Source organism: Jatropha curcas, chromosome 5 (genome assembly GCF_041381405.1).
Source record: "Jatropha curcas cultivar XTBG-Jc1 chromosome 5, XTBG_Jcur_1.0, whole genome shotgun sequence".
In the NCBI taxonomy this organism is placed as follows: domain Eukaryota; kingdom Viridiplantae; phylum Streptophyta; class Magnoliopsida; order Malpighiales; family Euphorbiaceae; genus Jatropha; species Jatropha curcas.
The window spans coordinates 24909215-25029039 of NC_143155.1; the positions used below are offsets into that span (position 1 = coordinate 24909215).

Here is a 119825-nt window from a genome sequence, read left to right on the forward strand (position 1 = left end):
ATTTTTATTTGTTACAGATAGCAAAAAAGTAATTAAAAAAAAAAGAGTCACACAAATCACGAGAAGGAATCATCTTTCTTCTGCTTATGTTTCTGTTTTCTGTTCTCTGCTTCTGCTTCTGATTTTTTTCCTCTTTTACTTATTTACTTATTCTCAGAAAGCACAATTAACATTAATTTTGCTTCCAGAACAGGTCCCTGTCTCGCAATGTCAGGAATTGGTCCACTTTATTTTTTACTCTCCCAAAAGTTGTGTTAAGTTTGAAATCAAAAATTATATTTTTAATGAACATAACTATAGTATTGAAGGCAGCTTCTTTTCTTTCTTAAATTTCAGTAATTAATGTAAAATAATTTGAATTTGAAAGTTCAAAATATAACCATAATAATAGTTCACGGACAATAAGATAAAAGTTAAGGTGAAAACTCAATTTTGTATTCTCACAAGGTAAATCAACCTTTAACTTATCGGTAATTTTTCAAGGTAAAGATTAGTTTAACCGTAGTAAGTAAATAGTGGTTAGTGGAATGAGACAACATTATTGACTTTATGAAAATGGGGCAGTAGCTTTTATTATAAATGTGTAAAAATGGAAAGCATATACTAACTTTATAAAAGTATATGAATTGAATTGCATTTTCTCGTGTTTTTTAATTGCCCTTTTAAGTTAGGAGAATTATTTATTGTTTGTTTTAGGTTTTCTCGAACTCTATTTTATATATATTAGAACATGTGACATATCACACATTTTAAGACAAACATCATGAGAAAAACAGCCACGTTAAAGCTTTTGCCCAATTTGTTTGTAAGGTTTTGAAAAATTTCCTCTGTTTGATTTAATGTTTATGGACTATTGGAACACTTTCAAACTCGTGGATAGCAGATAGCCAGAGGATACCTGTGAACATTTAAAAAAGAGAGAGAGCAAAGCTTTAACATGATTTGTTTGAACTGAAGAATTCTAGACATTAATTTTGAATCCGCTCTATTAATTGATATGAAGAGTGTATTCAGTAAAATTAATTATTTTGGTAGCTGTTAGCCGTTTTTAGTAATATTTAACTGTTAGTTCTTTGAGTAGTTTTATATGAAATGTTAAAAACACAATAAAAAATAACATTTACTTAAAAAATTATTGCCAAATATAGTTTAAAGATTAATATTAAATAATTAAAAAATAATATACAGAGTTAATTTATAATTATTTAAGTTATATAGATTATTGAATTAGCTCTATAAAGAAGGTTTTTTAATTTAGAAAAAAAAAAATTTGACTTGTAAATTTAAATAAGCTAACTTATTCAACAAACCATTTTGAAGTTTTGAATCTTTACAAGTTAAATTAGCCGAAAAAAGCAATTCGTTCCTTCGAATCCAATTAAAAGATCTATATTCTTGAGATAATTTCACTATTATTTAGGTAAGACTCATTGCTTTCAACGGAATAAGAAGTAAATTTAACATGGTACACCACATTAATCTAATCCGTGATGCACTAAAAACAGAGATAGAGAGAATAAATTATCTGAAGCGCAAATTAGGGGTAACTGAAGAAATGGACCAGAAAGTAGGTATGATAAGTAATAATTAGTTCTTAGAAGGGAAATTTGGGTAAAAGAATTCAAAATTACCATAAATTAAGAAACAAGTTACCTTACAAACTCAACAAAATTAATTTCCTGAATAAATGATTAAAAAATGAAGGATGAAATTGAAATGTTTATCCTATGTTACCCCAACAAACAAGAACAAGAAGATAAGGATGGATTAATTAACGGATAGAGATTAGAGAGGGAGGGTCTAAGAGAGTTGGTAAGATGTTCCTATCTAGGAAAGTGATACATTCATGTCAAGCTAAGAACTTTGGTAGGTTTTCTGTATATATATTTATTAAGAGAAAACTGGGGGAGAAGGTGACCTCACTTAACCTTATAAAACAGATTCTGGCGCATCAGATTCAATCAGGGGTTTTAATTGATATCCATGCACAAATGTTTACAAAATGTAATGATTCATCTCTGGTTTACAAAACAAAACATAGAAAACAAATTAAATATCAGTTCAATAACTGCTTACTACTACTGCTATTTTAAAAATATACTATAGCTTCCTTTTGCAATTTCCCAGATCCTATGTGGTCCCGGTCTATTTTGCCCAACACAAATACCAGTATAAATTAAGAACATGTTAATAAAAAACATATATGAAAGGAAGATGATGCGCGGGATGTAGATTAGCATAAAAAATAAGACTGAAGTATTTTTGAATAAAAAAAAAGAAATAAGGATATATAGATTTATTTTGATGGACAGATTTATGTAATTTTTTTTATCTTTTTCTTTCTCCAAACAACTGAAAATATTAATTTCACTTTCTTTTATACACAAATGTTGTACAACCAATAAAACTAGATTAAGATAAATTTTAATTTAATAAAACTAGAATCCACTTGCCTGAAATAGTCTACGTCAAGAAATGATCCATTTGGATTTTAATAATTATAGATTATTGTCAGGGAAATCTTTTTATATTATTATTATTTTTTGCAAACTTCATTTTCAATTTCATATTCTGTAATATTAGAAATTATCGAAAAATTATGAGCAAATGATACCAATGGGTATTGCTATCGAAAATTTGACCGCTAGATCCAGCAAGTCTAAAGAAATTGTGGACACACCACTGGCGTCGTGTTTAAAATAGCATTTAACTAGCATTCGTGCAATTCTGAAATCGTTAAATCATTCCGCAAGTCACGTTATCCTTTTTGTCAATCCAACCACAAATATTTAAATGGATAAGGACAGGATATATTTACATCCAAATTTGTCGCTTGAAAATTTGAAGTGCATAAAAATTATTCAACACGCTTCGAATCGCTTCAGTTCTGCCCCAACCAACTCTCGCCCGCGTCACAAGTAAAGAGATTTCAATTGCACTTCTTAACCACCAACATCTAGTACACATACTAATTATCGCATATTCATTTCTTCTCTAATGAAGATCTCATTGCAGCCTTTACTTTGAACAAACGGCAAATTCCAACTAATTTATGGATTATATAATGCTCTCTATCCCAATTATTATGCTAGTTATACAAACCTAAACTCGGAATTATGCCACGGAGTATTTATTAAGATAATTATTTGAAACAGAATATAAACAAACTAATCTTCATTCTCTCCTGTACCAGCATTAAAAAAGTAGTCTTCACATGTATTGTGATTGAGGATATAATTTGCAATTTATACAGAACAACATAAATCAAAGGTTGCTTCAAATGGAGGAGAGATTCAAAAAAATGACGATAGGGATAGATGAGTCATCAGTCATGTGGATGAGTGTATTAAAAATGGTTTTATGCTCACAGTATCGGTCCTCACCTCACGGCGCTCGAGATTGCACCAGTCTCTTCTGTCCTTTCTTCATCATCAAATTCTGTTCTTCTCCACACCTAAGATACGTAATAAAAATTATCATCAACCGATCTGAGCGAGTATATGACACAAGACTGATTGAATATGAAATAAAGAAATAAATATAAGAAACGGAGATTAAAGAAATAAATATGAGTAATGGAGATTGGAAAATTACCAATTTATTGTTGATTTTCTTGAATCCGCTTATCCAAATATCCTTCTCTGTAAACTGTAACAGATTCAATTATGAAAGGGGAGGGAAAATAAAAAGGAAAAGAAACAATTGAAAACAGATGGAATAAATGACTAAAATCTATTATTTGATTCAGAAAATTATAGATGGAGATGGAGACATGAAATTAATCCAAAAAGAAAAGGGAAAAAAAATGTTATCCGTATAGTATTCTTACAGTAAGAGTTTATTTGATATTAGTAAAATCAGACCCTTACACAAAAAGCAGAAGGGGATTTTTGATTAGTTAATATCTCACATGATATCTGATCTCCAAAATTTAAAAAGAGGAAAAAAAAAAAAATTAAGACCAAAATTTTATGGCTCATCCTCAATAACTGAAGCCAAGCCAGTCACGATCTTAACCCCAATCGGAAAACTCTTGGGCTTAATTTCAGGCGGTTTCCATTCTTTCACCATCACGTCGTTCTTTTCATCCACAGAACTTTCAGATGACAAAGCAAATACAGGGTCGCCCAATTCAGTATCCTCCACTGAATTATTCTCTTCATCAACGGTTCCAAACTCGCTGACGGCTCTTGGAACCGAAGGTTGCTTCTTTTCAGGTTTGGCTCGCGTATAAGGAGAAAGCCATTTGGCTTTGACGTACTCGGCTTTTCTCCATGGTGGAATGTGCATGTCCTTCTTTTTCAGGCTTTGTTTCGCTGCATCCGATACGACGGAGATGATCTTCTGGAGACGATCGGGTTTGCCCACAAAGATATGGGGCAGAGTTTGAAGAAGAGATTTATAAGCCTTGGTTGATCGAGCGATTTCAAATTCCGATCTGAAATCAATGTCGATTAGCAGTCTCTCATCTGAGATTATCACGTCTATGAACTCATATTCGCCTGCATTTGCAACGCAATCAAACATTTCTCATGATCTGTTATATGTATAGCTTGAATTATAACTTCAGATTGTCATGTAATAATTACATCTCATACAAGTACGCTGGGAAAATAACTATATATTATCCAAGGAAGGGTTTCAAAAAAGTTTGCGTCTTAAGCGGCAGAAGGAAGGAAGAGCGGTTTGCTTCTGTTTTCTACTATATTAAAAGAGTTCTATCTTTTGCAGTTATTTGCCTATTCCCAGCTAACGAACAGAAAATTTAGATATTTTTGCAACTTAAAAGAGAGAAGCTGCTTAAGCTAGAGAAAATACCGGCGGGATGGGTGGGGGCTTTTTCCCAGCGAGACTTGCAGATGGAAGCGTCGTATCCAAGAGCTACCAATCCATCAGTAACGATTTTCTTGCAAAAATCGTCTTTACGCTTGCAGATCTTGTTCTTATCAACAATTCTCGCAGTGTCCGCTAGTAAATTTCTCTCAGAAACACTTGCACAAGGGACCAAACTCTGTTCATAAATGAAAATTAAGCTATTACAGAACAGGCCCCAAGTTTGAGAAAATAAAAAAGTAGAATAAAGTAATTCACAAGGACACAAAACTTTGGCAAATCAGATCATCTACCTTTAGAATTTCAATTGCTTCGCCAGAGGAAACATGATTAGAGTCTCCCAAACCACCAAATGTATCTAATTCGTCCTCCGAGCCGTCATTGCAATTACCGTTGAAGCAGTTGCAGCGGTTGCGGCTGCACCTCACTGCGGCGGATGATTGCTTCTCGTTGTTCTCCTCTATGAAATTCTGTACCATATTTGCCAAGCACACAGAACTCGGCTCAAACTCAGCCGCGACATTACAGCCTTCCTTGTTAAAATGCGGTTCATCAACCACGCCTACCTTTTCAGCCGTGGAATTTCTCAGGAACTGTAGTTCAAAGAGCCGCTTGAAACGCGATTTCACCACCGGCTTTACTGCCTCCAACCGAGTCGGAGCATCGAGAGTATGTGAATCAATTGGCTGGATCTTCATTTGAAAAGGCATGATCAGCGTGATCAAAGACAAAAGAAACTCCTCGCCGTACCACCGGCGTCGACAGATTTCTACAAAAATTTCTCCTCCATTTTCAAAAAGCTTAATCGCGATACTAATTAGTTCCTAAAACTACCAAACTTCAGAGCTTTTATTTACTTTTCTTCATTCTCTGCCTTCAGTACAAATATTGAGATGGAAGAAATGTAATTTCGCAAAAGAAAATCCCAAAACACATGGATCGAAACAATCACAAAGGATGCACCAGACTCATTGATAAGTCCACAGGATGATATCAGCAGATCGAATCGACACGGAAATCCAGAATTTCGCCAAAGATGAATGCGTTAACAAAATTCGAGACTCCTTAACTCTACTCCGACGATATTATTATATAGTATCTTGCCTCTGATTTGACGGACAAAGCATGGAATAACTTCTAAACTCTGCTAAGTAAAGTCGCTTTTGCTTATTTCTACATACGGTTAAAGTTCCCGAACTACGCGACGGCACGATAACGTCACGCCTTCATTTTGGTTAATTAAAGCACAATCTATCGCCGAAGCCTCCATTTTCCGGTCAATTTCTTGAAATTTCCGGCTGTGAAATAGCCGGCGTCGATTAAGAAGTAAAAAATGAAACAGAGAAGAGGAGGAGGGATGAAGGTTACTCGTGTGTATATTTTGGCGTTTGTGAGAGGACGATAAAGAGGAGATGAAGAGGGCGTGGGCACTTTAAAGAGAACTGAGGATGAGACCGCGCTGACTGGGAATGAACTGCCACGTGTTAATCCAGCGTGGCATTGGATGTGTAATCTGCACCTTGAGGGTACGTGTACGAGAACAAACCCGTTTCGTGTTCTTGTGCTTGTAACTTAACGCCACGTTATGGCATAGTGACGATGATGGCCCCACTTTATTTCCCAATATACCCTTGTACTTTTGTTGAAAGGGCATGGTGAGCCTGGTGGTTATACAGTGACTTTGGGAATCGTCTTATTGTCTTGGCATGGGTAACTTTGAGAAACCAACTCTCTAACTAAATTTAGCATGCCAATTTCGGCTTTACGATGAAGCCCCTGCTGAAGGAGGAATTAAGTAACTAATAGTAGCCAAAATATAGACAAGGGGAGTAGATGACAAAAGAACTGAATAGTCATTTCTATCATACCATCTTGGTTAAATGCTTGTTCTTTTCTGTGGAAAATGGAAATTGCGCTGTCTTAAACTGAAAAATCTAGACATATGGTTTGACTAAACTACCCCCAAAAGCAGAATTGGATAAGGAGTCAGTGTCGACGTCACGCGAGTAATATAAAGAGGATACGATGGTCATTTGAGTCAATTGCGTTATGGTAATTTAGTGAAAAGTAAGGAGTGTTTAAGTAAGAGAGGGTGGGTGGTGGGGTCCCCATAGTAGATGACTGTTGCTTGATGCTTGGACCAGAGAGCTTGGGGTGGGAGCTAATCTGGAGTGAGCAATCGAAGCTTTTTTGTTTCCTTTGAGAGACGTCGTTTAGCTGGTGGACACGCGTCACCAATTTTCGGGAGATTTTATACATTTGGATTAAGTTGGTCAAGCCACGTACACTGTCAAATGTGGAAGCCGTTGGATCGCGTGTGATCCATCGAAATTTGAATTCATTGTCGTCTTTCATGCAATTGGTACCTGGGGTGTCGCGGTGTCAGTGTACACGCTGCCACAGTTCGGTTTGAATTGAAACCGGACCAAGATTTACTTGCTATAACTCCGAATTAAAATCGACCGGGATATTTCAGCTCTGAACCAAACTAGAACTAGAAGAGTACCGAGTAGGCCATAATTCTAATCTTTGGAAAACTGGCTGAAAACGACGAAATTAGCCGGAATTGAATGTTCCAATTGATACAAGTTTGATGAAATCAGAACAATGAACTCTTGGCTGGGTGAACTTAGAGTGAGGTGGAAATCCAATCGAAGTTATGAATGTTGGCCTTATTGTTACCTGGTTTTCCTCAACCAAAACAAGTCATTTCAGCGTTTGCCTTTTCTTTTTAACAGCCAATTGTTACATTTCAGGAAAGGATTGAGCTTGTAACAGAGAATACCTTTGTATTTCGTCTTGCGAAATTGAATTGCAAAACTTTTTTTTTAGAAAAACTTGTAAGTAGCGAACATCATAATATCTTGAAAGAAATAAAAGAATATATATATAATTTTTTTATTGGAGATAATTTTAGCTGAAGAAATTAATTTTTCGGATAAAAATCAGTCCAATTTTAAATGCAACCAAAAAATAAACTTTCCGCAGTATTATCTCATTTTGTTTTTTTAAACCAAAAAGTGAAAACACCATAGTTATTATTAACTATTAAATATTTAAGTGACTAAATGTGAATTTTGTTTCAAATGAAGAAAACAATGAAAATGGATAAAAATGAATCACCACCGACCAATTAAAAAACAAAATCGAAAAAACATCCAAGAGAGAGAGTCAGAAAGACTTCCAGATTTCTTCTTTTTGGATCTATTCGGTAAAATTAACTGTTTTCATAGTTGTTAACTGTTTTTATAGTGTTTAATTGTTAGTTGTTTGAGTAATTTTTCATAAAACGATAAATGTTATATAAGTTAACTTTTATATAAAACGCTATTTTGATAGCTAAATCTAGTTTAAACGTTATGTTAACGAATACTATAAAAAATAGCGGTTAATATTTTGACTAGTTAAAATCCTAAAAGTTACTTAAAAAAAACTATTCCTAAATCCCATGATATATCAAATTGTAAAGTTTATCTAAATTGAGAAAAGGCTTCTCCATTATAATCTGCATACTTGGGATCTCTCATTGAGACCATTAAGAAGAATAAAAGAGAGAAAAAAAAAAAAAAAAAATCGCTTCTTCGTTGTCAAGTTTTACAGCTCTCATATCGTGATACATGTTTGATGAATGAGAACAATGAATTCCCTTGACTTAGTGAACTTGAAGCTAGTTATAAATCCAGTCAGCCTACAATACCAATTAAAGAAAAAATGCTAAAAAAAGATCAAAATTAGTTAAAAACTTTGTTGAAATTGAAACTGATACGAAATTAATAGATCCAAATATATTTTAATTTGAAGTTATTAAGTTCCAAAATCTTTGATTCAAATGCATATATTACATTGCGACCTCTGCAAACTGTCCACTCAAAATATCTTTTCACGTTTGTTGATGATAAAGTTGTCCACGAGCCTGGGCATCTGCTCAACCCTCACCATAAAAATACCAGATTTAAACAATATGTTTTTAGTCTAAACCTAGTTCGATTTTGACTGAATTTGAACAAATTGATTTGAGCAATTTGAGTTATATCTGTAATAGCTCATTTTGACTTGGATGGCGTTGGAAGTGCAGTACTCGCTAATGCTACGTTTTTAGTGAAAACTTTAGTAATTATTTCGATTCTTTCTAGATTATTATTTACTAAATTCACTTTTTAAAAATTCATCATAGATAATGATGAATTAAAAAATAAAAATTTGAGAGTTGAATTTATAACAATAAAGATAAGAAGGCTCGATAAAAATGATAATTTTAAATATTATTTTCTCAATAAATCATATATATAGAGAAATTAATTTTTGTGTCGATCGAATGACCAAATTTAGTTCTTCTTTACGTATATGTTCTCCTTTTTTTTTTCTTTTTTTTTTTTTTTATGATCTTGTTTCTGGTGTTCTTCCTTTGATACTGCAAGATATTAGGAAATTGCTTTTTTGGATTATGCCCTAGTTAGTTTCTTCTTTTTTCCCTTTTATTTACCAAAAACATGATAATTAAGTTTAGGGGACTCGTGATGGCTTTCTAATCCACCAAATTAGCTTTTTCTTTTTTTTGTAAAAAAGAATATAAAATTAGCTATTATCCATAATAATTGAATAGCAATAATATTCATCTTTAAAAAATATAAAAAAATATAAACAAAAAACAAAAATCTATCTTGAAATTTATCTGATGTTAGGTGGCTATGGCTAATGATTATGATGCAACAACTGTAAGTCCATTGTCGAGCATTTAGCAAAGAAGCAAATTAGTTATTAAGGGACCACCAAAGTGGGACCCTAATACAAAAATAAAATATTTGGGAACCAACAATTTTCTTATTCTGTATTATTTATTATGGATTTTAGCAATGATTGATACTAGAAGTTTAAAAGTATTATCATCTAGTTAATTTGTAGGGTTCAACTTTACATCTAGATAATAATATAATATATTCTCAAATATATTAGTAAAATTAAAATTTTATTTTAGCTGCAAAAATGACTTAAATAGTAAAGCATGATTGAATTTATAATCCCAGAATAAAATTAATCTTTTCCTCAAAGAGCATGAGATATTTACGAGAAAACCTTATATATTAATACAACATGTTCACTTTGTTTTTTTCTTTTTTTTTTTTTCAAAATGATATATGTTATTAAAAACTTATGTGTACTGATAGTAAATTCTAAAGTTTGGAGATTGAAGACTGACCAAGTTCAACTGCCAATCTTAATTTATCATTTGATGTCAGGTTGCAAATACTTACTTTGGATCACACATTCGGTGAAAATACAATTTGTGAGGATTTGACCTCACACCAAACCAACGGTAATTTTCTTAAACATTCATTTTGACAATTTAAATACATTAATTTTACTCGTATTTACTATCATCCGTTACTGTAAAATGTAATTTTTTATTATTTATTTATTTTATGGAATAAACAGGGTAATAAATTTCAAAATGAGATTAGCTTTATATTGAAAAGATTGTGGAAAAAATTCGGAAATAAATATATAGAAAAAATCATATTTTTTTTTTCCGAATTTAAATTCCAAAGTCGTTCTTCTTTTCAATTTTAATACAAAGTATGTGCATATGATTAATAACTCAAAAACTACAAAAGTAGTTGGATATTTCATGTGAAGTTTGTCTATTATTGAATTGGTATTGTCTATCTACAACACCACAAAACAGTGTTTTTGCTGAGATCGTAAATTGAGTGAAGGAAAACAAGTAATACAAAAGAGTACAATACCAAAAATCAATTAGACAATAGCTTGGATATGATTGTGAAAATGGCTTCTTTGAACCCTAATTTATTAATGATAGCTAAGGTCTTGTATGAAACATACAAAACAGTACTATCTGCATTGCAGTTACTTGTCACAATTTAATACAAAATAGTACCTTCCTCTATTCATGTTGATGTTCATAGCAACTTCCTTAACTTCCATTTTTGGAGTTAAGTGGTAAGGAATAGTTTGTTTCTGTGCAAAGTATCCTATGCATGCATATTAACCTCTACTTTGTTTTTCGAAGGATTTGTAGTTACATTGTTTTGATGTAAAAAAAAAAATTGTAGATGAATAATTTTGTACTTATCTCACAATATACAAAATTGAAATTTTATATGAAAAGAAAAGGTGATTTTTATTAAATTGATATTCAAAAATTTTAGCAAGTCCTATTAAGTTTTCTTTCTAAAAACTTAAATAATTTGATAACTTTTGTTATCACTTCATAAATTCTTAAAAGGAAGAAAAATGGAGATATAATATCTCTCGGACCGTAAAATATAAATGTTTTTTGCCCTTATAATAAAATGTGTTGTTTTGAAGATCGAATTTATATTTTTACTCTTACTGAGATTAATGTCGCTTATCACCCTAACCAACACCTTATTGGTGCAGAGGTCAGGTTTAAATCTTTTGCAATCTACTGCTGCATCGCTAAATTAATACTATCAATTAAAGTTTTGCAATTTTAAGAGCTTATTTCGCTGTACTTTCTATTTTATTGATTAGAGTATAATTATTGAGATAAGGTTATAAATGAATATAAATATTTTTTTTTTCTGAATCAAATAATTAAAATATTCATTAATCACTCTATTTTCCTTACACTGGACACATTTATAAGCCAAACCATTCAAATAAAAACAATTGGAATAAATGAGAATATTATTATTATTATTTTTAAAATGAATAAAATAATAATAATAATGACGGATAACTATTGACATTTGGTTCATACAGTAGCTTTAGACAGGTGTCAATGTTGCCAACACTTAAAAAAGAAAAAAGAAAAATGAAATGCACCAAAACCACTAGTTTTAATTCCAAATTGGGCCTAATAATTGATTTGGGCTTTAATAATGAAGGACAGCCATGTGTGTGACATTGAAGATGGGCCGTACTGAAATATGCTGTCTGGCGTCTGTCCCAATTCCTATTCAATGATTTGTATTTACCAAGGCAATTGGGATTTTTTTTTATATGGCAGTTAAGCAGGAAATTACCATAGCACATTAACATTTTGTATCCCTTGAAAGAGACCATGCATCTATTTGTCCTTCTTAATACAAGAAACCCACCAATAATGTCTACACTATATATAAGACCAAATTTAGGGTCAAAATCATTGCAGCTGAGGAAGTTGATATATGAGACCTAATGTGGGTCTGTGTCCTTCCGATTTCATGATGCAAATTTGAGAGGAGAAGGTAGTTCCGGTGTCATTTGTCAGATCTATTTCATGTACAGGATCCACTCCTCTCTATTGCAACCAAAATTATGCAATTTTGTGCCTATTATTATTAATTTGGTGCCACTCTATTTCTACTCAGGCTATATTCATAAATAGCTTTTCAAATAGTTTTTAGCATTTTGACTTAAAAGCTATTTTTTATAGTTTTCGACAACATAACGTTTGAACTAGTTTTTAGATGTTAGTGTAACATTCAATAAAAAGTTAATTTATATAACGTTTAACTTTTAGCGTTTTATGAAAAGTTATATAAATAGTTAATAGTTAAACGCTACTAAAATATCTAACACATATTAATACAGCTAATTTTGCAGGCTCGTGATCACATTCTTACAAACTTTTAAAGGCAAAACAGTAAAACCTACGACGAAGGGTAAAAAAGTTAGGCTAGGGGGCACTTTTTTTTTCCCCTTATAATTTAGGCTACCGCTAAGTCAATGTGTGTGAGAGTGATATTTGTCTAGTGAAAAATAAAAAACCATAATTTATATAAGTTGAAATACACAGAAAAGTAATCATAATAATAAAAATATATTATATTAAAAATATGAGGAAAACTTATTAATGTCTTTTTTCCCTAAGAAAAGCAATTAATATATTTTCTTCTTTTTGTTCGTCTTCGACAATGGGATTGAGTTTTTATTTTTAATTTATGATTCTTTAAAAGTACAATGCATAATATTTTATTATTTTTTTACTAAAAAATGGTGTAAATTGATGATGGACTTAAAAGTTTTGTCTCAAAATGACATAAAAATTAATTTTAAAGCAAACAGGATATTTTATAAAAATCTAAGGGTCAAAATGAATATTTATGCAGTGTGTGTATCATATTTCGATCTCACGCGTAACTGACCAGTTCTTTAACAGTGAATATTCTGTTTTCCTGCCATGTTCGCATTTGGAATCGAATGGAACCCTTGTAAAAACCAAAATTTGACAACAAGATAGATAAAATCGTTTTCTGTTATTTAATATTATTTTAATTTACAATTTTATTACAATTGAAAAAAAAACGTAAATGATGCATAGCTCAAGTGATAAGACCGATACCTTGAAATCGTCTCGGTTCGATCCTGAACTATACTGTCTATACATATATCAAATGCAAATAAAATCCAATGAAAAATGAATAATTATTGACTTTTGTGGAAGGTAATGGCGTGCTTGAAGGGGCTACCCTAAGCCTAGTCTTCTATGGGATGCCTTTCTATTTAGACCATTGATTGCCCTTCAATTACTTGATAAATTTGTTTGCTTTTGCATCTTTAGTGAATTTCTGTTTCCGTGTGAGAACACAGTACAATCTCCTCATTTTCCCAATCTCCACTTACCATTTTTTAAGCCCTTCCTTATATTCTTGTCTACTTTTTCATCAACACATCTCAAGAGATTTTCCATTTTCTACTCCACCGTCAATCTTCTTTTTTCTTCAGTGCATCTCTTACAAGTGGCAAACCATGGAGGCATGACGCGTTGGTCATTGCTTGGTACCTTAGCTTTAAAAAATGTTTGCATATCATTACATAATGAAAATTTTCATATTAAAAATAAAAAATAAAAATAGTAATATGAAATAAACTTTTAACATTCATTGAAAAATAATTAATATGATTAAATTTTCAATTTAATAATTTTTATGAATAAATATTAAGTCGCGTTTGAGTTTGAGGCTTTTAAGCCAAAAATTTAACCCAGCCTTGGGATTTTTGGAGTGGGCTTGAACATTGTCATTACAATTGATCTCATATCTTGGCCTAATGGGCCGAAATGGAATAAACATGTTGGCCCAGGCGTAGCTATACACCATTTAAAACCCAACTACTAGAAACCCTGGTCTAGGCGCAGTTTGGTCAGGCTTCGTTCAATTTATTCAGAAACAAAAGGCCCGTTTGATTGCGTCACGTGTCGGTACACTGTGGCATTCTTGTAATTAACTAGAAGAGAAAGGACAAATGGATAAAGTTAAATTTTCGATTCTGAAAATTTGAGGCTTTCCCACCCAGATTCACCCGCTCTTTCTCGTTCACCAAAGATTTAAAATCCCGCCCCCATAAATTTCAAAAAAAAAAAGACTAAAACAAAGCTCAAATCCAAAAATCACATCTCTCATTTTCAATCTCCAGTCTCCTCTCTTCACACCTACTTTGACCTCGCATCTTCAACGCATACCTCAGGTCTCTCTCTCTGTCTCTGTCCCTTATAGTTTTCGTTCTGTAGAATTTTGATTCCTTTTCTTACAAGTTTCCTTTTTAGATCTGATATTTGTTCTGTACTGAATGCTTAGATCTGCAAAATAAAGTTCTGCCCTTCCTTTTTTTTTTTTTTTTTGGTTATTTAGAATTATGATGATGTCGTTTATGCTTGGTTTGATTTTGTATGTAATTTCGAACTTCATTCTGCTAACTGTGTTCTAAGGAATTATGCTCTTCATGCGTCGAAATTTTGATTTCATGAGATTTGTTTGGCTCTAACATTGTAAATTTGGAAAAAAAAGAGTAGGTGAAAAATGGCTGGTAAAGGAGGGAAAGGGCTTTTGGCAGCTAAAACCACTGCAGCAAACAAGGATAAGGAAAAAGATAAGGACAAGAAAAGGCCTATTTCCCGGTCTTCTCGTGCCGGTATCCAGGTAACCTTCACCAGCAATTTTCTGCTTAGAAAATTACATATTTCTATTTTTTTTTTCTTCAAATATAGTTTTGTTGCTTGATCTGCTTTATTTTATTTTATTTTATTTTATTTTTTTTCGAGTTTTGCTTGAAAATTTTTAATGGTTGCGTTTAAATTTCTAGTGTTTTGTTCGGAATTCTGGGTGATTCACGCTACATTTAACGTGCAATATTTCTTTGTGAGTGCTGAATCTGAGTTTTCTGCTAGCAAGAAACGTAATGGCTACTTTGATATTTAGTTTATTTGGGTATGACAAAACGTTGACCTCGTTTATGGCTCGTTATTTATAGGATTTGTGGCCATGTTCTTGCAAGTTGGATGTGAGGAAGTTCTAAGTAATTTAATTCTCATTCCCCGATGTTTCTAGCAAAAAAAGGCTGTCAGTGATGTTATGAAGTTGTATTAAGGATTTTGGACTTGAATTTTCTCCTTCAACAAAATTGAGTGTTAATTGTTGATCCAATAGGGAAACTGCACGAGGACCATGGTTATTAGAATCACAATTTAGGTCTGCGATAATTTTAACTATTAGATTGGATCTTATGTAGAATCTTTTCTCTACTAGTGAATCTTAGAAGGATTTATTCATAATCGTTAGAAGTGTACAGAATGGAATTATTTAAGAATTGAGATTCCAATTAAGAATTTATCAATTTTACCAAATACTAGAATAAAATATTATTGCACTAATTGTTTAAGAATTAATTATTTTAAATAACTAGAAAAAAATATTTTAGGCCGTCAAAGAAGTTCATAAAGTTTACTAAAAAATGAAAAAAAAAAAAGAGATTTGGTAAAATCAAATTTTGAAGGAAGAAAATATAGTGAATATAAAAGATAAAGACAAGACAATGAAATTCTAGTTATAGAAATTGAGGCAAAAATGATTTAGAATTTGGTTTATATTACTAAAGTTAGTATTTTTCGTTATTTACAATTTATAGAATCCTAGGATATTTTATCCTGTCATCTGAACCTGTATACCTCAAAATGGTCGAATGTGGATCCTGATTTTAGCAACCGTTGACAAGGACCTGTATTATTATTATTATAAGCTGATATTCTGACATATTTATGAGTGTAGTTTCCTGTTGGTCGGATTCATCGGCATCTGAAGCAAAGGACTTCTGCAAATGGGCGCGTTGGGGCCACAGCTGCTGTGTACTTGGCTTCAATTCTTGAATATCTGACTGCAGAAGTTCTTGAGCTGGCCGGAAACGCAAGCAAAGATCTGAAGGTGAAGAGAATCACCCCAAGGCATCTGCAGCTGGCCATTAGAGGAGATGAAGAACTCGACACACTCATCAAAGGAACCATTGCTGGTGGTGGAGTCATCCCTCACATTCACAAGTCTCTTATCAACAAGACAACTAAAGACTGATCTAATGTCGTTTTTAACTCAACTCAACTGAACATTTGTGTTTAATGTGACTCATGATTAGGGTAATGTAGGTTTGATTGGTATTATGTTTGTGTTTGTTTATGAACTGTTGGTTAGTATATATAATCTCTTGGCACGTAGGACGGTTTTCTAGAACCTTTATCTTTGTTGGATTGTTAATCTAAATTTCTTAGCTTTCATGATTCATACTACATTGTTCCTATTATTCATTAATTCTTGATTATGAATGAACTCAGGTGTAAAAATACGTTAACCCTTGTCATATTACTTTACATTAAATTATTAATCCAAACAAAATAAGTGCTGAACAATTTTTAAAAAAATAGAAAAGCTGGTTGTTTAATTCTTGTTACTAAATCAGTTTATCCACTTGGAGGATTCAAGTTATTTCTATGCAATTTGTTTTTCCCTCTAAATTCACGTTTAGTAACCAAAAAAAAAAAACCACTTTCTCTTTCTTGCTTCACGGTTATCAATGTTTTTTTTTTTTTTTTTTTTTAATTTTTTTTATTGTTCGCAATTGAATCTGCCTCTGTTATTAGCGAACTTGCAAGCAAAACATTTTTATAAGAGCGGCAAAATTTACATTAACCCTTTATTTTTTTTTCCCTCAAAAATCTCTCCCTAATTTTTACCTCAATTTGGAAAATAGTGTTGAATAATATTAAATTAGAAAATAGTTTTTGAAAATTACATTATCTTATTCGTAAACCCCTTGAAAATTCCATGTTTATGTTTGGGCTTAGGCCGAAATCCAATTCGTTGAAGGTCTAGAGCCGCTTCATCTTCTGCCGTCAATTCCATGGGTAGTTCTTTTAACGGGTCCACCAGCTTCACCCTAGGATGATTACGATAGCATTTGTAATGGTCCGTCAGGTTGAAAAAAAAAAAAAAAAACAAAGTGGGCAACGGTACGTTCCAGAACTGATTAAGCCCTAAAACAACAAATTATACAGGGACAATTTCAGACTGTGAGGGTGTTATACTGCAGGAATGAGAATAGAAGCATAAAAATTTACGGCAGCTAGCTTTACAATTATTTTGTTCACCTTTTGTTTTCTTTTTATACTATTTTGGTGTCCAATTTCATAATATATGCCATGCATAATAATGTAAATATCCTCTTCAGACAAACAGAAAAAAACATAGTATATTTTTGAAACTATTTTTGGAGAATTAACACATCGTTGTCTTATTTTTAGCTCATTCTTCTACACCTGGTTTGTTATATTTGAAAGTTCAGAGAGCATTTAGTCATTCTACTACTAACAAAAATTTTCTTCTCACATAATTTTTTTGAAAAATAATATACAAAAGAGAATGAACTTTACCTGTTTGTTAATGAATCTAAACTATATATACAATGGAAGGTGATATTTCGATAATTTTATATAACGGGTTTAGATCAACCTTTGATTTCCATTTAGGTTAACCTTTTTTTTCCCCTTCGCAACTCACCATCAGCATATTTATTAAACTGTTTATGAGAAGATGTAATCGCATCATCGGTTCCAATGTCAGGCTCTAAAATTAAAGGAGCGAAAAAAAAAAGTTTAAAAATTTAAAATTTTAAAAATCAAAAGAAAAAAAATTTTTTACACTATTTTAACAAAATAAAATTTAAAAAAATTTCTGAAGCCTCAGAAGTCAGAACGCCTTCCCTTTGCCCGAATCCTCCGTGAAATGAATTTTAACAATCTCTTAATTACATGCTGAGATCATACTGTCCGTTTAGATGATGGATAAGGAAAGCTTAGTTGACATTGAACCGGTGTACACTAGTTGGATAGCTAGCTTTTGTTGTTTCAAGTAGGACTATTTTTTGGTCACAAATTCCAGTTAAAGAAATAGAATAGACAAAAGACTAGCATATGCATTAGTTCATGATGAGTCGAATCTATTACATAACTTGTAAGGAGAGATGAAGGCCAATTTGCTTATTATAATAATAATAATAATAATAATAAAAACACTAAAATGTTCAAATAAAATTCTATTTTATTGAACTTAATTATATAGTTTATATAAAACTATTTTGCAGCATACTCCAATGAAATATTAATATGGACAAACTAGTGCTATAGACAAACAAGCATCTCTAGGCCGGATGAGGAATATGTTCTTTCGAGTATTACAAGATTATAAAATTAATACACACTTCGTTCTGTTTCTATATGTTTGTTGTTATAGATGCAATTATAAAACTGTCCGTCTCTCTCCATTTTATACTGTATCAATACAAACTTTGTTTCTTCCTTTCTCTCTATCAAACATGGAAGCTAGTTTTCTTTCACAAAACAAGAGTCCTACTCCACATCTGCCTTTGACGAGACATCATCTCAAGCAGAATCCTTTCCCTATTCTTGCAGTTTTGGATTCGCCACCGGCGAATTTTAGAGGACTAAAGGAAAAGAAAGGTTCACAGCCGGCCTGTAACTTAATGGAGCTACCGCAAAAGGCTGTCTATAATGATAACTGGTTTGATCAACTAGCAATAAACCATCTTTCCCGTAGTGTCCAAGCTGCAACAGGTTATTAGTTTTCTGTTCTTTTTTTTTTTTTTCCTTTTTTCATTTCAAGGATTATTTTTGCAGTTTTAAGGAAAAAAATCACAGAGCGGAAACTTACGTATGCAGGATTGAGAAACAAGAAGACTGGTTATGAAAGCTTGGTGCAGGCAGCTATGGATGCTTCACAAAAGTTCAACCTCCTTCAACAGCGTGACCTCGTGCTTCAAGCTCTTGAAAACACCATTCCTAGAATAGTCCTTGACCTGGTAAGTTCACAGCTACATATACAAATATGAGCATGCTAAATTAAAGACTAGATATTTCTAAGAATACTTCCATTTTCACTCACCTGCAGAGACAACTATATGCTGATAATTATCATGTTATCAATTAAACTATATTACCAGAAATAATTATTCCATTTATTACCAGTTTTCAAGTTTATTTTTCAGAATATTATATATATATATATATATATACACACACAAACACATACACGCACAAAACATATTAAACCAGTGATGTTAATATTGCAGATAAAGACAGTGTTGCCCCAGTGTAAATTTACAAGAGAATATTTTGCTGCTTTCACCACCTTGTTTTTTGTTTGGCTAATCGGACCATGTGAGGTATGCAAATATTCCAAATACAAGCTGTAATATAAATTCTTAAATGTATATGTAAGGCTAAATTATGTTATGTTTCTCCGAACTATATGATTTCTTGGTTCCAAATATTATCCTTGCCGTTAACCGTGTCTGCAGATATTTAACTCGCTACATAAATATTATAATTTGTGCAGGCACATCCATATAAACATATTTGACAAAACAATATATTATTCAACCCTACTCATTTTTGTCGTAAATTTACACAGAAGTAGATGTTAATAAGCATATTAATTAGGAACAAAGATCTTGTTATGATATGATTGAACCTTATTTATTTGTTTTTACAAACAAGGTGCGGGAGTCTGAGTTCAATGGGAGAAAAGAAAAGAATGTAGTCCGTATAAAAAAGTGCAGGTAATTTTAATTTCTTCCTTCATGTTCAAATTAGAAAAATGACTATCCTATTTCATGGGTCCCATATCACCAACCTAAGACACTTTTCATTTCACAAACCAATATGCTCCGATTAGTGTGTTGCTAAACTAGACTATTTTCTCCATAAACATCATGGACATCATAATGGCAATCACCACCGTCATTATCCAATTAATCATTCATATTTTTAATACAACTAGCTATAATCCATGGATTTGACAGCTTTCTTTATTTTATTTTTATTTTATTATTTTTCAGGTTTTTAGAAGAGTCTAATTGTGTTGGGATGTGTACTAATCTCTGTAAGATTCCGACTCAAACCTTTATTAAGCACTCCCTGGGAATGCCAGTCAACATGGTTCCCAGTAAGTATCATTATTTGGTAAACAGTTATATATGCTTACTTCCATATTAGAAGATTAAACCTCGATTTAGCCCTTTAGACTTCTCCAGCAGGCCATAATACCAACTGCCTTTTTTTTTTATATGATCCTAGGGCATAGCAGATTAATGGGGAATAAAATACTGAATACTGCTTTATTAATCTCTAAAACTCCCATTATTGCACAGAGAAAAGGTTTACAATGTGCCCTAACAGTAAAACAAAATCAATTTATTTTGAATTTCCTCTTATAGTAACTGACAAATAAAAGAATAGGAAAAGGCAAAGAGTAATAGTAGCTGCACTAGGGAATGTGGAGACCATGCTCATCATGTCAATATAGGGCCCCAAGCATATCCCACTTAGGGCACATAACTGAAGGTAGACCGAAAAATTCTCAGGTGAGAATTCCAGAATAGAGATTAATACTAAAAGTATAAATTGCATTTTCAGAAAAAGATTCCACTGTAAATTAACCTACATGATTCCACAGTCAATGCAAGCTAGTCCACCATGTTAAATGCAAGACCCTGATTCTCAACTGTTTCCCATTAAACCAATCATTACTCTGTAACCTATATAATTAACATGATTACAAGCGCCCAAGTTCGAATTTTAGTCCTATTTGCCAGTGTCAATCATAGTTGAGCACCGAAGCACAATATTATGCAATTAACATATGATGATATGAGTTGTTACTTGCCGTCTGAATGCAGATTTTGATGATATGAGTTGCGAGATGATATTTGGTCAGGATCCTCCTATGTTAACTGAAGATCCAGCATTCAACCAACCATGCTATAAACTATGTAATACTTCAACTCATCCCATCAGTCCTCTACACGCACACACACACACAGACTTATATCTAATTATGCAAAGAAATCATCCATATAACACTTAAGGAGTGCCTAAAGAAGACCTAAACAATTTTTTACATTAGTATCGAATTCTAAAATTTCAGTTGAAAACTGCTTCTGACTCACATTATTCTTGTGTTTGTAAATTCACAGGTAAATCAAAAAGAAAGCATGTAATGAAATGCTCCAGTTAACATGAACACAATTGAGGAAGCTGTTCATATGAGAATCTTCTATCTAGACAACTAATTGTCCGATATTTGTTCTCATTGTTTAGTTTTAGTCTTAACTTCTCATAAACATTTTCCTAGAAAGTCCAAAGAAATGCCACTCCAAGCTAAAGCAATTATATTCAGGGGTAACTGAATGGAGGATACTGAAATTTATAGCAAGTAGGAATACATCACAATGTTTCAGTAATATTATTCATTTGTTACAAAACTTCAGCACCAAGCAAGGATAATTGTTCATCACCGGCAATACAACAGGTTATCTGATATATGTCGTGTCATTTTCTTCTGTTCAATGTGTGAATATCTTTTTCTTCCATTTTCAATAACATCCCCAGAAGTCCTTCGCTTTAACTTCTTAATAATTATAATAGTTAAGCAATGATATATTTGGATAGTATGAAATGATATTTGCCATGATAAAAAAGTTCCGAAGAAAGGATGAACTTTAAATAAGCTTAAGATGTTTAGTGAAATTGATCAGTCATTTCATCAAAGTTCCAACAATTGGCTTTGGATTCTGAACGTAATTTGCAGATAACAAGACGGTAACACGGCCACCCATATTCCAGGAAGGATGAACAAAAGAGACCACCATTATATTCGGCCAAAGAAATAATCAAGTTATGGTAAAGATTCGACAGACCCTCAAACAACGATCAGTCATTAAAATATCTTTCTTTCCCTCAAAGCAAAACTATTTGGTGAAAATGTACTGCAGAAGAATTAATGCTTAGAGTTTTCTTCTGAGTCATTGATGAGGCTTAGACTAAGATGATATGTCTCTAATTTCTCATCATGCTAACTACGAAAGCCATTAGAATTTCATAATGAAAAGTGCTTTGATTGAATATCTAATGTAGGGTTTAAACACAGCAGGGTGGACCAACATTGTCTCCCACCTTTTTTGTGGTCTTAGTGGAGACACAGGGCATATCCAAGGGCTACAAACGTGACCAATTCTCATAAATACTAATTTCCTATTTCCTAAGGCCATGTTTGGATCTCAATAAGCATAAAACATTGAAACACAAATAGACAAGCACAAATTAACAAAATAGAAGCATATGCTTGAACAAATTACAAATTTCAGTCAATATGAATCATCATCCAACTTTCACTGGAAAACGGCGCCGTTGCACCGGTCGAATAACAAACTAAATAAATTTGACAAAAAAAAAATCTAAAACTTCCAATTTCATGAAATATACAAGGCTACGCGATATAACACAAAAGGCATAAGCATCGATCGTTCGCAATGTTCAATAGCTGAACATTAAAGCAACATATAGCGAGTGACTCGAAGATGAGCAATGGAAACAAAATTACCATTCATTGCAAGCGCTGAAAAAGAATCAATGGCGAGAATGCAAGACGCCCTTCGCGCACCAAACTTTCCTGTATGTAAAATGTAGCAGACTAGCAGCTGAACAAAGCCTGTAGACAATGATAGCACACTGATACAGTAAAGAAAATAACGAGTAATGGTCATTTGATGGAAATGACACTGCGATTTTCCGGCTATCCAAACATGCAGTTGAAGCCCATGAACCTGGATTAAATCCCGCTGTTGATTTGGTTTATTCAGATGGGCCTTTATATGGGTCTGGCTCTGGTCCAATAATTCTTAAAGGTGGGCTGTTGTTTCGTTTTGATTAGTGGACGTCTGGACTGCGGGCTAGCAGCTCAGAGGGAAAAGTTAAGTCTCGTATGACATGAGTACTTGACTATGAAAGTACTTGAATTTTGGGTCTATAGTTCGAAAGTACTTAACTATAAATGTAGTCAAGTTAATTAATTAAATCACTCACAGTAAATTATAAGATTCTCGAATAAAATTGATTTTTTTTATAGTTATTATCAGTAAAATAAATCTTAATCTTAATATGAAATTAATTAAGATAGACTATATAAATCCTTTATTTTCATTTTATACTGTAATTAACAGAAAGTCAAAAGAGTATTTAAGAGCATTTATTTTGTAACTGGATCAACTCTATGTTTATTTATTTGGCTGTAAGACAAAAAGAGCCTCAACTAGTACTGTAGCAAAATAATGAGTGCTGAAGAATGCATAAGTGAAGTTATCACCTGGCAATGGCAAAGGTCCCGAGAGGGGAGACAAAGGCCAGAATGACAACGACAACCAGCCATGATAAGGATTGGACAGCATTGCACAGTGTCTTTTAATTTTCCTGCAAACTGAGGTAACAAATTTTTATCAATACGTACCATTCAAATACAAAGTTATAAATTCTATTGACAGTGTCATGTGGCCATGCCAGTGCAGCATCTACATCTCTTATACAAAGATGAGCTTGTGTGCTTTTTGGGTGACAAGGTCCCCATCTTTTTCCCTATTTCAGAATTTCTTCAATTTACCTTCTTTTTCGCTTTTAAACACTTCTTCCTCAGAAAATTATTATTGGATCGGTCTTATGCTAAAAATTAATTACACGATCTTTTTTTTTTTATTATTGGACAGATCAACGATTGGGGAAATCGGCTGCGCCTAGTGGCTAAGAGAGCGCCCAGTCAAATTACGTATGGGCCATGAGCCGTATAATAGCAAAGTCAATTTGAAAATGTCATCGAGGCCCCCAATTTTTCCTCATTATCACTTTGAAACCCCGCCACATTTGAATCTTTCCTTTAATTATCCTCAGACCCGTTTGTATGTCAATAAGCGAATTTTCTCTATACACAAAACTCGAATTTAATGCAGAATTCTTATTTAAGATGACCAAGCTCTTTCTGTTCAGACCAACTCACGTGGGTAATAAACGTACCTTAATTGCATGATAAAAATGATAGGAAACCAAAAATTAAAATGACCGCAAATGGTACTGTCATGAGAAAATTAGTACACCTGAAAGTGATTTTCAGACTAAACAAAAGTATATTATGAAATAGTGATTTCTGTCGGGTATAAGGAACAGGACAAAAAGCAAAACTCTAGAATTTCCGAAGGGGCAAAAATGTGACAGGATAAAGACTATTGGTATAAAGATGGTAAAGGAAAAGGTTTTGAGGAGGTTTTTTGGGAAAACAATAAATAGGCACATGGCATGCTCGACAGTATTGTGTGACCCGAGCCCAAGTACATGAAAGGCAACTTCCACTACTAGTAAATTAGTAAATTCTTCATCAATAAAGATATTAACTATGGGGCCTAATGGGCCCCCAACTCTACTACTTGTTAATTGTGATGGTGTTCTTTTACATTTCCCAACAGGACAAAGAGCTTCTGGGCTACTGCCATGGTGGCCCCTGAGAAAGAGTATTATTTTCTACTTTCTAATTCTCCCACTTTTCCGGCAATGTTAAGAAGCTGTCCTGCTGCTTTCTGGTTTGCTTCTAAACAGAAAAAAAAAAAAGATATTTCCTTCCTTTTTTTTCAAACCATTATTTGAGAAGTAAATTACAGATACATAGGCTGAATGTGGAAAGTGAACTCTTTTGCCTGTCTATGAGAGAATTTAATTTCTGTAGATATGTAAAATGACTTGAAAATATTGATGAGCCAATAATAAATAAATGGAGAGGTCTTTTTTTACTATTTTTTGTCATTTTTGTATTTACATTGGCAATATTGGAAGGTTTATTATCTCTGTTTCTGCTCTAGCGGTTGGTTCTCCAGCTGCCGCCCAAGACAGGAAATGAATTTAAGGGGCAAATCCTGTGACAGGATTTGGTGAATTTTCGAAAACTGAACTTCCCAATCAAATTAAAGCTGAGGACAGTGTATAGTACAACCCGCATCAGGCGTTCATCTGCTTGCCAATGCCAGTTGATTACATAATCCACTCATGGTCTATAAGCCAAGTCCTTGCCCATACGATAATGCCCTATTTATAGCAAGGCAGCGCAACCTCTGCGTTGTGCCGTATTTGAAACCACATTGATAGAGTTGCCAACCACGTTAAGTTTTGAAAATTACTTTTTTTTTTTTTAATTAAATCGTCCTATTTGAAACCAAACATTAGTTGGATTAATTTGGATCTAGTTAGACAGGGTAATAATAAGGTAAAACATCTTTCTAAATATTAAAAAGAATTATATACCCAAAAGTCGAACTCGAGACATCTTCTTACCATCGTATTTCCCTCTCGAGGATGAAATTACTTTTTATTATTTAGTTAATTAGAAAAAAAATAAGATATCCCGTTTACATTATTCAAAAAAATATATATCATTTGGATTTTTTTTAAAAGAAAATTAAAATGACTATCAAAATTAGAAAATCAAAATTTCACCTGCCTTTGTATATCCCTCCATCTATAAAACTGAGAACTACCAAACTAGCTTATATTCTATTTGCCCTCTTTCAAAACCCCAATCACATGGTCAATAAATTATGTCAACTTTTGGAATTGGAGCTGAAAGCAAGTCCTGATATGATGACCTCAAAAACACTGCTTTGTGCTTAGCTATGCAAATACTATTGACCATAATTTTCAGAGCAAACCAAATGCCATGATTATTTATCACTTGGAGACAAATCCCTGCACCTAATCTCTGCTTTCATGCTAGAAATCTTGCTTTTCTCCGTAAGCTTTTTTATTTTATATTAGAAAACGTGAAATGGCACTCAAAAACTTTTGCTAATATATATATTTATATACACAAGTATGTCATGTTCACTAATTACAAATAAATTAAATAACGTATAGTGAAAAAAAAAATCTAATTAAAAAGTAAAATAATGTGGTACTAAAAGTAAATCCAAATTCATTATAAACTGCTACTAAGATCTAGATCTAACACTTTTTTTTTTTTATCATGGCTTGCCACTATTTTTACAGATTGCAAAACGAACGTTAGATTTTCCCTGGTTTTAAGGTAAACTAAAATTAAGAATTACACGGTACCCACATTTGTCAAAACCCATAAATATAGGAAAATAAAAGAAGATCAGAAAGCAAGAAAGCGCGCGAAAAGAACACTTCTGTAGAAATAATAATTATAGTCCTCATAATAATAACAAAACAAAGGCTTCTGCTTCTCGCTTTTAGAAAACCAACTTCCTCCTAGGCAATGAGGCAGCCTGCAGTTTACATTTCCCAGTAAAGGTAGCGAGATCTCGGATTGTTTCGCCGATCAAGTCCTTAAAAATTAGCCTTTCAATGTCTAAAACAGCTTCAGACATCTCAATTGGGCAGTCTCCCCATCCATTGATTGCATCCCCTGCTAGATCCTTCTTTAGCAGACCACAAATCACCTCCAACAAATTATCCGCCGCATCCCTTTCCCGAATTCTTTGAAATTCAGACCAAATTTGCTGCAATGAAGTGTTGACACTATTACTGGCCTTCTTCCAGGGGGGCAATTGCCTATTCCGCTTGAGAATTTCTTCTATTGTGTCAAAAATAAGCTTCCTTTGTAATGTTGAGACTTTGGATGTGTCCTTTCCTTGTAAATACTGTTGTTTTTCTAGTAAAAGGAAAACATCAGAGTCTTCTGGTAAATAATTGGAAGCCCTCAGGATATCAGAAATGTAGATAAAATCAGAGTCATCTGAATTCTCTTCTGATTTTAACTGTATTGGAGAAATTGCCGGGCTCCAAATATCTACTTCCAATTCAGCAAATCGATCTGATGTTTCAGCAAACAAATATAAATTGTTACTCGACTAAATTGAGAAAACGACAGCATTTCATATTCAGGAATGCATTTACAAAAAGTGTTGTCCCCCTTTGGTAAATAAGGAAACAGTGCCTATACCAGTATGGGCCACGACAGTAACAAAGGCTTAATGAGTTGACAGAGAAAGAAAAGAAAAGAAAATGGGTAATTATTTTAAAAAAAAAAAAAAACAAAAACAAAAACAAAAAGGAACCATATCCAGCTAGCTCTCTAAGAACTTTGTTAAGATGGAAAATGGTGGTGGCCCAATTCTGAAAAGCAGAAAATCGCAGGCAAAAGCGTTTTAATCTGTCATGGCCTTAAACGGACACCTCTCAGTCAAGTTCAGGAGGCATATTCCTTTCCAAGTAGCAGATAAAGGGGCGTACAATTGGTGTTAGATTTTCTCACACCTTGTAATTTATACAAAAGAACAAGAAGCTTTGTTTTTCCATTTGAAGTCCATAAATAAACATCGCTCCATAATGCGCCGTCGTTATCACAGATATCCGATGATCACCATTACTGATTAAGATCTAACCCACATGACTGCACCACCGGCCTGTACGCTTCGGATTATTAGAATTTTAAATAGAATTCCCATTTCCTAATCCTTTTGCTCACATAAACCCGCCCCAAATAGTTGCTTTTAACTCCAGTAATTCAGGGGCTAAGAAAACAAAACCGTTTATGAACTAAGCCATCTTCATCTAATCTAAACACTTAAATCTAATCCAAGATATTTTAGGCTTATTATACTGAGATGGCAAGTAATTAATGGATAATAATTACGGACTACTGTGCCACCTATAATTAGTAGGCCTAGATTTATTAACCCTGAAAACAGACCTAAAAGACTAGAGAAGACGTCACCGTAGCGAAAATGCAAAAAATCCAGTAATCAAAGTCGCTCTGACTCTGGATTTGACCAACTGAACATATTAAACAGAGTAGCAGGTTTTTTCCATACCTTTGAAATCAACGCTCCGTTTCATAATAGGCGAAGGAGAAGATTCCTCCTTGTAAAATGACGAGTCAAGAACTGATACTGGACTCGGTTGCAACTCGGTGGCAGTCATCTCTGCTATGCTGTTAAGTAGCTTATCGCACCTCTCTAGCAGACTCCTACCTTCTTTGTAATCCTCCATTTTCGATCTCTATGATCACAATGGCAGGAGGTTTTATAAGATAAACTATATTTAATCATTAAAGCAAAAACAAATCAATAATATATTAATCAGGAAATTTGATTTACCTCTGTATCAGTCTGAGAAGATGTGCTGATACTACCGTCAGAAATGGAGGATGATTCATCTTCTGCTAGAACAAATACTTTCTCCTCCTTCTGGTAAATGTCAACCATTTGTTTCCGGTTTCTCGGTGATCGATTTAGGGTCTGATCTGGTAAGGTTCTCCTAGAACTGACTTTAGGAGATTGAACCGGAGAGACTCGTCTCTGTTCAGTTGAATTATTGCATATTCTCCTCTGCGTTTCAACAGTTAAACGTGTTCTTCTATTGGGACTCTTCACGCTGGTCTCACTTCGAGTAGGTGAAATCGAACTCCTACCTCTGTTTTGGTTCCGTACATTTGGTTCAATCTCAGGTCGCTCACGTCTAGGGCTCATTGCAGGTAATGTTTCGCCGGCAATAATAGAATCCCGTCGAACTGCCGGCCTAGCTCTAAAACTAGAAGGAGAAGAATCATTACCTATTCTTCCAGGCCTGTTCATTGGAGAAGAAGAAGCCGTTGATCTTGCGGGCCTCATTACCACAATCGGAGATTCATCATGTGACAAACTTCTGTCGTACACAACATTTCTTTGATTGGTTTGATTTGATGGCGTTTTGGAATGTAAAAGGCCTTTGAGTTGCAGAGCCTCAAGAATTTGCTTGAGAGTCTCGAGATTCTTCGATGGCTCATCGATTCCTCTCATTTTCAGCCTCCTCCCAATCTCACCGTAAATAGAAACAGTTTCTTTTGGCTCAGGAAAGAAATCAGCTGAATCAAAGAAGCTCTTTCTCAGTCCTATGCCTCTACGAGGGGCCTTAGCTGGCTCAACTCTACAATTTCTCACAATATTGTACTCCTTTGGATCTGCTGCTCTGCCATTATTCATTTGATCTTTAACGGAACCGTCTCTGATCACATTATTTGAAACATTGCTCTGTGCATTCTGCTGCTGTGACTGCTTTAACTGGAAATTGACGCCGTCAATAAATCGATACTGCAGGAGATCTCTGGAGGCTCGGGATTCTGAAGCAGATCTTCTTAGTTCTGGTTTCTTCTCCTGTTCAGTTTCCCATTCTGGTAATTGCTCTAGTCCCATCAACCTCGCGATCACGCTAGGCGATCGGCGTTGCTTATCATTATCATCTGCTTCTTCCCCATTCTTCTCGCAACGGTTTGCTGATAAAATTGCAGCGTTTGTACGGATCTCTTTCGGTTTAAGGCTTCCTTTGGCGTCGAAGGTTGCTCTGCTATCAAGAGAAAGTCTAGGAGCTTCTTTACAGAATTTCCACGATGACTTGGTGCCTTCTTTTAGCTCGAACACCGGAAGAGGAAGAGGCAACTTGGCCTGAGACTCCGGCGCCGGAGTTCGGAGCTCCGTCACCGGAGAGTTCTGCTGCTTGGAGTGGCCTGGAGAAGGCATTGGTATTGTTTGCTGCTGCTTCTCCTCCAATTCTCTCGACATTGCTGGAGACGCCATGGTCTTCTCCGACTCTGGACTAGAATCATCCATCTGATTGATATGATATAAACAGAATTAGCATCTGCTGCATTTTCAGAACAATCTAAAATATAAAACAGATGAAAAAAACTAACCGTTGAAGGAGGGAGACGCTTGGTGGCGTAAAGGCGTTTTCCGGTGAGAACCTGGTGGCGATCAAAGATCTGAAGGAACCCTGCCATGCACCCCATTTGCTTCTCTATCTGCTTTTCCAAATTCTGTTCTTGCACAATGCCTGTCATTTTTATCACTATAGTTTTTCACTTTATTGCCGTGAACTCACTCTCTCACTCTCTCACTCCAAAAGAGGGAAAAGCTCTCTCTCGCGAACTATCACTCTCCAATCTCCATTCCTTACCCTTCTCTCTCTCGCTCTCTGTGACTGCGCCTATATTAACGTCTCCCGCTTTTCCGGTCTTTTAAAGGGTGGGCGGAGTTAAATGGAATAGAAAAAATGACGACTATTGCCCTTTAATATTTGGAAATGCCAAACAAGTCTTCTTGACAGTTTGGGCCCTTTAGGGAAATGGCGCTTGGGTCCTGGAAACAGGGCGGGCTTCGAATGGATTTGTGAATTTTTGAGGGCAAGCGCACAGACCTGCACCTGCAGATGAGCCTCCGTGGGTAATGCTATCTACGTGTCAGATACCCATTTTTCTTGAGTTTCGCGAGTTTGAACGATGACCAAGACTTTCTCTGTGTACTGTACTCAGAGCAACACGTATTATTTTGTTTACTTGCAATTTTTTTTGGGAAAAAAAAAATAATGCCAATAATTCTCAGCATTTTCTTGTTTTTGGCCCATGGCAATTACTTTCCTTTTTTCTATTTTTTCATCTTTTTTTTTTTTTGTCGTGTTTAAATCAAGTTGTAATTCTTACTATTATTTTGATCTGAGTTTGACATTTAAGCTTTCAATTTTGACATTACACGCTTGTGTTATTGTCAATCATTGCATAAGTTATGATGCTGAATGTAATAGAGTATAAAGAGAGTACTATTCAACTTAAATCAACTTTAAAAAGAAATTTTTATTTCAAAATTGATTCAGCTTTGTTTTGTATATTTGAATATTTAAATTCAACTCAGTAGAGTATTTAACCTAATCTAATTTCTAATGGCTAATTAATTCTTTAAAGAAATTAAAAATTCTCCAACCCAAACTCAATAAAATGTGAGATTGACTTGCATGGACTCTATCTATGATCTCATCCATAGATCAAATCTATTAAAAGGCGGTGTTTATAACCATATATCGAGAAAAAAAAAATATGAATAATCTTTAAAAAATTTATATTTTAATTAGTTTAGTCTATTGTTGAAGTCATGGATCCGATTTGATAATGTGTAATCTATAAACTGTAATAGGATGTCAAAGATAATACGCATTAAAATAAAGAGGAATATATGCTATGAGAAGCAACATAAGGATTATGTTTAGATTATTTTATTAACAAATTTATTAAACTATATAAGTCGATTGAGGTATGTACAAATTGGAATATAAAATCATCCATTTTATGTGATTAATGTTCCGTTTATTTTCGTAAAATATCTTATAGGAAAATAATTTGTTGATAAATATTTTCTATGAAAAACATTTTCTTTGAAAAATAATTTTCAAATAATTTATTTTTCACTGTTTGGTTGTAATATTGAGAATTAGTTAAAAATATTAAAGTTTTTATCTCATAAGACTGTAAAAAATATTAATAATAATAGAAATTTCATAATTTATAAATTTTATTGTTAAATATGAGAGGCATGCAAAAAAAATATATAAATTATGAAAGCCGCTGATGGCCGTTGGTGATAACTAGTGCTAATGATCGGTGGTAAATGGTAATTGTTGGTAGGGACTATGATGATTAATAAAGGTTTTTCAATATTCGAAAAATGTTTTACTTTATCGAAAATGATAAGTTATTTTCCTTTGACTAGGAAAATATTTTTTGATTTATTTTTCTAAACATCCTCAACAATTAAAAATCGTGAAAAATATTTTATTGCAAGTTATTTACGGAAACAATCGGAGCTTACGATAATGTTTTAGAGACTATATATCAATGATTAAATGTTGATTGTTGGGGATTGATTGTTGAAAATTAGACATATAGATTTTAAGAATTTTCAATTATTAATGATTAAAACTTGAAATATTATTCTTCTCAAAAAAAAAAATATTCGAGCAATATATATTTAGTCTTCTACTAATTACTTTAAACTAATCATCAGAAATCTAAATGCTAAGAAAATTGAGTCGCAATCATTCACGTAAATACATATTATGGATTTATATGTGCTACTGCCTCTATTTCTTTTTGCACATAAAAAAGAAATCAACCTTTTGTAGTTTTTTTTTTTTAATTTTGAAAGTATAAACCTTTATCGTTTATAGTTAATACTAATAAATTTTAAAATAAAACAGAAAAAGATGGCATTTGCTGAACCATGAAATGCAAGTCGACAACCAATCCGTCACACTGTGACACTGATTTATGTTTGATGTACGAGCAATTGCATTGGTTGAGTTAAACCCAATGGGTTAAGACCAGAGCTCTTTAGCATTAAGCAACCTAAACGCTCCACTTGGCAAAAGCATACTCTTTTTTGATCAATGATCAGGTGGAGCGCACGTGCACACTAGTCTTTTTCCTTTTTTTTTTTTTTTTTAAATTTGTTTTCTTTTTCCATCAAACTGACACATATGAGCCAAATTAAAGCCGTCGTCCTGGGACGAAGAGAGAGTGAGTAACGTTAACACGAATCGCGAGATAGCAATGTGTTTGCTATTCACGACGGGGTGATTGGTTGGTGAAGATGGTGTGAAGGATAGATTTGGGCAAGAGTCGGTTTCGGAATGAAATCGGATAGGAAACTTCGGGTGAAAACCAGTTTAATGATTCTGGTTTTGTATTGGACTAAAATGAAGGACATAGAAAATTTTAGTTTGGAATCCCCAAGCCTTTTGCCCTAAGAAAAGACCAGAGTTTATGCGTACAAAGAGCAGAGTTTCAGTTAGACAAGAAAAGAAAAACAAATGTTCACTCATTGTGCTATGATGCGATGCACTACAAGACGCAAGACTAACGAATCACTTTCTTTGTATTAACGAGTGCATGTGCAGGAATTAAGAAACACTGTTACTGTTGATCCTATAACCCAGCGGGTTATAAACTGAAAATCAATTAGTGAAAATTTTTTATGTATAGAAGAAACACTTAGGTTTATAGCATAGGACTGAAGTAAAGGCTTTGATCATGTGGACATGGCTTTTTGCAACTTATAGGGTGTTTGTTTGCAGAAAAATAAGCTATAATTTGATGGGTATCAAAAAGTTTCTTAGAATCCTTCCTTATTCAAACAATAATAATTGGTTATACCATTTTCTTGATTTATGGATACCATATCATGTGTTTCTAGACTCCGGTCTTCTGCATGTGATAACTGACGTGCCTTTCAGGAGGCCAAATTAAAAATATCATGTATATCATCGCCTAAAAATTAGAAAAACTTTCCCCCAAAACGAAAAAATAAGTCCTACGCAATAGGAAGTTGGTGATCCAACTAAATGCAATTATGTGTTTGGTTAATTCATATTAATTTTGTTATTTTCATTATTAATTTGCAAGTTCTCCGGGAGTATGAAAATATAAATTTGACATCCAGGAAGTGAACTTTACTTAGAGGACAAATAATCTATATACTGATTCGAGAGAATTACACCTCTTGGTTACACAATATATATCATGTTTAATTGCTGAACCGCTTAAAATTGAGAGAGCAAATGGAACCAGAAACAATTTAATATATGTATAGCTGGGGAAACCAAAATAGTATATCCAAATCTAAAATGATCCAACATAGTTCTAGCTCCGGCAAGATGTATCTTTTTGGGGCTTATATATTTGTTGCTAATTTCATAAATTTTGCACCTTCTGTAATCGGCATTTATTCTCCCAAGATATGTAAAGACTTGCTTTCTAGAGTAAAATCTGAAGTTCAGGCTTCTTTGCTTGCAGCTTCAACTAACAATAAACAATTATATTATGCATACATCAAAGTGTGCCTTAGGTCTGTGTATCTTGGTCTTCACAATCTGTAGAACAATTTCTTAAGTTAGAAACTTAGAAAGTTACTAACTTGCATGATTTTCTACATATAATTTGTTTAGAGTATCCTCATTGGGTTTGAAGCTGCAATTTGCTTTTGAGGCCTAATTTAAATTTAACCAATTGGAGACTATTGTAATTAATATTAACCCTCCTGAATTAACTTCTAAGCTTTTCGAGTGCTCAATTCCCAAGTCCTTGATATGTTGAAATTGCATTTTATTATTATTATTATAGAAATTAGGATGTTACGAAACTTATATGATTAGGACATGTAAATTTTATTTTAAAAATAAGTATTTATAGTATTTTCAACATAATATTTTTCTCGATCTTAATTCAAACAATGATCGGATTGCAAAGCATATCATTCAACAATAAAATTCTATGAAATTTCAACTAAAATAAAATTTGGATGAGTTTGGATTTCGAAATTTACTATTTGTGATTGAATTATAGAGAGTCGATTTTCATGAATTAAGAAATTGTTAATTATACTTATCCATATACTACCTCTATTCCTTAATATTTGTCACATTTGAGAAAATAGTTTATTTCAAAATACTTATCAAAATTGTGGTTTCAATGAGTAATAAATATTTTTTTTCATATTTACCCTTTGGATGTGACCAATAATTATTACTTTAATTTAATAATTTTTTTAGAGAATTAGTATTCAATTAAGGGTAATATAGTCAATTTGATCAATAATTTATTTTAGTTTAGACAAATTTAATGAATGTTTTAAAAGACGTGAAATTTCAAATGTAACAAATATTATGGAATAAAAATAGTAAATACAAATAATTTATTTTACCTGAAAATGAAAAGAAAAAAATGATTTTAGATAAACAAGAAAAACCCATTAATAGCATTAAATAATCTATAGATGAAAAGACTAAAGATGTTGGTATGATTATATATCATGCATATTGTTTATGTCCCTTCACAATAAGTAAACAAAAACTCTTATTGGCAACTACCATTGACTTCTATTTTCTTTCCACAATTTTTTAGTTGAAAAAGGGCAAACAGCCTCAAATATGGATTTGAAAGATGAAGAAGCAACAATATGTATATAACAAACAACTTGAATAACAATAATAGAAAGACAAGTTAGTACCCACTTCTATGTATTTCTCATGCCAAATTATAAATTTTTAACATTGCAATGAAAGGTTATACCGTAAAAGTTTAGGAGTGAGGCTGCCACCCCATGTGGATTGTCCTAAGGACAAAATTAATTAACCATAGAGCTTTCTGAGTTCCTCCATGTGAGGCTATCTTTCTTTGAATTGTACATGCCTAGCTGTAATGTAAGTTACTGCCTCTATTATTCATATATACTCTCTATATAGAAGACTGGTTTAACATCAATTTCATATGTCTTGTCTACGGTCCAATGATTATTGTCTATCATTTAAAAAGAGCATGCACTCTCTCTCCTTTTCACCTTTAATTTTTCTCTCTCTACTTTTCATTTAACCCACATGCATTTCAGATCTACTCAGCTCAACATCATCTTTAATCTTGAACCCCTAAACATAAAAAAAAAAACAGTAAAGTATGTCATCCTATATATGGCTTTGTTATGCACCTGAAAAACTTAGAAGGGGACCTTTGCTGCACCTACCTCCATGTACGTCTTGTTAAGGTGAATATGGTAAAATATATATATATATATATATATATATATATATATATATATATATATATATATATATATATATTGTTTCAAAATACTTCTTTCGCTCCATTTTATCAGCAATAAATAAACATTTTACTTTATTCCGTTTAGTGCTCATTTAGGATTTTAAAACTCTATTAATTTCTTTTTTCAAATTTTATCATATTTATTAGATGTGATTTATTTTTATATTTACATTTAAAAAAGATAATTTAGATACTATAACGTATATTTTTAGAAAATCAACGAATTCTAGTCATTTTTTAATCTTTATGAAAGGAACAAAAATTATATTAAAGTGGAACTGAATGAATAATATTTTATAATAAATGATGCCTAATCCAAATGGCAAGACATGCCTCGTTTGGTTTGAGTTCAACTATTTTTTGGAAAGTTCAATTTCTAAAAAGTAAAGTTTTTGGGAAGTTACTTCCTATGAAGTACTTTGTGCTAATGTTTGGTTGATACGAAAATTACATATGAAATGTGAGCAATACCCTACTATGAATTTAATGTGAGCAATACCCTACCATAAATTTGAGTATATTAATTGGATAATTCATTGAGAATACCTATGAAACAAGAACAAAGTAGAGTTTTTTAATTCTTAGAGCTGAGAAAATGCATTTTCTTAGATTGAGAAGTAACTTACTTTCCGTTCGGTTAAGGAAGAAAGAGTTTTAAATTTTTAGAATTTTTATATTTTTTAGAACCAGAAAACACGATATTTTTCACTTTTTTGATAATTTCAACTTTCCTAGCAAAATTACCCCAACCAAATGAGTCCTAAAACTCTGCTAGTTGAATTTTAAAACCGTTAGATTAAACTGCTTGCTATCATATAAATAATTTTGACCTAACGGGTTCAATAAGAATTAAATGAATGTAGCTAGCAAGATAACATAATTTCCCAAGCAGAACTCCCATGTTCTCTCACTGACACTCTTCTCCTATTCTGCTGAAATTCCTTAATATTCTATTGTATTAAATTACGTTTTACATTCCCTTTCTCTCCAAAATGTGTCAAAAATAATACGAACCACATTGTGGTCCGTACATCCTAGCCAAAATATATGGAGGACTGATATTATTATTCTGCTCTTTGGCCGCTCAGAACCTAAAAACAAATAAACAAAATTATTAGGTCTCTGTAAACATATACATATAGGGAGGTCCCAATTGATTGCAGGTCCATGAAATGAATATTAAAACTTAATTACCAATAGGAATTGGGAAATGTGTCTCTTTCTTATATTTATTTTGTGCAATATATGCTTAGGAAAGCTACCCCTTTTTTAACCTATAGACTATATTTTATGATACAAATTAGTTGATTGGAGAAAATGGATTTGGGAATTGGTGACTTTATCCCCCATTTCACATGGCTACAGGTGCTGTTTCTATAATTTCCATGTGGAATTGAATTCCCATTTCCCCTCCAAAATTTTCCCACCCTCCTTTCCATTTTTATATCCTAATAATCCAAATTTCATTGAAAACCCTTTTGAGAAAAGAGTGATTAGTGTCAAAATCAATTATCTTTTTTTATAAAAATGAATTGGGTAGGGTATTAAAGTTCAAATTCATACCCATTTTTTGTAACCTTAAATAGAATATTTCCAATTTCCCTTCCATGATTACTTTCATTTTCATTATAATCCAATAAACAGAAGAAGAAGAAGGTCTTAAAATTCTACACAAGAAAGGAAAAGTTGTTGAAGAGATGAGATTAGAGTCGGCATATTTGTCATGTAATAGCAAGAGCAAGCGGTGCTTTTTACCTTTGTACAATCAGAATCTAACGACAGTTTCTAAGTCTCGTGTCAGTTAGATTAGATGGAATATGTGTCAACCACAAAACACACAATAGTCAAATTCACCATTATCTAAAAGCACATTTCTCCTTGTCATGCACATGTATACTGCCTTCGTGTTATCTCTTTTTCCTTCTTTTTAAAGTAAAAATCAAACAAAAAGGAGAATGGATGATTTAGAACTGCACATGACTTGACATACATTTGCATGTTTTTGTGCTAGATCTTGCCCCTTAATAAATACTCTAATTGAACATCTAATTATATATTATCATAAACAAAACTAATTTTATTTATATCATTTGGATAAATATGCATGATTTATTTAATATCATTTGGATCAATTATGTATATTAAGGTTTACATTTTCCAATCACTTATGTAATGGAGAAGAATTTTTTATACTTTACATTTTGGTAAGGTTTCCCAAATAATCCTCTGCCTGTACATTTCCAACCTCCAAGTAATTTAGTAGGTGCTTGATAGCTAGATCTATACTCAAACAACTTCTTGTTCCCTTAGCATATATAGCATCTAATTTAATATTAAATTTAAATCCTAATATTTTTCTTTAAATGAAAAAACATATTTTATTTATATGGTGACACCTAAAACAATTGATAATGCACAAATCAATTAATTTTTTTTTATACCATCTTAGCTTAGGATTGTAGATTAGGGCATTATTTTTGAAGTTTGGATTGTTTATATGTATATATATTATTAAGAAGTTTCATTAATTCTTCACAGACCCTAGCTAGATTAAGGTTTTATTTTGGTTTATCTATAGACCTTAGCTTAGGGAATATATAATTTTAGGCATCTACATTATTATTATCATTGCTCATGATATATATATAGTTGATTTGCTTTTGTAGAGTCTATATTAGGAATTAGGGATTATATATACTTTTTGTTCATATCCTCCTTAATTAGAGCTTAAATAATTATTTTCTTTTTCATTTGAAAATCTTTAATAGGCCAAAGAAAACAGGACAAAAAAAAAAAAAAAAGTGATAACGGTCACTTAGTCCTTAGCTTTTGCAGGATTTATGAAAAATGTAGATTATTAGTTGGGAAGTGGGAAGTGAAGCTAAACTGCCAAAAGTAGTGGGCTTTATGATGGAGCATGCTCACTTCACATGGCTTCCTATTCCTTAACTCTCTTTGCTTTTACTGCTCTCTTGAACAAAGTAAATATTGGCTTCGTCCAAGGAAGCAAATAACATGGGAGCCACAGTAAGTAACAAATTGCTAAGATTAATTAATAATAAAAACTTTATTAGCTAGTAATTAAGAATTTTTTTAAGTCTTTCAATGAGATCAATCGATTCATGTAATCATATGACGCAATGCTTTTTAATTAATTTCCGGGTTATTGAACAGTGGTCCTTCGTTTTGGTACAATGAATTGAGTATTACCTAAGTTAATTAAAACTTGACAGTATTTTTTTCTTTTAGGACAAAGCTAAACAACCTTATTAAATTGCTTAGTTGTAGTCTATTTTTCATTATTTATTTTTTATTTTCATTTCATCTAGCAGAATAAATTGGCTCATTTTATAGTTGCAACGTGAAATAATACATACTACAATCTATTCGAAAACATTTATTACAACTGTTAACGGATACTAATTTTACCATATGGGCCATTATAGTCAACCAAATCAGCCTTTTACATTCATTTGCTGCATATATCCTGACTTCTTTTTAAATCACAATGTAAAGGTAAAAGCACCATTTCATTTAGGTATTGTTACCTTTTACAGTAAAGGTTTTTTTTCCCCCTTTTTTTTTTCCAGAAGTAGGCAGTAAAAGATCATTGTTTTGATATATTTTAGAATTGATTCAATTGGTGAAATCCTGTCTCTCTCTCTCTCTTTTTAGAATTTTATTCTAAGTTTTCACCTTCTAAGAATGACTTTTAAATACAGATGCCAAATTGGAAAGTATAATTTAAAAACACTAAAAAGCATGGGCTGCCAAATTTATCCCTCTAGGATGTGAATGGGTTAATAAAGATGATCCACTTGTCTGAGCTTGGATTGGGCTATTACATCCAGCCTAGTGAATATGAGCTTGGAGCCCAAAATATAACAAATCTGAATGGAAACTTTTTAACACATGGGCTGGACCATATAGGAGGAGTGAGATCATATGTACCCAGAAAGGTCAAAAGTTAATAAAGAGAAGGATAATGACAAATCGATAAGCAGCTATCGAAATCAAAATTGCAGAATTGAGAATCCCCCTCAGAAAGTTGTAAAGTGAAGATAAGGGTTGCATATATCCTTGTGATGTCACTTTGCATACCCAAAACATAAGTGCAAAGGTCGTTTTTGTTGGCGGAAACCCTCTTTATTTATATGGTGACATAAAAATTTGTTCAATCAAGATGAATTATTCAGAGAGTATTTTTAAACAAAATTAATTCCTGGCTTATTAATTTTTTTTCACTAAAATAAGTGATTGGATTGTTAATTTGGAATATATCCCCTGTTAGTAAAATGAAGTATTGTATTAAAACAAAAGAGTAACTATCATTGAAAACACACCTCCATTCCAATTTACCGATTCCATAATTAAAATTATTGATTCGTTTATTATTTATTTATTTGATTATATTTAAATATACTAATTAATACTTTCTATTTTATTATCATCGATTCTATATTCGTTATATAACTTAATCATTATATTAAATTCACCAATTAGTCATAAAGATTAAATAAAATCAAAGAACTGTATAATTAAAATTTTAAAATACGAGTTTTAACTAGTGTATTTTTGAAAATAATCGAAAATCAAATAATAATTCACTTTTTTATACTAGTTTATTATAATATGTAATTTTTCTGAAAAAAGATGGGTAATTATTTGGGACAACAAAGAAAATTAAATAATTTGCCAAGGAAATCTTTTCCACATGATGTATCCTTCTTCGTCCCATAAACTCCATTTGAATGAAATTTAAGTGTGTAAAATATTGTTGTACTGTATTGCCTAATTAAGAAACAAAGTTATGAAGAAAATAAATGGTCCGATGGAAATGCCAATGGGTGCCGATTATGTGATGATACCAAACCTCCAAAAAAAAAATGTAGTTACAGTTACATCACATTAGCTAATCAATAATTAAAAAAAAAAAAAAAAGATTTAAGTTACCATCAAAGGGAACAACATCCATGGAAAAAAATTTTGATATAACTTGAAGAGAGAGCACAAACAGCCAATATGTGTAAAGATGTGGTCATGACTCATCGCTCATGAACACAACAAAGCTCTGTCCTGTTCGGCTGTTCCTTTGCAATTCTCACTTCCAGGTCGGCCCTCTTAATATTGTATCTTTCTTTAAATATTAGCTTTTCATATTCAACTTATAATGCTTATCCGAAAAGTATTATGGTTTTTTGTTTTAATATAATTACCAGCAACTGTTAATCTTAAGATTTTAAATTGTGGGTTGGTGTCATTTTCGTATTTCATTTTCAAAAGTTTTAGTTTATTAACTGTGTTTTACGAGGAGAGCTAAGATATTGGTGAAAAGATTCGTGTTTGTGTAGCAATCTACCTGTGTGGTTTTTCTGATTTTGATTTCAATTACAAAGAAATGGGTTGATGTCGAAGGACTGGTTTTAGCCTTTAAAAATGGAAGGTTCATTTTAGGAGATTAAAATTTAAAATATTTATATGATAAGATCAAAAAAAAGAAAAAAAAAAAAAGAAAAAGAAAAATCCTAAATGGGTTAGTTTTCTTTCTGGGATTTTCACTTTTCAAGATCTGCAAATGCTACTAACCTCTTTCTGGATGTGATCCTGGGTTTCTTTGATCTGCTGCAAGAGAGTTAATCTTTCAGTATTATTAATGTTCAATCCTTTTAGTAGTTAATATGGCTTTTATCTTTATGTCTAACTGTTAATCTTCTTTTTAATTGTATGCTTGATCAGGTTTAATTAAGAGAGTCTTGAATAATGAAGTTTCAAGAAGGGGATTCAGTGGAAGTTTTGAGAAGGGAACAAGAGCTATGTGGGTCCTGGTTTTCTGGTATTATAATTGCAGTTAGTGGTGATTATTATGTGATTAGGTATGATTTACTTACAGATTGCGAGGGAGAGCCTGTGATAGAGAAGGTGCATAAGGAGGATCTTAGGCCTTGGCCTACTATTAAAAGAAGAAAAAGATGGGTTGTTGGTGATGTAGCTGAGGCGTTTGATATTAAGTCCTGGAGAGTTGGGAAAATTGTGAAGGTTTTGAAGAACAATATGTTTGTTGTAAGATTGTTTGGATCCATTCAACTCAAAGAATTTCATGACTCTAATCTACGGATATGGCAGGCTTGGCTTAAAAATAATCGGTCGGTGACAGGCAAGGTAATACAGTTTTTTGCTTATGCTTTTCTTTTTTCTTTTTTTTCCTGCAAAATAGGAGAGCAAAGTTCAAGAGACTACAAGCAAAGTCTAGAATAGCTTACTCCATTGGCATCATAGATTAACCATGAAGACATAACTTGAAGGTTTTTGCTTATGCTTTATTTTATTCTTCATTTAGGCGTATTTGGTCCAAGAAGATATTTTACTAATATTTTCTTTATATTTAAAAGGTGCTATTTGTATAGACTTCAGTTTGCTTATTGCATTTTTATTAGTCATTGTGTATTTTGTGAAAGTTTTCTTTAACAATCCTTTTGCTTGCCTTCTCTGGTTTTTTCTTTCTGATCAACTGAAACAAAATCTTACTGATTCCTTGGATATGAGCTTCTCTGATATCTGTGTAACTTTCTCTACAGGTTGATAAAGAATCTACTAAAAATTTTAAGCGAAATAAGTCAAAACCGTCTAAAAGATCGGTTTGCATTTCCCCATCAGATATTGTAGGCAAAGGTTCATGCTTGAGAAACAGAAATAGACAGAGATACAGTAAGGATGGGCAAAATAATGTCAAAAAAAGTCTCCCAGCAAGAAAGATCTTAAATAGAAGCAACGCAGATTGTCTTGAAAGATCTTCCAAGGACCTACGTTCTTGCACAAGAGGATTTCACAGTCCTTTCTTTACGTGGGTTAATGAGATTTCTCCTCAAGAAGTAAGAGCAGATAACAAATTTGATGAGGAAGATAGAGATATAAATGCTGATATAGCCAAAGCAACTAACGATGAGCTATATAATTCTTCCAGGCCTTTTACAACTAAAGATATTGACCAATGTTCGGTTGCTAGTTGCAGTTCAAATGATTTTGCTCTTTCTTCTAGTCATAATTGCAATAAAGCATTGGAAAATGTATCTGATACCTCGGATGCAGAATCATCGTTTCCTTCATCTTCTGTCAATGAACGTTTAACCCCATATTTTGAACAGAAGTTTGAGGCTGACATACATGAACTTGAGTTTCATGCTTACAGATCAACTGTGCAGGCATTGTATGCTTCTGGTCCTTTGAGTTGGGAACAAGAGTCACTTTTAACAAATCTTCGACTTTCTCTTAACATTTCAGACGAGGAACATCTACTTCAGCTGAGGCACCTATTATCTACTCGAGTTGTGCAATAATCTTATGACTTGGAGATTATGGGTTCGAGTTATGGAAACTGTCTACATAAAAAGGAAAAGGCTGCATACATCAACCCTCCGGAGACCGAAACGTAGGATGGTTCGCAGTAGGTGACTCATTTTAGGTTCAATGAAAGGCAACTTGATGAAAACAACTCCTAGCAGCTATTTTTCTGAGAGTAAATAACTACATCTGTAAATTCTGTTTAAAAGTAACTGTCACATGCATTTTCCTACTTGTATATACAAATAAAATTTTCATTACATCTCTGTTTTTTTTTTGTGGCTCAGCTTATTGTAGTGTCACTATCACATCTCCTAATGGCTCATCTACATGAATAGATCTTTTTCTCTACCACTTGTCGTTTTGGTGAATTTCAAGCAGGGGGAGCAAAATGAGCACCGCACTTTATATACGAAGTTAGATGAAGGCTTGCACATTGTATTGCTCTGTTTGTAGTACATTATACTTTATTTTTAAAAAATTTTCAAATGATAAATTTTTACTAAATGAACAACAAAAATTTAACTTTTCAAACCTTTTTAAGTTTATAAGTGTAGCTCAATTTTTATGTTCTAATAATACAAAAATACTCTTTGCAAAATACATAATTTCCGTAATTAAAGTAAAAGAATAAAGGCTTGTAAAAGTAAATTAAATAATAAAATGCTAATTTTTTGGATAAATTGGTATAATATTTTTTTTAGATTGAAAATATTATCTTCATTAGTATATATACATATATATATAGAAAACTATTACACAATTCTTGAAAACTAAAATATACAAAAAAAAAAAATAAAAAAATGTGTAAATATAGATAAGAGAAAAAAATTCAAAAGTATAATTAATAATTATCTTTGTAACTATTAATTAAAAATAATAGGGTTTGTTGATATATGTGTAAAAAATAAATTTATTTACCTAGATATTGAGTATTATTTTCCTATTTAACATAGGATACTGATTAAATTGCTTTTATATATTCTTTTTGTTTAAAAATCTATGGACACATACAATTTGAATTGATAAAGCACTGGCTAAATAAACAACCAAGCAACATATAAGCTAATATGCACCATTTTTTTTTTTTTTTTCTGTCATGCAAAAGCCAAGTAGACATTCATGGAGGAGACTATATGATATAGTGTGTTCCTAAAGAATATGTTCTTGCACATTTAGCCAAGTAGTCTGCACAATGGTTAGCTTCTTTGTATATACGTCTGATAACGCAGCTCTTAAGCTAATGTGCACTAATTTAGTAAAAAGAAACCTGTAAAATTTAAGAAGAAATAATTTGAAACGAAACTGCAAATTCAATTGACTAAATAATAATTATAATTATACTGATTTCTCAAGAAACTGCTCATAAGACAAATATATGCTAAAATTATAAAATAAAAATATAAACCAATCTCTATCGATCTAAACAAAATTTTTTCAAAGAAAAATAAATAACAAATTGACTGTATCAAACTACCTTTTTTATCCAAACTAAAGGAGTTGCAATTTGCAATGCCAATAATTTACGGTGCCAAAATTTACATATGCCTCCACCTCTCCAAATCTTAGAATTGCTATATCATATACATTAAAATAAAATATATGAATAAAAGTTATACAATATAAGTAAAAAAAGAAATGTTATAGTTAAAGAATTTCAATTTCACAGCTCAAGAAAGTAAGTTGGAGAGCGTCAGAAGATTAAGCCGAGAGATCAAATTTCATGGCTTGATTTTGTGATAAACACAAAATTAACACTCTCTAAATTTATATCTAATTCACTGAGCTACATGCAAAAATAAAAACAACATATATAGAAATAGAAATTGATTGAACAACAAGATAATAATATATTGAGAATAAAAAGAAAAAAAAAAAAAAAACAAAAAATAGAGCAAAATATGACCACAACTCTACATAATCTTCTCGTAAGGTGCAGCATAACCATCATTCCTATAACAAAGATTCTCACCAAAAGAAAAAAAAGATGAATAACATAGCAAAAAAGAAATAAATAATATAAATAAACAAACAAATGAGAAAAAAATCGAGAATTAATATGTAGGGAACCAATAAATTAAAATGGGTATAATCAAATTGGTTAGATCGTTTATAACTTCAGCTTATATAAATGAAAATGGAATTCAGAAATTTTAAATTCAAATAAATATTTTTATTTTAACGTTTGAATTTCAAAGATAATGATAATATATATTTTGTTATTTTAACCTATTATTATTTATATATATTGAGTTGAAATATATTTTCCTTGACTAATTATTTATATATAAAAAACTCAAAATAAGGTAGAAAACTCAAAAATTTTTAAATAAGATAAATACCAACACTAAATGGGAAGTGCGTCAAGTCAGCTTCATGAATAAATTTTTTTTTTCTTCAGAATTATATAAATATATAGAATAGATAAACCTCCAGTGCTTCAAATTAGATAAACGACATAGCTTGTTGATAACATACTATATTTGAGTAGAAATAAATGGGACCAGTCGTTTTAACAAGACGCCGCATCTTGAAAAATAAACTTTATAACTCCTGTCGTGAAAAATCAGATAAACCACAAGGGTTGTTTTCTTATATGTATATATATATATATAAAATCATCTGAAGAACCAGTCTGTTACTGTCTTCCACTTTATGAATCAGTTAAATGTCCTGCCAAATGCCAATACAAAGAATTGTTATAAATATGAGAATGCACACTCAAGACTCAAGAATGCTTTCTATGAAACCAAGTATCAGACAATTGTTTTTCTTTTCTGTAAGCTGTGAGAAGAAAAATTCGTGTAATGGTTCAGTAGAGGAGGTGACAAACTTGATTTACAAATTTCATCTGAACTGATAAAGACATTTTACATTAATTATAATGAGTAACCTAAACTTTTTTGCACACAATTGAAAAATTAATTGACCATTTGCTGAGATAACAATTGTACTGTAAAATGTTCGCTAGCCTGTTATGTAACATATGCTGAAGCCTCCGGCTGAAAATGATAACAAATGTTAGATTGCTTCAAATCAGAGTATCCAGCATCTGCATCCTTGAGATTCCTGAGGCCCTTCGAACCATCGATCCCATAATGGGTTTACAGGACCAATTGTTCTGTAATTGAAAAAGAAAAAGAAAATCATCACTAAGCAATGCAAATAAAGAACATATCATACTCGAAAAGAAAAAGGCAGTCAAATAAAGGTGTTACAGAAGTTACTCTGAGAGCAAAGGATCGGGTGAGATCTGAACATTCCGAAGCAATCTGAGGAGCAACAAGAAAACTGATTTAATTCTAATCAAATTCTTGCCAAAATAACCAGGTTAAGAGCAACTATCTGTTTATTTTGATTCATTTTCTGGAAATAAAATATCACTTCTTGTACTTACTCTTCACAAATTGTTGATACATTGTCTGTTTTCTCAAGTTCCTCCAACTCTTCCTGTATAAGATTTATAGAATAACTTAATGGAATAAATCCAGGATACTAAAATCCAATTGAGGGCATGCAAATACAGAAATTACTTTCTGCAGCATTTAAATGAACAAAGAGGAAAAACTTGATGGTTCTGCCCCATGATAGACCACATGCCTCCAGAACAAGAAAACTGATGCAGAAATGCAGACAAGCAGATCTTTCTCTACTTTGCATAGTGCAAGCAGTTTCTATACCACGTCCATACAAGGAAAAATTCATAGGGGGCGAGCGATGAGACCCTATCAATAAACCGATTATCTTCACACTAACAGGTCAGTCAGATTTTCTAATGCAAAGGACGCCAGGTGGGGAAAACCTGTCGAAATGTGTGAATCATTATCATGATACCACTTCTCCTAGCTAGTTATTGATGTTTTTGTTACTCCTAATTCCCTAGAAATATGCAGGGTCAGGACTCCTTAATCCACAAATAAGCAATTATATCAATAAGACAGAGCATAACGATACAAGAGCAGTTCTCTCAAAACTTCATTGGTGAAGTTCAAAGGTAATAGCAGAAATTGGGAAAAATTATTATGAGAAGCTATTAGTATGTGAGAGTAAGAATTACTAAATTCTCTACAGTGATCCAACTAAAGATCAAAGCAAGATCTAGGAATGTTTAAAAAGTGTGATTAACCAGATTTGTACTAAACTTTGTTGATAACCAATGCTAGGAATTCAACAAAAATCTCACTGGCACTGCTAATTTAGGAAGTCTAAATAAAATTGAAAAAAATGATAGTACTGAATATTGTCTATGAAAAAGACATACAGTTCTAGGTCTGAGAAAGCAGTGACTTGGTCCCAACCTCTCCAGAGGTCCTTTCCTATTCCATAACTGCATCCGGAGGCACTTAGTGGCTGTTAGTTATAATAAACTACCCAATTTAGTCCTAGTATTTTTCTTCACAAAAAAATTTACCTAAACTTTGCAAAGCTATAATTTATAACCCAAATTGTGCCACCCCCATCCTATATAATTTATACAAGCTCTGCCCCACATTTGGGCAAAAACATGATTGTTATAATGCATTGGCATAAGCAATGTTATGTCAAAGTTTGTTGAATGTGCGAATGCAGCCCTACGAACAAAATGTTTTTTATCAAAAGTATTCACATGGTTGTTTGCTGCAGCATCAAGGTGGATATAACATGTTAAACAACTAGCCCACTTCTATAAGCAGTTCCACATCATAGGGGCTAGGGGAATTACCATTTCAACACAAAAGAATTCATGTTAAGATGTAGGCCAAGAGGTTAAAAGGCAGTATAAATACTAAGATGAAAAACTAGATTAGCTATGATATTAACCTTCTTGATGTACAAGTATCACCAAGAGATGTTTAAGCATCAACTTGCCAATTTACAAAGACAAGAAAATACTGGAAATTTTCAAATTCTCTTTTTTCTACATGAAGAATTTCTCTTTTCCAAATTCTTGGTTTCTCATTCCTCTCTTTCATAATGGAGAAACCATATGTAAACCAACTTTAAGGCCTAGGTCCTAATGACACCGAAAATAACCCTAAATCCACACGAAATGGCAGCACTAAATCCCAAATGTCCCAGGTAAAATCTCATATACAGTTGAATCTAGTGCTACTCAAGCATTTAATTAAATTTACTATAAAAGGAATCCAAAAAGGTCTGAAAAGCTTAAAAAGAACATTAACAGTAAAAAATTAAAAAGCAGACTTTTATATTCCCTCATTTTTCTACAAATACATATAGAGAAAGCTACAACACTGTTGCAGACAAATAAAACCATATTTCGACGAACACAAAAGAAAGCAATAAAGAACAAGAATAAAAATTTTCAAAGAAGAAAACAAACCTCCAAACACTTGATTTCTTGCTCAACGCGCTTAACTTCAGCAAGAATACGATGCCTACCTCTGGTATCAGCTCCAGCTCCAACAGAAGCACCAGCAGCACCTACTTGTTCATCCACCGAAGACGCCGTTTCAGAATCCATTAGCAAGAATTTTGAACTAAAGCTCCATCTTTTGAATAAATTTTTGAAAACAGAAAGCTGTTTAACTTTGCTTTTCACCGCATTGAGAGTGGTGAAAGGAAAAATGTATAGAAAGAAAGAAAAAGGAAAAGAAATAGAAAATCTGTGAAGTGAAGGCCACAGATCTATTAAGAGGGCCGAAGATGAAATGTCCGTACAAGATTCGACTGAGTCTTCTTCCTCTCCAGTGGCTTCAGTTCTCTTTCTCTTCGACGCAGAAAATACAAAATGACTTTTCCTCTCTCGGGCTTTTTGAAAGCTGTTTTTCTTTTCGAAAGAAAGAAAGAAAGAAAGAAACCAGTAGTTTCCTTCTCTCTCTTCCTCTATCCTTGTGCTATTTTTATTATTTCGATGATCAAAATAATCTATTACTAATAATTCGTTGTAATAATCAATATTATAATCAATTTAATAATACTAATATAATATTATAACCGGTGATATTACACTAATCAGATCTAAATTAAAAATTAATTTAATTCTACAACTATGACTATGAGAGGGCATTCATATATATTATATGATTAAACATAAATTTGTAGATAAATCACGCCAATAATGTTTTTTCTTTGTTATTATTGTTTTACACTTTATAATCTTCAAAAGAAACTGTACTGTTGTTTTTAACACTTTAACAGTTAACAGAATGGTCTTGCTCTTAGGATTTGGTAACAGTAATTGGAAATCTTCAAAATTACAGGGACGTTCTTTTATGTTTTTCAAAGAAATAATAATAATAATAATAATAATACACCAACGTTGATGGGATGAATTGAAAACCGAAAATGAAAGAGCCTATATCATCAAAATCTGAAAACAAAATTTTCATAGTGCTTGACAAAGTTTTTGAGGAAAAAAAAATTATATATTTATATATATATATATATATATATATATATATATATATGTATATGAGTTGATGTAGCTGTCAATTCATCTTTAAGAATTGGTTGAAAACTTTGATAGGTCATGCCGAATTAAATAACGTGAGATGATGTTTGTAAAATTTCCAACTTTGCAATGTGAATAATATATATATATATATATATATATATATATATTTAGGACAAAATTTTTCTTTTTCCTCTGAGTGAAGGATCACCGAATTTAATATTAGGTATAGACAAAACAGTTTAGTCCAAATTTTCAATTTCTATTTATAAATTATAAACAAACTAGATTTAATAATATTAAATAAAAGTAAACATTAGGTATTGAAATTTTAAGAGCTAAATTAAGTTTAAATTATAAAGTGATTCAAAATAAACTTAGATACTTTTTTATTTTTTATTAAAATTAAATCTTAATCCTAGAAAAAAAATTAAGATAATTGACTAAATTATCTTTTTATTAATTTCTATAATTAAGACAAATAACGTTCGATTCAAATATGTAAAGGTGAAATTTACTTTAATTTTTTAAAAGTGTCAAATCAAATAACAAGAAAAAGAAATTAAATGCCAAAAAACAGAATGGAAGTAATACTAAATGAATTTTAATTTAATCCAACATTTTAATTGACGAGCTATTTAAGAATTTTAAATTAATATTTAACTTAAAATATTAACTTTAAGTACTAAATTATATCGTTTTTTTGTTAATTTTATTAATATGAATGAAAGTATTAATTATAAAATATTTAGTTTTGAGTTTCATAATCTCTTTAATCGATTAAAATATACGTAGTTTTTTTTTGTTTTTTTGAAGTTTTAAAATATACGTAGTTGAATTCAATGATGTTTTACAATCACTTAATATATTAAATTATTTTAATTTAAAAAATAAATTATCAATATTAAATAATTCATTTGAATTTATTTTAATTTATTGGCAAGAAATGAATTTATTTATTTATTAATTTAGGTAGTGGCGGCCAACGCAAAGATGCCGTTGAGAAGTAGGGCGAATGGAGCTGTTTGTTGATAGGTCCTCCCACTTAGCAAAGTGCCTTTGGATGCTGTCCTTTTCTGCATTTCTTCTAATCATCTAATAATGTAATTTTCTTCTCCCAAATATACCCATAACCCCTTTATATGTCTTATCTTTTTATATATGATTATTTTTGTAATTTCGGTCCACAAAGCTTCAAATCATCAGATTACCTTCATTTCGCACCTACACATTATGGATTGGTCCCAAACTATCTAAAGCCTAAGTGTTCCTTTCAGTAACATTCAAATATGGAGGCTGCAACTAATGTTGTAATATACAAATTCTATTTGTTCATCGGTGGACCGAGATATTTAAATTCTTAAAATCGGTATAAATACAGTTCATCAATCTGTTTTATTGTCTCATTCATATCTGGTTTTGGTATTAAAATTTCAAGTACACATTTAACTACACAATTACAATGACGGTGACAAGAAAAACCCAAGTAAGGATACGTTCTGTGTCTTATTGCATTAAATCAGTACTGAAAAATCACTTCTTAAGTGAACAAACAAACAAAGAAAGAAACTAAAAAAAAAACAACACTTGTTAATTAGGCCATTTCAACTTCACCAGCACCTCCAGTTTTAGCAGCCACTTGAGGAAATTCTTGATCATAAACAGAATTATGCCTGGACTCATATTTCTCCCCGTCTCCCCACAAAGCATAAGCCTCTTCTCCATGAATTGCATCATCCCCAGTTTGCAATTCATCATCAGACAATCTCAGAGGAATCACAAATTTTATCAAGAAACAGATAACACTAGTGGTGAAAATATTAAGAAGGATAACAAATAGAATCCCAAGTAATTGGATTCCCATTTGTTTGAAACCTGCACTGGTTCTGCCTGTTTGGAGACCATAAGCAAGGCCTATGTAGTGTTCCCAAGTTTCTACTAAATAGAAGATGCGGTTCAGCTTGGGCTCTGCAAAAAATCCAGTGAGAATTCCTCCCAAGCTTCCAGCAACAGCATGAGTGTGAAAAACTGCCATTGTATCATCTACTTGCTTTAGTAGCCATATTTTCTTGTGCAGGACCATCATTGAGTACCATGGGATGCTTCCTGACATTAGCCCCATCAGGATTGCTGCCCAACCTTGCACAACTCCTGTTCAATTCATTCAACCTCAACAGTTCAAATTCTGATAATTTTTTTGTGTTGGATAATTCAGAAAAATAAGAGGCCGTGGAAGCAGTGGAAAATGTTCAATAAGAAGTAGACGCCGGTAAAAAAAATTAAATATTAATTTATTATTTTAAACTTTAATTTTTGGACATGTACCAAAATAATTGAAAAAGAGAGAATTCTATATGTACCAGCAGCAGGAGTGATGCAAACTAGGCCAGTGATCATGCCTTGTGTGGCTCCGATGACGGAGGGTTTCCCAAAGAAAATGATGTCAAGAAAGAGCCAGGTCAACAAGCTAGTAGCAGTGCACACATGGGTGTTAAGGACGGCCAGAGATGCATCTATACCCGCATTGTAAGGATCTCCACCGTTGAATCCAGACCAACCCATCCAAAGCAGCCCTGCACCTGCTAACATCAGAAGGATGTTGTTTGGTGGGAACCTTTCTCTGTCCTTGTTTGCCCTTGGTCCTACCTGCGTCCATCATTCCATTTAAATCTTAGCGCCACAAATCACTCTTAATATATTACTTTTCAATAATTCTAGTAAGAAATTGTAGGGAGTTTTTCTTTTTGGTGCATAATGAAAATGTCTTGTACAACGGAATGTAATTTTCTTATTTTTCTAAGTCTTTTTCACCCAAAATTGGAACCTGAAATTTCATACTAAAAATTTTTTAGAAAAACTAGTGACTATGATTTGAATAGTTTTGACTTTAATTTTAATTAAACGAGAAAATTGGTTTGAAAGCAATGAAGGAAAAGCAAATGACAGTAATAGTTTTACCCAAAAGGCTGCAGTGAAACCAGCAACCCCAGATGCAAGGTGAATGACATATCCTCCAGAGTAATCTATAATTCCCATTTTAGCCAGCCACCCAGTTGGGCACCATATGCTATAAGCAGTAATAGTATAAGAGAAAGTGAGCCAAAGTGGCACAAAAAGCATCCATGCATGAAAGTTCATCCTCCCAAGCAGCGCTCCAGCAACCAAAATCAATGTTATGGCAGCAAAAACAAACTGGAAATACACCATCGTAGCACTAGGAAATTTCCCAGCAAAACCCTGGTCCAACAGAAACTTCTGGTCTAGAGAAACGCCAGGCTTTCCAAGGAAAGGCGCGAACTTATTATTTCCAAAGGACATCTGGTAACCCCACCCCACCCAGCATACCAGAACCGCTGCGAACGCGTATAGGGCCATGAAGGCGGAGTTCACAGCCCATTTCTTTTTAACAATGCTTCCGTAAAGAATGACTAAGCCTGGCACGCTCTGAAGGCCTACTAGGGTTGCCGCCGTTAGCTGCCATGCATTGTCGGCTTTGTTCATCCATTCCGGGCTGGCATCGTCGTGCATCAACCCGGAGGGCAGGTTCCCAGTCGTTGACATTTTTGCTGGACTGGGATGGATCGGGTTAGAGTTGAAATGTGAGTGGTACTAGAAAAGCAAGGAAGCAAATGAACGATGAGATGTGATCAGAGAGAATGGTAGGCTTATATATAGGTGAAAGATAGAAGCTGTGATTTGGCTGGATATACTATGCAATTTCTTTGCTGTTTTGTTGGCTAATCGGCTGATTGTGAACTGTGAAGTGAAGTTCTTTGTTTACCATAATTATGGTTTTAATTAAGGAAATTTTGTCATTTGAAGAACAAATTTAATAAAGAAAAGACGGTAAGATGCAATTAGGGAATGTCATTTTTCAATAAACGTTGAATCCAATGAATGTGAGCTTTAGCCATGGAATCCCCGTCAAGAAAATGGATTGCTTACATACTTGCATTGATGCCAACAAGGGAAATTAGGAATTCGTGATAAATAAAATTATTGTTTTTATCATAAAAAATAATAATAATAATATAATTTCATTATATTAGTGTGAAAAACTAAGTAATTTAGGGCTTCTTTTTTTAATCTTTTTAGTGGCCAGTATAGTAACATGCCTTAACATTTGTTGATTCAAGTCTGGTAATGAAATTGAGGAATTTTTGTCAGAATGATGTTTTGCAAAAAATTAATTCTCTAAACCGCATTTTGTTGAAAATATTTATCAGAATGGTATCTTATTGATGTTTCAAAGTCTTTTATTCCAGTCATAGTGTAACAAATAAATGCATTGTTATATTATGACTACAACAAAATCAATAAATTTTAATTTATTTTAACGCTAGCAACTTTACAGATCAATATTATCTCTCCTCTCCACTTGAATTGAATGTCACACTATAAGAGAAATAATGTCAAAATGTCAGACAAAATATGTTATAAGCTTTGGGAATTAACGTAAAGTAATGGTAAGGTACGTAGAGTAAGATTAAGATTCTCGCAATAAAATGAAATATTATTACATTGTAAATGTAATAATTTAAAAAATTAAAAGAGATCTTTTAAAATTGCCCGTGGAATAAAAAATGATGCAAGAGAATAAAAATGAGGCAGGGAATCATTGTAAGAATGGAATCATGCAGGGAATTTCGTGCGTAAATTATCTTTACAATTATTACATTATTAGCAGAACAATAGACATTCCCCAAAATAGCAAATTAAATTAAAATGAATTCATGTTCACTTTTTTTATAAAATAATGATCCACTGACATGGATAATTAATTCTTGAAAAAAAAAAAAGCAAAATAACAAATTAAATTAAAATGAATTTGACATATAAATACAGGTACTTACCTTCAAATAAGAGAATCACTTTTGTTTTTAATGCTAAGTCTAAAACAAAACAACTACACAATATAATAAGAAAAAAAATCTAAACATAATAAAATATTTACTCAACTAACAAATATGTAACAAAATATATTAACAAAAAAAATAAAATAAAATAAACATTAACAAAGCAAGAAGGAGAAGCACTCGCCTGTGAGTAAATGGGAGAAGCAATGTTCTTTCCATGCACATACAACTACCCATAAAACTTGACAGATTCTAGCAGTGGAATATTAAATATTCTCCTGCACTTACTACACATTTCTTTCTTTTAATAATTTACACCTCTTACACATTTTTTTTTTCTTTTTCATAATTTACACTGCTTATACCTAACACAATAATAATTTTCTTTCCCATAAATATCTCTTTCGTATTATTGCACTAACAATATCACAATAGCAATTTTTTCTGGCGTGGGAATCTCACCCATAAATTGTTACAGAGTAAGTGTAACAATTGAAACTTTGCATTTGCGTGGGAATCTCGCCAAAAGAATATATTCCATTATGACATTGTTTCAATTATAGTGTACATCCAACTCAAAGAGAGATAGAAGAGAGAATATTGATCTATAAATCTGCTAGACAACGTTAAAATAAATTAACAATGCATTTATTACACTGTGATCGGAACAAAAGCCTTTAAAATATTAATAAAACATCTTTCTGGTAAATGTTTTTCACACAGCACCATTTTGGGAATTAGTTTTTCTCGGAACATCATTTTAGAAAAAAAAAAAAAAAACCCGAAATTGATGAGTTAATTCTGACAGTATCAGGATCAATCTTTAAAATGGGAGTTTAGACTGGCTCTAAATTTTGGCTTTGATTGCTATGTTCCGCAGTTTAAAAGGGGAGAGTGCTTATATCTTTATTAGAAGTCAAACACATTCATCATAATTATAATCCATGTTCGATTGTATGGTGTCCAAGAATATTTGAGAGGTGTCGGTTTCGCTATGGGTAGGACATGTTCACACAACGGTAAACCTTTTAAGGTGTCCATTTGCCCTCGATATCAATTTTTTTGTTTCCGATAATTTTTGAAAAAAGTTTGCCCCAAGTCAGTTAGCTGTAATGGATAGGCTTTTGGCGAGTATGTGATGGGCAAATAGCCCATTTTGATTACATTAAGCCTAGGATTGTTTGTTGTTGTCTACTACGTACGTTACTCCGTACCACTCTTTCCTTCTTGTTTGAACCGTGAACCGATTATCACTCAGTAACATTTTGGTTTCTTAGTTAAATAAACAAATTAACATTTATACACCGAAAATTAAAGAAATTTCGAAGCAGAACTTACAAGCATGGATTTATCTTCGGCCGCAAAAGCGGTGGTTGTGGTTGTTGTTTAACAGTCAACAGAACGAAGATAAATCTCAGTCTTAAACCCGTGTTATTATTAACAAGTAGTTTTGTCTTTTTTTGCTTCAATTCATGACACTGATCAATCAACCAACCACGGCCTTATATCTGTTCTTGCTACACTACAAGCTTGAACAGCCACATCGTGCTCACTGATGAGCAATAAACCACTCAACATAGCTCGAGTCTGCAAGTGGGTTTTCTTGGGAATCTTCAAATTCACTTCCTTTCTTTCTTCGGTTTTCTTTGATTGATCAAATTATGGCCTCTTCGATGATCAACGGAGCAGAAAACCTCACTCTTGCGAGAGGCATAACCCAAAAAGGATTAGGTTTTTCGGGATCAGATTTTCATGGGAAGTACTTTCCGAGAGTCAATTTAGTGTCTAGCGCTAGAATTTTTAAGGCAACAAGAATAGTGACACCCAAATGCAGTTTGTCAGCCTCCAGGCCAGCCTCTCAACCCAGGTTTATCCAACACAAGAAAGAAGCTTTTTGGTTCTACAGATTCCTTTCAATTGTCTATGACCATGTGATAAACCCTGGGCACTGGACTGAAGACATGAGGGATGATGCGTTAGAGCCTGCTGATCTTAATAACAGGAATATGTTAGTTGTAGATGTCGGTGGTGGCACTGGTTTTACTACTCTGGGTATTGTTAAGCATGTAGATGCTAAAAATGTTACTATTCTTGATCAGTCCCCGCATCAGCTTGCAAAGGCTAAGCAAAAGGAGCCCTTGAAAGATTGTAAGATTATTGAGGGTGATGCAGAGGATCTGCCATTTCCTACTGATTATGCTGACAGATATGTGTCTGCTGGGAGGTATGTTTCTTGCGACTTAACTTCTACTTGAACTGAATCCGTTATTCTTGTTTTTGGTTTCAATTTTTTATTGATTGTGTTTTTGTGGATGTAGTAGTACAATTTAATTGTTCATTTCTGCAAATTCTACGATTAGCTTTAGCTGTTAATTTTTAAGACTGCCTAGCTCAATTCTTTAAGTCAGATTATTTTTCATCTTCATCGGTGAATGCATTTTGCAATTAGGAATCTTTCTTAAAAAACATAAGCTCAAATTGGAAAATACACCGACCTATTTTCTGAGTGTGAGTTAGTTTTTGCCATCTGGATACAATAAGGGTTTATGGTGTAGAATCCTTTAGGAGTGTGCATTGACGAGATTTTGTTATCTGAATATGTAGATTTTATGAATAAAACTGTTGTAGAATTGCAGTAGAAAAATAAACTTGTGTTTATATTGAAGTTTGAATAACTTCCTAATAATGGAACCGATAACATTTTACATCTTCTCAGTATTGAGTACTGGCCTGACCCACAACGTGGCATCAAGGAAGCATATAGGGTCTTGAAACTAGGAGGAAAAGCCTGCTTAATTGGCCCGGTGTACCCAACATTTTGGTTGTCTCGCTTCTTTGCTGATGTTTGGATGCTCTTCCCAAAGGAGGAGGAGTACATTGAATGGTTTCAAAAGGCCGGGTTTAAGGATGTTCAGCTGAAGAGGATTGGCCCAAAATGGTATCGTGGTGTTCGCCGACATGGACTGATCATGGGATGTTCAGTAACAGGAGTTAAACCTGCATCTGGAGATTCTCCTTTACAGGTAATTATTCTAGACTAATGCTATTGCATAATATTTCGCCCAGTATTTGGTTGTTTAGCTCAGTCTTTTGGGTTGTAATCCGTTAATGTCTCATATATCCATTTGGGGATAGTATGTGGCAAGTTATTTATGGATTGGGTTTTCTTGTTTCTCTGTAGATCTGTGTGTGTTTCATATGTTTTTGGATGGTTAGGTAAGGTTGGGGTGAAATGTGGATGGATGGGTTTGTGTATGTGCTGTTTGTGGAGGGCATTTTAATAATATTGGGGGAAAAAAAGATTGTATGGATGTATCTGTAGAAAGCACATTGTGGTTGCTGTATTGTTTTGTAGTGTTTGCTGTTAGATTTTTGAATGATTTATCATATCATGAATTAGCTCTGCGGTAATTTGAAATTTGAAACTTCCTTGAGTTATAAATTCAATTTATTCTTTAAGAAATTCAACAAAAAGGGGCAGTGTAGTTCATAATGTTAAAGAAACATGAAGGGAAGTGGAAACCTAGAGAGTAAGAACTAGTAATTGTGGCCCTTAATTGATAATGGTATCTTTATAAAGATTATTACAATTGCTGACCGGAGTAACCAAAGCAAGATATGATATCCGAAGATGAAAAGTTTTATGTAATTTGTTCATAGAATTATAACCGTTTAAATGACTGAAGTGTAAATTTTATGCCATTTTGCCCCTTGAAGATGGGGACATTACTTTGATTTTAGTTTTGACATATGAGCAGTTGATATCATTCTGCAAAGCTAAGATTATCTTTCATCAGTAGGAAGTTGTGAAGAAAATAATAGGTCACTGCTGTGTATAATGGACTTCTGTGGTTATAATTCGATTTTTGGTGACCTTGGTGCTTGTATTTCTGAAAGGAATCAGGCTATGTTTGGTATATTGCAATGGCTTTGAACTAAAAAATGTACTTATTTATATTACATAACATGTCATAGCAATTATAGCTTACTTTACAAGTAATTTTTGGCCTAATTACACACATTTCAAGTAAATTCATTTTCTTCCTTTTATTACAGCTTGGTCCAAAAGAAGAGGATGTATCAAAGCCGGTGCACCCATTTGTGTTCCTTCTGCGATTTGTTTTGGGTGCCTTGGCTGCAACGTACTATGTGTTGGTCCCAATTTACATGTGGCTCAAAGATCAAATCGTACCTAAAGGTAGACCAATCTGAGAGGATTTTAGAGTTGCTTGATTTGTGGGCAATCCTTTTTGTATTTGATTTAGACAGTTTCCGCCCACATTTAAAATCTGGACATGCCTTTAAGTGCAACCTTTGCTTTGTCTAACAAAAAGAAGTGGATTTTAAAGTTCTTATGAATATTTGCTTTGTGGAATTCACATTTCTATATTCAAAGCTCAGTTGTTGATGACTGTTTGCAACCAAGGTTTGCTACTCTGGATAGAATAAGAGTTTCATGTTCTTGGTTTGGGTGCATTTTATGGTTAGTCTCATAGCATATAACTATATACCATTACAAGTACTAGAGACACCTCTTGAAGGAAGATTCTAGTCTTTACATTTCAGGAAGCTCATTTTATGAAAGATAAAAAGTAAAATAATTGGAATAAAATTTGGTATTACAAATATTAGGTGAATCCGTATTGCTATCTTGGTTTCAAATTTACCCTGTCTCTATCGTAATTAATTGACGCAAGACTAGTATAATCGTCAACACTCCTGACTACTAAAACTTCTCGTTTCAAAAGTCGATTCATCTCAAAAGATGAGAAAATAAAATAAAATAAAAGAAACAGTGATAGTCAAAGCCAAGAAAGAAGTCATTGGGAAAAATACAAGCAGCAGGCCCTAGTTACCTAGCATTGGAAAATAGAAACCTGTATCAGATGCAACCTGGTAAAAAGAGACCCATAATATGTAAGGTCCAAAACGACACTAACCATAATGCTAAACAGTGTGCAGGCACCGAGTTTACCTCATCTAGGTATTGAAATCAACGGGTCCAATTGAATCTGGGTTGGTAATTACTACAATTCCACAACAGATTACAGAAAATCTAAGCCACTAAATGTAGAAATGAAATGTTTCACCAGCCCTTAATACGACTCTAGTTGGACACCAAGCCTTCAGTAAGTTCTTCCTTCCCACTGGAAGTCTGGTCAACAATTAAGAGCCTAAGAGAGAAAACCCTATCACCTTCTGTTGCTCCATAAATTGTGCTCAGCATGCTTTTTGAAGAAAAACACCCACGTTTCAGTTTTCATTATCACCTTTGTTCTCGAAGCACACGGGAAAATGCACAATGAAATTTGCAACCAACCAGCCCATGCTGTTCAACTTACACTGCAACGTAATTCATAATTAATTCAGATGGATAAGATTTGGTAACGATGCCTCCAATTTCATTTGAACATGGTGTAGGTTGAGGTTTCTGTACTTTGAAAGATGGAAAGGATTCTCAATGTTACCTCGTTCCCAAATCAGGACTGATGTCACCATACGAAACCAAACCCCGCTGCTGACCAGAAGGTGAGCTTGACCTAGACCTGCTGGTTGTTTTGCTGTGATGATTTGGGGGTACAGCATCAGAAGATCTAGAAAGTGAGGATCCACGACTCCTGGACCTAGAACTGGACCTCAATCTTCCTTTGTTCAATGAGCGTTGATCATCAATTCGGGGGCCCAGACGCGATTTCAGACCCTCACTTATTGAAGGTCGCTTATCTCTAGGACTAGGACTGCGAATTGGACTCTGACTCCGGCTTTGATCCCTGTAACGGCCACGATAACTGCCTGGACTACGAGAAATGCTCCTACTTCGGCTTCTTCGGTTTCCATGTCTAAGAATGAAATGCAGATTAATTGATCATGATGGGAATATGGGACTATCAGTTTGCATATATAAAAGCTTAGAGGGAAAAAGATGAGATAAAAAAATGCAAATGTTTAAACAGAAGCCACTTTTGTCCTTGCAGTACATTAACAACTGCCTTACCAGTACTGTGGCAATCATGTCTCAACCACATAGCAATGATGCATATTGGACGGAATTGATCACCCAGTAGATAAACATGGTTGAATTGCTTAACGATGATAGTAGAAGAAATAGAAAGGCCAGTAAAAACAACACTAGCTGCAGAACAGAGAGAAAAAAATAGTGGGAAGGAGAACCTGGGGGGACTCCTGCCTCTTGGTGGGCTTCTGAAGCGTCTACGTGGTGATCGCTCAGAATAACTTCTATAGCTTGTATACCTTCAAAATGAAAAGATGAGTGAGATGATAAAAACAAAATAAAATTCAGAGATTGTGGAAGCATTTGTATAATTACATAGCACTGACATTACCTATCACGGTTTCTTTCATTAATATTTCTTCCACCATAACGGTAGGGCCTCCGAGGTGATTTCTCTGGAGAGGGGGTGCGGTATCGACGTGCAAAGGAATAACGCTCAGTGAAGCCACGTCCTTTTCTAACGCGCTGGGGAGTGCCGTTTGGAGATCGGCTTCTTGATAATTCCCGCCCATGATTAGAGTTAGATGTTTCAGGGGCTTTGTGGACAAGATTATCCGGTGGGCTTCTTTGAGATCTTCCCTGGCTTAGTTCACCAGACTTCCTAGAGGGACTTCTACTGTCACCTCTGAATCTCGGACTTCTGTACACCTTTTTAGGACTCATGCTTCGACCGCTCCTGTGGCTATTATTTGACCTCCTCCTACTTGGTGTCGAACTCCTGTTTAGTCGATTGTACAATTAAAGAAGTCTTAGAATACTAGCACTTCATGTGTTGGCCACCAAAAACTAAAGCACAAAAATATTAAAAGCAGCAACCTAGATTTGCTCGAGTCATCAGAATAAGAATGGCGTTTAGTGGTCCTCTCCACTTTAGGATCTATGCCATTCCCATTGTTTACTTGCTCATCATTCTTAGGAGACAATTCACCTTCTTCATTTGATGTGTTTGCCTCAGTTGTTTTTGGCTCACGATTACTTTCTGAGATGGCTTTTTTTCCTAGTAGCCTAATGGGGGAACTTTTCATCGCCTCTGTAGCATAGCAAGCAAAAGGATTAACATTATTCTGAGATGGTTACAATTAAAGGAGGACGTATGCACAGCCTACCATGACTCTCCCCCAATTTCTTTTCAGGAAGACTAGAGTTACTGGTTTTTCGAGCAGACTTGCAATGATCAGCTTCTTCGTCATCAGAACTGCTACTACCACTAGCACTAGCACTCTCTGTATGACTGGCACTTTCAGAACTCCTGCAAAAGAAAACCACCATAAATAAATTAGGCCATTAAGGAGTACACCAGCTTCCATGCTACTGAGCAAGGGATAAAATTGGAGAGGTTGCACTAAACATAAACTATACCATTTAGACTTGTGCTTTGATCTTTTATTATGCCGGACTCTTTTTTTCCCCCTTCGTCCATCCCTCTGTTTCCTCCCGCGCTTGCTTTTATCTCGTTTCACTGACTTCCTCTTCCTACGCCTTCCATCACTAGATGAACCTGAATCAGACAGTGATGAATCTGAATCTGAATCTGATTCTGAATATGAAGAGGTATCAGAATTTGAAGAAGAAGAAGAATCTGAATCATAGTCAGAATCTGAGCTCTGTGAGTCGGTTGAATAGTATATCCTTTTTCTTTTCTTTCTTCTATCCTTCAGTGTTTTTTTGCGTTTTCCTCTAGTTTTTCCATCAGAACTATCATCTGAAGAAGGAAGCTTTCTTGATTTCTTCTTCTTTCCTGGGAAAAAGCCACATTACACTGTACAATTACTGATGACTATAGAAACACAACAATAAGATAAGAAATACTTGCATCAGCAATTCAGCACCTGAAATACCACAGCATTACCTGCATCCTTTCCAACAACATCCTGAATTTTGTTTTCAAAAGTTTCACCACAATCTACAATTTTTACAGGGCGAATGGGTTTGCCATCACCTGTTCCCACCTGTTCAATTTTTTTCACGACATCTAATCCCTTTATGACCTTTCCAAAAACCACATGTTTCCTGCCATTTATTTAGAAAAAAAAGAATCCATCAATTGAAACTATCCTAAGACTTATTTATAAGTGAAAATAAAATTTGCAAAGATGAAGGAAAGCAGCAATTAGGAATGGACAGGTCAGAGGAAAATGGAATGAAAAATATGTGACAAAGATATCATATGAGCAAACCAGGCAAAGATCAGTATACCCATCAAGATGAGGCTGACGCTTAAAAGTTACAAAGAATTGGGAACCATTTGTGTTTGGACCACTATTTGCCATGGAGAGAAGACCTGGTTCATCATGCTTCAATATAAAATTCTCATCTGCAAACAGAAACACAAACTTTTATACTTATGAAAAGAATAGAGCATCATATGAGAACATATATGATTCATATGTTTACCTGCAAACTTCCCTCCATATATACTTTCTCCACCAGTGCCTGCAAACCAATTAAAGGTTGATCCTTACAAGTCTGGGAATGAGTAAGGAAGTCACATAGACAAATTGATTCATTAGCAGACTTGAAAATTCATCAAATCAGAGAGTATACCATTTCCCTTTGAAAAGTCACCACCCTGTCAGGACAAGGAAAACAAAATTAACAATTTAAAAGAGCACAAACCCACATACCAAGGCTGAACATATTAATTCAATTAAGAGAAAGTATGAAGTCAACCAGTATTCTGGACACCAGTAAAGGTAATTGGTAAATTGTCCATCAAAAATGACTTCCTAAAAATTAATGGGAATGCTCAGATTATCAAGTGCAACAAGTTTTTTGATATGAAGCCCACATCAAATCCAATGATGAGCATTATATTATATCGTGGTACTAGTTGAAACAGAATAAAATAACATACTTGGGCCATGAATCCTCTGATAATTCGATGGAAGAAAGATCCTTTATAGTGAAGAGGTTTCCCAGTTGTTTTCCCAATGCCCTTCTCACCTAAAATGGACCATGGCAAAATACTCTCAAAATCTGAATTAAATGACGTAGACTAAACACAACTGATTTCTTATCTTAAGGGAAAAAAAAAGATCTTCGAATCAACATTATAGAAATCACAGGTTCACAATTAGATATAGCATCACTACAAGGATAGGTGTCTACAACCACACAAAAGCTGACAGTTCATTGCTATAAGTAATTACAAATGCTAACAAGAACCATCTTTTTAAATGGTATCCTTTTAGTTAAAGAAACAGAGCGTCCTACTATTTTCAAATCCTTTGCTCAAATTGTCCGATTAAATTCAGAACCGCAATCCCACTTTGATGCAACATGCAAGCAATAACCATCACCAGCTGTTTGAACACTGTTCAATTTTCTAATCCTATTATAACATATACAGCATTTCAAGAGGCAATTAGAATTATTAATATTTACAATTTCATTGACTATATATAACTTTCAAAAAGAAATTATAATCTAAATATGTTAAGCGACCAAATAACTTTGGATACTAAGCTCTTGAACACCTGATACTTGATCTTCAAATGCAGACCATAACAGGACATTATTGATCATTGTATATGCTAATATTCTCTAGTTGAGATATTCAAATGATGGTTGGATAATATGAATTTTCTTAGTGATAGCCATAGATTGAATAGAGAATCCTCATAGGAATAGTGAAGTTTTAAACATGCCTGTACAAAGAGCCCGGAAATTCTCCGCAGTCTTGGGGACAAAATTTGCAAAAAGCTGGCCATTAAAAAAAAAAAAAAAAGTTATCTGTATTTCAATGGTGATACATAAACTTATACAGTTTTGAAATGCAGAGTAGAAAAAAAGCTACCAAATACCAATGCTATTGGGTGCAAGTGAAGGAATGTAAGAAATTGGATCTCAGATTTTTCCATTACCTCAAAAGCAATTCTTTCAACAGGATCTCCATCAATTGATACATCAAAAAACACAAGAGGGTTTTTTCTCTTGCTCATCTCCTATCTTGAAAACTAAAATAGAATTCAAGGTTAGCATATATATATTGCTCACCTGTCAAACAAAAATACTGCATGTGTGTGTGTGTGACATTCGCTAATTGATCAAAGCAAAAACTCTTTACAAAGTAAACAAGCATGTATTAAAGATGCTCATGTTGGGGATTATTACTCGAATTATTAAGAAATCATCCAGGTAGTGATACTCTATATGGACACAAACTCAAAGAACTTTTCCTGACGTACATTTCCAATAAAAGCCAAAATAAACAAATAAGTTAGTTTTTCTTTTTCATATGTCCATCTTTAATTTTCTATTTGCATTTTGGTTAGCAAGAACTTATTTCACTAATCTCGCCAATTCACTCCAGTTTTCAGCAAGGATAGAGAAAAAAAGTTCAACGTTTAGCTAAAGCTCGGTTGAGTAAGAGCAAATTAACAGAACTCGTAAAACCCTAAACCCTAATTCTTCAACTCAAGATTCAAGGAACCGCAAATAGAGCTTCATTTGCATCAAATCAATGTATCTTCAGCAATGATAGGCCAAACATAGGACAAAAGTGTAAAGAACAAGCAGCTAACCAATTGTTGATACTACAAAATCCTAATAATTCCAACTAAAAAAATAATAAATGGAATAATTTAGGCTGATATTAATTTCCGGTACCTTAGCAGTAAAAAACTCGGCGATAATTGAACTAGGGCTTGCGATTTGAGAACTCAAGCGTCAGCGATAGCCATCACTCTCGAGTCGGGTGTGAAGCAGAAAAGGCACAGCCGCTTAGCACTCAGAAATATTCTTTCGCGTTTGGGCTAGAAGGGCACAAATCTCCTGCATTGCACTTAGATGAATGATGAATTCTCTGCGGGCCACGTGCCAACTGGCGTACTTTATTGGTCGGGCTGGTCGGCTGGACAATAACCAGTAAAATCAATTTTGGTTCGGTTGGTTTGATTTAAAAACAAATATCGATTCAATTTTATTTTAACGGAAAAATCAAAATTTTTCTTAAAAGTTACTCAATACTTCGATTTATCCAATTCATGTACTTTATAGCTAAATTACAGGTGTTTGATAAACATTCTAATTATTTAAACTCTTAATATAGCTAATCGTTGATTTACATTTAACAGCTAAATTAGAGGTATTTGATAAACATTCTAATTAGTAGTTGATAGTTTATAAAAGTTTTAATCAAATAAACCTAATCCAACAACCGGAAAAATCGTTTGCGTAATCCTTCTTAACTATATAATAATTTGATTGAGAGGAATTTCATATTTATTTGTGGACAAAGATAATAGTTTTCAAATTGTTAAAAATAAAAAATATATATATTTACAATATGTAGGCCATCACATTATTTTAGTACACTTAACTTTCAATCATCAAATATCAGTGTGAAAAAATAAATCTATTTACCAGTTAACTTTTAGTCTTCAATATGCTCTTTGTCAAAAATTCAACTTTTGTCGATTGAAATAAGTGTAAAAAATAAAATTCATATACTAGTTAACTTATGTCACATGACACAGAAAATATTAAAGATACGTGTCAACAAAAGTTCGCATAATTCCAAGTCCAAGATATTCTATTTTTGGTTTTTGCGTACTGCTCTTAATTAAGAATTGAAACAAGTGAACACAACCGAACATAACATACATGATTAGGTACATACATGTATACGAAATCCATAATTTTTTATAAGGGTTGATTTGGTATTGTTATTACATATATTTTAAACTAAATTTTCTAAGAGTAATTTTGTTGACCTAGCATATGTAGGTGGTTGCAATATTTTTTCAAATTCAAAATTGATTTTAAAAAAAAGTTGACCGACATTTAATGATTTATAATAAGGATAAAATATAACTAAGTTCTTAAATTATATTTAAATTACCATTTAAACCATATTTGAAAAATAACTATAATATTCATAATTTATATTTTATTTCGTCGGATACTTTCATCTAAAAATTAAGCTCTTTCTATCTAAACAATGAGCATATTTTGTATAAAATGTGACATATATTACAACTATATAGACACTTATCGGATTCTCATGTTCTTAACTGTTTTATTTCATTTCATTATTGGATCTAAACTATTATATAAATAGCTACAGACTAAAAACTAACCGCTGACAACTGACAACTCTACATAATTAGATGCATACCACGTAATTTTAACCTCGACAAGACACAAGGACTAATTAAATTAAGTCCTCCTGTTCAAAAAAGAAGTGAGATAGAGGCAAAGACGTTCAAATGATCGAGTGATAAAAAGTCAGTCTTTGTACCAAAAAAACAAAAAAAAAAAAATGTCATAGTCTAACTGACTTTTTATTGTTTCAAGAATCAGATAAATTCAAATGCAAATAAGTGGTAGATAAAGAGTGCCATAGAAATATTTCATATATATATATATATATATATATTCCATTCAACCATTTGGCTCTTGATTTAGGACCCACTTCTAGAGAATTTCCATCGTTGAATGGAATTTTAAGCTCAACGCGTTAGACTATTTCAATATCCATTCCCAACAACACTATATGTATTCCTTTAATTTATTAATTCATATTTTATATATTGTAGCTGACTCCTTTCTTAGGAGAGAAGCCTTAAACCTCAGATATATATACACACGCATTTCTTTCTTTCTTCTTTCTCATATTTAGGTTCTGACTTTGTCTTATGATTATTACCTGTAAAATTCTCGAAACATCAAATTAATGGCGGAAACACTTACAGAAGATCAGATTGCAGAGTTCCACGAGGCATTTTCCATGATCGACAAGGACTCAGATGGTATGGCTTTTTCTTTCTTTCTTTCTTTCTTCTTCTACTGTATATATACATGATAAGAATAATAAAAGTGATTAGCTAGGTTTAACAAATTAATATTGCTTTAGGGTTCATTACAATGGAAGAACTAGCGGCAATTATTCAATCACTGGACGGGCATCCTACAAAAGAAGAAGTTCGAGAAATGATAAGTGAAGTAGATTTTGATGGAAATGGGACAATAGATTTTCAAGAGTTCTCGAACATTATGGGTCGTAAAATGAAGGTTTAGTTCTTTTCTGTTTCTAATCTTTAAATTTGTAAAAAGTGAGAGACCAGTATTGGCTCTCTCATTCCCGTATATTTTATGTTTTTCTTACTGTGATTCTTGCAGGAAAATGTTGCTGAAGAGCTAAAAGAAGCTTTCAAAGTCTTTGATAGAAACCAGGATGGATATATATCAGCCAATGAGGTAACTATATTTAATCTACGAACAAAAATTGAATTACAAATTATTAGCTTTGCATTTACTTTGTTCATATATATATATATATATATATATATATATATATATATATATTGTGACTCAATTCACGGTGCATCTCACGATTTATTTCCATGTTTCAGACCTTCGATGAATCTAATTCATGTTATTTATTTAAGTTTTGAGTATGTTGCGGGTATCATTTATCAAACTTAGTTTTCGACTACGTCAAACATTCATTTGGTGTTAGGAGGAGTCTACGTTTGAATGACTTCCTCAGTTATTCATAATAATCTCATTTTCTCCAAATTAGTTACCTAATTTTTTTTTTTTGACAAAGCAAAAGGTTAAATGAAAGTTATTTTTCTTTTATTTTGTATTTTTTTCACTGGTCCAATTCAGTGAAGACTGTTTTCACATTTACATGAAGTGAGGTTTTGAACAGTGTGTGATGAGTTGATGTATCGTTTCACTTTTGACTTGGTTGCAGCTGAGGCAAGTGATGATTAATTTGGGAGAGAGATTGACAGAGGAGGAGGCTCAACAGATGATAAGAGAGGCAGATTTGGATGGTGATGGCCTTGTCAGTTATGAGGAATTTGCAAGGATGATGATGGCTTTCTAGCTAATCAGATAGTTGTATTCAAAAACTACATATACAACAACATTTCATCACATGTACATCTATATTTGACTTTGTTAGAATACCAAACTAACTTTTTTTTTTTCTTTTATTATGTTGGTTATTATATATAATTATCAAATAATTTTTTTTTATTCACTAGAAAATCCAACAGATCCAAATAATAAAATGCGTTGTTCTCTACTTATCTCAACAAATTAAATTGATGAAAATTCTTATAGTCGAAAGAATTTGAAATTGAAAATTTTCAGTTTCAACATTAAAAAAAAAATATCAATCACACCACGCTCAGTTAACTCAAATAAAGCTTTATTGAATTAATATAAAAATACGTCAAATTCATGGTAACATGTGTTTATTTTATATAAAAAATAATTTTATTTCCATGATTTTAAATCTCTGAATTAAAATAATTGTTTATTTTATATATAAAATTAAACAATTGTATTAACATTCCACGTACAGGCAATGGCTCACTTTTTAGTTTTACATTTAACATTCGGCTGCTTTTGACTAGCACATCCACAAAGACACCTAGAAGCCTTCTCAAGTAACAAAATGAGTAGGCCCAAAAGGCCGAAAACAAAACAATACAGTTAACGTTCTTTCATGTCGTTTGGGGAATTCAAATGCTATCTGCGCTTGAAACAACCAACAAGTGACAAAAGCCAGTCCGCGTAACCTGGTCGTTCTGTCGTTTATGTCGCAAATTTAAGTAAAATCGGCGCTTCAATTTCCTCAGCTCACTCAACATGGATTCCTCCATGCCCGAAAACCTCGATGAGTACTCAGCATCCACAACCACCATCAAATTCGATTACCCAATCCCTCTTCTCCGTGGCCCCATACTCGCCGGCCCATCCGACGATCCATCATCCGGTCCGTACGTTCTCGCTTTCAGAAACCCCCAATCCTGGGCCGCGGCCTACAAGATCTGTGAGTCCAGAATTATCGAGCAGTGCGAAGGCGGAGCAAGGATTGGTTGCGCCATAAGCGCGTCAGAGAAGTGTAAGCCTCCGTGGTGGCACAATTTGATTGGAAGGAAATTACCCGACTTGAAGGAGAGAGAGAGATGCGAGGAACGCGAAATGGAAGGCTGTTTGGCTGCAGCGAAAGAGAAGTGCGTGGGATTCGCTAAGGATAAGTGTTCAACGCCGTTCAGGGAGGCGAGAATTGCAGTTGGAGAAGGGGCGGTGGGGAAGAAGACGATGAGGAAATTAGTGTGTTTGGTATCAATGCCGCAGAGGAGCAAATGGGTTAGTTTGCTTGGGTTTAACAAGTGTGAGTTTGGAATTACAAATTGTAAGGCTAGTGAGTTACTGGGCCCTGATCCAAACTATGAATGATTTTTTAAGCATAAGGTAGTTGCAGAAGAAAGTAAAAGTGATGGTAGTAGCTATGGCCATTTTAAAGAGGTATGTCTTGTCAAACTTAACTTGTTATTTATGTAGAAAATCTTATTGATGCCAAGCATGCTGAAACGAAGAATGTTTAATTTTGATATTCGATGGCAGAGCTTCTTGGATTTGATTAATTGAATCAAAGTCTACCAGAAATTGGTTAAATTCTAGAAATTATGATGCTTAGAAGTCTCATTCTGCACATTAAAATTTTTTTGACCTGTTGGAGGTATTGGGTATATTATACTAATTAGGATTTCTATTTTCAAAAATAAAATTTAACATCCATATATTTTATGATCTTCCAATTATATGGTACTTTTACTAATTTGTTAATTTTTCAACTACAAAAAAGATGAAAAATGAGAAGTGAAAGAGTAATTTTTGAATATAAAATTACATTTCTTGGATTATTTTGACTTACTTTTAGTTGATTAGAAGAAAAAGTATACAAACTTTAACAGAAAGAATATATAGTTGGACAGTTACAAAGTAGAATAACCATTAAATTACTTTTTAGAGATAGAGGTCTTAGCTTTTGTAATATGCTGTAATACAAATACTTTGATAAATTATTCCAATCACCAATTTCAGTTTGGATGCTGTTATTTGCACTACGCTATTTTTCTTTTCTTATTATAATTTTTTGGAAAAATCTCTTGAATGAGTGAGTTTTTGCCTTTGGTTCTAATTTTTATTTTGATGCTTTAAGCCTTTAACCATTGATTGACAATAACTCAGTCAAACTGGCAAACAAAAGCTTTACCATCATACTATTTTGAGAAGTGCAGACAGATAATAGATTTGTCGTTTTGACACCATCTATACAGTTTTTGGGCATTATCTTCTGTCAAAACTGGGCCCATATTGCATTGCAGCCAACTAAAACAGCCTTGCGCCTTGTTATTTATCCAATTATTTCCATTCTGACTAGTTAGGTTTTGAATGTGCTATTCACATAAGCCTGAGAACCTACAAGCCCAACTCCTACAATTTTTCTGCTTAAAATTGCTGTGATCCCTTCCTTCATTATCCCGCAAGAGAAGCCCAAAGCATTCTGAAAAGAACATTTGTAAGGTAGGCAGTAGACTAGTCCTAGCGGTATCTTCTTTTGATGATTGAAGCTTGGTGTCAAAAATCAATTGCAACTGCAGTGTGGAGTGGGTTAGAATTGGAAGTTGACATTGTTGTATGAGTTAGTGAAGTCTACTCTAAACCAGTTGGACCGAGTTTTGCTAGATAATTATAAAATCAAAGTAAAAAATCCTATTTAAAAGTCAAAATCCGGTTGAACCGAGTCAACCTGGTCCAACCACGACCCAGTAATGATGCCGGTTCGATGTCTGGTCCGGTTTTTAAAACATATGATACAGACTCATTTATTTTCAATAAAAATATGAGTCTTTTATTTGGAATTACACCATCACACTTTGATATTTCAATTTATTTATTTATTTTTCTGAAGGCAAAATTTGGAGTTAAATACTCTGAATTTCTAAGAAAAAAATTATTCAATCCTTTTATATTGCACAGAAACGATACGGAAAACAACATTTAAAATATAAATTTACATGGGAAAAAAAGTATTTTACACAGGAAAATGAATACCGGAAAACAGTTCCGAAACGCGGAAACGTCCATATCTTGGAGTTTCCGTGCATCATAGATCCTTTATTTATTTTTTTGAACTATTTATGCCTTGTACTAACATTTATAAATAATTAAGTTCAATTTAGAAAGTCTACAATGGTGTGATATTACACATGTGATGACAAAAGAATTACATATGAATTGAATGGTCTTTTTATAATTTTATTCATTTTTAAATATTTTACATGAAAGTTCTTTATTCAATGCTTGCGTTGTGGTTGTTGATGTTGTGCAAGTGTTCACATGCTTAAACCTTCATAACTAATCAGAATGTTTATGAGATTAGTTCTGTTCTTGCTCATGGAATTTAACTTTAATCTTTAAATAAAAGCAGTCATCTTTAATTATATTTTTATAAGGTCAGTAGCTCACTGTTGTTGAATTCTGATAGAGATTTAATCAAATAAAAAATCTAGTTGAATTTGTATTGGAAAACAAATGATGATGTTTAAGTGATTATACTAAATTTTAACCATATAGATTAAGTGATTTTAGACTTTTCCTTTGTAGAGTGTGGTTATGAATAATTTAGATTAAGCTTAATTGGACATTAGACACCTCAGCATAGACTTTAAGTTATGGTCTTTAGAAAAATTGCATTGAAATTTCATTGCTGCTTATGTTTCCATTATTAAATTTAATTGACATGATTCTTTGATACAGAAACATTTAGCTTTTAGCTGATTTTCGTAGACAAAAAGCAGCCCATGTTCTTGGACAATTAGAGGAGTTTGTTAGCCCCTTTTACTGAAAACAGGGGCAGACAGAACAGGACCACCTTACCCTCGTGGGTGGGGCTCTGGCTGCCACAAATTTTTGAAAATACAATTGCCTGTCACAAATTCTACTGATATTTTTAAAAATACTATATGCAAATTAACTCTCAAATATTTAAAGTTTAGCTCTTTTTTTTTTTTTTTTTTGACTTTTCATATTTATAATATAAACAAAGTTTAACACTACAATACCTCTCATATATCATATCAATGATGTCGATTTTTTCAAAAAGAATGACTGATTATTAAATTATTTGATGAGTTCAGAACTCAGAATGTAAAACCCGTGATCTTTGAAAGTGTCGTTGGAATTTTATGGATTGGGAAGGAGAAGTTTCAATGACGGCTATGACTTGTAAAATTTGTAATTTAGGAGCAAAAAGTGGGCGACTCCATTAATTTCTTTCCAGCACATTGTCGAAGACAAAGTTGATGGCGATGTGGTTGAAAGAGGAAACTTACAGGAAATTCTATCAATCGTCAATTCCAATAACTTGTTTTGCTCTGGAAAGTGATTTCATATATACTGTTTCAGTTTCGTAATATTTGTCATATTTAAAATTTCACGTCTTTTAAGAGAATTATTAAATTTGTCTAAATTATAATAAATTATTGAGTAAATTAACTTTATTACTTTTAATTTAATGTTAATGTTCTAATAACTATTAAATTGAAGTAATAAATTATTGATTATATACAAAAGGTAAACATGAAACAAAAATATTTATTACTCATTGAAACTATAAATGTGACATATTTTAAAATAAACTAATTTTTCAAATGTAACAAGTATTATGAAACGAAGGTAATAAATATATAATTTTAACACTGAGGGAGTGATACATAATTGTATATATTTATAAAATAAATGCCAAGAAAAGTGCGGATGTGATTGGGTGTGCTCCCTCTTTTTCATTTTAATAATATTTTACTTTTTCATAAAAATTAAAAAAATAATTTGAATATGTTGATTTTTTAAAAATACGTTATATAATGTCTAAGTGGCTTTTTTTTAAATTAAAATTCTCTATTTAATTTTACTATAAAATTAAATCTAATTTTATTTCATATTAAAGTATCGTACTTCCATTTTATTTTTTTTATGTTTTGATATGATGAAAAATTTTTAGTTTTATATATAATAAAAATTTTAATTTAACTATAATTAAAGTAATGATAAAAAATAAATGTAAAACTAAAAATAATTACACCTACAAAATATGGATAAAATTTAAAAATATATATTAATATACTCTCAAAATCTTGAATGATCACTTAAAATAAAATAAAGTAATTACTATTAAAGTGGAACGCAATAAGTAACTTTCTAAATTTTTAAAATTATTATCAAACAAAGAGCAATTGATAAAAATAAAAAAAAAATTATTTTTAGTCTGTAATATTAAGCGTGGGTTATTAAAATTGGGGATAAATAAGAAAAGAAAAGCGTAACAATCAATTTGACAGAACGAGTCTATTTTAAAAATATCAATCGATAATATTTCAAAATACACTAAAATCAGGACAATAATGTACTTCTAAAATCGGGAAAATTATTATTTCATCTCTGAGGTTTTACATAATTATTTAAGTAGTTCTCGACATTTATACATATATTTATAACGTCCTTGAGGTTTGCCACCGTCATATTAATTGGTCCTTCAGTAAAAAAAATACACTTTTTCCATTAATTTTGAGAAGAAAAGACAAAATTATCCTTTGGAAAAATAATTATTTCGTCCTTGAGGTTTTTCATAATTATTAAGTAGTCCCCTACATTTATACAAATATTTATAACGTCCCTGGGGTTTACTTCTGTCATATTAATTAGTCCTTCCATGAAAAAAATACATTTTTCCGTTAATTTTGAGTGGAAAATACGAAATTATCCTTTATAAGTTTTCATTGACGCTGTTATTAATCATTTTCCTCTAAAATACCTGAAATTCACATTTTCACCATTTTTCTCAACCCAACGCGGTCTTCATTGCCACCACCATGTCAATGAAAACTATCATCTCCATAACCAGATCATCACCAAAACTAAAACTCAATCAAGCCATCATCACCCTTCATCCATTTATCTCCTTCTCCTTGATTAGAGGGTTTAGGTTAGTTTAGTCATTCTATTAAAAATTAACAGCAAAAAGTGTGTTTTTTGGACGGAAAGACCAAGTAATATGACGGAAGTAACCTCAGGGACGTTATAAATATTTGTATAAATGGCGGGGACTACTTAAATAATTATGGCAAATCTCAACAACGAAATGATTATTTTTCCTTTTAGTTTTGTTGGTGATCTAGTTATGGAGATGGTACTTGACAGAGACACGGTGGTGGCAATGAAGACCGCGTTGGGTTGAAGAAGATGGTGAAAATGTGAGTTTCAGGTATTTTAGAGGAAAAAAATTAATAATAATGTCAATGAAAACTTATAAATGATAATTTCGTCTTTTCCACTCAAAATTAACGGAAAAAGTATATTTTTTTATGGAATGACCAATTAATATGACAGAAGTAAACCTCAGGGACGTTATAAATATTTGTATAAATGTAAGGGATTACTTAATAATTATGGCAAACCCCAGGGATGAAATAATTATTTTTTCAAAGGTTAATTTCGCCTTTTCTTCTCAAAATTAACGGAAAAAGTGTATTTTTTTTATGAAAGGACCAATTAATATGACGGTGGCAAACCTCATGGACGTTATAAATATATGTATAAATGTCGAGAACTACTTAAATAATTATATAAAACTTCAGAGACGAAATAATAATTTTCCCTCTAAAATCAGTCGAATAGTAAATTTAATTTTTATATGCAAAAATTGACCTCGGAATATCTCAAACTATTTCTACAAAAAAATTGTACTGTTGCTACATTAAAAGTGCTGATGGCATATCATTATCAAAGCTTGTCGGTCATTGCAGAAACAACATTCACATTATGATTGTCTTCGTCGTTTTTTTTTTTTTTTTTTTTGGGATTGCTGATGTCGTAGAGTGCACGGCGGGGAAGCTCAAATCCGGCCAGGCGGCATCCAATACGTCTGTGCAAATGGGTCCGAAGGTATACGGACAACATTAATTTTCAAAAACCATTGATGTTCTCGGTCTTTCTACCACTTGAAAAAAAATATCAAATTTCTGAAAACGCCATCCACAGAAAAATTTATACAGAAATTTCAAAGTATAAATCTTTTAAAATTTTATACAGAAATTCAAAAAAAAAAATTAATTTTTTCAAATTATAGCAAAATTAACTATGATTTAATTAAATTACTATTTATCTTAAAATTAATGTCGTGAAGATAGTTATTGTATTTAATATAAATAAAGATAATACTAGAAAAATATCGCTTATTATTCTTTAAAATAATTAAAACGATTTATATTTTAAAACAAAACAAACACCCAAAAATGATTTATATTTTGAAAAGAACGAGTAATAACAATTGTTGAACGACAAATTATAGGGAGAAAAAATATATTTCTTATTTTTACTTTGACACTAATTTCATAAAGTAGAAACAGTCACTAATAAGAGATTGATTGAAGTATTAAGCCAGTTCAATTCTCTTAAGGATGATAATAATAAGTGTTGATATATTATATGAGACTTTTACCTTTTGCATATATTAAATCACAAAAAATTGTAATTAATTAAAACTTAGAGTTGGATTTTATTTCATAGATTGAAATCACCAAAAATATCTTATAAAAACTTCAAAAAAATAAAAAGAAAAAGCATTTTTCATTAATTCGGTTGGTTCAACAGAACTAGGCAGATACTTTGGGTGTGTAAAAAGTTCAAAAATTGTTTCCTTTTGTTTGGTGTTTCCTTTCATTTCTCTTCTGTTTTTCTTTGGCCATCAATCATGGACATTAAATACAAAGAGTTGGGCGGTGAAATGATCCAAACCAATTCTGAAAGGGCAAAAAAAAAAAAAAAAAAAAAAAAAAAAGGAAAAAACCCAACTTTCAAGCAATCTGTAAACCGCAAGTTATAGTATTACAATAATGTAATAGAGTAAATTTGTGATCTTTCAAGCTGAAAATAAATAAATAAATTTTCTAAACGCAAGTCAACTTGAAAACGCGTTTGCCCGCCTCTCCAGCTTCCCGTTTCCTTCTTCTGTCCACGTCAGTCGTTTTCATCTATTCATACACATCGACTATTACGCGGCAAAAAAACTGGCCATAGAAATCTTTCAAATGTTCAACGAATCTAGTACTAAATACTGTACGGAAATTTACTTATTTAAACTGAATTTACAGTATATTAATGAATCAAATTAATTAAAATGAAAATATTTTTTATTATACACAGGAAAAAGATAAAATAAAAATATTTTTAAAAAATTTATATTTTTATTATTTGATCTATAAATGAACGAACCGTAAGTATTCTCTGTTGTAGTAATTTGCTGTTAGAAAGAGAAAGAAAAAGAACAAGAAAACAAACATTTCCTGCTTAGTCATCGTCTCTGGCAAATAAGTGCCCTGAATTCCAATTGCAACAATAAAAGAAAAGAGAATTTTTAAATAAATAAATAAATAAAATAAAACCTGTACCGACTTAGTTCTTCTATAAAACCCTTCTTGCTAAGTTCATATAGAAATGAAATTCTAAACCAGTGCTTTCTTCTCTTACTAAGAAATTAATAGTATTTCTTCTCAGCAATTTCCAAAAATGGCAAGCTTTAATCGCTCTCATTTTGATTGCAGCAAATTGCTTACCAATACCCTCAACAAAGCTCAAAAAAGATGGCGTATTGCCTATTTAACAATTTATTCTGCCCGTGCAATGCTTTCTCTTGTAAGAGAGATAATTAAAATAGAAAGAAACAGTTATCATCACTCAGGTATTCTTCACAACGTTTCCTATACAGTATTAGATGTAGAGCCACCAATCAAATCCCATAAACATGTGGCGTCAAGTTCCTTCACTCCTGATATTGATAAGAAAAAACTTAGCCAACTGGTAAAAGAGAGAGAGACTGAAACTCTCCATCAATTTGGGGGAGTTGAAGGTGTTGCCACCGCTCTTGGGACAAACACAGAACAAGGAATCAATGGCGATGACCGTGATGTTACTTCACGGCGTGATATGTTCGGTTCTAATACCTACAATAAACCTCCTCCAAAAGGGTTTTTATTTTTTGTTCTTGATGCATTTAAAGATACTACTATTCTTATACTCCTTGTTTGTGCTGGGCTTGCTCTTGGTTTTGGCATCAAAGAGCATGGAGCAGAAGAAGGTTGGTATGAAGGAGGAAGCATTTTTGTTGCTGTTTTTCTAGTCGTTGTTGTCTCTGCTCTTAGTAACTTTAGGCAAGAGACACAATTTGATAAGCTATCGAAAATAAGTAGCAATATCAAAATTGAGGTGCTTAGAAATGGACACAGACAACAAATCTCCATATTTGATATTGTAGTTGGAGATGTTGTTTACCTGAAAATTGGAGATCAAATTGCAGCTGATGGCTTATTCTTGGAGGGTCATTCCTTACAAGTCGATGAGTCGAGCATGACTGGAGAGAGTGAACATGTGGAAGTAAATTCCACCACGAATCCCTTCTTGCTTTCTGGTTCAAAAGTTGCAGATGGATACGCTTTAATGCTCGTTACATCTGTTGGAATGAATACAGCTTGGGGTGAAATGATGAGCTCAATTACTCGCGATTCCAATGACCGAACACCCTTACAAGCTAGGCTAGATAAACTAACCTCTTCTATTGGGAAGGTTGGCCTTTCAGTTGCTTTTCTAGTTCTTGTAGTCATGTTAATTAGGTATTTCACTGGAAATACAAAAAATGAAAATGGGCTTACAGAATTCAAACGAGGTGAAACAGGTACGAGTGATGTGTTAAATGCTGTTGTAAGCATTGTAGCTGCTGCAGTCACTATTGTGGTTGTAGCAATTCCAGAAGGTTTGCCATTAGCAGTCACACTAACACTAGCTTACTCTATGAAGAGAATGATGAAAGACCAAGCCATGGTTAGAAAGCTTTCAGCTTGTGAAACCATGGGCTCGGCCACAGTTATTTGCACTGACAAAACTGGCACTTTGACATTGAATCAGATGCAAGTGACCGAGTTTTGGCTTGGTCAAGAATCTATTGATGAAGCTTCTTACAAAGGAATTGCTCCAACAATTCTTGAATTGTTCCACCAAGGAGTCGGTTTAAACACAACAGGTAGTGTCTACAAACCAGCATCAGGATCTGTACCAGAGTTTTCAGGTAGTCCAACTGAAAAGGCAATTCTCTCATGGGCTGTTTCTGAGCTGGGTATGGATATGGAAAGAGTGAAGCAAAGTTATAAAATTCTCCATGTTGAAACCTTTAATTCAGAGAAGAAACGAAGTGGGGTTTCAATTAGGAAATTGGAGGACAACACTATTCATGTACACTGGAAAGGAGCAGCTGAGATGATACTAGCAATGTGTTCAGATTATTATGAGAGCAGTGGGATGGTAAAATCTATGGATGAAGGTGAAAGAAGTAAAATTGAGAGAATAATCCAAGGCATGGCGGCTAGCAGCCTCAGATGCATTGCTTTCGCTCACAAGAAAATTACAGGGGAAGAAATGAAGGATGAAAAAGATGAAAATTCACGCCAGAGGGTAAAAGAAGATGGCTTGATCTTGGTAGGAATAATTGGTCTCAAAGATCCATGTCGACCTGGAGCCAAGAAAGCTGTGGAAATTTGCAAGTCTGCTGGAGTAAGCATTAAAATGATAACCGGCGATAATGTTTTCACAGCAAAAGCCATAGCTACAGAATGTGGCATACTGGAGCAAAATCACCAAGTAGACAGCGGAGTAGTGGTAGAAGGTGTTGAATTTCGCAACTACACACATGAGCAGAGAATGGCAATGGTTGATAAGATATGCGTAATGGCAAGGTCATCGCCCTTCGACAAACTTCTAATGGTACAATGCTTGAAACAAAAAGGAGAGGTTGTTGCAGTAACAGGAGATGGTACAAATGATGCACCTGCATTAAAAGAAGCTGATATAGGATTGTCTATGGGAATTCAAGGCACAGAGGTTGCAAAGGAGAGCTCAGATATCGTCATTTTGGATGATAATTTTACGACTGCGGCCACGGTGTTAAGATGGGGACGATGTGTCTATAACAACATCCAGAAATTCATCCAGTTTCAACTAACTGTCAATGTTGCAGCTCTTGTAATCAACTTCATCGCAGCAGTTTCTGCCGGAGAGGTTCCCTTAACAGCAGTACAATTGCTATGGGTAAACCTGATCATGGACACGCTTGGAGCTCTAGCCCTAGCTACAGAAAGGCCTACTGATGAGCTAATGCAAAGGCAACCAGTAGGCCGTACGGAGCCTCTCATAACAAATATAATGTGGAGAAACCTTCTAGCTCAAGCTCTATACCAGATAGCAATCCTCTTGACTTTACAATTCAAAGGCGAGTCCATATTTAATGTGAGTCCAGAGGTAAATGATACAATTATATTCAATACGTTTGTGTTTTGCCAAGTATTCAATGAATTCAACGCAAGGAATCTGGAAAAGCAGAACGTATTCAAAGGCATTCACAAGAATCATCTATTTCTAGGAATTGTGGCCATTACTATAATTCTTCAGTTTGTGATGGTGGAGTTCCTAAAAAAGTTTGCTAGTACAGAAAGATTGAATTTGCTACAATGGGCAGTCTGTGTTCTAATCGCAGCTGTATCATGGCCAATCGGTTGGTTTGTGAAACTCATACCGGTACCTGAAACACCCTTGTTCAGCTATCTGAAGAGACCAATATCAAGCTTCAAACTGGCCTTCCATAGAAAATCCTCTTCCTCAAGGCCTAGAACTAAGTGCGAGAGAGTCTAAAAGAATTTGGAATAGCTCAAAGAATCTGGAATTCATTCTCTTCCACAAAAGAAACAACCGGTGATCCAGCCAGAAGAGTTGATGCACCATATTCAAAACTCACAAGCATCTGCCTTGGCATGATCTAACGAATCTGGAACTCGATTGAACAAAAAAGGTTAAGTCTTGTGAAACCGTAGCGTTGGCGAAAGCCGGGGGTTCTTCCTGGAGTCCTGTCATGATCGGTCACAGCTGCCCTGCCCGTATGGTTGCTAACTAATTACTTATCAAGAATTTGTCAGTGTCTCGATAGACAAATTCTTTTTTGTACTTTTTAGATTAGAGTAAGAGTCTACCGTAGAGTTTCCTTATGCATCTATGTACTGTACACAATTCGTATAAAAAAAATAATCTTGTATTCCGATCTTCGTTTATATATATATATATATATATATATATATGGAAATTAGCCTGCATTAACTCATAAGCTCATAAAAAAGTTGTAAAATGTGATCGCCAGAGCAATTATTAGAATCTATAAGCTCATAAAAAAGTTGTAAAATGTGATCGCCAGAGCAATTATTAGAATCTACGGTTGTGTAAAGCAATTATGAATATAACAGGCTGAACATGTAGAAATAATTTTTTCGAATTTAATTTCCGCTAAACACACCAACAGACTGAGCTAAACACAACTACAGATGAAATTAAACGGGCATGATGATAGGATTTTGATAATGATGATCTCAAAAAAATAAAAAAGCAATTATTAGAAAACGATGCCGTTGTTATGCGTCTATATGTAAGATGAATTGGGCCTGTTTAAAATTACTCGCGTAATGCTTTGATGGCCTGTAAAAGGAATCCAATAAAAGAGACAAAATGGAAAAGCCCATTTTTCTATCTCTAATTAACTGATTTTGATTAAACTAAAATCCCTCAATTAGGAATAAGACAAGTGTTAATGTATTCGTTTAATTCACCAAATAACATCACCTTAGATTCAATAAGATTCCTATGAATAAACAAAAATATCTTCTTCAAACACAATATTATTTACAACCACTTTTGCTCTTTATCTTTTTGCACTTTTCCTAGTTTATTTCATGCTAGTATTAATTAATTAAGTAATTTATAATAAGCAGGATTAAATTAATTAGCCTGCATCAAAACCGATATATTATTACATTATGATACTCCACAAAACTATGGTTCAAGGCCAATAAAAACTTTATTCTTAGATGAAAAAAAAAGGAAAAATAAAAATAGAATGCATGAAACATAGGATGTGAGATATCTAAAAAGCAACAACCATGAGAAATTCTGCCTCTAAAAACCCTAGCATTGATCTTTCCCTCACCATATCCTAATTATTCATTTGTTTTATTTTTCAATTTTATTATCCATATGAAGTCTTCAAGAAACAATCTTTACCCATATTGTTTAAAACATACACCTAATTAATGATAATGCCAAAAAATTCTATATATAATATATAAATTACATGGACATACGGTACTTGAATATGAAAATTATATCATCCTCCAGTATATGGGATAAGAAGAAAAACAAAATACAAAAAATAAGAAATAGAAGGAGAAGTAGAAAAGAAGCAAATGAATAGAATTGAATTGAACAAACCTTGTTAACAAATGACGAATGGAAAGAAAAAGAACACAGACATGTGACTCTAAGTAATAAATATAAATAGGGTTTTGCCGTGAAGCCATCAACAGGTGAAGCTACCACATGATCTGATCTTGCCTTCCGACGACGACGGAGGAGGAGAAAGGAAGATTAGATCATGCTGGCAGCTTCAACTGCTAGTGGTGCACGATGAATCCATTAGATTAGATCCATAATTGAGAGATAGAGAGAGAGAGAGAGAGAGAGGGAGATTTGCTAATTTTAGTAAATGGGTTAATTAGGCATGTTAATGGAAGAGAGAGTGCGCGATAGCTTATATATATATATATATATATATATATATATATATATAGATATATGAAGAAACAGAGAGAGAGAGAGAGAGAGATTGGGGTGGTCTGTTCTGTGATAAGTTGTTGTTTGTTGGTTATATATAAAGAAAAAACGAAAGAGAAAGGAAAAATAGGGAGGAAGAAGAAAGAAGAGAATAGATGGCAGTGGTCCAGAGCAAAGACAAAATGAATATTATCATGCCCACGCCACCACCATGCAGACAAGGTAGCGAGTTCTTCCAAAATCTAACCCCCTTTTTCTTTTATTTTTATATTTTTTATAAATATCCTCAAATTGAACCTAAAAAAGAGTGCTGCTATTTTACAATGGCCCCCCCATTTCTATTTCTCCTTTTACGCAATGCCTAAAAATTACTCGTTTCATAATTTAACTCCTCAATTTTAATAAACAAATCTTATCAAATTTTATATTTTAAATCTTATCAAATTATTTAATTTATCAAATTTTCCAAAATTAAGTTTCATAAAATTTTCATAAAAAAAGTGTAAGAGTATAAATATGTACTGAGCCACAAAAAAAAAAAAAAAAAAAAATCAACAAAATTCTCATTATCATTGATAACCTAGCCCCAAAATCATCTAACTGTGCATGATTCAACCTTTGCCTGTCTAACTCCTCCACTTTCTTTCCCCTAGTCCTATCTATGACAGGAGAAAGAAAAAAAAAAGATAGAGAAAAGGTATTGGAAGAAGAACACTACTTATTGCTGGGGTGTTTGGAATGTGCATGCATGTTACCAATCCCATGTCTCATAAACATAATCCATTGGAAATGTATTATATATTGAATTAATCAAATTAGCTATTTTCTAATTTTAAAAATCATTCGAATAATCAATAAGTGAAAATGATTATAATTTACCTTTGACTAGACTGATATGACATGAATATGATTTAGCTCTAAAAAATAAATGTTATTAAAAAAAGATATAATTGATTACAACTTACAAATAAAATCTGAAATCTAAAATCTTTATTAGGATTCGTTTTTAGGAAGATGAACATAAGGATTCCTTTCTTTTTGCTACAGTGACGATGTAAATTCTTTCTTTATTTGAAACCAACATTTTATATTAATATACAGACATTTGTCAGAGATTGTTGGTCTTTGCATCTGCTTTGTGTCAACCATATATTTAAAGCGATGTTTAATTACATTAAATAATTAAATAAAAGTTTAGCTGTCTTAATCACTAACCAGTAAAGTGAAACTATATTCTTGAATATATATATATATATTGCCAATAATCGATTGATTGGGACTCCACAAAATGATTTAATCAGAAAGAACTTTTATCCATTCTGTTCTCATTTTTTGAAGTTAACAAATGATTATGTCATTCTGTTTCTTTCAGCTTGTTTTTATCTCTTTGGTAGGTTTATGCAGATGGAACCAGCAGCTTCATGATAAGTCATCCTCAACATATCATCATATCCAAACTATCAGTGGAAAAGAGTCTAAATACAGTGGAAAAGAGCCTAAATACATAAATGCATTCCTGCAATTTTAATAAAACATAATTTATTACACTTCTTTCACCTTTTAAATGCTTCCATTTAAAAACTAAACATATTAAAGATTTTGTTTAGCTTATTAAATAACTTGATTTATAAAATTAAATCAATCAAATATTTATCTATTAATAATAATATAAATTTTATTATTTATATTAATCACGCATTAAATTAATATTTTATATATAAAAATCTTTAAATTATTGTTTTAAATGCAAGGCGTGACATAAATTGAAAGATACCACAGGCGGGTGTCATAAAATTTATAAAAAATTCAAAGACTATATCATGCATCATGGAAAACATAGTATTCTAAAAAAATAAGTTATATTTGGTTTCATAAATTCATGATTAACGTGTTGATTTAACCATAAACATTCTTTAATCAGAACAAATCATTTTTCCTGTACTTCCAGATTACAATAAACAGTTAATTTATCCATATATTGCTGTGATTATGACTTAATTTGAAAGTAATTGGAAATATCAAATAGAATATTTTTCACATTCTAACTAAAACTATTTTTATAAAAAATTATTTAAAAATCTGTTGTAGTTTTGAAATATTATTTTTAATTATTTTTCCGATTAATATTAATAGATAAAATTCACTTAACAAATCTTTAAATGATATTTAATTAACATTTTTAATGTGATTGCTTTAATTATTAGCTAGCTAGGCAGATTAATCATGCCATGGAATCCTCCAATAGTTGGATTCCATCCGTCACACTTAATTAAGAAGAATCAATGTATGTAACTTCCACTTTTATTTGGGTATTATCTAAATCAACAATAACACCTTCCAATCAATTTGGAACATTGTCTATCCTTAAAGCAAAAGTAAAACTAAATATAAAAAAATAAAAAGAAATTAACCATTTTCCCATTATTACAAAAGGATCTAAAAAAAATTGTTGTTCACATGAGAATTACGTTATTTTGTGCCAAAAATTTACGAGAAAAGCACAAAAAGGTCTATATACATAGAATACAATCATTGTACTTTGGTATTAACACATGCATTCCCATTTGTTTAATTTGGATTAAATAATCTCTAATATTTACAAAAAAGGCTTTCACTATATATACATATATATAGACATGCAAGACATTATTATTTGCAATAGAAGAAAATAACATTAATCTCATAATTGATTTCTATACTACAACAACTTTAAAGTAGTCATATAGGCATAAAAACCAGTCCCAAAACGCCATGTTTATTTAAAAAACGACTGACTTGGAAACTGGCAAACTGCTATTCCTCTATACAACAATGAAAGAAATGGCTAATCTACATTTGTATTACAGTAGAAACAAACTAGCATTAGGTGAAGGCAGAAATGCTATTATTCAAAAAATAACTAAAGGGAAAAAACAAAGGTAGAAGAAAAGGTATAAAAGAGTCCTTGAAGACCCTTCAAATTCGTAACCATATGATTTCATGTGTCATACTATAAAGCAAGTATATTTTGGCAGAAGGTAGAGCCCCATGTGCATACCTCAGACATGCTACTTTTTAAACCATAAAACAACAAAATGGGATTTTTTTTTTTCTGATATATATATTATATATATAGTAACCCTAAAAGAATATAATATGAAATGAGATTTGACTTCACAATCCCTTTCATGAATAAAGTGGGAGAATACAAAAGCAAGAAAACAAAGGAAAAGACCAAATAATTAACGTTGCTAAAGAATGAAAAGCTAGTAAACGCATGCCAGACAATCCCAAATAACTAGAGAGGAAAAGGAATATACTTACAGTGATTAGTTATATCCTTCTCCTTGGCCCTTTCTTTCTTTCTTTTTTTTCTTTTTTCAGTCAGATTTGAAGTAGTAAATGTTTGGAATCTATTGGGTCCCCAAATAGGAAGGAGTGAGGCTGTCAGAGCATGACCTAGCTAGGGTTAGCAACTTAGTTTCGAACCCTTTCTTTTTCTCTATTCATATTTCTAACCAAAGCTAGATCATGCTGGCAGCTTCACCTTTTCCTCAGTGAACTTATCCGAGCTACTGAATTTACAAGGTGCATATACAAGAACAAAAAGCAAAAAGAACAAAACAAAAGGGTTTTCCTGAATGAGATTTTTTATAAAGAACAGGAATGCTAGAATGCAAAAAGATCCAGAAAGAATTCGAGTCTTTGAATAAACGTTTTTTATAAAGAACAAGAATGCTAAAATTCAAAGACAGGAAGAAAGAAGAGATATTTGATTAGCGTTTTCAAGAAGAAAGAAACAAAAAAGTGTCAAGATTTGAAAACAAGCAGAGAAAGATAGTGCATTTGATAATTAGTTTCAATGGATAGATTTTCTTGAACTCAGAGACGTTAAATATAAGAAAAAGTAAACAAAAAAGAACAGAAGTTGAAAGATAGAGAGTGAACACAAGAGAGTTGTCAAGGACAGGATGGAACTATAAATAGACAGAGACACAGAGAGACGGGGAGAGAGAGAGAGAGAGATAAAGAGATTCAGATTTTGGATCGTGACAGATGTTAACAAGTTAGGTCAAAACGACAAAAAAACCCACCTTGCAGAACAGTGAAATTATTAAAAGAAGAAGCTACCATGTGGATCCAGCTAAGAGTAGAAGAGTAGCTAGGAAGGCTATGGACATGGATGTATCATAATGTATAGAGAGGGAAGGTTGTTTTAGATTTACAGGTGGTAGAGATATAGGGCGGCACGGCAGAGAAGGGTCGTACCCACAATTTGCTATACAATATATGACTGTTCTTCCTTCAGAGGCAGAAAGTCACTGCTATCTTCTGCAATTATTGGCTTCTATTTCTAATTAAATTTCATAATATTAATTGGTTTTTTAGTATTTCAATGCATTGGTTTTGGAATTTACTTGTACATTTTTGCCTCTACTTTTATTGCAGGCTGCAGCTTAGTTAGATTTATATTTAAAAAAATTTCTTTTATCATTTGGACAGCATTATTAATATTATTATTTTGAACTAAGTATTGTTTAAAAGAAAATTTAGTTTTTATGTTTATATATTATATTATAATACTATTCATCAATTGTTGAAATGTAAAAAAGAATAAATTTCACAAACTGAAAGTTGAAAGCTAAGAATGTGATTTGGAAGTAGCTGGTTAGGATAGATTTGTTCAAATTCAGTTGTCAATTCAAAGATTGTAGGTGGGATTTAAATGCCATAACAGACTAGTGAAGCTAAGCGCTCTCTCTCTCTCTCTGTCTCTCTCTCTCTCTCTCTCACTTGTGTTGCTTTGGCCATTATATATAAATGTCTGTTCAAAGATGGGGTTTGGTTTGGCTAGAATGGTAATTAATTATAAAAGATCCTGCATCTATCTGGGGATAAAAGAAAGGAAAAGAGGTAAGAAGTCAAAATATATGAAGCAGAGATTTGTGAGTACCGAAGATGTTGTAGTAGCTGCAACTGCAAACACTAGCTATATATGATCAGATTCTGAATTCTTTATGACGTTCTATCAGCTAAACTGGTTACCATTTTGGACATCTATTAGATTTAGACTAGTAGCTCTGTTTCATATCCTCAACCTTGTTATTTTATTTTATTTTATTTTATTTTTAGCAACCGTGAAATATAAGTGTAGATAGGATTTTTAACTTACCGTGTTCGCATCGGAATGCATTTATTTACCTGAACAATTCATATCCGTTAATGATTTAGGGTAATGGATTTGTATAAGCTTAATATATAAATTGTAACGATTTTACTATAATTCAACAGACATTTCAATCTAAAAAATTATATATGTTAAATAATTGATATATTAAATATTTCAATTTATAAAATTAAATTGATTAAATACTGATTTGATAATTAAAATATAAAAATTACTGTTTTATCAAAATTTCAGAAGTTAAATTACATGTCTGACCAACATGAATAGAATATTGAAAGTTATATAGTCATCTTTATCTCATAATTCCTTTTCGGTCAATAATTCTAATCCTAACTCTATTTAGGGCTGCATAAGGCTCTTGAGGATTGAACCGAATTAAAGAATTGTACCGAACCAGAACTGACAAACCAACCGAAGTAAAAAATTGTACTGAACAAGAACCGAAAAACCAGCCTTTTAGATTTAAGAAATGGCAAAATTCGAACTCAATGGCTAGTAGCTAGTGAACGTGTCAAAAACTTGAAACCCAGGCTTTTATGGCTTTCTATGACATGCATCCATTAAATACCTGAAAATTTATATATCAATCTATAATTAATTGAAAAGGAAACTTTAATGAGCTAGCTGACTTAGCACTGCTTGGATTAAAGCCCAAATGGAGTCACCACGGTCGCTCTATCTTGAAAGATAAAGACTTGTTTATACCTCCTGTAACACTTTTGTCCAGGAGGTATAAACAAGTCTTTATCTTTCAAGATAGAGCGACCGTGGTGACTCCATTTGGGCTTTAATCCAAGCAGTGCTAAGTCAGCTAGCTCATTAAAGTTGAAACAGATCTGAAGTTAGGGTTTGATCAAATTACCAGGAGAGGACATGAGTTCACGGCTAAATTCAAAGGCAATTCACGTGGTTGAAACAGAAAATTCAAGGTGAAACCTTAGAGTCATAGAGTGGTCCTCTCCATTTCTTGGCATTATATTAGGAGTGAAGATAAGGAAAGGAAACCTCTTCTTTGCTCTTGGCATGCTAACAATAACAATACTGTATGTATGCATGCATCTACCTGCATCGAACAAAGTCAGCTTTCATCAGAGACAACACATAGCCTAGAAATTTATTATTATTTTTATTATTACTATTATTGTCGATAGGTATACAAATCTATTCTTTTGGATTTTGACTTGCCCCTTACAATGAAACCACAATGTAGAGAATTAACTTTCACTCTTTATAATTTAGATTAGAAAATGATTGGCTCCCCAAGAATTATCAATACTGTTGCTTATTAGGGTTTAGTAGTTCCTCTTCCACCATCAATTCTCCATTAAGCTTGTTTGAAAATGCTAGGAAGCAAAATAAGTTTGACAGCACTTATTTTAAAGTGCAGGATGGAGACAATTCAATAGACTAAATCTTGATAACATATATTTAAGTGATACTTTACCACAAAAATCAGAATTATGTCACATGAAGTCATAGCTCATCTCAATTGAAAGTGATTCCAATCAATTATCAGCAGCAGGAATTTCCCCAGTGGTTCTCTCCAACTGAAATTTTCAAATATGAATTTAGAGACGACGAATTTTGTCTGCTTTGACCAAAATAATTACAAACTGACACAAGCTAGAAGAATTATACTTACCTGTCAAGCATGGCCCAGTTTTCTCCTCCATGGTTAAAGCATATGATTTCTGATTCTTTTTTAAAAAATTCAGGATTTTTACTGCAGCTTCTTCCTTCTACACTGCTTGTTGCCGGGTAAAACATCTTCAGCAATTTTTTTAGCATCTTAGTGTGGTAACGCACACTGGTTAAAGTCCCATATAGGCTTGCATAAAATGCGAAGTGCACAATGGACTGAAGTCCAAAACCAATCTGTAGCTTCATTGGAATGGACTGGAGACTTAAAATATCAGTCCAGCAATTGACATAGGAAATGATAGCTCTGAGACTCTTCCCAATAAAGAGTGATTCCCATATTAAGCTACAAGAATGAAGCAAAAGAATTCCAGCTAGGCAAATTATCAAATAAAAATTCTTGCAATTACCAAAAATCTCCACAAGAGCAGACACCATCAGCAAAATGATGAAATCGGCTTGCGTCCCTCACAATTAATTCTCTTTCAAATAATTTTGAAACTAGCCTACAAAATGTATGGCAATCACCACAAACTCGAAGATTCTTTGCAACTCTGATAGGAGTTCCTTCAGCAGTGCCTAATATGCCATACGCAATGGCCAGCCTTTCACTATGCAAATAAAGCATCTGAACTTTCTCCTCTTCCTTTAAGTTATGCAAAACAAACTTCGTATCAGCCACGTAGCCCCCTTCCTTCTCCAATTTCTCTATGATTTGAACTAATCTTTGGTAAATCTTATCATACTCAGGGTGAGATTTGTCTCCAGCAAGGAACGTGTGGATTTTGTTACTAACCTCTATCCAACTACATCCAGGGTTTTTCTTCAATCCACTTCCCTTCATTTTCATTCTCACTTCTTTGACATCTTTCCATCTACCACCGGCAGCAAAGACATTGGATACAAGCACATAATTTCCTGGTTTATTAAGGTCCAATTCTAAGAGCTTCTGTGCTGCAATTTCTCCAATTTCTCTATTTGAATGAACCCGGCAAGCCCCAAGAAGTGCACACCAAATTTCAGGAGTAGGTTCAATCCGCATGCTTTGCACAAATTGATATGCCTCTTCTAACTGATTTTTACGGCCAAGAAGATCAACCAGACAGGCATAATGTTCTGGCCATGGTTCCAACCGATACTCATCCTTCATAATTTCAAAAAATCTTTTACCTACATCAATCAATCCTGAATGACTGCATGCATAAAGAAGTGCCAGAAAAGTAATATGATCAGGAATTAGTTTTTGATCCCTCATTCTCATGAACAATTCAACAGCAGCTTCACCCCGGCCATGCATTCCATATGCATTTATCATAGCAGTCCATAGAACTAAACTTCTGTTTCTGGTACAAACAAATATCTTTTGCCCATTCTCTAGACTTCCACAGCGAGCATACATGTCAACAAGAGCATTTGATGTGGAGCTTTCTAACATGAAACCTTTCCGGACTATAAGACCATGAATCTCTTTTCCTTTCTTCAAAGTCGATAAACTAGCAACAGCAGAGAGTATGCTTATTAGAGTTACAGAATCAGGTTCAAGTCCGGTTTCTTTCATAGAGTAAAATACTGCAAGAGCTTCGTTTGCAAGCCCATTGTGTACATAAGACGATATCATGCTGGTCCAGGACACAACATCTCTACATTCCATTGACTCAAACACCCGGGTCGAATAGTCAATAGCCCCACACTCTCCATACACATCAATAATTGTGTTCTGCAGCACAGTGTCAGATAGACCTCGCTTTACAGTGTAACCATGGATTTCTTTAACTTGTATAAGGCATTTCAGCCCACTGCATGCCAGCAAGACACTTCCCATCATCATTGCATCCACATCCATCCCTTCCATCTGCACTTGTCTAAACAATTCTAAGGCTTCTATGTGACGACTACTTTGAGCATAGCCAGCTATAACAGTGTTCCAAGAAATGATATCTTTACTGACGATCTTATCAAAAACATGACCAGCATAACTGATGCAACAGCACTTCGCATACATATCTATGATTGTATTCCCGACCAGCACATTAGAATCAAATCCATTCTTTATAGCATAAGCATGAATTTCCTTTCCACTCAATAGATAACCTAATCTTCCAGATGCCACAACAATGCTTATTACAGAAACCTGGTCAGGTTTTAGACCAGCAGCCTGGAGACCATAAAAGAATTGAAAAGCTTCTTTGTATAGACCATTTTGGATGAAACCTGAGAGCATAGAATTCCACGTAATAGTGTCCTTCCTGTCCAACCTATCAAAAATCTCAGCAGCCTCGGCCATTTTTCCAAATCTAAAATACATAGCTAGCAAAGCATTGGCCACATACCCAACAAGTAATTGACTATATTTCACGATAGCCGCATGTAATTCCCTACCAGGTTTCATAAAAGAGGAATCCTTGCATGCTTGAAGAGCAGCAACAAGAGTATAAGTGTTAGCGGCTACACCAGCCTTTTGCATTTCTCTAAATAGTTCTAGTGCCTCTATACACCATCCACTTGACGAATAGGCAGATATAATAGAATTCCACGACACAGCATCATTTCTCTCATTCATTCTATCAAACAATTTCCTTGCCCCATTAAAATCATCGCACTTTGCATACATTGCAACAAGAGAATTAGCCACATAAACGAAAGAAGAATACCCGCATTTAATAGCTAGACAATGAATTTCAGCCCCACAACTAAGATCCCCAACCATTCCACATGCTCTAAATAAACAAGGAAAAGTATACGAATCAAGAGCAACACTCAAATTCCGCATCTCCCTATACATTTTAAGAGCTTCTAAAGGCTCCCCATTTGAAACATAAGAACCAACCATAGCATTCCAAGCAAAAATGGTTCTTTTACGAATTTTATCAAACATCTTCTCCGCACTCACTACAGACCCACACTTGCCATACATGAAAACAAGTTTAGTACTCAAGAAAGCAGATTCCAATTCCAAATTAGACTTAATGACAAGAGCATGAATTTGTTGGCCTTGTAATAGAGCTTTCTCAGTCGCACACAGCTCAAGGAGCGGGGCATAAACGTGATCGGGGTTAACAAGAAGCGAGTTGCCACGTTCAGTTAACAAAGCAGTCAATGAGCAAAATGCATCTTTGAGGCTTGCTGGCATGGATATTCTTTTAAGAAAATGGATTTTACTAGGACTTGGAGAGAATTTAGGGATATATATGGGTGGATTTATCATCCGGATTTTGTGTTGCGTAACGGTTGTAAAGGCAGGACAGTAACAGTGTGGAATTGAGACAGCCATTGCAGAGAATTTGCATGACAAGGGAAGGTGGCGCGCAGTATAAGAATATAAACGCATAAATAAGCAAGTGAGAAACAGAACGGCAGTTGGGATGCTGTGTTAATTGGATATTTCGCGCCTTATCGTCAAATCCATGCACCCGGTCGTCGAACGACAAGACGTGTATATTATACGAATAATAATAACTAATAAGCCACCGAAGCCATAGAACCGTAGGTAAATTCTCGCCTCTTACGGTTCCTCAAAGCTATAAATAAATTTAAGAACGGAAGCTTATTATTATTTAATCCTATATTTAAGTGCAAGATTGATATCGGATCTTATTGGCATACCGGCCGTCGACAGGACGTCAAACGGCTGGTCATTGGACTGTCTTGTATTTTTATTGAAAAAAAAAATGGTAGAACGCTAAAAATCTATTATTAAAATCAAAATTTCAGACTGAGAATCATGACAGAACTATTGAATGGGATGAAAATTAGAAAAGAATTTTGGAAGCCACGCTTGAAAAGAACATGAATGACAGCAAAATTTCAAATGATTTAAGTTTGCATCTTTACATATTTATCTTTTTCAAGCTGACCAAGGCCAAGCTTCTATGCCAAACAACAACACAATTCAAGGGGCCCAGAATAATGGCTCAACTCTGATCTAGAATTAAATTAAATATGGATGACCCTTGATATATCCTTTGATTATATAACCTAACCCTCCAGTTTGAATAATTACTGAAAGCTGTCCTTCAATTAAAGGGGCGATCTTTGCAACCAGAGGGAGAAAGAAAATAGGCCTACATTTCACAACAAGAATGGGCAGCGACTGCCCAACTGCAATATGCAAAAAGAATTTTACCCACAGGGAATACACTCTGACTCAACTCGACCAATTAACCATTTCTTTAGTTCAACTGGCCAGACGACTTCGAGCAGCAATGCTCCATTCTGGCACAGTTTCCCTCTATACAACTTCATTACACACTGTTAGTAATTCCATCTATGTACATTCAAAAAACCAGTTGGATGGACCGATCCTTTGAGCAAAATAAAAATTGTCTTCCTCCACCAAGCAACCAAAAATACCAGTATATGTCTTCTGCTTTTGCCATCGCCAAGCAAACAAATTGACGTAGTCAAGAAGCTTGTCAAAGTAATATAACAATTTATCAGACAATTTATGAGATTTTGTCTTACTTGTCTTTGCTTGTGCTGTGTCAATGCCACGCCAGCCCCGTTGCCTTGTTTTTCCTTTTCAGTGTATCATGCACATATAAAATCCAACTTTTCTTCCCCAAGAACTGACTGACAAATCCCGTATAGGATTTCAAAGAGCTGAAAAAATCATACTTCAACTGCTCTTTCCCTTTCTCACCCGTGATTAAATGAAGATCTCAAGCTTTCATCCGGTAACGTCCAAGAAAGCAAATGCCCACTGGAATCCCCACTTAATAACTGCTTCAGATCGCTTGTGAGGTGAAGGGCAGTAACTGGATGTTTATGAAACTTCAACACCTTGTGAAGTACCAACCTGTATTCCGGTACCTTATCACCTAAATGTAGCCCAACCGTAGGGTTGCTGCCTGATTTACTTAAATTACTCTCTTGATTGGAGATGTGAACCATTTGCCACACCTTAACTGCCCCACTCTGGTGGCCTGTGGCATACCAGTTTGTGTCTAGCCAATCTGAAAACGTACAACTTGTTATCGAGAGGATAGAATCAGATGGCAATTGGGATGTGTTAATCACTGCAAGGCAATCCCCATTTATGCTCCAAACAGCAAGAAGAATTCCAGCAGCTGTCACAATCTCTCCATTCAAGTCATTCACATAAATTGCTGAAACTGGCACTGGAAACTCCGGTAACTGCCTAATAAAAACCAAGGAGCTGAGGTCCCATACAATAACAGTGCAGTCATCAGATCCACTCACAATCAACATGTAAGGCTGACTAACGTGAAGGCATGTGATTTTGCTAGTGTGACCACTAAGCGCCTTCTCTAACTGCAGATGTTGTAAAGCACGGGGACCATCCTTGTCAATTCTCCAAACAGAAAGTAACCCGTCATCAGCACCTGTAACCAAAATTTGACCATCATGGCTAAAACCAGTACACTGAATCTGATTACTCCCGTGAAGATTCTCATGTGTTGAGAGGAGCTTATCTTGGTCATAGCTCAGTAATCTCAAGCTACGATCAGGAAAACCCCATGCTACATATTTGGTGTATGTTCTAGGTTTAAGCAAACTGTTTGTCCCTGCCACAAGAATTTTCTCATGGAAAGTGATGATCTGAGTAATGGCAGATGAGCTCTTGCGTATTTCATGTGGAACAAGATGGGAGGAGTACTTGAGTGGATTAGGAGGAATCCTTCTGTCAGACCGTCTTTTCACATGGGGTTTTAGGAACAGTTGTTTTGGTGTCTGCCCAAAATGGTTGATTTGTGCTAGAATGGAGGCTTTCATTGCGGGATCTGTAACCGAGTCTATGTCAACGCTCCCTTCATATGTGTAATGATAGAAAACATTCACAGCTTCTTCAGCAGCCTGTCAATCATAGATGAAATAAGTCACGTTATAAGAAGACCAAGGGACAACTTGGTGAGTAATGACAAAGGAAATCCAACAGATAGTTATTCCTGCAATTATCAAATGGATCACAAATTCAATCCAACCCCTTTTTTTTAGGAAACAAAAAAAAAATTATGTCCTTCAAATAGAGCCCTAGAAACAGAGAGCAAGCAGATAAGCAATAGGCAGGAAGCGAGGGGGTGAAAAAAGAGAGAATTATTTTCTGTGCTTGGTTTGACAGCAAAAGTGAACGAGCAAGAATTAATTAGATGTCGAGGCTGTTTTAAGATTTGCCTAAAGACCTTTTGGCCCCCAAGAAATTCTTCTCCACCAAGGGAAGCACGCAACAATGTTCATCAGAAAGAATACCAAAAAAAAAAAAAAAAAAAAAAAAAAGGCAAACTCTAAAGATATTTCAACTAGAGGAGGCTAGTTTATGGGCTGGGAAGAAACATGTAAAACTCTGTAGTCAGTGAATGACAATCGCAAACCTAGCATTCACTTCAAAGCTTTTGAGAGACAGAGGCCCAATTGGTTGCTGAGAAATTCTAGAATAATAGACCAAAATGCAAAACACAACAAAAAACCTGGGGAGAAGCACAAACAAAAACAACATTGGATCCCCATTTGTTTTCAGTCTTTTCTCATGGAATAGTATGTGCTCAACCTGTAAAGCTATATAGTTTTCTGACATATAGCAGTTTGGTTAGGAATGCATAACACACCTTCCCTCTCTGTTTATATCCAAATATGAGGTCTATCCAGTGATGCAGATTTTGAGAAACATAATCAGATTCCAACGCTTCTCGATGCTTCTTAATGAATTCTCTAGCACTTCCTTTGGCCCATGGAGGCAAGAAGACATCACCCACCTTAAGAAAGACCAATATTATAAGTTTACAATTTTAAATACCCAAAGCAAGGGAAAATGAATTGCACATAGTGGAAAACCAACCTTCTCTCCTGATTGTTTTTCTCCCAAGTCAAGGTGGAATCTATTTTCCAGGAATTCTGGCATGTAGAAGAATTCTGGAATCAATTCCTTCACATCAGATGTGTTGCCCTTCCCAGCAGCACTTAACCAAGTGTCTTTAACACTATTGAAAAGTCGATCAGCATGATCAAATTGCCCACCCTGCAGCTTTTGATTCTCTGCACTAAATGGTGGCAGGCGTAGAAGATAGAAGAGAACAATTCCAGCACTAGAATAGTGAGAACCATAATGAAATTTTGGAACCTCTGGATCATCCCAGCTCTCATATCTGAATAGGGAAAAAAATGAAAATAATAAATAAGCAGCAAAAAGAAAAAATAATGGCAGTTTATACAAAAAATTAACCTTTTCTTAAATTCCTCTTCCCCTTCTGGCGTCTGACAGCCCATTGGTTTGTCAAGCTTGCGAAATGTTTTAGGATTGGATAAATCCAGATTTTCACTCTCATAGTCTGCCAGTACCCATGGAAACACTGGATATTGGGTGAGATCACTGTATCCCCTCCCAGCCAATGTGTTCAGATGCATAAGGTATTGGAAATTACTAATTTCTCCATTTTGCCACCTTTTTGAGAAGGATTTAGCCACTATCTTAAATAAACGACTGCCTTCATTACTTTCTTGTTTAGTTGACCCAGAAATTGTAGTGTCCAACCTGTAGCAAGGAAGAAATTTTTGAAACAAGCCACGAGTTTTTGAGGACAAGGAAGAAACAATAGGACAATGTTAACAGGCACCACAGCATATGGAGATCAAGAATATAAATCCTTGATGATACCTAAGATATCAAAGGAAAAGAGATCTCTCGAAATAGATTTGGGGACACTATTATCCAGTAGCATGTGAAAACTGTAATACAAGCTATATATTCAGCAGACAGAGACACAAAACCAATCTAACCAGCTATTTATTTCAACAGCATCACTATTTCAGAGCATGTTTTAATATCAGCAGTAACTCAAGTGCATCAAGAGAATTGTAATGATGAATCCCCGTCATAGAGATACATTGACACCAAGACTACCGGAATTTTTCTAAACAAATTCACAATAGCATTGACTGGACCATGACAATCTGGCCGCAACACATTCACACATCTAGGTTATTTCATCACTTCCACACACCCCCAGCCCCCACAAGAAAAAGCACCTTTCTCCTCGAGGAAATAGGAATTCTATGAAGGTTCTTTAGGGTTGCAAAATCAGGTTAATAATAGTTAACTGAAGGTATTTGAGCAAGCAGGTAATGTACTACCATTCAATGCACATAGACAGTTAAGCATGAGAGGCTCCAATGAACATTTGAACATTTGAAAATGGGATTCAGAAACATTTGAGAATATTGCATGTATCATGAACAATTTTTGTACACAATTTTACATTCTTTACGTTTCCATTTCTTTGATAACCAAGGAGGAAGTTGATCTGCTTTGGAATCACAGACTTAACATCATGACATGCATCTAAACACCAATGTTATTATTTGAGATGGCATAGCTATTCGAAGAGGCCATATCTTATATGAAAAATAAAATTCTATGATACAATAAAACTTAGACAAGTCAATTCACCATCTACCATCAAAACATTACAAAAACCAAAGCATCAAGCCATTTCCCTATTTTCAAGTAAGACGCAGCAAATTATTATTTGAAATGGCATGGCCAGTTGAAGAGGCCAACTTTAATATAAAAAGGAGAACTATAACATGGTAAACTTAGACGACACAACTCACAATCTACCATCAAATAAAAACAAGCACCAGGACGTCAATTGTTACAATACTTCTCACCATTACCCACTCGTTCAAGTAAGACGCAAACCTAAGACTTATTGAACCTACTCAACTCCTTAAGAGTATCACCCAAAGCCTATGGCAACTATTATACATTTAAAAGATGTCAAAAAAAGTAATAATAACATTTGCCTTCCACTGGGATGGAGAGATTTGATAGTTTATATGTTCTGTTTGATAGATTAAATCCTAAATCAAAGATTGTTCTGAATATCAATTAAGTTCTCAACCACATTCATGAAAATACTGTATCATAAATCGAGTCAATCAAAGAATAAGCTAACCTTCATTCAAGCACTTTAAACAAAAACCATCTATAAATCCTTCATTTGAAATTCTTCCATCCGAATAGCAGTTCATATATTCTAATGTTACAGTCACAGGTTAGGAACAGCATCTAATGACAATATTAGCATATAACACATCAAGAATAAAGTTCATACCCTCCCAAAAAAAACTAACAAATGCAATTGGCAATCAATTGCATTCATGTAAAAACATAAAGCCTGTGATAATGAAAAGTAGTCAGCAGTAAAATTTCAGCAGCATGGGTTAGTGTACAATACTTACATGCTATTCCTTGGAAGATTCATGGCAACCAGATTTTTGAAGACTTCTTCTCTCTCTTTTTTGTGGAACACCAGAAGATCATTACACCCGTCCATGCTAAATATCTCAATAGCAACAGGTCGAAGCTGGTAATCCCGTTTCAAAATCTCATGAACGCTGTTAAGCTTCCACATATTCCAAGGATGAGGAAGGTTGCCACTAGTACACACTTTCTCCTTGCCCCATGCACCGCCATTATAGGCCCATGCTCTTGCCCCAGCACATGTCTTAACCATTGTGCTCCAGGATGAAGTTGACTTGGACTGGAAATCCATACTGCCAGTAACGTCCTTCTTAACACCCAAAGCCTGATCAATAACAGAGAGTTCATCTTCGCATTCCTTTTCACATATGCACCCAGAATCATCAATGTAAAAGTTCTCAATTATATACAAACAAAGTTCCCCAATCAAAAATATACCATCATGTTTGTCAAGACCCACAACTCGCTCACAGTTATATCTGAATCGTATCTTTTCAAGAGGCTCCAAATATGGTCTAATGAGATATTCACCATTATCATTCAGTTCCTTATCTGATTTATCTTCTGAGACTTTAAAATCATCAATTTTATTTGAAGATGAATACCTCGGGGATCCTATGTCAGATTTTCCATACGTGCTCTCTGTTACTGGAGCAGAAAGTGTAGTAGACTTAACACCAAAGTCAGTAGCTGAATGAAGGCTTGCATCATTTATACTGCTAGCTCTATCATCATTCCATCCACTCTTCACAGAAGTTGCACCTTTTGCATCATCTGGATCCTTAAAAAATTCACTATACATCTCATCAACACCATTCTGTTCAGCTTTGTCAGTCAAAAGATTGAAAAATAATTCAGAGTCAGTATCAGACGCATCAGGACTATCCCCATGTTTTCCCTTGGACAACTCCACTTCTAATTCAAACTGCCCATTGAGAACATTTTGGATGGTGTCGATCCTCAACTTGCAACGTTCAAGCTTTTTGCGCATTCTGTATGGGCCTTCAATGGGACAAAGCTGCCATTCAGGTTCTTCAGTTGAAGAGGATTTACTCAGTGGGAATATCCCACGCTCATGTACAAGTTGTTGGAGAAGGGTTTGCCACTCACTTTCAGCATGGAGAACCCATCCATATTTATCTTGGCGGACAACTCTCAACTCAGTAGACATTGCATCACGAACCATTTCCAGTGCATATCTTCTTTCAGTTACCTGCTCCCAATGCCGTAGGTCTAGCTTCAAAATGTCTCGTGACCTTCTCCCCATTTCCCTCTTAAGACGACCCTCCAAACCTTTTATTCTCACCCCTGGAAATTTTGCTGATCCAGCAATATACTGGTGCCACATAATCAATGCACATTGCTCCAATACTTTTTTGACTATTTGTTCAGAATTCTCAAGCCACTCAAAGAAAGCAGACAAGCTTCCTGTCAATAATCTGTCAAAACCCCCATGTAGTACATCCATTTGCTGTCCATGGTTTGCTTTGCAGACAAGCAAATCTTCTAGTGCAGCTCTTCGATGCACCAGTAGATACTTGACAATATCAACAGCCACATTCTGAACATTTCGCCTTTGGTCACGCAGAATATATACTAGATTTACAAGAAGACAGCAATTTAAATCAGTATCAAGATTGCTGGGACAGAATATGATGCGCCTGTGAGCAACTAATAACTGCAAAACTGTGCAGATATCAATTCCTGAATCTTCTTGTGAAGCATTAGGGGTAAATCTCTTCTTGGGTTCAATATGCAATCCTAATGATGAAAGGAGATCATCTTCTCCAATGGTGGCCAGGAAAGATGGCAGGAAACAGTACAGTATCATACGATTTGTGTTCTTAAAAAGTGAATGAACATAAGCATCGATTTGCCTACTTCCTCTAGTTATAGACAGAAGACTCTTTCCTACAGGAGCTGCTTCTTCGATTCGGCCATCTTTATTTGCCAATTGTAACATTGACAAAAGGAATTCAAGAGTTTTCAGCACCACCGCAGGTTGAGGAAAAGCGCCCATATAGACACGATCAACAATCATCCAACATAATGCATCTAAATTTGAGGACCATCGACTTTTATCCAACTTCTTCTCATCTTCCTCATCATCACGCAGAAGTCGCCTTTCAACAAAGTTCATCAGCCTGCTAAGACACAAACCCTGGAAAACTAGCACGGATTCAGCATCAATATATAAAGGTACCATTTCTAAGATGCCTTCTATAATCTGTGCTGCTTTCATCTGCTCAGTGATAAAATCAGAAAGAACTTCAGCCATAAAATCTAAGACAGCTGTAGCTCCTGCAGAACATGGACCACCCCCATAACCAGAATCATCAATATCAAGGAGCAGCTTTGCACTGACTAAATATGGTGAGATTGCAGAAGATGTTCCATGAGTAGACTTCGAATCTGGAGATGCATCATATTCACTAGCAGAAACATAGGACTCCATGGAAAGAGTAGCTAGTGACGAAGCTTTGGATTCATTTTGATTTGCACCTCCAAGCCAGGATGTCAATGCAACAACCGGAGATGAAGAGGACGTAAGAGGGTTTTTTGAAGTTGACTTCTCAGATATTATGGGAGAGTCAATTATGTTTACCGATGCAGAACTCTGGGAATCTTCCAGTTGAATGGAATCCATAGTGCCATCAATATTTCGAATATTTGATTCACTTGAGCTAGAGGTGGCAGACACCAAGTCAACAATATCCCCATCCAAGTTCTGAACAGTTTGCACACCTTGAACTGATTGTTTCAAATCTTTTTGTAGATCAGTGATATTCATCTCCAATTTATCATCTGCCAGATAATTTTGAGGCACAGCCATGTCATCAGAACTTGCACTCACATGTGCTTGAGGGAAGCTTCCAACACTAGTGGACGTTTTGGCAGATTGTTCCTGTTCATGAGGCAGACTGGAGAACGTATTTTGAGAACTGCTAGTGTCATCAGAATCATTCAAATTCTTCTCCTCTGTCTTCTCAGAAAGTGTCTTTGACATATTCACGGCAGAAGCTGCCCTGCAAATTAAAGAAAATTACAAAACAAAATTAAAGCTTAATAAAAATGTATAGTTGCATGTAAGTAAACAAGTAAAACCTAGATTCTTGATTCAATAAATTCTGGACAAAGCAGTACTGAGGAAAACAAATGGTACAAAACTTAAAGACAACTGAAAGAACAAACCTAATGCATGAAAAATAAAGTTCAATGCAACTTTCAAGAAATTCAGGCCTTCTGCAAACAGCAGAAAAAGGTGGGCACATTTTTGCCAGATCAACCATAAACCTTAGGACTGAGGTTGCAGCAGCAGGAGCTGATGCCTCACCGCCCATTAAGCGTGCTGCATAAGTCTTATGCATCAGAGCTTCACCCTGAAGCTCTCCTGCCATGTCTGCATTTCCCTCCACGAGCTCTGCTACAATGCTAGCACCAACCTGGGAAAGATTGCCAGTTTGATGAGCAAATGTTAACTGCATCCTCAACCTATCAAATGTAGATTTTGTCATTGCAATCACAGATTCCAAAAGTTCCACAAATTTCAAGTCCACATAACTTCCATCACTTGGTATAAGGCCATGAAAATCTAGCATGCGGACCTCTGGTAATCTTGGGTAAACAGGCTTTCCAAATACCAAACAGAACAAAATGTAATATATATCTGGAGAATCATAAAAACTTGGAAGAACCCTCATCAAACCCTGATAACCACCACTGGTGCGAAATTTAAGTGCAAATGTAGGAGAAGAAGCAAGACATACACCAAGAAGAGTCATGATCCATCTCATGCTAGTAGGATGAACAGCTTCATCGAGAAAATATGTTATCAATTTTGATGATACAATCTTATGCCACTGCTCTAGCAACTCCTCTGATTTTATGGTTACTTGTAGATCAATAAGCATCTCTAGCAGCATATTCCTTACAATTACATGCTTACCCATTGATTCTCGCATTATTTGATGCCGTGGTTTCAGGTCAGGAGGATCAAACGTCATTATCACAAACCTAACCACATTTTCAAGTTCAGACACCAAAAATCCATCTTCCAAAATGACCCCAAGCAAAACAACCAATTTTTCTAAAACAGAAACTTCAACATCACCACGTTGCAGAGTCACAAGTAAATGTTGAACAAGGTCAATTCGCCGCAGAACTGTGAGGTTATGATTCCTGTACCAGTGCATAGACACTAAATGCTCCAGAAATCCCAGAAGAGCAATTTGAATTGGAACTGGAGCTGTTACCCATAATGTCCAGTCCAACAAGACATGTTCTACCATGTCCGCATTTGACAGGACAATGCAATTTGAGGTTTCAACTGGTATATCAGAACTTTCTAGTTCTGATATATGGCTAAATGAATCTTTTTGAGCAGAGTAATCATCCATATCTCCATGAGATCCAATAGAAGAAGTTTCGTCATGAAATTTTGACAAGCTAAGATCCTCAAGTCGAGCTTCCTGCATAGTTGCTGCAGTAGACAAACTAGTTTGTGTGTTTTCCAACTTCTTTGGTTCAGAAAATGAAGCTTCACATGCAGCAATTTGGAAAAAGATCTCAAGAGATTGCATGTCAAATAATGACATCCTGCGACGCAAAAATAGAGCTAGCAAATGGTATCCCCTGTATGTTTGCATGTCTCTCACATTCTGGGGATTCTGATGAAGCGCACAGGCAAGTAATGTCAATGCCATGTGAAGCATATCCCTGGTTTCTGCAGCTTCAACAAGGGCCAGGACAACAGCCATTCCACCAACAGGGCGGATTGTATCTCCAATCACACTTTGCCTACAAACATAAATATCTCCAAGAAGACGTCCAAATCGTGGTATACCTGAAATTAAGAGAGACATAGAGAGAGAATCAAGAAAAATATTCTATTAGCATCCAGAAATGCTCTGAATAAAGTTAAGGCACCCAATTGTTTTAAATATTAAATCAGGTTTTGTTTGCTCACCCCCAATAGGAGAAGCAGCAGCTGACATAGGATCAACCAGATTGAGTAAGGAGAATGTCCCAGAAGCCCGAATAGCTTCAGTACAAGTTCCATCAAATGCAAATATAAGCTTCTTTCCAGAGAGCTGGAATGAAAGGTTTGCTAACCTATCCAAATCCCAAACAATACCACTACCATCTGATTTAGAATCCCCAGGCTTGCCAACACTTTCGCCCTTTTGTGTGTTTGCCAACAGCACATCAGCATCTAATGAGTCCAAGATGGCCATGCTACCACCACCACAAGCCTGGTTAGGGACAAAGCGCAGAAGATCCGAATCCTGGAAGAGTCCTCTATATCCTCGACCAAGAATATACATGAAACATATACACCCTGGAGTAAGCACCTCCTCAAAAAGATAGCAAGAACGGAGTTTCCATGTCAAGTCACTAACTCTAGCACAACTAGGTGGTGTACCAATGATCACCTGTAAGGGTTTTCCAGGAGGAGAAGGAGAATATCCCAGTTTCCCTGTGTGCCTCAGCTTTCCATTAAGGTACACATATGCAACACTAGCCTGAAATAATCCAGCAAGTGCATTTGGTTTGCTGTGAACAATTGCAAGGTGATGCCACCTGCCTTCCTCCAGTTCTAATCCAGGAAAAGACAAGGAAGAGGAGTTGCTGGTAGCAAGGGTTAGAACACCATCCTCCCGAAGATAAAGCTCTGCAAAGGACATGCTTTCATTATTTGCTGTACCAACAGAAAATATCCGAAGAATATGACGTTCATTGAGCTGCCCATTAGAGCCACCATGCCTCTTTAAAGAGCCAACTTTAGAAGGTTCTGTTTCCTTCGTTTGTGATTTCAAGAAATTTCTGAACTGAAACCAACATACAAATGAATATCCAGCTACTGGAGGCCATGATCTTTCTCCCAGAGAAACCTGAACAGAAGCATGGCCAATCTTACTCATGTCCATCTCCACAAATGGCGCAAGAGAAACATTTTCTGAAGCCATATCCTCCATTAGTATTAACCTTTCCATCATATCAATAAGATTACGGCCTGAATTCATCAGCCTCATTTGCACAACATATCTAATAAGCAGTCGAAGTTCTGATGCAGACAACCTATCGCCGGAAATATAAACCTTAGTTTCCAATAAAGTTGAGAAATAAATAAGCAATGAAACACTCTCTAGAAAATATCAGAAATCTTACCTATATGCCCCAAGAACTTCCACGATCTTCAGCACATATGAAAGTAATGGAGATGAGCCCAAAAGGAAGGGGTGAATTGTCTCCAGTAAAAGTTCCACACAACCTACACAGATAAAAAATAAAAGAAGAAATAAATGGGCAACGAAACTAGTCAATAAAAGAGGAAAGAATAAAGAAGAGGAAAAAACTCCATTTCGCACCTACAGCTGTGAGGTTTTCCTGATTAAAGGGGCCAGCACGAGCAAGCCTCTCAACAAGGTTAAGCAATTCTAACTGCACCTTTGGAGTAAAGAGCAACAGTGAGCGGATCAGAACTCTAACAGCACCAGCATTGTACACTCGTTCCTTATCAGGATTAAACAGACCCGATGGAGTCATTATAAGAGAAGTAGTTGACTCAGATTCAATAATATCAGCAGGTAAGGAACTGTCTGATGATAAGAATGGTGGAAGCACAACTTCAAGGGCTAGCTCCAACAACAATTGTATAACTTGCTTTTCACACTCCACAGAAAGCAAGCCAGACTCAGCTAGAAGATCATAAAAAGTTTGGGATGATATAACAGAGTGCAATTTTGTCCTATTAATAGCATTATCACAAACTCCAGCAGTCATGAGGCGTAACAAATATGTAAAGACTTTGATGTGAACCACTAAAGAAGAGTCATCCAGCCCATCATCACCTTGAAAACTATGAAGTGTGGTCAAAAGAAGAGAAAATCCAGTGACTTCACCAAAGACCCTCTTTGCTGAATTGTTAGCTCCCAGTATGCGCCACAAGGCACCCATTGTGTCACATTTTGCATCATGTTCAAGCCTATATTGATGTCCAATGCTACTTGTAACCATTCCACTTTTGAGAACTTCAACAACTGCGCCTAATTCTTCAGGATGAACCTGGAAAATTAAAATGAAATAATTATTTTTGCAATGCCAAATAAAAACTAGGCACTTATCTGCTTTTTTCCCCAAAAAGGAAATACATATGTTTAGCTTTGCAGAAAACCTCTAATAATTATAATGACTATTTCACAGTCTGGAAAAATTCATGCCGGTACTACAATGTTCAAATGGAAAGAAGAATAATATGTCCTTTAAGCAATCCGTCCAAAGTCAAACCTAACAAAACTAAAATATTGGAATGCTTACAAACCTGTGCAACATCTTCTGTAATTAAACAAGACAATATCCGGAGGACCCCAGGACGATGAACATTAGACACCAACAAAGGAAGAACAATTGTTACACCATTAGCTGAACGAAATGATGCTTGATTGGCTTCAGCTTTCTTCACTAAAGAGACCAAGCAATCCCATGCAACATATATTGTGTCCTCAATTTCAAAGATGGGAAACTTTCCTGAACCAGATCCCATTAGCTTGGGTGAAGTAATAATAGAATCTTCACTGTCCATGTGTTTCTTCAAGCTGTTTGAGTCAGATTTTTTTTCAGACTGGTTAGGATTAAAACTTTGTTCATCTGGACCCAAAAGAAACTTGTGCTGCTTCAAATCATCTAACAGAACTTCCAGGACACCAACTTCTCGAAGGACTTTCTTGTACTGCTGATCAAATGACAAAAGCTTTACAAAGAAAGATAGTATTGTGTGCTTCAAATCTGGTGTTATCAGTTGTTGCAATAAGCAACAAAGTGAAAGCAATTCTTGTTCAGGAATACAATTCACCACAGTAACGGCATATTCCAGAATTTTCAAGATTATCTCTTGCAAGGAAGAAGGGAAACCAGACATATTTAGAATGAGAAGTGGGACAGTGCGTAATTGCTGACACAATTTATAGTTTTCAAGATGACTTGAGAATATCTTAAACATTCTATTTAGTACTTCTGCCTGCAGTTCTGTGCTGTCAGCCTTGAGGAAAATGTCTTGCAACATTTGGACTGCTTCAAGGTCCTTAACTTTTGTATTGTCCTTCTCCCAATTTTCATCACCAAGCCAATCAAAAGAAGGTGTATGACTTCTATTAGTGCCACTCCTGGAGAGAGAAGCTTTTGGACCTCGGGCCCCAGATGATCCTGCAGGTTCAGCTGGACCTATTTGAGACAGGTGAACAAGAACATCAAGCAACCTAGATAATGCAGGTGATAAAGGTTGCACTAAAGGTTCTTTTATTGTTAAATCCCTTCTCTCCACATTATCATGTGGATGAGAACTGTCTAAACTATATTCTTGGTCATCAGAGCTTTTTACATCAATAGACTGAGCACCATGATTTTGTGGCATGGAAGACAGAACCAATGCGAACTGAACAAGGAACTGATAACCATGGGCATTATGTATATCTTCCCTGAGCCTGACACCACCAGCCTCTACAATTCAGAATAGAATAAAGATCAGAACTGAAACACGTATAGAAATCCTAAAGCAGGAATAATCCAAATTTCAAAATCATAACATAAAAAATAAGCATTTCCTTTTCTTTTTCATTTCAGGAATTTAAGATCATGACACTCGTATGAATGGAGTTCTTATGATTGCTCTAACAAAATTCAAGAAGGAAATTGATGGACCAGTTACCAGGTCTATATGACAATTCCACACATTCAAGCAACATATCCACAATGCCCATAGTGTAGGCTGAATCACCAGACTCTGGATTAAAATCTTTAACTGCCATTAAGAGAACTTTTATCTGCATGTAAAATATTAATATATTATCCACTAAACAAGGTGTTGAACAGATTAAATAGGACTAGAAAAATATAACAGCTACTACAATCAGAAACAATAAACAGTGAATAGATTGTGTAGAGAAATCTTTCAACTGAAGCTCTAATAGAAAAAGGACTATTGATTATGTTCAGTGAACAGCATATGCAGCATAATCCGATCAAAAGATAAGCATCAGTTCAAGAGAAACATGTGGCAAACATCAATATTCAAAAGCAAGCCATAGAAGACAATCAACTACATTATGCAGACCCACAAAAGTCATTATTGTTGCAGTTTTCTTTTAATGATTAGCATTTATATAACTATTATAATTGCTAATCTGGAATGTGGAAAACTATGGTACCCAAAATATAAGTTAGTGACACACTCATGCCAGGATGCAGTACTTACTAGAAATTGATGTGACAGGGACATACCACTTAGCCATGATACTACAATAAAACCACTTGGCTTAAGCCACAGAAATAAGTCTATGTTTTCCCTTTCAAGGTTCATTTGTGCCTGAATTCCCAAAACAAATAACAAGGCCAAGTTTTTGAAACTAAAATTGTTCAGTTTTGGAACCAAACAAAATTCAGTACAAAGTATCAATCACTATTTCTGGTTAAAAAATATGAGAACCCAACTCAATGCCGGTACTTGCATAGAAAGAGAATAGAATCACAGATGGGCCACAAATCCATTTAGGCCTGTGTGAATCATGACACCAGACCACACCAAAAAGGAAGTATGCGCCCTCTTTTTTACATTTTCTCAAGGACTAAACATTTGCAAGACAGATAAAAACATGAAAGCTTGTTTTATGTCCCCGTTCCTTGCAGCATTGAAATTCTATACCTCGGTAATTGATAGCATTTCTTTTCTTTCAAAATAAAAATAGAAACAGAAAAACTCTTTACCTTAATAATATTCAAATCAATATTTCAACTTCGCATTAAAGTGGAAAGCAAGGAATAAATCAGAAGCAAGTATTTGGGGTAAAAAAAACCATCACCCCTTTGCTTTAAAAAAGAACGTAATCGTTTCATTATGAGTAATTAAAACCTATGTGCACTTGGATACAGTAAAGATTTTATTTAGGTAAGCAAAAATAGAAACAAACAAAACTGCACAAAGTGACAGTGTAGACAATAGATATCATACTTGAGAATGTCCTACAATGTTAAAAAATATATTGAAAAAGAAAAAATTAAAACATGCGGCATAACATAAATAATTTCTTTAACTCTGTTATATGAGAAAACTGCATTTAGATTTTTCATGTGACACAAATTTCTGGACTAATGCATGGAGACTAAACTTTGTTCCTTGTATAAAAACATTGCAAATCCTAGTAACAGTTGTATACATATTGTGCATGTAATTTATTGTAAATCCTCTAATATAGGTGGGGGAATGAGAAAACAATAGTCAAATTACAATCCCCAAATGAACCCTATGCTTTTCAAATGTGTCATATTATGTATAAACATAAATACCAGCTGATGCTTGCGGATATATCTGGCTGTGCTCCCATTGTCGTTGACCAAAAGTAACCCAAGTATCTGGAAAAACATCCAAAAAAGCAAGAAAAGCAAGTTTTAACTATAAGGCCATAAAGCATTCCAATATTTTAAATATGACTTTAACTTTCATTTATTTATAGGCACATCCAATGCTGCATAAGCATTAAAACACAGGTGATCTACCTGCATTGCATGCCTATAGAGTTGCAAGCTGTGCAGTGGAACAAGGCCTTCTTTGTACCGAGAGAAGACTGTTAAAGAACCAGTAGCAACCATCTGAAACAACAACTGAAGTGAATCATCCTCAACCAAACTCTGTCCCGCTGAAGGATGGCTTGCCAATGCTTTCATAATATGTACTATCCTTCCCTCCACCTGCATTAACAGAGATATATAGTAGACAAGAAAAAAGGCATTCTTCAGGATGTTGTACACACAACAGCTCAGTCATTAATATGCAGTCTCAGACGACAGGCGGGCACGTAGAGTGTTAGGAGCCCATGAATGAATTGTGACACAACTTCAACTCAAGCAATATACCGCCTGATTGCTTAGGTCCATTTTCAGTTTGTCATCAAAGAGGAAATTCTCCTATGTCGGGGAAGATATTGAAAGACTAAATTACTTTCAGTAAACATGTTGAAAAGTTAAATATTTCCACCTCAAATTATTGAACATTTTTAAGCCAGTTAATTTTCCCACAAAGTAACATAGCATATGTAACAAATCAAAATATCATGTAGAACCGATTAGGCTAGACCTAAGCAGCTCCATTCCACTAAAATATCCATGTAAAGCATCTTGTTATTTTAGACCTACATGCTGTAATTTCACTGTAACAAGCCCTTTAAAGGTTCCCATCTCAGGAAAACTCGGGCTATGCAATTGTCGAGTTACCCACCGCCTAGTGCAAAACACTAATGCAAATCTTGGAGCAATATTACACACCTGAGTGGCTTATACACATGCGGTATGTCCGGCACCAAGATTACATCCAAGCACTTCATAACCAACTTTACAATGCCAAACCCTCATATCATGTTATGACATAAGTTTATGCAATTTTTTTCCTTGTCTTCAACTAGAAAATAGAATGAAAAAACCTTTTGACATCTAAATCAAGGTTAAAGGTGCCCGCCTTCTTGGAGCTGCTATAAATATTCATATTAGTTCAAAATGTATGAGCAAAAAAGTGTCAGATGATCAACAGAAAGCAAGAATGCATAACGAGGTGCATAAGCTACAGAAGTCTAGATGTTCCTTAAAATGGTGGGATATAATGTAATGAGTTATCAAATCAAAGACAATTTGCTCAGCAACCAATTAAGGGGGAAAGAAAGGTTTACAGGTTTCACACGCTCCAAGCACACAGAGCAAAGGGGGAAAAAAAACACAGTAGCAGTTTTGTGTGTGCATGCTCATGCAGCAGCTAGGGAGGCAAGAAAATATATAGAGAGAGTACCTCAAGCCGGCGAACATGCGCAACATCACCAAGATCTTTTTCAAGTAGTAATGGCACTTCAGAGTAAGTAACCTTTTGCCTTTGATTGACTTGAGGACTCAGAAAGGAATTCAGAATATGAATAAGACAGCATAATATCCCAGAATCAAGAAGGGATTGTTTATCAATAGGCTGCAAGAGATAAAACTTAGTTATAGCAAAGTTGCAACAGAATAAGAAGTTCCACGCAGGAATTATATTCATATGAAAAAATATCTCTTGATCTGTAACTACATATGATTCTTTATTTATTGCACATAATATCAACTTCAATTCCGACACTCATCAATAGTCACTTGACTGCATGATTGTATTGAAGAATAATCTAAAACATAGTATTAGATTAAGATATTGCAGAGAAGAAGCAAGTGACACATACAGCTAAAACGATTTTTGTTTGCTTGATTGTTCCAAGAGTTAAGGCAAGAGAAATATACCCCAGATACAAGGACCTCTATAGCAGTTAATAAATTTGAACCGGGACTGATGACATCCTGAAGAAAAGCATGCAGAATAAATCAGTGAACAAGAGATCACCAGGAAAAAGCAAGAAGAGAAAAGAATAGCATTTGATTAAACTGCAAAGCTAACCTTTGTGCCTTCTGAAAAAAAATTTAATAGATTCTCTACATCCAAAGATCTTGTTTTGCTGCTGATCTTTAACTTCTCAACATCAGTGACAAAGGCTCTTCCCACAACAAAAGAGAAAATATGTGTTTCAACTAACCTGTGATTCATCAAAAAAGACTCCATAAAATGTTCAACATGCTGAATCCTACATCAAGTACATAGAGTAGAAACCTTATATAAAAAATAAAAACAAGTAACCGATTCCAATGCTTACACGCAATTAATGAAAATAAAAGCTAGATACTGTAGAGAGCATCTACAATCTTTATATATCCGATATTCTGACATGCATATGAAAATAGAAGGTGGATATTCTAGAGAGCAGAAAATTGAGTATCATACAACTGAGACAGCTATATTAATAGCAAAATCTTATAAATTTGAAAACATAAAATTTACATGTGATATCAAAATGTGGAAAACCAACATGACCTCCATTGAACTTTGTAGGAGTTGCACAAATTAATTTTGTACAAGACAGAATTACAAGATTAAATGAACCATTAAACAATGTTGTCAACAGTAAGAATATGTTCAGACGAAACAGCTTAAGAAAGTGCATCTTGAATAGCAAAACCAATAGAGATGACAACCTTACTTTTTGTAGTAACAAAAAGTACTAAAAAAATTCAAAAGGCCAACCCATGTAAAAGAGGATTCTTGGGACAAAAAGTTGTCCATGTACAACACAACGGATATACCACAAGACCTGTCATACATAAGAGTCTAGAAGTTCCATCAAGGCCTGTGCAAACATGCAATAACAAGCAGTAAATTGCGAGTGTAAAGAGCCATATATCTCTAATTATGGACACGGAAGCAATAATATTAATAACAACTTTGGGGAGGAATAATGTCCATACATCGTAACTAATTGGGCTACATTAGCATGTTGCTTCACTAGTCTACAAAAAGTATCCACAGTAAAATTCAAGGCCGCTTCTTTCTCCTGCATGAACAATGAAAGACCATTACCACCTATTATTGTTTTATAGCAAATGGTGAGTTTTATCTTAAATATATTACAGTAATTGAGAAAGTACGAAAGAATGCCAAGAAAAATTTCTAAACAAAAAAAGTTACCTTTTCGGAGCTGGATGAACGGAACTCCTCCCAAAATCTCTTGAAGTCCAATTCCAATTCATGTCTGTCTCTGTTTAAAAAAAAAAAAAATACACATGCAAGATTGTAATGCACACTTTTGTTCAAACTGAGTACTCTATTGACTAGTAATAAGCCAAGGTTTTGTGATAACAATAGTAAACAAAAAGCCCAATTACTTGGACTTGGAGATAGGTGTGAAATAGAGATATGTTTTCAGGAGGTCGACCCAGTTATTTTGTAAAATATTCATAGGCTTTTTGAACTGCTTAGAAGTGTCAAATGCCAAACCTGTGCCCAATTATACTAAACAAGAATTTTAGTATAAAAGGAAGAGTTGGAAACTTTAGGGGGCTATTCCATTACCTTTAACAATCAGCAAAGAAAATATTAAAAATAAGGAGAAAGATAAATACAAAGCCGAGACAAGATAATCTCCTCCACATAAACTGTAAAGTACAAACTGTTTAAAAAATGAAAAAAATGTATGCTAACAATCAAAGTAACCAAGAAGCTAAAATTTACAACAAAAAAGTATTCTATTTGATAGGTAAGGCTACAACTTTGACCCATTACAGCCTGACCCATCTCTGCACCACTACAACCAGAGTCCAAGGGCATAAAAATTTTTCTTAATGCCTATTTCTCGAAGCATCCCAAGCGTTGTGTTCTCTTTGTATTTTAAGGACATTAGATATTCATACGAAGGCAAAGAATTTATCATCAGTGTCTCATATGTAACAAGGACGAAAATGCAAGAGATAACTACTGCTCACTTTCTGCATTAAATGTCACCTATGCTGCGCCTCACACATTTTCGCTTATTACTATAATCCAAAAACCTTCAGATAAACCATATATCCTTAATTCAACTAACACTCCTAATCAGTGTTGGCAACCTTCAATGACCTTCACATATAACAACACCACATATTTACTGATATATACATACACGAAGTGGATTCTAACAAGCACAAGAATCTGTTTAAGACTAAAAACTCCCTCCCTACCATCCAAATCTCCAATCACATGTAGACTAGCAGCAGCACCTTCATCTTGCAAGTCATTGATCCATCAAAAGAGTAGCTATAGATGCTGTCTTTGATCATCTCCACAGTTTTTCAAACCACAGCTAGAGAAAAGTAGACCATCTTATTTACACCAATTCATGTAGGAGGCTTAACTTCCTTAATGAAACATGTCAACTGCTAAAATTCAATCTTCAGCTTTCATATATAAAAGAAATAATAAATTGAAGGAGATACAAGCTAATATAATGAGATGCAATTGGATGATATATTATCATCCAACTAAGGATCTCCCCATCAAACCAAAAATATAATCTAACAATTAGCATGGCAATTATATGCCTTCCAACAACATATCCAACTTAGCCAATATGGAAGTGAAGAGCATGGAAAACATGTCTTAAGCATAAATTTAAAGCCTTTTTCCTCTTGACTCACCAACTTTTACTATCATCCTATATATGAAGGTTCACATTGGCTTTAGTCCCTCCATCAAATAATGAGACACCCTTGATGGGCACTTTCTTCTTCTTCTTCTTCTTCTTCTTCATACATTAAATAGGTACCAAGACGAAGCTAACAGCCATAGAGTTAATATTAATAGAAGATTGTTTTGGGGTTGGGCAGATGGGAAAATCAATATCAACATCTGCTAGAATGCTAGTTAAAAAATTTTCTGTCTGTTTACGTACTTCTTCAACGACAGATAAAGGATACATACGAATTTGTTACTTCAATATTCATCAAAAGCGATGAAGTGCCAAATTGTAGTGATAAAGTAGTGGAAAGAACTCATCTCATCTATTTCCGTTATATATCAATGTCAAGTGCAGTCAACGCAGATTATGTTTTGATTTTCGAAAAAAACTAAAATATTGGAACAAATGCACTACTAAAACCATGCAAAATCAATCATCTGCTGAGATCGGATAACAAAAATAAATAAATAAACAAAAGCAAAATGGAGACAAACCTGGCAGGAGACGATCTGAAGTCATAAAGAGTTGCAGGAGAGGCATTGCTATCGCGATTGGATAAATAAGCTGATGAAGAAGAGGAAGACGAAGAGGCAGCAGTGGCAGAGGAACTAGTGGCTGGAGATTGAGTTAACCCGACCTTCTCTTTTATGTCCTTAAGCAATGATGTCCATTTCATCGTTGGTTTCTGGATGCGCCTTCTCTGCCTCTCTCTCTCATCCGACAATCAACGACCCTTCTTCTCTACTCCTCCAGGCACCAGATCCGACCCTTCTAGATTTCTAATCTAATCTAGAAGGTCCCCTTCACAATCAGCAACAAAAAGGATTATTCAAGTAAATCGCATTACAAACAAATTGAACCGTTTGAGCTCGAAAACGGTGGATCGAAGTCGATTTTCCAAATGAAACAAAGGATCTGTAAATTTAATTTCTTCGCTTTTTCTGATCTATTTGCGTGTTCTTGTCTTTAATTCATTCCCTTCTAAGTTTCCTTTTTTTTCTTTTCGCTAGTGTATTTAGATATTTGAATTTTTTTTTTCTTTTATTGAAATGTTATGTAGGAGCCCTAGAATGGAGGAAAGAGCTGAACTGGAACGCGACTTGAAAGGCAAGAAATGGCGATGGTGATGATGATTACGACGACGAAGAAAGAACACGAACGAACCCTTTCTCTTTCTCTTTCTCTCTCTGCTGTTTTTGGACGGCCTCTCCGCGCCTTGTTTCTCGCTCTATATTCCTCTCTCTCTCACACACTTGAGAAATTATGTCTTCGATATTGTTTTTATTTTTCTTTTCTTCATTTTCTCTAAAAAATAAATTAAAAAATTTTCTACGTTCACACAACAATTTCCTTCTCGGCCACGTCAGCATGTATCCACGACACTGGTACTTCCACGTGGCACGTTGATATTGTCGGAGATAACGTGATTGCCTCGCTTCGGTCTTCAACCTTGTATTAAAACTCGGCCTGTTCGTCAGAGGCTTAACAAGAAAAGAAAAGAAAAGAAAAGAAAGCTTCCCTGATTAATATTTTTTTTAATAAAAAATAAAAAAGAAAACGTACTGGTTGCTTTATATGGCTATTTGTTTTCTGGTCGGCTTTTTAATTGCAGGTGATGTAACTTTTGCTTATTTCTTAATCACAAAGGCAGATCATGTAGCTTCTATGGAGTGTATCCTTAGATATTATTATTTATTAATATTATTATTATTAGAGAAATTATTTATTATATGCTGAAATGGAACTTGCATGAACGTTTCAAATTTTGTTTGGATAGGTTATGTGTGTTATGATTATTAATATTATAATATTCATTTTAAATAACCTAAAAATAGTAAATCAATTGAATTGTTGCCTATTTGGTTGTTTTGCCTACATGTTATGTTAAACAAAAATACCAAGATATATTCACCAACCTACAAGGATTTTGTAGAGGAATAATTTCCTAGAGAAGGAAGATTTTAAATAATTGTTACTAGTTAATATCCAACACAAGATCATATGATGGGAACCGACCAGAAAGAAATAAATTAGGTAGATTGGGAATTTATTGGAGGATGACATGGCACCAAATTTAAAGATGACTGCTAGTAATACGATAATAATTTGTAATTATTTCACCAAAAATAGTACTAATAATAATATGAATGTCCGATAATGCATGCCTCATTCAATAGTTACCTGATTATCTTATTTTTGTATTATATATATTAATGTTCAAATGTCGAAATTTTTATTTCAAAGAATGATAAATTTGTTTGATCCACTAAATTAAATAAACATATAATTACTCGAGATGACTGTGAATTTAAATTTTAAGTTTTTATAATTGATGTTCATTAGTTTTTGTTGAATATGTAAAAAAATTATTTTAACTGAATCAATAAATTTTTATATTTTGTGAGTAGTTTTGTTACGTTATGTAGAAAAATGTGGGAAGCTCAAGACCTCTCCATCATAAAATTTATTATAAATTTGGTGAATAATTAAAAAAGAGAGAGAATTATCTCGTTTTGTCTTGAAAATTATTTTATAAAACGATAATTTTCATTTTATAATCATAATTAATTAAAAGTTTATTTGATTTTATGGGGAAGTGAGACATCATTCTTGTGCCAATTGAGGCCAATAAAAAGCCTTTTTTTATTTTTTTTTATGAAAAAATAAGTTAAAGCTTTTTATCCTTTTTTTTTTCCTTGAATCGAATTAGTAGTGACGTGTGAGTTACGACTTTTCAATTTCAGGTTCTTGTAATGACAAAGATTGTTGCAGTGATAGTGCTAAAGAAGTTGAAAGTTGTGTGGCCTGCAAAGTCTAGTGTCAAGACCATGATATCTTCCTTTATTTGTTCCATTAGTTGGTTTGGCTAGGTGATGCATCCCACATCGCCCGTGGAGTACATCTTGAGCTAGCGTATAAGGTTGGGTTCAGTTATTTCCCTATGAGTTAGCTTTTGGGGCGAAGTTAGAGGTCTAGACCCTTATCATTTGGTATCAGAGCTCTTCGTAGGGTCGGTGTCTCATAGGGTTCGTCAGAACGCCGACTGAGGCAGTCGGGTCTTATGGGGGTGGGGATAATGCGTCCCACGTAGTCCGTGTAGTATATCCTGGGCTAATGTATAAGGCTGGGTTCAGTCCTTCCCTTACGAGCTAGCTTTTCCTTATCACTTGGCATCTAACTTTCTTTGGATCAATGCAGGTTTTAGGCAGTGGAGTGGTTAAAAACTTAAAAGACCAAGTATATATTTTTGAACTACTAATTTGGAACTTTTACTATTAAAATACATGAAATTCATTTGAAAAACAAACCCTAAATATAATAGCTTCTAATTACTATTTTGCTTTTGTAATTAGATCCATAAAACATGTAAGTAGTCAAATCTACATTACCACATTTTGCTTTTGTAGATTTCTTAATTTCCACTAATTATATGGAAATTAAGAAAGAAAGGGTTAGGTGAGAGTGACCGGTCCTTTTGTGCACTTGAACTTTCAACAAAGGACCAAAACCAAACGGCTAATTTTCAACTAATAATTCTAATCTTCGTATTTTTTTTTTTCTTTTTTCTCTTTTTCCGTGCGCGTGAACTAGCCGGACAACGACATACCATAAATATTTTACTGAGGTTAATGACTGCAAAAAAATAAAAAATAATAATTATGTTTTCTTTAGATACCAGTATTTATCGATTTATGCTTCTATATTTATTTATTTATTTATAAAAGTGGGAATGATGAAAAATAATAGAATTATCTACACTAATCTCGGTAATATTTTAGAAATCATAAAATAGTTTTAATCGTAGTTAATTCGAAAATTATATTTTATACCAACGAGAATTTTGATGAGTGATTCAGCACTCTTCTCCGTTGAGTGAGGTCAATGGTTCGATTCTCATTAATGAAACAAATACTCGCTAGGAGCACTTTATTTTTTATTGGGCTGACCCAATATAAGCTGTGGTTAAGGGAAAAAAAATATTTTTATTATTTAATTGAATATAATTTTTAAAAATTATTTTTAAATAAATACGTATAGATAATAAAAAAAAGAAAAGTATACTATTCCTTAAAATTGAGGGTTTACTTAACGAGAATATAACATTTCTTTTACGTAATCTTTTTTATTAATTAATTAATTTATTTATTTTAAATTTGCAATTTATAAAAATAGAGAAACAAAATTAGATTGTACCATTATACTTGGCTATATTTTTTTTTTTTTTTTTTTTTTTTGTCTATCAACGTCAAATTTCATTAAATTATAACATTTCCAATTAAAGAAGGGGTTGGTTTTTGAAATTCAAATTGGTAATTTTTTTAATATAATTTATTTCTTATTATATTTTGAGTTTTGAAAAGAGTTATATTCTCAAAAATAATTTTTTTATTTTTTATTTTATTTTTCATTACTGAATTAATTTATAACTGTTGCATTTTAATTTAGTAAGAGATTTATATCTCACTTTGCAATAAATAGATGACCTAATGATAATTAAATAATTTTAATTTTCTTAATATTTTTCTATTATATTTTAAATCTGTTTGACTCGAAAGAAAATAGCGTTTGTAAAACTAAAAAATAAAAATTTAGAACTATACATTTCCATTTTGGGTCGCTTTTTGGGATTTCAAGAATTTGTATGTATGTGCATATATTTCTTTCTCTGATGCACTGGGTGAGTAATATTGTTATTATAGCTAAAATAATTACCGTCATCAATTCAGATCATCTGCTCATTTCTTTTATTTACTGAGCATTAAAAATAATTTTTATTATTTTTTATTATAGTTGTATGTAGATATTGATTTGGGATTGAGAGCATGAGGTTGGAAGTGATGGCTTAATTTTCTTTTTGAGCACTTATTAAAATTTTCAAAATCTGCATTTATAAATTAGTGACTAACGGATTAGGTATAGAGATGACGTTGAACTTTGTTTTTGACTATTTCATTATAAAAAATATTAAATTAAGTATATAATAAGTAATATTACAATTAACTTATACCATAAAATCCAATGCAAATTAAGTAATCATATTTATTTTAATCTAAACAAAAATTTATACTTTAATATTATATGGATAAAAAAAATTAAAAGAGTACAAATATATAACGAGCATGGTCAACGTGCAACACACGTCATAAAAAATACTAGTATTAAAAAAAAGTTACAATATCAATGAGCATATTATATGATATTCTTTTTATGCGTTTTTTTATCGTAATCTATTTTTTTATGCTCCAATTACTAAATTTAATATTTGATTATGTAGGAAATAGATGTGGAAGTATATTTTTAAATGTAAATGTTGAAAATGAAAAAAATCATTACTCTACACGTTTTTCTAATTGTGATCATTAAAAAAATTATTAATTTTCGTCTATATGAAAATGTGTGACCTAAACTTACTTAGGTTTGGACTAATTAATATTAAAATATTAATATTAACCAATTAATTAGCTAATTTACGTGGAAAAAATAACTAAATGATTTTTGAGTTTCAATTTATAATTTTTTAGCTTAGAGATCGGGACTTAACCATTAAACTATTGATATGGCAATGTAAATATATTAACATTGTATTTAAGTTTTTATGGCTTTTACTGCAATTAAGTTCTATATTATTTCATAATTGTATTTTAATGATTTTGAACATATGATTTATTAAATCATCATAAAAATTGTAAAGGCACGTTATATCTAAAACCATTTCAATATGAACCAACCTCACCATCTCATTTAGAATATTTTATTCAAATATGCATCAAGAAATATTTTATATTCATTTAGAATGATTAAAATGAATGTGGAATTACTTTATCATAATATTAAATTATTATCCAGAAGATAAATTTAGAAATAATATTTTCTTAAATTGAATGATTCACCACATTTCAAACGGAAATATAATTAAAAATCCTATTATGTTGTATTCAATGTAATTTTATTCAATGTGTACAAAATATAATTTTCATTTTCATTTCACAATTATTTGAATTGGAAAAAATGTCATATAAAAATAATTTGATTTGATTAACTTGAGAATTAAAAATTGCAAACTTTGTAATTCTGATGTTGACCCTAATATAATTAAATCAATACTGAAAGATAAACTTCAAAGCAAATAGGGTAAAACCCAAAAAAACATTTTTTAAAAAATACAGTGACATATTAAAAATATTTTTATATTACGACTTGTGAGCTGTGACACGTATTGGGCCATTATGATTTATGACATACTAATCAAGTTCCTAGCCACTTGTCGCGTGAATATCTGAATTCTAATCTCCCGCCAGTTTCGTGATTCCGTCCTAACATCATCTAATTCGCCTTCAATAGTTTTTTTTTTTTTTTTACTCCTCCACTCGCATTCAAAGGAGAGTGCGTGCAAACGCTAAGACATGATCAGTACGTGCACCATAATCCTCATTAGCGAAACAAGCTTGTGCTCGATATGGGTGTTCGTTCATACATCGGTTTAGTTGGATTTGAAGCTATATCTAAATCAAATTTTACAGGCTCGTGCTCGTGGAGAGTTTGAGATTCAAGTTCTGGTAGCTGTAAACGTTTTCATTTAAAGAAACTCTCTTGCATTCTTTTTATAAAATGTTTTTCTGTCTCTCCAACAATAAGTTATTTTTCTATTTCCATTCATTTTATCGTGCTTTCAACTTATTTTTCAGTTGACCAACGCGACAATTTTCTTGACTAATTTTCAAATAACGAAAAATCAAAAAAAAAATATTTTACAAAAATTTATTTTCCGCAAATAAACGGGTCTTAGATAAAAAAAAAATGACTGTTTAGTTTGATTTAATGATTTAAAGTGATTTGAAATACAATAATTTAAATTTAGACCTGAGCTAATATGTTAAAAGTACATAATCAATTTTGTTTTTACACTTTAAGGTGGAAAAATAACCCAATATTCAATTATAATAGTTTTCAAACAAATAACAATAAGAACAAAACAAAGAGTGAAAAACAAACCACTAAAAAATAAATATACGAGTCACAGTAGTTGGAATTGATAATTTATTTTTCTTCTCGATGTATTTTTTCACATTTATTGGTATATAACTTTACAAGCTCGGACTCGAGCTTAGCCTATTTATCAAGCTCATTCAATAAGTAAATCAAGTGCGAGATCTAGTTCGAACCGACAATAAAGTTATTTTTTAATTATAAATATATAAATAAATCAAGTTCAAATTTGAATATA

At 33.5% G+C, this 119825-nt stretch overlaps 14 protein-coding genes across 28 annotated transcripts; 7 read left to right on the forward strand and 7 right to left on the reverse strand.

Moving 5' to 3' along the window:
* Positions 1-3778: 3778 nt before the first annotated feature.
* Positions 3779-6250, reverse strand: LOC105649915 (uncharacterized). The gene is made up of 3 exons (XM_037636088.2): positions 5127-6250; positions 4819-5011; positions 3779-4502 (listed from the first exon to the last, which is right to left on the reverse strand). The coding sequence occupies exons 1-3, from the start codon at positions 5541-5543 to the stop codon at positions 3970-3972; spliced, it is 1143 nt and encodes a 380-aa protein (XP_037492016.1). The 5' UTR covers positions 5544-6250; the 3' UTR covers positions 3779-3969.
* Positions 6251-14103: 7853 nt separating this feature from the next.
* On the forward strand, positions 14104-16346 carry LOC105649916 (histone H2A variant 1). Of its 2 annotated transcripts, none has more exons than XM_012236746.3 (3): positions 14104-14265; positions 14586-14717; positions 15843-16346. In XM_012236746.3, exons 2-3 carry the CDS (start codon positions 14598-14600, stop codon positions 16137-16139), a joined length of 417 nt encoding a protein of 138 aa, XP_012092136.1. In that variant the 5' UTR covers positions 14104-14265; positions 14586-14597; the 3' UTR covers positions 16140-16346. The 2 variants fall into 2 exon arrangements, with proteins under 2 accessions (XP_012092136.1, XP_012092137.1); XM_012236747.3 differs by having other exon boundaries at positions 14111-14265; positions 14591-14717.
* Positions 16347-18267: 1921 nt separating this feature from the next.
* Positions 18268-21542, forward strand: D27 (beta-carotene isomerase D27-like protein). Its single transcript, XM_012237089.4, has 7 exons — positions 18268-18691; positions 18797-18936; positions 19207-19299; positions 19634-19695; positions 19975-20081; positions 20815-20907; positions 21112-21542. Exons 1-7 carry the CDS (start codon positions 18268-18270, stop codon positions 21150-21152), a joined length of 960 nt encoding a protein of 319 aa, XP_012092479.2. The 3' UTR covers positions 21153-21542.
* A 4336-nt stretch (positions 21543-25878) lies between these two features.
* Positions 25879-30039, reverse strand: TRM5 (zinc finger CCCH domain protein). Its single transcript, XM_089721912.1, has 4 exons — positions 29640-30039; positions 28069-29556; positions 27784-27970; positions 25879-26783 (listed from the first exon to the last, which is right to left on the reverse strand). The coding sequence occupies exons 1-4, from the start codon at positions 29784-29786 to the stop codon at positions 26200-26202; spliced, it is 2406 nt and encodes an 801-aa protein (XP_089578038.1). The 5' UTR covers positions 29787-30039; the 3' UTR covers positions 25879-26199.
* A 10283-nt stretch (positions 30040-40322) lies between these two features.
* LOC105649919 (uncharacterized) lies at positions 40323-42967 on the forward strand. Of its 8 annotated transcripts, none has more exons than XM_020685631.3 (4): positions 40323-40480; positions 41106-41184; positions 41260-41528; positions 41945-42967. In XM_020685631.3, exons 2-4 carry the CDS (start codon positions 41130-41132, stop codon positions 42701-42703), a joined length of 1083 nt encoding a protein of 360 aa, XP_020541290.1. In that variant the 5' UTR covers positions 40323-40480; positions 41106-41129; the 3' UTR covers positions 42704-42967. The 8 variants fall into 8 exon arrangements, with proteins under 8 accessions (XP_020541290.1, XP_012092139.1, XP_037492157.1 ...); XM_037636229.2 differs by lacking the exon at positions 40323-40480 and adding an exon at positions 40627-41013; XM_012236754.4 differs by lacking the exon at positions 40323-40480 and adding an exon at positions 40627-41001.
* Positions 42968-45445: 2478 nt separating this feature from the next.
* On the reverse strand, positions 45446-48536 carry GG1 (Ggamma-subunit 1). 3 transcript variants are annotated; one of them, XM_012236755.4, is made up of 4 exons: positions 48031-48536; positions 46105-46157; positions 45935-45979; positions 45446-45828 (listed from the first exon to the last, which is right to left on the reverse strand). In XM_012236755.4, the coding sequence occupies exons 1-4, from the start codon at positions 48169-48171 to the stop codon at positions 45744-45746; spliced, it is 324 nt and encodes a 107-aa protein (XP_012092145.1). In that variant the 5' UTR covers positions 48172-48536; the 3' UTR covers positions 45446-45743. The 3 variants fall into 3 exon arrangements, with proteins under 3 accessions (XP_012092145.1, XP_012092146.1, XP_089577751.1); XM_012236756.4 differs by lacking the exon at positions 46105-46157 and having other exon boundaries at positions 48031-48530; XM_089721625.1 differs by lacking the exon at positions 46105-46157 and having other exon boundaries at positions 45926-45979; positions 48031-48530.
* A 2034-nt stretch (positions 48537-50570) lies between these two features.
* LOC105649921 (ammonium transporter 2 member 5) lies at positions 50571-52715 on the reverse strand. The gene is made up of 3 exons (XM_012236757.4): positions 52060-52715; positions 51462-51747; positions 50571-51252 (listed from the first exon to the last, which is right to left on the reverse strand). Exons 1-3 carry the CDS (start codon positions 52660-52662, stop codon positions 50696-50698), a joined length of 1446 nt encoding a protein of 481 aa, XP_012092147.1. The 5' UTR covers positions 52663-52715; the 3' UTR covers positions 50571-50695.
* A 2503-nt stretch (positions 52716-55218) lies between these two features.
* Positions 55219-58378, forward strand: APG1 (S-adenosyl-L-methionine-dependent methyltransferases superfamily protein). Its single transcript, XM_012236758.3, has 3 exons — positions 55219-56181; positions 56674-56980; positions 58014-58378. The coding sequence occupies exons 1-3, from the start codon at positions 55619-55621 to the stop codon at positions 58167-58169; spliced, it is 1026 nt and encodes a 341-aa protein (XP_012092148.1). The 5' UTR covers positions 55219-55618; the 3' UTR covers positions 58170-58378.
* A 345-nt stretch (positions 58379-58723) lies between these two features.
* LOC105649923 (Cyclophilin-like peptidyl-prolyl cis-trans isomerase family protein) lies at positions 58724-64737 on the reverse strand. Of its 3 annotated transcripts, XM_037636398.2 has the most exons (16): positions 64579-64737; positions 63834-63926; positions 63618-63672; positions 62825-62913; positions 62515-62539; positions 62365-62403; positions 62167-62284; positions 61820-61980; positions 61574-61708; positions 61330-61468; positions 61077-61219; positions 60787-61000; positions 60302-60688; positions 60129-60209; positions 59426-59797; positions 58724-59300 (listed from the first exon to the last, which is right to left on the reverse strand). In XM_037636398.2, the coding sequence occupies exons 2-16, from the start codon at positions 63909-63911 to the stop codon at positions 59291-59293; spliced, it is 2046 nt and encodes a 681-aa protein (XP_037492326.1). In that variant the 5' UTR covers positions 63912-63926; positions 64579-64737; the 3' UTR covers positions 58724-59290. The 3 variants fall into 3 exon arrangements, with proteins under 3 accessions (XP_037492326.1, XP_012092149.1, XP_089578283.1); XM_012236759.4 differs by having other exon boundaries at positions 61330-61708; XM_089722157.1 differs by lacking the exon at positions 58724-59300 and having other exon boundaries at positions 59422-59797; positions 61330-61708.
* Positions 64738-66508: 1771 nt separating this feature from the next.
* Positions 66509-67915, forward strand: LOC105649925 (uncharacterized). Its single transcript, XM_020685438.3, has 4 exons — positions 66509-66722; positions 66827-66984; positions 67093-67170; positions 67673-67915. Exons 1-4 carry the CDS (start codon positions 66647-66649, stop codon positions 67805-67807), a joined length of 447 nt encoding a protein of 148 aa, XP_020541097.1. The 5' UTR covers positions 66509-66646; the 3' UTR covers positions 67808-67915.
* A 409-nt stretch (positions 67916-68324) lies between these two features.
* On the forward strand, positions 68325-69328 carry LOC105649926 (uncharacterized). Its single transcript, XM_020685714.3, has one exon. The coding sequence runs from the start codon at positions 68578-68580 to the stop codon at positions 69169-69171; it is 594 nt and encodes a 197-aa protein (XP_020541373.1). The 5' UTR covers positions 68325-68577; the 3' UTR covers positions 69172-69328.
* A 6913-nt stretch (positions 69329-76241) lies between these two features.
* On the forward strand, positions 76242-79912 carry LOC105649927 (ATPase E1-E2 type family protein / haloacid dehalogenase-like hydrolase family protein). The gene has a single exon (XM_012236765.4). It carries the CDS (start codon positions 76345-76347, stop codon positions 79510-79512), a length of 3168 nt encoding a protein of 1055 aa, XP_012092155.1. The 5' UTR covers positions 76242-76344; the 3' UTR covers positions 79513-79912.
* Positions 79913-86830: 6918 nt separating this feature from the next.
* Positions 86831-91840, reverse strand: OTP86 (Tetratricopeptide repeat (TPR)-like superfamily protein). Of its 2 annotated transcripts, none has more exons than XM_089721712.1 (4): positions 88284-91840; positions 88086-88188; positions 87504-87704; positions 86831-87185 (listed from the first exon to the last, which is right to left on the reverse strand). In XM_089721712.1, exon 1 carries the CDS (start codon positions 91605-91607, stop codon positions 88686-88688), a length of 2922 nt encoding a protein of 973 aa, XP_089577838.1. In that variant the 5' UTR covers positions 91608-91840; the 3' UTR covers positions 86831-87185; positions 87504-87704; positions 88086-88188; positions 88284-88685. The 2 variants fall into 2 exon arrangements, with proteins under 2 accessions (XP_089577838.1, XP_089577837.1); XM_089721711.1 differs by having other exon boundaries at positions 86831-87209.
* Positions 91841-92324: 484 nt separating this feature from the next.
* On the reverse strand, positions 92325-113866 carry LOC149496447 (protein SPIRRIG-like). Of its 2 annotated transcripts, XR_016320938.1 has the most exons (20): positions 113095-113866; positions 111076-111145; positions 110856-110941; positions 109954-110089; positions 109800-109856; positions 109324-109494; positions 108045-108236; positions 107835-107900; positions 106201-106315; positions 104818-105992; positions 103865-104561; positions 103665-103767; positions 102463-103574; positions 100689-102339; positions 97475-100522; positions 95457-95765; positions 95073-95379; positions 94843-94989; positions 92741-94093; positions 92325-92642 (listed from the first exon to the last, which is right to left on the reverse strand). XR_016320938.1 is itself a non-coding variant. In XM_089721710.1 (19 exons), exons 1-19 carry the CDS (start codon positions 113274-113276, stop codon positions 92915-92917), a joined length of 10803 nt encoding a protein of 3600 aa, XP_089577836.1. In that variant the 5' UTR covers positions 113277-113866; the 3' UTR covers positions 92325-92914. The 2 variants fall into 2 exon arrangements, 1 of the variants encoding a protein (XP_089577836.1); XM_089721710.1 differs by having other exon boundaries at positions 92325-94093.
* Positions 113867-119825: the final 5959 nt, after the last annotated feature.

Bases quoted from the DNA above. Each gene is read 5' to 3' on its own strand.
- LOC149496447 (XM_089721710.1), bottom strand. From the start codon at position 113,276: ATGAAATGGACATCATTGCTTAAGGACATAAAAGAGAAGGTCGGGTTA. The intron at 109,857-109,953 runs GTTAGCTTTGCA...GCTTTTCTTCAG, and splicing joins TTTTTTCAGAAGGCACAAAG to GATGTCATCAGTCCCGGTTC. The intron at 105,993-106,200 runs GTAACTGGTCCA...TCTGAATTGTAG, and splicing joins GGAATTGTCATATAGACCTG to AGGCTGGTGGTGTCAGGCTC.
- LOC105649927 (XM_012236765.4), top strand. From the start codon at position 76,345: ATGGCAAGCTTTAATCGCTCTCATTTTGATTGCAGCAAATTGCTTACC.
- APG1 (XM_012236758.3), top strand. From the start codon at position 55,619: ATGGCCTCTTCGATGATCAACGGAGCAGAAAACCTCACTCTTGCGAGA. The intron at 56,182-56,673 runs GTATGTTTCTTG...ACATCTTCTCAG, and splicing joins AGATATGTGTCTGCTGGGAG to TATTGAGTACTGGCCTGACC. The intron at 56,981-58,013 runs GTAATTATTCTA...CTTTTATTACAG, and splicing joins CTGGAGATTCTCCTTTACAG to CTTGGTCCAAAAGAAGAGGA.
- LOC105649919 (XM_012236749.4), top strand. From the start codon at position 41,130: ATGAAGTTTCAAGAAGGGGATTCAGTGGAAGTTTTGAGAAGGGAACAA. The intron at 41,529-41,944 runs GTAATACAGTTT...CTTTCTCTACAG, and splicing joins ATCGGTCGGTGACAGGCAAG to GTTGATAAAGAATCTACTAA.
- LOC105649923 (XM_012236759.4), bottom strand. From the start codon at position 63,911: ATGAGCAAGAGAAAAAACCCTCTTGTGTTTTTTGATGTATCAATTGAT. The intron at 62,404-62,514 runs GTATACTCTCTG...ATTGGTTTGCAG, and splicing joins TGACTTTTCAAAGGGAAATG to GCACTGGTGGAGAAAGTATA. The intron at 60,689-60,786 runs GTTGCTGCTTTT...TCGACTAAACAG, and splicing joins GATGACTCGAGCAAATCTAG to GAGTTCGACACCAAGTAGGA.
- GG1 (XM_012236755.4), bottom strand. From the start codon at position 48,171: ATGGATTCTGAAACGGCGTCTTCGGTGGATGAACAAGTAGGTGCTGCT. The intron at 46,158-48,030 runs GTTTGTTTTCTT...AATCTTATACAG, and splicing joins AAGAAATCAAGTGTTTGGAG to GAAGAGTTGGAGGAACTTGA. The intron at 45,829-45,934 runs GTAACTTCTGTA...TTTCAATTACAG, and splicing joins CCCGATCCTTTGCTCTCAGA to AACAATTGGTCCTGTAAACC.
- LOC105649926 (XM_020685714.3), top strand. From the start codon at position 68,578: ATGGATTCCTCCATGCCCGAAAACCTCGATGAGTACTCAGCATCCACA.
- LOC105649921 (XM_012236757.4), bottom strand. From the start codon at position 52,662: ATGTCAACGACTGGGAACCTGCCCTCCGGGTTGATGCACGACGATGCC. The intron at 51,748-52,059 runs GTAAAACTATTA...TGATGGACGCAG, and splicing joins GTTTCACTGCAGCCTTTTGG to GTAGGACCAAGGGCAAACAA. The intron at 51,253-51,461 runs GTACATATAGAA...TGAATTGAACAG, and splicing joins TTGCATCACTCCTGCTGCTG to GAGTTGTGCAAGGTTGGGCA.
- OTP86 (XM_089721712.1), bottom strand. From the start codon at position 91,607: ATGCGTTTATATTCTTATACTGCGCGCCACCTTCCCTTGTCATGCAAA.
- D27 (XM_012237089.4), top strand. From the start codon at position 18,268: ATGAGGAATATGTTCTTTCGAGTATTACAAGATTATAAAATTAATACA. The intron at 18,937-19,206 runs GTAAGTTCACAG...TTAATATTGCAG, and splicing joins CTAGAATAGTCCTTGACCTG to ATAAAGACAGTGTTGCCCCA. The intron at 20,908-21,111 runs GTAATACTTCAA...GTAAATTCACAG, and splicing joins CCAACCATGCTATAAACTAT to GTAAATCAAAAAGAAAGCAT.
- LOC105649925 (XM_020685438.3), top strand. From the start codon at position 66,647: ATGGCGGAAACACTTACAGAAGATCAGATTGCAGAGTTCCACGAGGCA. The intron at 66,985-67,092 runs GTTTAGTTCTTT...TGATTCTTGCAG, and splicing joins TTATGGGTCGTAAAATGAAG to GAAAATGTTGCTGAAGAGCT. The intron at 67,171-67,672 runs GTAACTATATTT...ACTTGGTTGCAG, and splicing joins GATATATATCAGCCAATGAG to CTGAGGCAAGTGATGATTAA.
- TRM5 (XM_089721912.1), bottom strand. From the start codon at position 29,786: ATGACAGGCATTGTGCAAGAACAGAATTTGGAAAAGCAGATAGAGAAG. The intron at 29,557-29,639 runs GTTAGTTTTTTT...CATATCAATCAG, and splicing joins AGCGTCTCCCTCCTTCAACG to ATGGATGATTCTAGTCCAGA. The intron at 26,784-27,783 runs GTATGGAAAAAA...CTGAAACATCAG, and splicing joins ACGGAGCGTTGATTTCAAAG to ATCGATTTGCTGAATTGGAA.
- LOC105649916 (XM_012236746.3), top strand. From the start codon at position 14,598: ATGGCTGGTAAAGGAGGGAAAGGGCTTTTGGCAGCTAAAACCACTGCA. The intron at 14,718-15,842 runs GTAACCTTCACC...TTATGAGTGTAG, and splicing joins CTTCTCGTGCCGGTATCCAG to TTTCCTGTTGGTCGGATTCA.
- LOC105649915 (XM_037636088.2), bottom strand. From the start codon at position 5,543: ATGCCTTTTCAAATGAAGATCCAGCCAATTGATTCACATACTCTCGAT. The intron at 5,012-5,126 runs GTAGATGATCTG...ATTTATGAACAG, and splicing joins AAGCAATTGAAATTCTAAAG to AGTTTGGTCCCTTGTGCAAG. The intron at 4,503-4,818 runs GTATTTTCTCTA...TTGCAAATGCAG, and splicing joins AGCCCCCACCCATCCCGCCG to GCGAATATGAGTTCATAGAC.